Source organism: Mauremys reevesii, linkage group 4, assembly GCF_016161935.1.
Source record: "Mauremys reevesii isolate NIE-2019 linkage group 4, ASM1616193v1, whole genome shotgun sequence".
In the NCBI taxonomy this organism is placed as follows: Eukaryota; Metazoa; Chordata; order Testudines; family Geoemydidae; genus Mauremys; species Mauremys reevesii.
The window spans coordinates 25,816,128-25,960,306 of NC_052626.1; the positions used below are offsets into that span (position 1 = coordinate 25,816,128).

A 144,179-nucleotide genomic window follows, 5' to 3' on the forward strand; every position below is an offset into this window, starting at 1 on the left:
TGTGGCACTATTGGCCTAGCCTGTAAAAACATTTTACTGTTTTTGTACAAATACAAAAATGAAGAGGTAGGTAAAGGCAGCACCTCAGGTTGCTGCCTACACGCTGCCGTTCCTTCTTGTCATTGAAATAGCAGGCTAATTATTTTATAAATAACGTGATAGATTCCCCCATCTGTACAGTGCACGGTGGCACTATTGCTTAATAAAAAAATACATGGGAGAACTGCGTTCTCCAGGAGGTTCTTGGGCTGAAAAGTGTGTCTGTCTCTGATGGTAGATGTAGGAGGATTGGAAAAGGCTAGTTTCTAGGACCTCTGAAAATAAAGTGACTGGGGTGATGCTTCTAAGTTTTTACTATTACTTTACATGAGCTTCACCCCCTCCTCCCCCGATTTGTTACTATTTGCAAAATGTTATGAAGCAGTGAACGTTAACCTAGATGTGGCTAGTTGCTAGAATCCTGCTGTAATTGCTGAGAGGAAGCATTGTCTAGTGTTTAGAGTAGGTGACTGAAAGTCCAGGCTTTTGTGCTAATCACCTAGTTCTACTACTGACATCCTGTGATGGGGCATATTCCCCATACTGGCCCTGAGAGGGCGGAATTAGGCCAGTTGGGCCCAATCAACAATTAAACAGTGAACTGAGGAGAGATTTAGGCTGTTAGGGGCCACTAATTGGAAGCAGGCTCAGCTGGACAGGAACAGGAGGGGCATGTATAAAACACAGGAGCTGGGAGCAGAAAGGGGCTATAGGGAGGTAGACTGCAATCACTTTCTGGATCAAGGGAGGTGTGTTGGGACTATAGAGAGTAATTGATAGTATTCTCTGGGTGTTGGGAGGATGACAACCCAGAAAGGGGAGGAAGCCAGAAAAGTAGGAGCAGGCTTAGGGGAAAAGCAGCAAGGAATAGTAGTGCAGAGCTTAGCTGCTAATTAGAGGGCCCCTGAGCTGGAACCTGGAGTTAGAGGTCTGTTCCCCTACCACTGGAGGAGTAGCAAGGTCAGAGCATTGAAGTGAAGACTGCCATTTTGTATAGCAGGACTGTGATACCACCCTGGAAGGAGGAACCATGTAGTGACCTGGCCGGAGTGCTGAGTCATGAAGAAGAGGCTGCAGTTCCTGGAGTGAGGTGGTCTGTAGGGCAAAAGGATGACAGGAAAGCCACAGCCAGAGGAGGATGCAATGCCTGTCTGTAGCTAATTACCAGAGTGAGGAGGAAGCTCTACTAACAGTGAGTGGACTCTGTGACACTTCCCATGAGACCTTAGGCAAGTCCCTTAATCTCAGTGCCTCAGTTTATTCAGCCTTCTGTGAAATGGTTTTAATAATGTAAGGCTTAATTAATAAGTGATTACAAAGTGCTCTGACACCCTTGAACAAGAGTTACTATAGAAGTGCCCAATACTTTTATTGTCAGAATTTTGTCCTTGAGTTCTAATTCCAATTGTCAATATTTCAGACCCCCAGATTCAAGTTCAAGGCTGACCTATTCTAACTGCCTTATTGAACACTGCTATATAGACATGTTTGTCTAGATTTTCAGGAAGAGGCACATGCAGTTGCATACATGCAAGTGTACAGTCCAATACAGTACAACCAGAAATAGCTGACTGGAGCGTACAAACTGCAGATTTGAACATGAACATGTGCTAATACTATGTGGGTCTTTGCCCCCCTCTTGTGGCTGGACCATAAGAGGTTTACAAGTCTGCTACTAGGCTAATTTAGTCCTCATGCTTTTAGGTCAAAATGTTCCAGGTTCAATATCTATAGGTGAATGTTAGCAATTACTAATACGATAAGGTGACAGTATATGGGGCATGAACAGAAGAGAAGGCACAGTTTGGCTTTTATGCTTGGACCTCTTGTCCTGGTTTGACAATGGTGCAGGGTTTTTTTGTTTGTTTGTTTGTTTTTCTGTTCCTTTAAGCATGATGAGCAAAATGCGTATGGTTACATGTCCAGTAAAGCCAGTGAAGTTATGCCAGGAACCAGGGGGGTATCACCACCCAGTGGGGAGCTCAGAGCTAGAGCTGGTCAGAAAATTTTCATCTAAGCAGTTTTCAGTTGGAAAAAATGCCATTTTAATTTAATCATTTTTTTTCATGGAATCAAAAATTTTGATGAAATTTTCCATGACAGGGAAATCCTCAGTTTCAACCAGCTCTACAAAGGACAGTGTGGACATTAAAAATAAAAATACTGGGCCAGATGTTGAAAAAACAACAAAAAAAACAAGGAAGGGAAAGTGAACAAAGATTGTGTGACATGTTCAGATTGGATTGTTCTGTACTGGGGGCTGATCCAACAGCTGTAGAAGATACTCAAGCTATTTTTACACTAGCAATATCACACACCTGATAAGTATAGCAATGGGGTCCCAAGGCTTCTGCTGCAATCCCTCATTCTTCTTTTAATTCTGAGCAGAGTACTGTGCCTCAGAATGGCACAAACAAGTAACAATCATTTAGCTGTTCGCATTGGAAAGTCATGTCCTAGTTGTGAATTATTCCCTCAAGAAATCGTAGTAATCTTGACTATTTTTGAATTTCTGAACATACTTTGATTTAAAGACCAAATTAGGCTTAAGCCAGTGATCGTATGTCTTGAACCACTTTTGAAAATAAATGAGATGTGCTGATGCCGAAATGTTGGTAAAAGGGGATTAAGAAGACTAGGCTGCTTTCCACCCCACTGGCTTTGTGTTACTATTAAGAGGGATGGATTAATATCAGATTTCTGGTATCTGGTTCCTCACTGATATTGCTTAATTATCCAGATAAGTAATCAGAGTCCAAGCATGAGTGCCAACATAAATACAAAGAACATCTTATTTTTTTCTGGGGAGGGGAAAGTGTTTATTAGTTTAAGCATCATAACGATACAATTTTAGAGTGCTCATTAAAGTTAAAATGTAAAGTAGTTTTTAGCTGCTTGGTTTTGGTTAGTCGCTCTCTGAAAAGAAAAGTAGTGGTTTGTTTATTCATTAACAGGCACTGCCAAGTGTCTTATACTCCATGGCTTCCAATGACACTGGCCTGCATGTTCCAGTTTTAAGTGATTTTCCCATCCAATCCCCCTCTCCAATTATTCCATATTCCTCTTTTTCATTCTCAATACCCCCTGTCTCAGACCTGAGGCCTCAGCATAAGAGGGTGGGCCACTGAGCTTCCCCTGGCTCACATCAGAGGCTGAAAACATCTGGTCTCCCAGCTCAAGCTGTGGAGAGGAGGACCATAAATTCCCAGATGGCATTTGAGCTGAGGTCTTCTGCATAGATGCTTTCTGTGCTTGCTGGTAATTTTATCCAGTGATACATTTTGTGTGTGTGTGTGTGTTTTAATAGCCTCTTGATTCTAAGCCTAGAGAGGTGCTTGGGGCGGATGGGAGCTCTGATTATGAGTCAGCTGGTTCGAGTGGAGTCTTTGGGGTTGCCTCACCATCTTTCCATCCTTGGATGGTTGTATTTATTACCAAATCTTTATCTCAAAGTCCCACTAGTTGCCACCAGAACAAATCTAAAAAGCCCCTAGGTGTTGCTCTTGAAATAGGGCTAGCAAATCCTTCCTGCTGGAAACCCTGACTACTTCATTCTTGATCTTCCTAGCCTGCCATTGGATCAGGGGATTATGCCAGAGGGAGAAAACATCCTGAGTTGTAAGATAGAGTATGGAACTTTTCTGTGTGGGTCAAGATAGAAGAATTTGCTTTTCTCAGTTTCTTAAAAGGGATGAAGGAAGGAAGACTCCCGGAGCTGTCCCTCCACTGTATGAGGAGGGAAGAAGAGAGAACAATCTGCACCCAGCCACCAGGATAAAAAGAAATAGCTGATAGGAGGAAGGAGAGAGAAGGACCAGTGCATTTAATAGGTAGCCAAATCTGAATATAACCTGCAACATATCAAGTCCTAGAACTGCTCTGTTCCCCGGCCTGCTCAAACTATATGTAAACTAAATCTAAATATCAGCGCCCATGCACATTCCTAGCGGGTATATGATTAAAAAGTTGTAGTTATTTGCTTCGCTTAGTTTAATATTCATTGTACCAGAAACCAGCCAGAGTGCAGCAAACATGCATAATGTTGTTCAGCACAATCTGCATTCTTTGTACACAGGGAAAGCACTCATCTTTCACAAGCTGTATATTTCCTTTTCCTATGTTCTGAATTTCAGCTGATATGCCCATCCACTGCCATAGCTTGCTAGCCCTGCCTTACCAAATAGGTCACGCCAGTTCTAAACCAGCAGCCTAACTTTTAATTAGAGTAGTAAGACATAGCTGATCCAGAGGAGGGGCAATGGACATAGTGCAGGAAGAAGTAAGAGCCCCTCCAGAAGAACAATATAGCCGAGGATGACTCCAAACCTGAAAGGAACTGGTGACACTAACAGCCCTCTCTCTCTTCTTTCTCCCCCTCCACTAAGCAAACTGCTGAAAGCCTGAGATCAGTTGTAAAGATAAACGAGAACTGAAAGATGTGCAGCAGGTCTTGTACTTGAAAGCGCCATACATTATGATTCTACACATGCCTCCCTAGCTCTAACCAGAACAGTTTCTCACATATTTCTGTGGGAGGGGAGATTATCTGTCAATGACTCAGAGTTGAGGAGGTGAGAGTCATAATCTTTGTTCAACCACTGAACCTGCCATGGGAGGAAGACTAGCGCCGGAGGTCTCCCACCTCTCTCAGGGCAACAGTGGGTGACTCCAACCCCGTAAACCAGTTATTTTACATGGTGACAACACTAGCAGTCCTCATGCGCAGTGCAATAATTATTGACAGCATACATACAGACTAATGGCTAGGCAACAAGATCATACCACAGTGTTACGTATAAACTTAAGTAGATGTGTTATTGTTGAACTACTGTATCCCTGACTATACTAATTATTTTACTTAGGGTAGGTTAGGCAAGGTGAATCCTTTATGCCCTTCTCTTTATCATATATTCCCTTCCTTCAGTTGTACCATCCGCAGCTGAGTTCTTGCCGGAAAAGCATGACCTATGTATGATCAACTTGATCGGTTTTTGGATAACAAACATCCAAGTGAAACCTTGCAGTTGCAGCTGTTGTTAATCAGTGGCTTTCCATTCACTCAGTTAATATGGTCTTAGCATGGTGTTAGGGACTTTTCTGTGGTGGGAGGTGATGTCTTTTGGAGGAGACATACAGTAAAACTGAGGTCCTGTGCCCACTTGTGGTCATTTAATGATTTTTACATCACATTGTTTTTACAAGAAAAAATGTCAGGTTTCAGTGGTAGCTGTGTTAGTCTGTATCAGCAAAAAAAATCTACTCCTTGTGGCACCTTAGAGACTAACAAATTTATTTGGGCATAAACTTTCATGGGCTAGAGCCCACTTCATCAGCTGTATGAAGTAAAAGATACAGGAGCAGGTATAAATACATGAAAGGATGTGGGGTGCTTTACCAAGTGTTAAGTCAGTCTAACGAGATAAATCAATTAACAGCAGGATACCAAGGGAGGAGAAATAACTTTTGAAGTGCTAAGAGTGGCCCATTACAGACAGTTGACAAGAAGGTGTGGCTAAATTGCAATTTGGATAACTATAGGTTTAGTTTTGCATGGTATTCTTCACTTCCTTCCGATCATGAACTGTTGTGCAGTATCTCAATCTGCTATTGTGGACCTACCGTGTTCCACCCAGGGGAGACTGCATTTCAGTGCTAACACAGTATTTCCTGTAAAAAATCTATGAAGAGTTCAGTCCTACCCTTAACATACTGAGTCATGCAAGGGCAAGAGTGAAACAGTGCTGGCCATGTGGCTGAGCCATCTTGCTGGTGCAGGGGATGGCAGAGCTGTCCCATGCTGCTATGTGCTCTGCAATTCACCCTAATTCTCCAAGAGAGCAGCATGTCTTCCCTTAAGTACCCTACTATCCATGTCTGCATAAACACAAAAAGTAATAATACAATTATGATGAAGACAAAGAAGCATTTCCTCCTGTGGAGATTCTTGTACCGTCCTATGAACTGATTGGTGCTGGCCCCTGTCAGAGATGGGCTAGAAGCCTTGATGAATCACTGGTCTCCTGCGGTATTGCAATTCCTATGACTTTATTTGTAAATAGGGTCACAGGAATTTCCTTGGGAATCAGTCTAGATCACCAGCTCCCCTATTTTGGTGCTTCAGATAGAGGAAGGCTGGAATTCTCCCCTTGTGGTATTGGGGTGTGCTGTGGGCAGGAGAAATATGCTGTTTGCACCAACTTTCTCCTATTGCACTTGGGCTCTTCAGGTCAGCATTTTTCTCATAGTTTATACAATTCTTTAGATTCCTTTGGGATAAAAGGCACCACAGAAACATGAAAGATCATTATAGTTTCTTTCCCTTGTACTGCTAGCTTTTCCTACCTGAATATCTCAGCTGGATTTAATTAAGTGCTCTCAGTGGGCTTTGCAAGGTAAGGAACTTTAACCAAAAATCAGGTAAGATTTGCCAAGTTGTGACAGTCATTGTTCCAAAAAGCAGCTTTTGTCTTCAATGTATCCATGGTCCTAAATTCCTACTGGGGCCTTCATTGCTCTCCAAGAAGAAAGATGGTCCAGGGATTAGGAAATTAGTCTGGGACTGAGACAACACAAGTTTAATTCCTTGTTCAGATACCAGCTTCTCATGTGGTCTTTGACAAGTTACTTAGGCCTGGCTTACACAACACAGTTAGGTTGACTTAAGTAACCTTGCATTAACCTAGTTGTGCATGTTTCTACACTCAAATTTTTCTCCCATCAAAGTAAGCTCCATGTTATTGTTATATAGTTACACCACCTCTCCAAACAGGGTTGAGCCCTTGTAAACACAGTGCAAGTGTATCCAGGTGCTGTCCCACTGTGCCCAAAACTGACTGCTCTCATCACGATTGTGAACTGGAAGCTGCCCCCATTTAAAACTCCCATGTTTAAAATGCCTGTTCTTGATCGTCCAGCTTGTCGAGTACACCTTGCAGCTCTCCCTTGCCATGTGCAACTGCCCAACCAACTGTGCTGGCTACATGGTCTAGATGTGCTCCTGCCTGGAATAGACAGGAGGTATTGGATTCTTCGGGCCTGTGGGGAGAAGAAACTGTGCAGGCACAGCTACAGAGCAGTTGCAGAAACATGGACACTTATGAGCAGGATTGTACAGGAGATGCAGGTGAATTTGTATGACATGGATCAGCATACGTACCGCATGAAAGCGAAGGAACTGTGGCAGGTATACCAGAGGACTGGGGAGGCCAAGAGTCAATCTGGTCCCAAGCCACAGAACTGCCGCTTTTACAACAAGCTGCTTCCCACACTGGGTGAACACTTCATCATCACCCCACAGACCACTGTGGATACTCTGAGGAGCCTGAGACACAAGACACCTGCCGTGAATAGGGAGGAGGATGCGGGAGATGTAACTGGGGGATGAGGCGTGGTCCAGCTGTGCCATGAGCCAGGAGCTGTTTCAGACTCCACTGCAATCTAGTCAGTCCTGGCAGCCTAGTGTGGACAAGGCCAGTGGAGGGGAAGGAACCTCAGATAGGACTGCATTTCCTATTACAATGTTGAAATGTACAGCTGGGACCCAACCCTAGTGGAGCAGGAAATGGGCACTGACTTTTCATTAATGTACTCCTACTAGAAGAGATAGTGGTACAACAAAGAGAGCTGGAGTTAGCTGGAGGGGGAGGGGGATGCGAAGCAGTTTATGTAGAAAGAGATTTCCTTTAATCTTCCTGAGAGATCTCCATGAAGCTTTCATGGAGGTGATCTGCAACCCTCATGAAGATTTCTAAGGAAGACAGCCTTATTTTTGCCTCCAGGGTAGGACACTCTCCCACACCAGTGCACAATGATTTCGGTAGGCATCATTGCAGTAAACAGGCTAGTAGAATATGGGCTCATGCAGCTTTGGAATGCCACCAGCAGCTGTGTTCTCTGTGCCTTTGTTACCCTTCGGAGCGAGATAGCCGCTAAAATCATCACCCCAAAACCATGCCAATGCTGAGTGCCATTGCCCTGCACTCATATCCATGGAAACGGGCTGAAATGTTGTTGTTTCATGCAACTGAACAATTCCCTTCTCGTTTCTTCTCTCTCCCCACCCTTGTTGAGTCATGTTCACCGTGGTTGTGGCTGAAGAGCAGTGCTGTGCACAGACATTTCAAGGCAGCATGGGAAGGGAGTTCTGAAACGTAACTTTTGCTATCCATCGTGATTATAAATACGATACCTCTGTGTGGTGTTTTATCTGCAGCTGTTGCAATTGCAGCCTTGAGGTCCCCTCTCTCCTGCAGAACGCCTGACCATAATAGGGAGGAGATCCTGCAAAGCAGTGCTGCATCAGATCACGAAGAGAATATTGCAGTCAGTGTGGAGAGGGAAAGATCAGAAAGGAAAGAGGCCCAAGACACGGGGGGGGGGGGGTGCACCGGGACATAATGGGGCTTCTCTGACATCGAACACAGATGCTGCAGACTCTTGTTGACCTACTAGTTCCACAATCATGGGCTTGTCTCCTTTTAGAGTCAATGGAGACCTCCTTTTCAGTGTCTCCCCATTCCTTCCCCCTCCTTCTCCCCATTAGTGCACTTGGCATCAGGGGTTGCAACCCTATCCATACCACTCTATACCAGCTACACATACACTGACCTATGAGACCCACGACTGATGTGTGCATAGCCAAAATGAACTCAAATGGACATGAATGTTCTTTCCCCTTGTTAAATTCTGTTCCATTCATTCATCTGAGATGTTTTTATTGTATTTGTTTATAATGGCACATTGGGGTTTTTTTGCACTGGTTTTGGCATGCAGTAAAAACATACGTTTTGGTAAATAATTCATCTTTTTTAATTCACATATGCTGCAGAATGCATAGCACTATTGAAAGTACCCACTACTTGTTATTGTATAGGGCAACAGAACTCACAGGATCAGTGACACTGTGTAATAATTATAAATATACAGCAAGCACTGCAAAATTAATAGGTGCATTAATGGACCGACTTATATTCATAAATGTGCATCAAACATCACACAATTCCTTATAGCCCCCCAAATATGTAATCTGTTTCTTGCGGCAGAATGTTCCTTCTCGTTGTTTTCTGGACAGGCCTGTGCTCTTAAAAATGTGAGCATTGTGCACCTTCCCTGAGCAGCTAATATTAATATAGGTAAAGTGTCCCTAGTAATTCACCAATGCGTGCATAACAATAGCAAAGTAGCCCTTTCTATTGATGTACTCTGCGGAAAGATGTGTTGATGCCAAAATAGGGATATGCCTTCTATAGCCCCCCTGCCATTCAGGAACCCCATTTCTGCAAATTCATCCACTATGTCCTGCACATTGCTGAGAGTCACAGTCCTGTGTGGCTCCACACAGTTGCATGACAATGGCCCCCACTGTGAATTTTCCAACTCCAGAATGGTTTCCACTGACCAGTAGCAATGTGGTGCTGCAGGCTTTCATAGAGGGATTGCCACTGGCTTCTCAGCTGTCAGTAGAGCTTGTATTCTGGTGTCCTTGTGCTGAAGGGCTGGGGAGAGATCGGTACACAGATCCCGGAATGTGGTTGTTCACATCCAAAAGTTCTGCAGCCACTGCTCACTGTTTCAGACATGCATTACAATGCGATCTCACTGGTCAGGGCTCATTTCTCAGGCTCAGAAGGGGCACTCCACTATCTGCAGCTGCTCTGTGAATGCCACCAACAACCTTGAATTGGTTTTCACTATATCCCACAGTAATCTGTCTCCCACTAAATCATCATGTCCCCCGCTGCTGCAGTTCTTCCTGCTGCTCTGCAAATACCAGAGGATGATTCATTCTGTGTTTGCAAGGCTCATGGCAAAAGTGCAGAGCTGTGCAAGCACCATGCTTCTGTCAGATGTCAGCATGAAGTGCAACAGTGGTTTGTGGGATTTTTAAAAAGGCAGAAATTGGGGTCCATGGATGGCATTATGAAATGGAGGATGGGGCATGATGAGAATTTGACGCCTTGCTCCCAGTCACTCCTGCACAACTTGTTTCTGCCCCACCATGCATTGACAAAATTTCCCCAAAAGTGCACTGGACAATGTAACTTGTGTTGGCCAAAGCTTGTAGTGTAGACATGGCCTTAGAGTCAGTTTTGCATCTGCAAAATTGGCTAATAGTACTGCCCTGTGTCGCGGGGTTGAGGACAAACATAAAAATGTGACACACATCATATGATAATGAGGGCCATATAAATATCTAGTATAAATTGAAAGTCAATGGGACTTGACTTAAATCCTACTTTAAACAAGTAAATGTAATAATAGTACGTACAAATATAAACAGTAGCCTTTTTAATTCTTTGGGAAGAGTAGATACATCCTGTGCATCATCTGACACGTTGAGCAGCCTATCTGAAATATAAGTACCAAAAGGCTGCCTGAGGAGCACGTTACATATTTGTGAAAGTTCTGGGCCTGATTTTGTTTTCACTTATATGGTGTAAATCAGAAGTAACTCCACGGAGGTCACTGGACTAAAACCAGTGCAAAACAATACAAGAGACATGCAAATACAACTATATTTGTGGTGTTTCAGAAAGAATCTTGTAATGAAAACTGCAAAAATATATCTGAGTGTTTATCATTGTGGAAGAAAAGATTAAATGCATTAGTTTCCCTTCTGAGCAACCTCAAATTTTAAAAAAAAGAGCACTTTCCCTAGTTTATACAGTAATTCCCTTATTTGTTAATTTTCACTGAGGCCAGAAGTCAGAGTAAAAGTTTACAAGAAATGTCACATAAAGTTGTTTTCAGTTTGTCTTGGGCAATTTTTCAAATAATCAGAATGTCACTTTTGGAAACTTTTGAGGGCCACAAAAGATTCAGAGCTCAGTTTGGAATGCTGGACCAGTAATGTTGATTTTCAATAAGTCATGGAGCACTGGGGAAGTTCCAGAAGACCAGAAGAAAGATAATGTGTGTATAGTTAAAAAGGGTAAATGGCATGACCCAGGCAATTATAGGCCTGTCAGACTGATATTCATCCCAAGCAAAATAATGGAGAAGCGGATACAGGACTCAATTAATAAAGAATAAAAGGAAGGAAATGTAATTAATGCAAATGAAGCCAGGTTTATGGGAAATAGATCCTGTCAAGCTAGCTTGATATTTTTTATGCGATTACAAGTTTGGTTGATAAAGTTTTTAGTGTTGGCATAATATTCCTAGACTTCTGTAAGGTGTTTGATTTGGTACCATACAACGTTTTGATTTAAAAAGTAGAATGATATCAAATTAATATGGCACATATTAAATGGATTAAAAACTGGCTAACTGATAGGTCTCAAAATGTAACTGTACATGGGGAACCATCATCAAGCAGGTGTGTTACCAGTGGGGTCCCACAGGAATCAGTTCTTGTCCCTGTGCTATTTAATATTTGTATAGATGACCTGGAAGGAAGCATAAAATCATCAGTGATCAAGTTTGCAGATGACACAAAAATTGGGAGAGTAGCAAATAATGAAGAGCTCAAGTAAGTGATTTAGAGTGATCTGGATCACTTGGTAAACAGGGTGCATCAAACAATATGCATTTTAATATGGCTAAATGTAAATGTATCCATCTAGGAACAAGGAACATAGGGCATACTTACAGAATGGGGGACTGTATCCTGTGAAGCTGTGACTGAGTACAAAGATTTGGTGGTCATGGAGGGTAATGAACCGAACATGAGCTCCCAATGTGACACTATGGCCAAAAGAGTTAATATGATGCTGGGATGTATACACAGGGGAAGCTCAAGTAGGAGTAGAGAGGTTATTTTATCTCTGTAGTTGGCTCTGGTGTGAACACTGATGGAATACTGTGTCCAGTTCTGGTGCCCACAATTCAAGAAACATGCTGATAAATTGTAGAGAGAGCAGAGAAAAGCCATGAGAATGATTAAAGGATTAGAAAACACATCTTATAGTGATAGACTCTAGGAGCTTGATCTATTGAGCTTAACAATGAGAAGGCTAAGGAGTGACTTGATTACAGTCTGTAAGTTCCTACATGGAGAACAAGTATGTAATAATGGGCTCTTCAGTCTAACAGAGAAAAGTATAACATGATCCAGTGGCTGGAAGTTGAAGCTAGACAAATTCAGACTGGCAAATAAGGCATAATTTTTTAACACTGAGAGTAATTAACCATTGGAACAATTTATCAAAGGTCATGGTGGATTCTCTGTCACTGACCATTTTTAAATCAAGACTGGAAGATTTTTCTAAAAGAGCTGCTCTAGGAATTATTTTGGGGAAATTCTATGTCCTGTGTTATACAGAAGATCAGGATCAATGGTCCCTTCTGGCCTTGGAATCTATGAATACACTCACAAGTCTGAGGCTTTTTTATATTTGATACTGAAGTACCATGGCAGCCATTTTAGGCAATTTTGGTATGTGGAGAGAAGACAGGGTAACATAGAATAACCCCTGGCCAGTCTCACATTCACATTTACATTTATAAAATAGTATATAGAGACATACCAAATCAAGTGATTAAAAGAAATATAGCGCGAGACACTCAGCTGGCAAAATGGAGTTGTGCCAAGTTAAACCAGCTAAAGAGCTGGTTCATCCCCTCTAGTTCCATCACTAGAAGTAGCATAGGGATCTGCACTGGCAGGCGAAAGTGAAACATCAGGCTCTAGACACTCCCACTCCAACAAGCTATAGTCCAGAAAAAGAATGTTTTCCCATCACTTTGCAACTGTAGGCTTTGGGAACAGCCCTGAGGCGACACAAGGAAGCTTGCACAGCTACTGCCCATGTATCTATTTTGTGGATAAACACAAGGCTTTGGTCTCCAGGACTATTAACCTAGCAACTTTCACAAGCATTAAATTAAATTAACTGTAAAAGAAACTAAAAACAATGAGGAGGGGAGAAAAAGCAGAAATGTATTTCTGTCTCTCAGCCAAGTTCAGAAGGAACTCTAAATGTATCAGGAAAATTCCACAGAAAAGCAGTGAGGCTTATGTAAAAGCAACAGCAAGAAATCTGGCAAATCTAATCTCTAAGTGTGTTTCCTCATCTTTTATTTCATTTCCACACATAAGGGCCAGATGCTTCACTGGTGTAAAATCAGTGTAAACATTGGCCTATGATGATTTACTCCATTGGAGGATCTGGCTTTGCGCGTGATTAGCTATGGTGCTGTTTCTTTTTATTAGTATACCCACTGAGGTGGGGCTTTGTGGTGCTACAAGCTTTTTTAATCAATAAGGGTGGGGTTTATATGGAATTACACCCCCTGAATATGCTGAAGCCTATAAAAGGCTCTCTCCAAACCAGCTTTCCATGGAGATGGAGAGAGGTTGTGCGGTATAGAAAGCAGACACATTTTTCATTGAACCTGGTTCTAAATAAATGAATCATCACTTAGTCATCCTCCTTGAAAAACAGGAGAGAGTCGGCAAAATGAGTACATCTTTCACCCCTTCTTAAGGGTTTACTTGGGTGTGGGGAAATGTTAAAGGGAAAAGAATAATGCATCATGCAGACCATATTTTTAAAAAAAATAATCCCACTTTATAAATAAATGCAAAGCAGCAGAAGAAAAGCAGCATATTATGAATAGACACCCTTGAAAATAAATTTCAGACGTCTCTAGAGAGCTTGAGAAAATAACTATCATGCACTGCATTAAGTGGAAGGAGTTTCCCTAAGAGAATCGAGGGATCAGAGTATCAGAGGGGTAGCTGTGTTAGTCTGGAACTGTAAAAGCAGCAAAGAGTCCTGTGGCACCTTATAGACTAACAGACGTTTTGGACCATGAGCTTTCGTGCGTGAATACCCACTTCGTCGGATACCCACTTCATATTCACCCACGAAAGCTCATGCTCCAAGGGATCAGAGATATCCTGTCTTGGTTAGTCTTTGATAAGTTTGCATCTGTGTCTTTTTCACATTACTGGTAATAAGTTGAGAGCTGCACAGTTACACTGGGTGAGGGGGGAGGGATGGCAAAATTGTTTCTCAGACTTTGAATGGCAAAAATGATTGATTGTATTGGGATTACATTAGCACAGTTTCACAGCTCCATTCGAGTTACAATGGGGGAAATGGAACTGGGGGGTTCTCTTTCTCCTCTTCTGTTTGACCTCATCATGTACACCCTAATAGAAACTCTCAGAACTACTTCGTGGATAAAAGGAATCCATGCCGATGAAGCTAAATATAAAACATGCCTCTTTGCAGATGTCCTATTAATGTTTTTGACAGACCAGGAGATATCACCCAGTTTCTCAAATATATTAAAAACATCTGGAGATATGTCAAGTTATGTTCATAAATCAAAACAAATCAGAAGTCTTGGGAGTAGACAGGGGAAAGGCTGGAAATTAAAGAGTTCCTCTTTAAGTGGATTGCAAGTTCTATTAACTGGCTAGTTACAAAGGTACAGCCAAGTCTGCATGTCATTTATAAAAATGTCATAAGGAGCCACTTATTTTTGTATGTATTTATTTATTTATTTATTATGCTATTTTAAACATCTAGAACTATCTGGAAAGGACCAAGTCTCCCTTTTGGAGTTAATTGAAATTATAAAAATGAACATGCTTCCTAAAAACATGTACCAAGTGCAGATATTTCTTCCTTTTATTTTAACTTTAATGAGACTATAGCCACTGGGTTAATTCCCATCTTTCCTCCTTCCTCCCAGAAATTTATTCAGAAAAACCAAAAGTTTCTTCTCTCAAAAATAAAATCTTTGGAAAGCAAACAAACAACCAAGTTGTGACGGGGCTATAGAACCATGTCCAAAATAGAGGGTGTAATGAGGCCTTTAACTGGAGAAACGTGGAAGAACATAATAGCCAAAAAGTAATGCTACCAGTTAACTCTATGCAAATCCAAAATAAGTCTACTGACTTCTATGGATTTACGGTAGTTTAAATTATAGCAGAATCTGAGCCTTCTTTTCTAGACTAACCAATAACATTCTAAAATAAAACAAAATCCTCTGGAGTGATATTGAAAACAGGTAAGGAGACAGAAAAACATGGTAAATTCAACTGGGCCACAATTCTTTCCAGCATTTCCATGTTTTTCCTCAAACCAGTTATTGTAGCTTGAATTTCCCCTCACTTGCACTGAGGTAAAAGGCTCAGTTTGCAGGTTGAAACATTCTGTTTTACCCTTTTTGGAACAGAATATTTCAATTTTTCATTTCAAAGTGACTTATTGCTTCAATTTTCACATTATATAATATGAAATAACAAAAGTCAAAATCAGAATGAAAAATTTCAGTTCTATCAAACAAAAATGTGCACACTGACCACAATTTTTTTGCCCAGATTTTCATTTCACAGGAAATTTCAATTTTTGTTTTGTTTTAGTTTTCATTCCATTTTGGAATGGAAAAAGATTCAAAATTGTGAAAATTTCTGTGTAAACCTAGTATAAATAAGTGAATCAGGATATATATCTCCTCAAATGAAATACTGAGAAAGCAAGGAAGCCATTTAAATCCAACCCTTAGAAGGCCCACTTATTTATATGAATCCAAAACCATACAAATAATTTCAATATGTTATAATTTACTAAGAAGCCTGAAGCTATATAAGTAGCCGAGACATGAAAAATGAAACCTCTACAGAACGCTAAGCAGATTAACAACATACTCATATAATAACTGGAGACAGACACAATATGTCGTTGTGTATGAATTATTTATTTCACCTTATATATAAAATACCACACACAAAAATATTCCCAAGTATTGTATATAGTAAATATGAGAAAGAATATATCACATGTTTCAGCTATGTCTTGCAAACACTTCTTCACATTGAGCATCTTTATTTATATAAGCAATCCTATTGAACTCAATGGAAGTAAACTGGAGAAGGAAAATACTCACTTCCAGAAGGTCCTGTAATTAGCCCTGTATTATACAAACACAGTTGAGGTGTTATCAGGCATACACTGATTCAAAAGCTACATGTGTATCACCTCTTTTCTCAGGGTGAAATTTTAGCACTACTGAAGTCAATAGGAAGTTGCGCCATTGACTTAAGAGGGCAAAGATTTCATCCTGGTGTATCTAAGAGACCCAAAACAAATACTAATTATATGCCAGAATATAATGCTATCATGGTCCATGCCACCATATTTCAAATTTTCTAACATGAACCTTCATACTTTGTCCCATGCCACATCTTGTGGAAGGAAGAAGCTCTTCAAAGCCACTATGTTATCATCTTTTAGGCCTTTCTTAAAATACACCTGTCTCATGATGCCTACAGAACACTTGACAACGGTTAGGCAGCTGGTGTGCTATGACCACTGCTTATTACATGAATCATAACTATCTCACTACTCCCTTGTGCTCTGTTTGTTGTATCCACCTGTTGTTTCTTGTCTTTTACTTAATTTTTAGACTCTTAAGGGCAAGGAACCATCTTTTAATTGCATACACGAGCACAACGTGGCCCTGACCCTGGCCTTGAGACGCTGCTGCAGCAGAACAACCACCATAACAGTAATAATAACAATGACAATAATAATAGCAAATGTCATTGGACCATTATCACAGAATATTGTAGTATTTTTACAAGCTACATAAGGGTGTAAATGGCTTGTAACTAGTGCTGTGTGTATATATTCCTATGTGTAAATGTGAACAATAATAATAAAAAGACAATTATGTGTGAAAGCATCTTAGAAAGTTTTATCTCTTAGGCCATTCTTATCAAATAAAAGGAGCTAAAATAACCTAGTTACAAGTATCTTCTCCTTTCTGCATCATGACAACATTCATTCTGTACCTACAAGCTTTAAATGAACCTGGATCCAATATTTCATTCCCTGGGGGAAAATTATTAACACTAATCCTTGTCTTTGAACAGAGCAACCTTTTGATTCGTGCAACTGAGCTCTGTCACCTCACTACTTCACTTTTCTATGTCTATCACAGCATCCTATGGCAACATAATTCATCTGAATTCATGAGGCTCATATAGCAAGGGTCAGAGTATTAATATGTTAGTAGTGTGCCAATTTGCCAATTATGCTTTTTTATAGAGTCTCAATTAATTATGCTGGAATGTTTTTATGCCAGACTGGATATTATTACTGTCTATCTGCAGTGCCAGATGTTCATAAGTAGACAAAAATGACAGACTTTAATGGCATTTTGGTTAAAATATTTAGGTTTGATTTTCACAAATGGCCTCTGGTTTCATAGACACCAAACTGCAAGTGCCAATACTAGCATTTACCTGATTGCATCTGTAAAATGCTAGGGCCAGATACTGTGCTAAGGGTGAGAACTAGAAGGTCAAGGTGCAAAGAGGAGCTTAAATTAGTCTTTCACTCTCCTGGTCCTAGGCCAGTCTGTGACAAGCCAGTCCACCTGATGCAATTTAGGGCAGCCTGAGGGATGACTATGGGCCATTTCTGAAGCCAGGGATCAATGGGGCGTAGGAACTATAGCCTGGTCTACACTAGGACTTTAATTCAAATTTAGCAGCGTTAATTCGAATTAACCGTGCACCCGTCCACACCACGAAGCTATTTAATTTGACATAGAGGGCTCTTTAGTTAGACTTCTGTACTCCTCCCCGACGAGGGGAGTAGCGCTAAATTCGACATGGCTATGTCGAATTAGGCTAGGTGTGGATGCAAATCAACCTTAGTAGCTCTGGGAGCTATCCCACAGTGCACCACTCTGTTGACGCTCTGGACAGCAGTCCAAGCTTGGATGCTCTGACCAGCCACACAGGAAATGACCCGGGAAAATTTGAATTCCTTTTCCTGTCTGGCCAGTCCATCTCATTTCCTGTGTGGACATCGTGGTGAGCTCAGCAGCACTGGCAACGATGCAGAGCTCTCCAGCAGAGGAGTCCAGGGAATCTCAGAGTAGAAAGAGGGCCCCAGCATGGACTGACCAGGAAGTCTTGGATCTCATTGCTGTGTGGGGCGATGAGTCTGTGCTTTCGGAGCTGCGCTCCAACAAACGTAATGCCAAGACCTACGAGAAGGTCTCCAAAGCCATGGCACTCAGAGGATACAGCCGGGATGCAACGCAGTGCCGCGTGAAAGTCAAGGAGCTGAGACAAGGCTACCAAAAAATCAAAGCGGCAAACGGACGCTCCAGAGCCCAGCCCCAGACATGCCGCTTCTACGAGGCACTGCATGCCATTCTCGGTGGGTCTGCCACCACTGCCCCACCAGTGTCCGTGGACTCTGAGGATGGGATAGTGTCAACGGCCAGTTCCTCGGCGATGTTCGCAGATGGGGAAGATGAGGAAGGAGATGGGGGGGCAGTCGACAGCGCTTACAACGCTGATTTTCCAGACAGCCAGGATCTCTTCATCACCCTCACTGAGATCCCCTACCAACCCTCCCCAGCCGTTACCCCGGACCCTGAATCAGGGGAAGGATCAGTCTGTAAGTGCTTTAAACATGTTAACATTTATTTTTAATGGAGCAGGAATAGTTACTAGTTGAAAAGAAGGTCAATATATATGGGGATAGAACTGAAATCCTCTTGGGAGATCTCCGAGAAGCTCTCCTGGAGGTAATCGAAAACCCTCTGCATGAGGTCCCTGGGGAGAGCTGCCTTATTGGGTGCTCCGAAGTAGCACACTTTTCCGCGCAAGGCTTTCATGAGGTATTCCGGGACCATTGCCTCAATGAGCATGGCAGCATAGGCCCCTGGTTTGTGCTCACTTTCACGCAGCATGCGCTCTCTATCTCTTTCTGTGACCCTCCTCAGGGTGATCTCGCTCGGAGACTCCTGCATTTAATTAGAGTAATTTGTTTACTATTAGTATTGGGAGTGCTTCACTGTTCCTTTGCATAACAAGAAGCGTCACTTTACAGCCACGTGGTGGAGGCTGCAGAGTGGCAGCATACAGGGATCTTTTCCAGGGAACAGATGCGAGGGGGTGCAAGAGGGGCAGAGTTTATGCTTTCAGGATTGCCTGCAGCAAGAGGACAGTGGTATACATTCACTTTTAAGCAGCCAAAAGTCTTTGGCTTACCATGCCTGGCTGCTCCACGGATTCTGCTGTCCTGCCCCACTTGTCTGATCTGCAGTGCAATCCCCCAGGCAATGAAAGCGAATACCGAAAATTCAAACTTTCCCTGAGTGACTGCGCAGGAGATAGGTGCTGTGCATGGTCTTGTTCATGGAGACTGACTAGACTATGTTTCTTCTTTGCAAAAATGTATCTTTGTAAGGAATTCACTCCCTTTTTCCCATCACACAGCTGCAACTGTATCCCGACCTGCTCCAGAATGCCCCTCACAGAGGCTGGCGCAGATTAGGCGGCACAAGAAAAAGACATGGGACGAGATGTTCGCAGAACTTATGGGCTGCTCCCGAGCCGAGGCAGCCCAGCAGAGCCAGTGGAGGGAGAACCTCTCTCAGCAGCAGCGCTCACACAGCGAACGGGAGGACAGATGGCGTCTGGAGGACCAGCAGGCGACTCAAACGCTGCTTGGGCTAATGAGGGAGCAAACGGACACGCTCAGGCGCCTTGTGGATGTTCTGCAGGACCGCAGGCAGGAGCAGAGAGCCCCCCTGCACTGTATCTGCAACCGCCCTCCCCCGCCACAAAGTCCAATACCCCCCTCACCCAAAATAACAAGAAGGAGGTGCGCCAAGGGCCGTGAACACTGTCATTCCACCCCAGCAGAGTGCTCAAGTACCAAAAAGCTCTCATTCGCTAAATTTTGAGAAGTCCTTCCCTTTCTGGGTCACCCAAGGCCAAATCCCAGTTTCATCCACTAACTGTGTAGTTGATTATTAAAAATAGTTTGCTGTTCATTACTGTTTCCGTCATGTTTCTTTACAGAAGACTTTGTGTGAAGGGGGGGAGGGGTTTGGTAATTGCATAGCACAGTCACCATTACCAGGGTACAAACACGGGGGCAGGATCTACAGCAGGTCACTCACACAGTGCAGTCACTAGGCACCCTGGTCAGTCTGGGAGGTGTTTTTCATGTTCTGTGCATAGGCGGCAGGTGCCCTGCTTCAGCTATATTTGGAGCTGGGTCTCTCCCCCGGCCCTGCCTGGATCAGGCCCTGGCCCCCACGGGTCTCCCCCCACCCCGCCATGCTGCGTCCCTGCCTGACAGTAGAGTGGCTCCCCGCAGAAATGCTGTCTGCTACCCCAGGGTCCTAGCGCTTGCCATACACAAATGGCAAGGCAGGCTGCCCTTACCCTGCCCTTCCACCATAGCCCTGAGCCTCTCCAATGCCCCAAACCCTCAGCCCCAGCCAGAGCCCTCATCCCCCTACACCTCCTCCCCCTTCCCACACACCCCTCACCCCTTCCTACGCCCCCACTCCCAGCCCAGAGCCTGCACCTCTCACCCCTTCCTGCACATCCACCTATAATCGTCCTCCCCCCAGTCCTCCCCTGCCACAAGGCCACAGAGCCCCCACACACAGAGTCCCAAAAAGGAGGGATGGCAGGCTCCGTTGAAACAACCAGTCCGGCACTGCAGACCGCTCTAGGAGCAGGAGCCTGTCATTCCTCGAGTGTAGAAGCGGTCTGTACATCACTGCACACCCTACCCACCACAGTCTGCGTCCCTGTTTCAACCCTTTAACGTGAATTCATTAGTAAAGAAAACGTTGTTAATTAACAATATTCCATTAGCTTTATTTTTAAATGTGTGTTGGAAGGGGGGATACGTGGTGAACGGGGTATGTAACCGCAAAAGAAAGTCAACAGTAACTGAAACAGGGGCAGGTTCAGCTTTTCTGTAAAGAAACTGAACAGTCACAGGTTACCCTGCAACCTGAGGAATCTATCTTTCAAAGCCTCTCGGATGCGCAGCGCTTCCCGCTGGGCTCTTCTAATCACACGGGTGTCTGGCTGAGCATAATCAGCAGCCAGGCGATTTGCCTCAACCTCCCATCCCGCCATAAAGGTCTCCCCCTTGCTCTCACAGAGACTGTGGAGCACACAGCAAGCAGCAATAACAATGGGGATATTGGTTTCGCTGAGATCCGAGCGAGTCAGTAAGCTCCTCCATCTCCCCTTGAGACGCCCGAAAGCACACTCCACCACCATTCTGCACTTGCTCAGCCGGTAGTTGAAGAGCTCCTTGTCACTGTCCAAGGCGCCTGTATAGGGCTGCATGAGCCAGGGCATTAGCGGGTAGGCTGGGTCCCCGAGGACACTGTAGGCATCTGCACATCCCTAACACTTATTTTGTGGTCTGGGAAGAAACTACCTTCCTGCAGGCATCTAAACAGACCAGAGTTCCTGAACACACGCGCGTCATGAACCTTGCCCGGCCACCCGACGTTGATGTTGGTAAAGCGTCCCCTATGGTCCATGAGTGCTTGCAGCACCATTGAAAAGTAGCCCTTTCTGTTAATATACTGGCTGGTCTGGTGGGCCGGTCCCAGGATAAGGATGTGAGTCCCATCTATAGCCCCACCGCAGTTTGGGAATCCCATCGCGGTGAAGCCATCTATGACGACCTGGACGTTTCCCAGGGTCACTACCTTTGAGAGCAGGAGCTCAACGATTGCGTGGGCTACTTGCATCACAGCAACCCCCACGGTAGATTTGCCCACGCCAAAGTGGTTTGCTACTGACTGGTAGCTGTCTGGCGTGGCAAGTTTCCAGAGGGCTATGGCCACTCGCTTCTGCACACTCAGGGCTGCTCGCATCCGGGTGTCCTTGTGCTTCAGGGCAGGGGACAGCAAGTCACACAGTTCAAGGAAAGTTCCCTTACGCATCCTAAAGTTTCGCAGCCAATGTGATTCATCCCAGACCTGCAGCACTATGCGGTCCCACCAGTCCGTGCTTGTTTCCCGGGCCCAGAATCGCCGTTCCTTAGCATGAACATGACCCATTGCCACCATGATCTCCACGGCACGGCGTACTGTGCTTTCTGAGAGGTCTGTGCCACTCTGTGACTTCATGTCCTCACCGCGCTGCCGGAGCCTCCTCGACCGATTTCTCAGCATCTGACTGTTGAAGAGGTGTACAATAAGGTGCGAGGAGTTGACAACGGCCATAAGTGCAGCGATGATCACAGCAGGCTCCATGATCGCAGTGGAGTGCTGTGGCGTCCGCGCTGTCACTAACAGGAAAAGTGCACGAACTGATTTCCCGCCGGCGGGAGTGACGGTTCAATGATGACAGTTACCCAAAAGCACCCTCGACACATTTTTTCCCCCAGCAGGCATTGGGGGCTCTACCCAACATTCCAATGGGCAGCGGGGACTGCGGGAACTGTGGGATAGCTGCCCACAGTGCACCGCTTCCAAAGTCGACGCTTGCCCCGTTAGTGTGGACTCACAAAGTCGAATTAGTGTCCTTAGTGTGGACACACAAATTCGACTTTGTAAGGTCGATTCCACAAATTCGACTTAAGTTGAATCAAACTACTCTTGTAGTGTAGACATACCCTATGGGTCTCTTCACTTGGCCATGTCAGCTGCATGGACCAGAGGGATGGAGTGGTGTAAGAGTTGCTACAGTAATTGTACACCAACCTGAGGATCCCCTGAAGGAGGCTGGATCCTCCTGTGGCCAAATAACCATCTTTAGGGCAACTTTATATCAGGAAAGTGGTGTAGGAAGAAGAGTATCAGAGGGGTAGCCGTGTTAGTCTGGTTCTGTAGAAGCAGCAAAGAATCCTGTGGCACCTTATAGACTAACAGATGTTTTTTTTTTGCAGCTGAGCTGGTGAATACCCACTTCTTTCTTCGGCGCAGTGGAAATTTCCAGGGGCAGGTGTGAGACTGGGGGGCAGGGCGTGAAGAAAGCTCTGAATACCTTTATACTGAAGGAAACACAAGTGGGGAGGAGTTTTGAGCTGGAAAGGTGATCTCTCAGGTTGGCAGCTTTGTGAAGGAAATGAGATAGGTGAGAGGAATGGGGCGTGGGTGTGAGTGAATGATAATGGTGTGCAGGGAAGAAAGTACTAGGAGATATGAGGGTAAAAGCTAGGGGTGAAGCTGGGATTAGGAGAAAACTGTGAACGGATAACAGAGAAATAAATGTTATTTTCTTTCACACTGTCCTTTTACTGTAATGGGTCTCCATTTTTTGTTCTGAAACAGAGAGATAGAAAGGAGAGGGAAGAGTCAGTCACCCTTTTCTTCTAGCTCTCCAGCCTCTGTCACTCCCATCACCACCACCAAAGCCATTTAATCACACTCATACACCTCCCTCAAGGTCCCAGTTTTGCACTTAGAGTATATCCACACAGTAGTCAGCGGTGTGATTACAGCATGTGTAGATATACCCAAAATAGCTTTAATCTAGCTAGCATGAGTACCAATAGGAGCAAAGCCATGGAAGAAAAGGTATCTGCCTAAGTCCAAACCCTCGAGGAAGCCTGAGTACATACTCAATGGCTAGTCTATGCTACAGCCTGTGGTTTACTACTATTGGTACCTAACATAATTATATTAAAGCTAGCTCAGCAGTGTGTACATGTGCTGCAATTACAACTCCAATTACACTGTCGGCACAGCCTTATAAAAACAGGGAAGACTTGAAGGCAAGGGGGCATGGGGCCCTGATGCTTGTAGACGTCACCACTAGTTTTAGGTTGCCTGGTAAGGTTAGTGGAGAGTTAAGTGGAAGACTTTGAATGACAGGTTAATTACTCCACCTTCTAGTGTAATTACATTAAAGGAGATTCCCTGAAGAGACAAAGTAGGGGGAAAGCAAGATGGGAATGTTAGTAATTAGTAACATGGCAGAGCAGGGTAGTCAGTAATAGGGGGCCTAAACCAGAGCCCATTGACATCAATGGAAAAACTGCCATTGACTTCAACTGTCTTTGGATCAAGCCTATAATGAGCAGGAACTGGATGAAGCAGAGAACAGGCAGAAACTAGAGCAGGGGAAGGGAGGTCTAAATGAGGACGATTGGCTGTATGAACATGAGCGACACCTAGATACTGGAGCAAAGGGAGAAGGTCTGCAGAACAGAAAATGGAGGAGACTAGAACACTTGGAGGTAGGGTGTGAGAGCCTGGGCTATGGGGTGAAAATTGGTGGGTGAGTGGGGGTTTCCCACTAATCTAATCTGAAAGGACAAACTTAAAAAAAAAAAAAAGAGGAAGCCAAGACTCTGAGTCACACATTTAAGGAAAACGAAACCATCTATACGTAGAATCTATCTCCTCACTCTTTGCAGAAGCAACCGTGGGACAGTCAGAAACTGAACGGGAGTCCAAGGAGCTATTTTTATGCATTGTACGGTGTTTTCCCCCCAACGTTCTATTGTTGTTGCTGTTGTTTCAGTAAGCACCAGGAAAGGGGTAAGCTTGGACAATTTCCAGTCTGTGTCTGCTGTGGTTGGAACAGTGTAGAATCTACACATATATAGAAATGATAAATTAGGGCATGAAATTAATGTCTAAAAACCAAAACATCTGATTGGAGGTTGAGCCCTTCCTTTTAGAGTTACAGTATACATAACATTAATAGTCTGGAAAAACAGGATGGGTGGTCTTCTCATGAAGACCCTGGACTGAGCTTTGCAGAGCTGGATTCAGTCGTCTGGTCTACAACAGACCTTTTGTGTGATCTTAGACATGTCATTTATTCATTCTGGGCCTCCATTTCCCAACTATTAAGGGGGGATAATAACACCTATTTTCTCCCAGGTTTGTTTTTCACCCCGGTCAGATGCAGCTTACCTGTTTAAAGTCATTAGCTGGCTGTGTCTTAGCCTGGGGCAGAAGTCAAATGTGTTAGCTGCCTCTTGATAATGCTTTTAAATCATTAAAAGCTTGATTGAGGTAAAAATATTTGAAAGCATATCTTTTTTTTTCCCATCGAGGCAGGGCCCAAGGACTGTCTCTCAAAATGTTTACATACAACACCTAGCACAAAAGGCACCCAATCTTGGTTGGAGCCTCTAGGTCCTACCATAATAATTAATTATTATTAATGTCATTATTAATATAGGATTACATGATAGGGGATCTGAAATATTAAACAGATCTCACCATGCTGTCTTTAAAGTAATAGAGAAGTCACTGGCATCATTTTAGAAAGCACATATACTTTGGTTCTGATGTGCCTCCATTACAATGGTGCTCTGGAGAGAGAAGAAAAAGTTATTGAGGTGTACTTTTGATATGTAGTATAGGATTGTCCACTGGGATGTGACATGATGGGACCAAACATACAGGTGTACTTAGTAAAGCTAGAGTAAACTGAATCTTGAGAGGTGGCATGGTACAGTAAATAGGCTGCTGCTCTAGGACTGAGAAGATCTGACTTCTAATCGTAGCTCTGTCCATGGCCTAAGTCTTGAACCTCTCTTTGTTTTTATTTCCCCTCCCACTCTTTGTCTGTTCTGTAAGCACTTCAGGGAAGGGATTGTCACTTCCTCGGTGTTTGTACAGTGTCAAGCACAATGGGGGCTCAGCCTCATTTGGAATCTTTGTGAACTACTGTCATAATGAATAATAATTAGGGTTGCTAATTCTGGTTGGATGAATTCCTGGAGGTTTCATCACATGACATAATCTTAAATTAAAGATTAATCTTTAATTCCTGGAGACTCCGGGATAATCCTGGAGGGTTGGTAACCCCAGTAATAATAAATCATTCAATCAATTTAGCAAAGTAACTCCAATTTACACTTTGGTGTAATACCAACACATATCAAACAACATGTTACTGTGCATCTTGTGCATATTAATAAAAGGATTGCAAACAATTAGGGCAGAATTGTTGGGGTATAAAATGCAGTGTTACTAAGCAGTAAACATTAATGACTCATTTACTGTGACAACAAAAGAAGTTCATTTACATGTAATACCCATTATAATAGAGAAAAGCTATGCTATGTTTAGCATTAAAAAATACATCCAGACCAATAGCCAATGACTTTTTATCAGGTCTTGATCTAAGTTGGTGGTTTTAGTGGTCTTAAGAGTTTTGCAGTGTCAGCCAACTGATAAACAGAAGGTATACCTGAGAAGTTTACTTTATATACACCCATATTAAATTGCTGGAGAAGATACTAAATCTTTGTTAAGGTACAATATACTGAGGCATGTTCGGATGCTACATGACTCCAACCTGAGCATACTAGTGAAAGGTTTAGGTCCTAGTAAGACAATGTGTATGTGTGTATGCGCGCACACACAGATGGATGAAATGTGCCCAACCTGCAAAATTCAGATCTGGATCTAGTTCTAAATTTTCTCAACATTTGCAAGGTATTCAGACACGGTACTTTTCATCAGGCCCATCTTTAGTATATAGGCAAATGCTTCTACTGCTATTTTCATGTGGCTTTCTGGCAGAAATGCCTGATGAGGCAAAGAGAAGCAGTCATGAAGCCTCGTGTGTTGCTGCTGTCCAAGGAAATTAACCAGTAGTTTCTGAATTAAGTGTTTAGGCTGAAAACAAATATGGGTCCAGTTCTGCAAATCGTTGTTCAGGTGAGTAGTTCTTCTGTACCTGAGTAGTCACAATGCTTACAGTAGGACTACGTGTGCTACATGAGTAACGTTTACAGAATCCATTTAGTTACCTAGGTGATTTTAATGTTGTCCATCACTGTGGTATCAGTACCTTCAATGTATCATATGCCAGAAGTTCTGATTATTTATGTAAGCACAACATTCCAAACCACATTTGTATTTTACTGTATCATTTTTACGCAGTTATCTACTCTGCTAATTCCACTTTGGATGGTTCTCAGATTGGTACTCTGAGTTATGTTCAACACCTACAATAGCTGTTGGGGAAGGATAGCTCAGTGGTTTGCACATTGGCCTACTAAACCCAGCATTGTGAGCTCAGTCCTTGAGGGACCATTTAGGGATCTGGGGCACAAAGCTGTCTGGGGATTGGCCCTGCTTTGAGCAGGGGGTTGGACTAGATGACCTTCTGAGGTCCCTTCCCACCCTGATATTGTGTGAGTACATGCAGAGCAAAACTATGGGGAATCTAAAATGATGAACTTTGCATAATCCTGTTGCATGCTATACCTAGGTCTCAATCCTGCCTAATGCCAGACTTCCAGTGAACTCAGTGTGAGTTTTTGCTGGATCTAAAAGACTACAGGATCAGTCCCTTAATGAATACTTGAATGTAAGTACAGATTTACTGAAATAGCATGGTACTTAGAGGTTTCCTGCTAGTGCCAATATGACTTATACATAATTCTATGAAAAGCCAGGGCTTTGTTTAGGAACAGAACTTCTTCAAATTTGTAGTCAATGGTGGATTTTCATAGGTTCATAGAAAACAGGGGTGAAATAGTGTCCTGTCCCCTTACAAAAATGCTGATGCTTCTCCCTCTATACTAGCAGGTGTAGACTTATAGGTAGCTAGAGGTCAGTCCTGATTTAAGTTTCCACAGGACTCTGTTATCCTTCTTTCAGAAATTGGCTGTGAAGTGCCACAGAAACACAGGGGTCTTTGTCCTTTCCACTGTTCAACAGGCTCCAAGGAGAGAACACCACATCCTCTTAACTCAAGAACTCAGGGTGGATTTGAACTGCAGTTGCTGAGGTGAAAGGGCTTGATAAAGGGCTCGGCTGCCTTCCCCCAAACAGCTGGAGTAACATGGAAATCGTTTATTCTGTGCAGCTCTGCCACACTTTATTCTGGAGAGAAAAAAATATGTTGTCTGGTGAGCTGCATTTTTTTTTAAGATAATAGCAAACTATCTCTAATTCAAACCAACTGAACTAATTGGACAAAAAAGGATGTTAACAGCCCAGCCTACCAGACTGTATTTAAAACAATTGTTAGCAATCAATAAATGCTGCTGGATTGTTTGATTTCATTAAAGATGTATTTGTAACTAAGCAGCTGGCACCCAAACAGCTGCTTTAAATAGAGAGAGATTTTTCTTACTCTGTTTTATCATGTTCTTGGTTATTTTATTTGCACATTTTCAGCGACAATGATGACTGAATAGCACTGAAATGCAGATAAGCCCATCACGCTTCTCCAGCATGTGAGTTCGAGCCATATGCTGGGTCAGTGAAAGGGATGACAGAGATGACAGCCTGCTTTTCTCCCCCCTCTCCCCCCTCCCCGACCCCACCATCTCCTCTTGGGGTGGCCACATGGGGCCAAATGCATCCCTGATGTCAATCCATTAAAGTCAATGGAGTCAAACCAAGGAGGAGTTTGGTCCATTGATTAAAAATGAAAACAGTCGCTCCCTCACCAGCTCTACATTCTGGAGCTACTGACCATGACTTCAACTTTTCATGTTCATCAAATAGAACGATTGTCTGGACGCTGCACATAAAACAAGGAAATATAGTAAACATCATTGGTATGCAAGAGCAAAATGACAGAGTTACTTAGTTTCATTAAACTGCAGTGTTACAGTGTTCTTAGATTGCACTCCTTGCAGACGATGCCTCTGGTCCAGGAAATGTTAAAAAAAATGAAATAATCCTTTACAAAATATTATAAAATGTATTTTCCATGGTTAGCTTTGGTTTTATTTGGCAATAGGAAGTTCTTGGGAGTGGCTGGGCTTTCACTGAGCAAAGCTACTATGAGCTAGAGTTGTGTGCAGCATTTAGAACAAAATGCAAAACCAGGTGAAAAAAACAGCTGTAAACCTGAAGCTTATCTCAGGTTCACCTAGTTTTGTGAAGCTAGGCCAGGGGCGGGCAAACTTTTTGGCCTGAGGGCCACATCAGCTTTCAGAGATTGTATGGAAGGACAGTTAGGGGAGGCTGTGCCTCCCCAAATAGCCAGGTGTGGCCTGGCCCTGCCCCCCATCCAACCCCCCCCCCGTTTCCTGATGGCGCGCCCCTGGGACCCCTGCCCATCCACCCCTCCCCGATCCCAGTCAGCCCCCGGGACCTCTTCCCCAGGGGCGGCTCTAGACCCCAGCGCGCCAAGCAGGCGCTTGGGGCGGCCGTTTCCCGGGGGGGGCGGCATTTGGCTCCGGTGGAGCTCCCGCCGGCATGCCTGCGGCAGGTCTAACGGAGCCCGGGACGAGCGGACCTGCCGCAGACATGACTGCGGCGGGTCCCGTCTTCCCGCGGCTCCGGTTGAGCTCCCGCAGGCATGACTGCGGCTGGTCCCGGGCTCCGGTGGACCTGCCGCAGGCATGCCGGCGGGAGCTCAACCGGAGCCGCGGGAAGAGGGGACCCGCCGCGGGACCGGGGAAGGGCGGCGCAGCGCTCCGCGCTGCTTGGGGCAGCGTGATTTGTAGAGCCGCCCCTGCCCTTCCCCATCCACCCCACTCTGCTTCCTGTCCCCTGACAGCCCCTGGGACCCCTGCCCCATCCACCTCCCTCTGCTTCCTGTCCCCTGACAGCCCCCAGAACCCCTGACCCTGACTGCCCACCCCAAACAAACCAGGGCTGTGGTGCTGCAGGATATGTGAAGTTAGGTGGAGGTAATAATAATATTATTATTATTATTAGCGGTAATATTAAGTGTGTGCAGCTCTATTCCAGGTCTGAAGATTGATACACACAAGGCTCTTTCCCAGACTCTCATTTCTATCATGTTTACCCCTGCTTTCCCCTTATCCACATGTGGCTGCCACATATGACTGTCATTTTCAAATGAGAGTCTCAGGGCTTAGGTTCCACCTCTTCTGCATCTGGCTAACAATAAGTGTCATTTAGGCTTCTTCCTTTGGAGCCCAAATAGATCTCTTACCTAACATCCCCATACTCCACTAGCCTAATGAACAAGTAGGAGCTTCAAAGTCACACCAAAACCATAAAAATCAGCTTTGAAGTTACAGCACATAAAGTTGTTTGTTTTTTAATAAACTATTTTGTGCACGTTAAGCACTATATGTAATGATAGACAAATTGGCTTGGATAAAAGTAGTAACTGAACTAAACATAGGACAAAATGTCAGAATGTACTCCTGTATTCAAACTTTCCCAGAGTCTGTGTGTTCAGATGGAGGGTTTGCTTCACTCCATGCTACACACACAGTCCAGCTACTAAGTACTGATCTAGATATGTACTTTCCCAAAGTTCTTAGGTACATGGATCCAGTGTTTTGTTTCAGGCTTATTTCTATTACTGGCCAAATCTCAAACGGAACCCAAATTAAGCCTTCCTTGACGTTCAAAACAAAAGTTTGAGTCATATTGTTGTTGATTTAGTTTTGCTTACCTCCGAATTTTATGGGTCAGATCCTTGGATGACTTCAATAGATCTATGCCAAGGTGCACAAGCTAAATCCAAATAAAACTAGAAGCTTAATTATGGAAACATCACACAAAGGGAGGCTATTCTCACAGCATTTCAAACCACTTGGCAAACAGGAAGCATCAGAAATTGTATAACAAAGCCTGTCTGTCAGCCCCATTTTTGCCCTAAGAATTTAGGATAAGCATGCAAACTTGGATACATACTTCAGCTCAACCTCCAAATGTTTTGAAGTTTGCCCATCACTAATTATCTGTACATCTGAACCCAGGGCCATTGCCAGTTCTTTGCAGCTAGCCACAAGAAAAGGGAAAGTGGTAGGTACTTTTTTTCTATCCCTCTGTTGTTAAAAAAAAATCCTATGTTAGGCAGGCAGAATGTTTCAATGGAACTTTAGATTCATCTTAACATCGTAGATCCTGCTGTGTTGACCCCTCCCCTCTCCCAGTGCACTCTTCAGAATTTGTCTGTGATGCCACAAAAAGATTTTGGCACAGACCATCCAGGCTAAATCTTTTGACAAGGAACAGGGACTCCTGAAAATAAAAGGTCTTCTGAAGCTGCTTTTTGCTGAATTCATGTACTTCTGAATGACGTCATTGGCACTTTAGCCTGTGTGGGCTTTTGGTCAGCATAATAAATAAAAGTAGGTGACCCCTCTGTGTTTAAGATGCTTCTAGAAGGCAGTGACTATGTGTGCCAAAAAAGAACCTGGCTGACCTAGGAGGAATGTGCTGAATATGTTCAGAATTAATCAGTTCCCACTTCAGTGGGTGGGTCTGAAGGACACTATATATTAATAGTAATACCTATCCCCTATATAGTGCTTTGTATCCATAGAGCTCCCAGCAGGGAAGTTAAGAGTTTGCCTGAGTGAGGTTTCTGGGAAAATTGAGCAAGGACATCAGGATTTGGACCAATCTCTCTTCTGATGTGTCAGTAGCTTAGCGCACCATACCAAGAAAAAAGATGGGCAACTACAACTGTGAATTTGGAACAATCATGCTACTCTTACAGCCTGATCCTTCAGTCCCCTATGAGTTATTAACAATCCCCCATCTTAAACAATAGGGACTAGGTCCTGGAGGTTGGTAAGGCCAGGATGCACTACATCACTAGCAGATTCTGCCCAGGAAGCCAGGTCAGTAAGCTAATGGAGGTTTCCCCTATATAGCAGGATTCTCTAGTGGCACAGGACAAGAGAACTGACTCCTTTGCCACCTTCCCCTCCTTGCAGCTGGCTTAGCGGGGGTGCAGGAACTTTCCTACCCCCTACCAAATCCCTTGTGCTGTAGTACACCCATGGGACCACTGGTAGTTAGTGTAAGTTAGAGCTACTTTCACACAAATCTAACTTCCACCAATGGACTGACCCTGCACAGAGCAGCCCCAGTGTTATGGAAACACAAAGGTGAGTTTTAAACCACTTTTATGCACACACCTGATACCTAGTTTCACTCCTGGCAGTTTGGCTGGACCCCAGGATCAGTCCCAAACTTTGTAGTATTGTCGGCTAAACTGCCTATTAAAGGTACCAATTATTGTCCCTGAAGTGTTCACTGATTAGCGGTACTCAGTGGCGTGGAAGTAGTTAACTCTTTTGAATAGAAAATTTCTGCCCATCTCAGATGTCACATGAGCCTTGTCTACACAGAAAAGTTTAATTTAATGCATTGGTTTAACTTAAATTGGTTTTTAAACCAAATAAGTTAAATTGGTGCAAAGCCCTGAGTATGGACTCCTATTTCGGGTTAACTTAAACCAGTTCTTAATTGGCTTAAGCTAAATCAGCAGAGGTCAGGTTTATATCAATTTAAGAGTGTCCATGCAACTTTTTGCATCATTTAACTAAATCAGTTTTAAATCAAACAGACATAACTTTGCATGTATATACCAGCCCATAGTAATACTTCTGTGGGCTTCCTTCCTTTGTCACTTTTGCTACAATATTCAAGAGCAGACTTACACAGGTCAGGGATGCAGGTTCCAAGGGCAGAACAGAACCAGGACTAATAAGTGCACTTGCCAACAGGCAACCTCCAAACATCTATTATCTGGCAACGGCTATGTCTCATAGACTCCGGCCTGGTCTACACTACGACGTTAGGTCGAATTTAGCAGTGTTACTTCAATTTAACCCTGAACCCGTCCACACAATGAAGCCCTTTTTTTCAACTTATAGGACTCTTTAAATCGATTTCTTTACTCCATCTCTGACGAGGGGATTAGCGCTGAAATCGGCCTTGCTGGGTCGAATTTGGGATAGTGTGGATGCAATTTGACAGTTTTGGCCTCCGGGAGCTATCCTAGAGTGCTCCATTGTGACCACTCTGGACAGTGCTCTCAACTCAGATGCACTGACCAGGTAGACAGGAAAAGGCCCACAAACTTTTGAATTTCATTTCCTGTTTGGCCAGCGTGTTTGCAGAGCTCATACAGAGCTCATCAGCATGATGTGCATGTTGCTGGGGCACATTGCCTGTCCCATACTTTGTGAGAAGTTTATGACCATGTCCCTCTCGTTACCACGCTGCCGTCACCTCCTCGCCTGGTTTTGCGCGAAACAATTGTCTGCCATTGCTCTGATGGAGGGAGGGGTGACTGACAACATGGCTTACAGGGAATTAAAATCAACAAAAGGGGTGGCTTTACAGGAAGGAGAAACACAAACAACTGTCACACAGAATGGCCCCCTCAAGGATTGAACTCAAAACCCTGGGTTTAGCAGGCCGTTGATTTCACAAAACAAATCGGGTCAATTTCTTGTTTTGATCCATATATCTTTTACATCTTAGGCTGGCAGCAGACAGTGCAGTACGACTGCAAGCCATCTTCATCTCCTGGGTGCTCGGCGGAAGATGCTGCATTAAAATTGCTAGCCATCATCTCCTGGCTGCTCGCCAGAAGATGGTGCAGTAGGACTGCTAGCCATTGTCATCTCCTGGGTGCTCGGCAGAAGATGGGAATGACCTGGCTGAGTCACTCCCATGTCTGCCCAGGCGCCCCTGACCAATCTCACTGAGGTTGGCTAAAAGAGCACCCAGGAATATGACGACGACGGCTACCAATTGTAATGCACTATTTGCTGCCAAAAGGCAATGAGCTGCTGCTGTGTAGCAATGCAGTCCCACATCTGCCAGCACCCAAGAGACGTACGGTGATGGTGAGCTGAGCGGGCTCCATGCTTGCCGTGATATGGCGTCTGCTCAGGTAACCCAGAAAAAAGGCGTGAAATGATTGTCTGCCGTTGCTTTCATGGAGGGAAGGAGGGAGAGGGGGGCCTGACGACATGTACCCAGAACCACCCGCACCACTGTTTTTGCCCCATCAGGCATTGGGATCTCAACCCAGAATCCCAATGGGCAGCGGAGACTGTGGGAACTGTGGGATAGCTACTCACAGCGACCCACAGTGCAACGCTGTGGAAGTTGACACTAGCCTCAGTACTGTGGATGCAGCCCGCCAACTTAATGCACTTGGAGCATTTTGTGTGGGGACACACACAATTGACTGTATAAAAACGATTTCTAAAAAAACGACTTCTATAAATTCCACCTAATTTCGTAGTGTAGACATACCCTCCTAGACTTTAAAGCCAGAAGGGACAATTGTGATCATCTAGTCTGGCCTCCTGCACATTACAGGCCACAGAACCTCACCCATCCTTTCCTGTAATAGACCCAAAACCTCTGGCTGAATTACTGAAGTCCTCAAATCATTATTTAAAGACATCAAGTTACAGAGAATCCACCATTTATTCTGCACGGCCCACTCTATATGGTTCCAAAGGGGAGCCTATTTCTAGTTAGTCACACATGAATGGATTTCAAATTTGCCCCAGAATGCTTTGCATCAATGCTGTGGCCTTTTCTTGTCAACACATCTGAACCTGATGGTTCTGGGATGTGTTTAGGAGCTAACATTGTCCAACACACCCAACTGAGAAGAAAGAGGGGGATACCCTTTTGGTGACAGAAAGGTAAAATACTGCATTGGCTGATAAGAAAGGAACAGTGAACAAAGATGTAGGAATAGGGCACCAAATTGCAACTTTTTCTTGCACCTCAGTCCACTCACAAATATAGTTAATTATTTGTAAAAATGCTATATTGTGAGGCTGAAATAGATCTAAAGTATTGCCCCCACCTTCACACCAGGCACACACCGTTTTAATTAAAACTCCAATTTTTCCTGTGAATGATTCACAAAGGGCTCGCCAATCTCCCAGTCTTTAGCAGCCAAAGAGAGAACAATTAAGACAAATCTTTAAAAGCATCCTTTTAATTATACTTTGGGGAAACTGTATTTTTTTTCTAATTTCCTGGATGATGTGTTGCATTGTGCTGTCACCTTGGGGTTTGTCAGTCATGTCTGCTAATGTAATACAGTATGACTGACACAACATGTGACATGTCACTTTGAGATGCATCACTGAGAAACTTTGGAAAACACGATTAAGATAAGAAACTGCAGGTAAATAGCTGATCATTTATTTGGGAAGGGAAATCTGAGATTTTCTTTCTCTCTTTTTTCCATGTATATCCCAATAAGTGAAAACAAAAACATTTAATTCAAGAGTGAAACATAACACAAAAAAAATAGTGCATAGAATTATCTCAAAGTGCAAATACTTATCACTTATTTATCATCTAGAACAAGCAAATCAATGGCAGAGAGCTAATTGTTCTCATAAAGTGGGGGGTTCCATCAGCAATCTGAACCCAGGAATTTTGTTAGCGCTGATCGCATGCGACGAAGCCCCTGCAAAAAAAAAAAAAAAAAGCTCCAGTCCTAGTGAAGCTAACAGAGAGAATGAGAGTATATTGCAGCAATGCCAACCTGGTGGCCTAGTCAGCACCATGACCAGAAGGGAAATCCAGGTGGGTGAGTAACCTCATCTTCCCTTGTCCTATGGAAATCAGAAGAGTTTCTGTTTGTTTCTTTTTCAGATGTGTTATTTAACTTCTGGAAAGTCCTTGATGAGTGTGATCTTGGTGGTTGCCTGGCAGACGGTTGTGTGTGTCACTCTCTGGAATTAAAGACAGTTTACTGTCCATTAAAGTTCTAGCACTACAGTGTTCATATGATAGGTATTTATAAGTTGTCTTCACTCTAAGATAACAGGCAGGCAGTTTAGATAGAAGTCAATAGGTCTACTCATATGAATGCTTTGCAAGATTGGGCTCATCATACTGGTAGGATAGCAGTGTTTCACAGTTCTACAATATTATATACTATTCCACAAAACTTGTTATTGGCTTGATTTGGGCTTAAGAACTATCAGTAATGCAACACCATTTATTGAATTCCTCATATTTGCCTGTGTATTTTGGAAAGTGTTATGGATTTCTTTAGCAAATACATGTCAACTCTTTGTGCATGGAACGCATTTTAAAGCCTGCTCCATACTTTTTACGTAACTGTCAGGACCATAACAACAGCAGGTTAAGATAAGTGTGGTGCTGTGAACATAAATAATATGTGTACAGAGATGAAGCATTAATATTTTATAAATTGAGCTTTTAAATATCTGATCAGTGAAGGACACAATATAAGAACGTAGGACTGGAAGCGACCTCTTGCTATCGCAGGCAACCCCATCATAGATATTTAGACCTGAAAGTAGCAATAAAAACAACGAGGAGTACTTGTGGCACCTTAGAGACTAACAGATTTATTTGGGCATAAACTTTCATGGGCTAAAACCCACTTAATCAGATCCATGCATCTGATGAAGTGGGTTTTAGCCCACAAAAGCTTATGCCCAAATAAATTTGTTAGTCTCTAAGGTGCCACAAGTACTCCTCGTTGTTTTTGCTGGTACAAACTAACACAGCTACCACTCTGGAACCTATAGTAACAATGACTGTTGGTAGAAGCAGACTAAGGTGATGTCATCTCAAAAATAACTTTCTTATGCGTGTGTGCATCTCTCTCTCTCTTTCTCTCTCTCTGTATATACATAAATATAATGTGTTTTTCTTTTGTTTATATTTTATACAATAAAATATCTCTGTACTAAGGAAAGAAGAATCTGAAAACATAATGGATGCCTTTGGAGAGGCAAAAGGACAAAGGTTCTATAGTAGGTACTATAGTTTCACCTAAAAATATACATAAATGGGCACAAGTAGGTAATAGTGAGTGCAACATATACAGCTGGATACACAAAGTGGGTAATTGTGTATGCAAATGGGTATCTGTTCAATTTTTGTGTGTTAATTTGGGTCCCAAATTTTGCAGTTACCTGCTCACTCACACATGCACATATTTAGCATACACAATTTTGGAGCTTAGTTTTAAAAACATGGCCCTTAATTTTCAAGCGGTACATATGTACCCTGCAGGGACTTGATTTCTGCAAACCTAATTCTCATTATACTCATCTTTTTTTTCTTTCACCAAAGTTCTGAGCTAAAGACTGACATGTCAGTCAAGCACCGGTAAGCTGTTAGATATCTGTCCTAGGAAGAAAAAGGCCTTTGCACGTCCTTTTCTACAGGGAATGTTGCCAGTTCATTTAAAGTGCCACTTCCAGCCTAGAAGCTTTTGTCCCTCATAGCACTGAAGGTAAAAACTTTAAACTGCTTTTTTTCTTCTCTTCTGTCTTTGAATCTGCTATTTTTATCTCGAAGGCACAACTCGAGAAAGTTTGCATCGTAACTAACTGTAAGAGCAGGAGACATACCTCAGGTTTAACTGTCTCCGTTCTTTACCGTGTGAACCACATTGTGCAGGTTTGCATAACAAACTCTTCTCAAGGGGGGGATGGGGGAGGTAAGAGGGGGAGTAGTGCACAGTCTGGTAAAGGAAGGATATTCAGGGCTGCTGCTCTTACCTACTTGTACTCTTATCACTTCCTATCATCTCACTGGTCGTTAACCTCAAAAGTAGGACAAACTGCTAGAAGTCTTATTATGAAGCACTTATAGACTATTACACAATCAGTTAGAACCAGAAACCAGTGCAACAGTTAATAGCTGTATTACCAAGCTCGGTAATTATAAAACCCCGGCAATCCTTACTGCTGAAAGCTCCTATGAGCTAAGGTGCTCTCAGTTGAGAAAATACACAAAGTATAGGGAAGCCTTGCTACAAGTAGAATAAAAAGACTTTTAAAGACTTAGCCTGAGGTTTGCTGAGTGGTTCAGTGTAGCTGCTATAATAGCCCTTCTGTTGTTTGTATGGTCGAGGTTCTGAGCACCTGCTATTCTGATCAATCCAGTGGGAGCAGAGGCTCTGCAAATCAGCCCATTTATTTCAGTGCCTGTGAATGGATTTGAGGCCCTAACTTTAGGCTTTTAAGATTGAAATTTTTTCTGTTAGTGAATTTGAATAAAGAACAGGAGTGTGCGTGGCAGAGAACAACAATAGGGCCTGGCAACTTCCCGCATTCTTCATGAAACACAGATCATGAATAAAGCGTCAGGTTCTAGACACTGCTCCAGCAGCATATGGAGTCAGAAAGGATATGTCTACACTGCAGCGGGAAGTGAGCGTCTCAGCCCGGATAGACAGACTTGAGCCCGTGGGGCTTGAGCCAGTACGCTAAGAATAGAATGTGGACATTGTGCCTCCAGAAGAGACTTGGGCTAAACACCTGAGGCCACACAGAGTGGGTCAGGTAGGATCGAGCTCCCAGGCCACACTTCTATTTTTAGCATGCTAGCTCAAACCCTGCCAGTGTGAGTCTGTCTACCCTCACTGACAGGCTCGTTTGTAGCTGCAGTATAGACATACCCAAAGGGGACACAACAACCCAGGAGAGAATTCCACCTGATCAGGAGCTGCATAGGACCATTAGGGAAGTACATGGGGAGATAGGGAACAGAATCCCACCCACGCGGTCATGGAGTGTTTGCTACTATTCAGCCCAGAGTTTGTGTTAGCCCATAAAGCTCTAAAACAGTGGTTCTCAACCAGGGGTCCATGGCCCCCTAGGTGTCCGTGAGCCCTTTCAGGGGGCCGCAGGGCTGAAACCCGGTGCCCTAAGCCCCGGTGTCCCCACATGGGGCTGAAGCCCTGGACCCTGTGCTCTCTGCTGGCAGAAGCCCTGAGTCCATGGTCAGAATTGGGGCAGGGGGCACAAGGGTGTTGCTCCCCAAACTGCAGTGACTTATTCAGAGTGGGGCAGTCTAGGGGCAGCTCCACCCCCGCCACCGCTTCCTCTCCCCCACACCCTCAGGCCCTGTCCTCTGGCCAGGTTGTAGGTGAGAAGCCAGAGCCAGGCAGTATGGGCAGCTGCTCCTCCGTCTGGTGGCACCATGGAGCAGGCAGCTGTGCCATTCCCACATCTGATGCTGGTTCCCAGGGTTTCAGCTTCTCCTCAGCTCCCAGCACACCTTGACTGCTCACGCAGTCAGTATAAGCGACCCAGGTTGGGGGACCCGGCTCCAGGGCCGACAGAGCCTTTGGGGAGCAGCCACTGCAAGGGGAGCCCTCCTGGCACACAGGCCCTAGCTACCTCCTGCCTGCACCCTGAGCTACTCCCCTGCCTGCACACAGCCCTGACTACCCCCACCTGCACCCTGAGCTACACCCCTCACTTCACACAGCCCCTAGCTACCCCCTGCCTGCACCCTGAGCGGTTTTCAGACTTCTGGAGCAGAGTATCCCCTTCGAGTTATATTTTTTGGTTGCAGCTCCCCACAGCCCAGACAGGCAGGTGGCCTGCTGAGGTGAGTCAGGGGCTGGAGGTAGCGCTCCCTCCCTGGACCCTGCTGTGCAGAGCTGGCCCGAGCCCTGCCAGCCCCCCCACAAAATAGAAGTCAAACTATGCCTATGCCCAAGGGTGTCCCCCCCAGGCCTGATTGCCCCCCACTCCTGGCTGGGACCTGGAGTTTCTATGGTATGTTGAGGGGGGCTTCAGCAAGAAAAAGGTTGCGAACCCCAGCTCTAAAATATGCCTTCTGTGAGGGAGGAGGGAAGATTGACTCCTCATAGAAGCACATCCTTGGTCCGTGTCCCAGAACATGCTCTACACTCTGTGTGCAAAGCTACAGAGCTGAGCTCCATGCCATACAAGGGGTGAACACCTTTTTTTGCAGCTGTCCCACTTGTGTAACCTCCGTGGCTGCATGGGCAAGATTTGCCCCTCTGCCCAGCTATAATGGCAAAAGCTGTCAGAAAACGTAATGCTTTGCTTTTGCCCCTGAAGATCATATGAATTTCCAGATCCTAGGCTTGTAAAAGGGAAGAGGACTGAGGGGTGGGGGAGTGATGCTTCTGTGTTATTTGAGCACTTGCAAATGTGTAAGGTGCATGCGTATGAAAAAAACAAAGTTTAGATGAAAGAATGATGAGTGCATTAACCGAACACAGATAGTAAAAGATGACTCATAAAATATTCCATTGTCATTAATGCACATTGTGGTTAGCTCGAGACATAAAGAATTAAAAGGTTGGACCTCTCATTAATACTAATCTTATTGTCTGTATATTGCTATATTTTACAGCCATCTGAGATACATGCTTACATTGTGCAATGGGGGGAGGGGCTCAACAGTGTCCACGACAGCTAATGTTGCTAAGCAGTTTTCTTTTTTAACGTCCCCTTTTTGACAAGATCCTAACTTCCCAAAACAATCATCTTTTGGGGCTGAAATGCTCTCTTGTTTCACTTCCATCTAAAGTTAATTTATTTTGCAGTGAGATTGAGGCCAGTGCTAGAAGGTGCTCGGTTCTAGTTCAAACAGGAATGAATACAGGGAAATCCTACGGCCAATGTTATGCAGCTGATCATAATGGCCTGTTCTGGCCTTGTAATATATGAATGAAGCTACTAATTTATGATTACTGCAATGTGATGAATGCCCTCAACCCTTGTTGACTTCAGTGGGAGTTTTAGTTGCTCGCCCCTATTAGAAAGGGTAATAGACTCATACATTAGATTCACAGAGCCAGATGCACCAGTGGTGTAGCTTTATTAGGGAGGCAGCATTGTCCAGTGGATAGTGACCTAGATTTCAGGAGATGTGGATTTGTGGGTCCCAAACCTGGTTTGTGACTGTGGGAAAGGCGCTTTGCCTTCTTATGCCTCTGGTTCCTCTTCCACTCTTTGTCTGCCTCATTTATTCTGATTTCAGGCTGCTTGGGGCAGGAATCGTCTCTTATTTACAGTGTTTAACACAACAGAGCTGCAATCTCAGCTGAGTCCTCTAGGCACTCCTGTCATGCAAATAACAATAATAATAACAACAACAACAATTTTCTACTTTCAATGGCGCTATCCCAATGGACAGCAACTGAAGACCTGACCCATAGATGTTTAAACCCCTAAGGAACCACTATAATCATCCATCTTGACCTTGTGCGTAAGACAGGCTATAGAATTTCATTCAGTAACTAAAGCAGTGGAGGGAATTATTGTTCCTCTCAGTTCCTTAAAGGACTAGCCCTTGAAATGAAATCCATTAAATTGTTTTAAGGTGAGCATTTTTTTTTTAAAAAGGGCAATTTTCCCATTTTAGAAAATTCTCACCACTGTGCAGCAGAACAGGGAGCCAGAGAATTTAGCCCATTGTGGTCAAGTTAATATTTGACAAAGGAAAGAGGGAACATCTCATATAGGCAAGTAATTGAGTTAATGTTGCTGGTTATGGATGTGTATATCACACATAAATTGTATACCATCTAAATATTTCATGTAAATGCTGTATTTTAGAAGCTATAGCTCAAATTTCTGAGTACACGTACTACTGAAACTATGTAGCAAAAATTCCCAAGTTGCTTTGCTGTCACTTATATTCCTGACTCGGCTTAAAGTGCTTTCCAAGCAAGATTTAAAATAATGTCCAGAAACTTTTTGATATCACTCTTACCTGCTCTTTCACTAATTTAATTACACTGGCCTCAGATGGCAGAGGCCATGAAAATTTTAAGAGAGAGAGAGAGAGAGAAAGCTGGCCAAAGGTAAAAGGAAAAGGGAGGGGTAAGCAAAGTTAATATTCATCCAAGGAATTAGTCTCAATATTAAAGTAATATTCATGGACCATTTAGAATGTCATTGTGCTTCTTAAAAACTGTGATTGATGGTATCTGTTGGCAGGATAATGTAACATGAAAAAATATCAGAGTGCGTTAGATTATATTTCCCTTTCCTTCCCCCCCCCTTCAAATTTGTGGGTGAATTTTAATGCTTATGAATGTGCGGGGCTAATAGCCCTGCTATGAGCCAAGCATACTTTAGTCTGGAGTTGCATAAGCTTCCCTAGAAAGCTCTACCAGCAGCCCTTATCCCAGACCTGCAAATACTGCTCTTCCCTGCTTCCCCTCCATTCCTGGCACTCTCCTCATGAAGAATGGCCTGTTTTGCTGCAAGATGCCAAGCTATGTGATGGTTTTGTGATGGCAGCCAAGGAGAATGGGGCTGACTTCATTTGAAAAACAACTTAAAAGTGTATTTTAAGCTTTGTGCATAAAAACAAAAGTCCAAGAACTTTGTTCTACAGATGAACAACTGGGTGTCCTTTTATCTTCTGGTGCTGTAATCTGACTGTTATTATTAACAGAGGTTCAATGCAATTTAGAGGCATTTCTCATTTTCTTGCAGCCTTAACAGTGACCTCTCTATCTCAAACACTGGAGACTGGTGGTTAAGAGCAAAGGCCTAACGATATTTAGAAGTGGGAGCCCCAGTATGCAACTCTTCATGCCTTTCCATTTTATGCTACTCTGGCAAAATTTCCCTCCTAGCCTATGAAATCCGCTTCTTTTCCTCCCCCACCCCTGTCACTGTCACTCTCACTCTACACCTCTCCTCATCTTCACCTCTATCTCCATCCCCAAGTAGCTCTCCCCTTGTATCCTGATTTCCTTTCCTTTGTGACAGCAGCAGTGTCTGGTTTCCTGGGCACTCAAGCTCTGCTGGAGCTGCTGGGGCAGAACTTGTGCCCATGCAAAAGAGGACAGCACACTGCCAGAATCAGCCCGGGGTTTGCAGGGCCCTGCATCAAGTGCATTTTACAGGAACCCCAGCTGTAAGCCTTGAATACAGCTTGCAGTTCTGGTTGCCCCAACTCAAAAAAGATGTATTAGAACTGGAAAAAGTGCAGAGCAGGGCAACAGAAATGATTAGGGGTATGGAACAGCTTCCATATGAGAAGAGATTAAAAAGACTGGGACTGTTCAGCTTGGAAAAGAGAAAACTACGAGGGGATATGATAGAAGTCTATAAAATCATGTATGGTGTGGAGAAAGTGATTAAGGAAATGTTAGTTACCCCTTCACTTAACACACGAACCAGGGGTCACCCAATGAAATTAATAGGGAGCAAGTTTAAAACACACATGAGGAAGTACTCCTTCACACAGCACACAGTCAACCTGTGAAGCTCAATACCAGAGCAAGTTGTGTATAGGCCAAAAGTATGACTGTATTTAAAAAAAATTAGGTATGTTAATGGAAGATAGGCCCATCAATGGCTATTAGCCAAGATGGCCAGGGGCACAACACCATGCTGCTCTGTCCCCCCCTAAATGTCTGCCTGAAGCTTGGCTTGGACTGGATGGATGCATCATCATATAATATATCTTGCCCTTTTCATTCATTCCTCTACTCACCCAGCACCGACCACACTCAGAGAAGACAGGATCCTGGTCTAGAAGGACCGTTGGTCTGACATGGTATAGCCATTGTTATGTTCTTATGTGAGCCATATAGTAAGCTGGGGAGGGTGTGTCAGCTAGAGGGACAGGGTACTAATCATTACCCTGGGGATTTTGGGATAACATTGACTTCTGAGGGGATCTCTATTGGCGAAGGGTCATGAAAGACAAATCACTGAGTTAATTTTTTCAAAGTGAAGATGGAAGAGACGTGGTGGCCCACCACATGGGGAAATCATAGGTGAAGGATATACAAGTTTTACAATAAAGTGAAACCTCCCCCAAAACAATGTGTGGCTCCTGTGTAGCTGCACTCTTGACGCTGGCTTAGACATATCCCTACATGGTGCTTTCAGGCAGACACAGAGGGACAGACACAGAATTTCATAGCATGAGCCTTTTCAAGAGGATTAAAGCAGTATTGTTTGTCAGGGCTGGTTTAATGCACAGATGATACAGGCAGCTAACTCCTAGGGTGCTACCTGTGGGATGTTGTGACAGATGCTCTTGTTTTCCATGCTTTGGCAAGGGGATTCGGGACTCTATACCAGTATCTCACAGAGACATTGCAAACTCTCGCAAATCGAAACTGAAACAAAGGTTAGTACAAAACTCTGTGAATTACTTTTAATGCCAGAGATTCAGAGGGCTCTGATTGTGCATATTAGTATATTGGGAACTGTTTTGACTTTTGCAAAACTAATCAGGACAATGATGGGCCCAGGACCTGGAGGATCAAAAATCTTTCATCTTCCCCTGCACCGTTGTTTGACTATGAAAATAGTCAAATCCAATCCTGCAGGGGGTTAGTGATTGAAATTCTGTGTTTGTGTGCCAATTTTCCAGTTGATAACTCTTACAGTTGTCAGGACATAAAGACCTGAAAATGAGCACATTCCTAGATGACCATCAGTGTATAATTAGCCTATTAAAATTGTCAGGATGTTACTTTTGGTTAGTTAAAAGATGTATCAAAATCATTCTATTGTTTAAAAATAGAAGTAGGTTTTTCCCACCGAAAGAGAAGGCTAACCTATTCCTTATTCCTCTGTGATTTATGACAAGGGATATTTTGAGATTATAATATTCTGTCGACATGCTCAAACAGGTTAACTGGCCACTCTGAATGTTTGATATTACAATAACCACGGGCAACAGGAACTGGAGATGAAGTCTTTCCTTCACACTTTCCGTCACACTTTCCTTTGTTCTGACAATATGAGGCTGGGGTAGCCTAGGACCTGATTTTGCAGCCTTTATTTGAGTAGTGAAACTAAACAACGGCAAGACTTGCATGAGTGAGGGCTGAAGACTTAGTCCCTGGCACGAATGGAGAGTTTTTAAATTTATATATACAGTTCCAGCAACTCATTCTAATTGTAGACCCCGAAGTAGGGGTGCATCGCATGGGATCTGTTCCTTTTTTTAAAATCAAAGCTCAAATAGAGGTGAACTTTCTCTTAAAATAGAATTCAGAGATTCAGAGAGATACCATTCTGGTCACAATTTGTCCAAATTTGGTCAAGAACGAGCCTTTGAAAAATCTCAATTCACTCATTCTCAGTGGAGATTTGTTAAAGAATTTGGCAGCTAAATTCTCTGAAGATTCCATTTGTACTGAGCATGCTCCTCACAAGTCCTACATGCTGACTGGACTGCACACATGCCATCCCAAGGAAGTGATTGCTTGATCCCAGGATTGCAGGATCTGAATTGGATTTTCCCTGCAATTGCTCCTGGTGGGGTGCCAAGCACAAGAACAGAGAGCAGGGAGACTGTCTCTCCTGTGCTCTCAGTGCTGTTGCTAATGGTGTACAGGCAGCATGGAGCAGAAAGAGGAAGGCACCTGAATGGAATATAGAAGGGTGAGAGGAAGAGATGCAGTCTGGGAGGACAAAGGCAGGAGTTTGGGCAGAGGGGACAATAGGAGCAGAAGCCAGGAAGTGGGAAACAGAGGCAGGAGCAGAGAGAGACCGAAGACTGGGAGGGAGGGGATAGGAACAAGAATGGGGGAAAGGGGATAGGACAAGAAGAAGGGGGGAGGATGGGCAGAAGCCATGGAAGGGAGGATAGAAGCAGATGGGAGGGAAACTATGTGCAGGGACTGGGGCCGGGGGCTGGAGTTGGGTTGGCTGAGGGAGGGGGGAATAGAAGCAGTGGTATCAGTGGCAGGAATTGGGCTGGATAGGGATGGACAGAAGCCATTGGGGCTAACAGCAGGGGGTTCCAGGGAGAGGTTGGGGGGACACAGGCAGCGGGGTCTAACCATTATGGCACACTTCCCTCCAGAAACTGGAATAGAATCTATTAATCCCGTGAAACCCACCAGCAAAGTATGTGTCTCCATCCCCATCACAGTATTGTTTTGGATACTCAATTTGAGATACTTGGGTTGTGATTTGCAGAAGTCCTGAGCATTCATAACTGCAGCTGAGGCCAACAGGAGATTGCTCAGCATTATGTAGCCATTTATATATTCTAAGTCCTCTGAAAAATCAGGTCATAGGCTTCTCATATTGGACACCCAAAATAGTAGACACTTTTGACAAGTGTGTGGCTATAGTCTTTGTGCCTCAGTTCCCAAAGTGTAAAATGGGGATAAGAATACCACTTCACCTCACAGCAGTGTTCTGAAGATCAGTTCAGTCATGTGTGTAAAACACTTCGCTAGTACAATGAGAGCACCATAAAAAAGCCCACAAGGAAATTAATACTTCTGTATTCTGTGCAGGGTTTGTGTGGTGCGCAGTGAATATTGCATGGGGCCACACATTGAATGATGAGGAACTCCGGGGAACTACAGGCCAGACAGGCCCTGGAAAAATCATGGAGCAGGTCCTCAAGGAATCAATTCTGAAGCAGTTAGAGGAGAGGAAAATGATCAGGAACAGTCAGCACGGATTCACCAAGGGCAAGTCACGCCTGACCAACCTAATTGCCTTCTATGAGGAGATAACTGGGTCTGTGGATGAGGGGAAAGCAGTAGATGTGTTATTCCTTGACTTTAGCAAAGCTTTTGATACGGTCTCCCACAGTATTCTTGCCGGCAAGTTAAAGAAGTATGGGCTGGATGAATGGACTATAAGGTGGATAGAAAGCTGGCTAGATTGTCGGGCTCAACGGGTAGTGATCAACGGCTCCATGTCTAGTTGGCAGCCGGTTTCAAGTGGAGTGCCCCAAGGGTCAGTCCTGGGGCCGGATTTGTTCAATATCTTCATTAATGATCTGGAGGGTGGCATGGACTGCACTCTCAGCAAGTTTTCAGATGACACTAAACTTGGAGGAGTGGTAGATATGCTGGAGGGTAGGGATAGGATACAGAGGGACCTAGATAAATTAGAGGACTGGGCCAAGAGAAACCTGATGAGGTTCAACAAGGACAAGTGCAGAGTCCTGTACTTAGGATGGAAGAATCCCATTCACTGTTACAGACTAGGGACTGAATGGCTAGGAAGCAGTTCTGCAGAAAAGGACCTAGGGGTTACAGTGGATGAGAAGCTGGATATGAGTCAACAGTGTGCCCTTGTTGCCAAGAAGGCTAATGGCATTTTGGGTTGTATAAGTAGGGGCATTTCCAGCAGATCGAGGGATGTGATCATTCCCCTCTACTCAGCACTGGTGAAGCCTCATTTGGAGTACTGTGTCCAGTTTTGGGCCCCACACTACAGGAAGGATGTGGAAAAATTGGAAAGAGTTCAGCGGAGGGCAACAAAAATGATTAGGGGGCTGGAACACATGACTTATGAGGAGAGGCTGAGGGAACTGAGATTGTTTAGTCTGCAGAAGAGAAGAATGAGTGGGGATTTGATAGCTGCTTTCAACTACCTGAAAGGGGGTTCCAAAGAGGATGGATCTAGACTGTTCTCAGTGATACCTGATGACAGAACAAGGAGTAATGATCTCAAGTTGCAGTGGGGGAGGTTTAGGTTGGATATTAGGAATAACTTTTTCACTGGGAGAGTGGTGAAGCACTGGAACGGGTTACCTAGGGACGTGGTGGAATCTCCTTCCTTGGAGGTTTTTAAGGTCAGGCTTGACAAAGCCCTGGCTAGGATGATTTAGTTGGGAATTGGTCCTGCTTTGAGCAGGTCCCTTCCAACCCTGATATTCTATGATTCTATGATGAGGATAAGAAAGAAATACTAAATAGCTACTCACTGAATACTTTAAACTCTGCAAGAGAAGGAGGTCCTGTGGAAAAAATAGGATGTGATCAATGTAATTAAAGACTGTGCCATATGTGTACGCACAAGGGAGGCTCAACTAGGGTTGCACAGTCAGCCTGAATTTTGGCATTTCCTAATGCCTAACTTTGTAATCTTAACATTCTCTTTCCCAGTAGCCCATAGCTGTCTAGGTCAATGGTATGAAAATAAATAGAAAAGAGAAAGCTTATCAAACAGCACCGGTTAAAATAACTAAATAAATAGCAACATTTTAAAATAGAAATAACAATGGCCAAGTAGAGGGAAATCTGATGACGATTTATACGTGTAAAAAAAAAAAAGATTGTAGTTAACAAGACATAGGCCAGTCATCACCCCAATCACGTAGCTGGGAATTAGTAACAGCTCATCCCAGCACCTTGTCTGTTTTTGGTCTTTTTCAGTTGTAAGTACCTTGGGGTAGGGACTGTGTTTTTCCATATGTCTGTACAAGACCTAGCACATTATATAATAAATAAATAATAACAACCATTTAAAACCCTCTACTTCTCTATGCTTTATGCACTGAAGGTGTTAAGTATCATCCCTAGGCATACTATGAACTGTACCTTTAGGGTAAGTTTTTTCTCAAAGATTCATGAAGGGTTCAAGATTGCCGAGCAATGAGTGCGATTTCCTTTGCAAAAGAAAAAGAAGATTAAACCTTTCCTGGTTTAACCAAAACAGAAGAGAAGGCTAGAAGTGGAGGAGTCTTTTGTTTTTTGTAATTCATGTTTGATTTAAATGTCACACTCAAGCAAATTAATACAGCATAACAGTAATCTATAGGATGAGACAGATCTTCTGCTGGTGTACATCAGCATAGTCCCACTGAATTCTATCTATATGTGTTATGGACCTTGTTACCAGAGTATCTGAGCATCTCATCTTCTTAAACATATTTATCCTCAGAGCAGCCTTGTGGTTCCTATTTTACAAATGGGGAACTGAGTCACAGAGTGGCAGAGTAACTTACCCACATGCACACAATGTCTAAGCAAGGACTTAAGCCAGGGCTTGAAGCCAGGTCTCCAAAGTCCTAGCGTAGTGCACTAATCATCCCCTCTATCTATTCAATGAAGCTATACAGATTCACATCAGCTGATGATCTGACATACATGTCAGAAGTTAGCCTCAAGCAGAATGCTCATTCAGAGCAACCAAAAAGGGATCAGTGGGTTTTGAGAAACCTATATTATCTCTTTGGATATTCTAAATAATACCTTTTGGGAGTGTTTATGTACTATTTGTGCTGAACCTGTTCTATATACATGAGAGGAATGGGTATTGCTATAAAAAATCATTCCCAGAACACTTTTTAACTGATGGCTATATAATGGTCAACATAACAAGCTAGTTGCAATATGATGCAATGGACCTTAAGACATGTACATTTTCACCAGTGAAAAACTGACATGTTTCAGTAGGCTTTTACATCAACAACAAAATTTTCCAAAGGAACCTCTAAAATCTAAATTTCTATTTTACAAGCACAATTTTGCACAAGAACTTGTTGGCAGCCAAGTTCTTCTGCACACAAAGTTCGGGATAAGCACACACAAAACTGGTAGCTAGGTGGGAAAACTACCCAATTTGCATGCCTAAGTTCCCTTTTTTTTTTTCATACTTACTACTACAGTGGCACCTAGAAAATATGATCAGGAATCTGGGCCCAATTATACTTGGAATTATCCATATGGATAATCTATGTTGCACATGAAAATATTAGCTTTGCATTAAAAGTCTATATGTGAAAAATTACATACATAACATTTCTGGCTTATTTTCAGAAACTGGATTGAAAGGCACCCTTTGAAAAATTTGCCCCAGAAACCCCAAATCTGCAATGCTTGTCTGAACAAGTTTGTTTTATTTGTCAAACATTTTTTCTACCCAAGTTGTACAAACTCTTTGCATATTTTTAATACACATGAATAAAAGATATTCCTGTGGACTGATGTAGTACACAGGCTTTCCAGATCAAATGGTTTCCTTCTCCAGGTAACATGTGGAAATGAGAGATAGCGTTGTCATTATACTATATTTTTGTTTGTTTGAACAAATATGGCCATGGCAATCATTTTCATCAATTTTTTAAAGAATAACAGCAGGTTTTTTTGTTTGTTTTACAAAAAATAATAAATAAAGACTTTTCCCTAAAGCCTTCGGTGAAAAATATTTCTCCCTCAACCTCATGTATATTAAAGTGCAAAGAATATGCTGACTAGCATAAAGCAATAAAAGTGATTACTGCATGGCAGTGGAGATAATTAAATACCATACAATAGTTGGCGTTACCTAAAGATATTATGCATCCAACACTCCAGAAAGAAAAACATCACAATAGATAAGTCCTTCGGAATTTTGTAGCTCCAAAGCAGCCATCACACTCTATGCACTGTGGCTCAGTGTACCAGGTAGGATTTTTTGAGTGTGTTTCTGACAATGACAGTCATTGTCTTTTACAATGCTAAAAAGTTCATCATTAGAAGGGAAGCAACTGACTGTCTGTTGTACATGTACATATTTTGACAGGGAAGGTGTAAGCTCTCCTGAGAAAATAAAATAGGCAAAGAGATTGCTTGTTTATAGTTGATGTTGTTAAATATTGAGGAGCTCGCTCAACTGGTTGTTGAATGAACTGGAGAATTTACTGTTGGCACTAGGGAGATTAATTCCCCGCTTGATGACTAGCTGACTGAGCCATACTTTTCGAAAGTCCGAAGTACAGTAATGATTTCAAGCAGGGAAAAACCATCAATTAGTAATTTTAAGACTCCCCCAAGGTATTGAAAACATGGAAACTATTATTTGCTGTGGGCAAAACTAACTTAAGTCCTAGTTCAGAATATGTTGATGATGGCATGAAACTTTAACAAGTACAAGAGATTCAGAGGGCTTGTTATTAAATTTATTGTCAAAATGGATGAAGAGAGAATATGAGTAATGAACCACAGATCAGATAAATCCCTATAGATATCCACCTATTCATTAGAACACACATTCACTGTTGAAATTGTGCACCTTCGAGTTGCCTTTTTCCTGAACCTCCTTGTCACATCTTCCCTTTCCCTGTAGCTTCAGCCTGCTGCCTTTTGTCTAAAACCAAGCCCCCTCCTTCAATATAAAATCAGCTTCCCTATCTGTTCAAACCCCCCTTAGTTTACTCCAGATACTTCCAAAAACAGCCATGAAGTAGTAGAAGGATAACAAACGATACCTGGACCCAAGGAGCTGATCCGCAACTCACATTAACTTCAGTGGGAATTGCGAGTTCTTGGCAAATGCTCAACTATCTTAGGGTTTGACCTCTGATTATTCCTTGAATACCGTGTTGACTCCAGACCATTGAACACAGTCTGCTCTATTCCCCTACCAAAAAAGAATAGCAAGATATTCATATTTGACTAGAGCAGCCTGCAGTTCACCTCTTGCTAATCCTTTTGTTTCCCCTGTCCAGTATTCCCATAATTGTTATTATTTTCAAATCAATACTTGATAACATTTCTGCTCCCCAAAATCCTAAACGTGTGATCTGGATTCAAAATTGATCTTGTAACAATCTGGGCCAGAGTCCACATAGGCACTTAAGCACATAGTTAACTGAAGTCAATGCGTCTGTTGTTAAGTGGCCTTGCATTCTACACAGGTTTGCATAAGCAATCACAGTCCCTAGAATAATGGACCAGCAGAAGCTCATAAACAAAAGAATCACATCTATTTATTACTGGAAAAGAAGTGCCCCTCTGGCTTCTGGAGTTACTGTAACAAAGCGGTCTCTCTCTCTTTCTCTGTCTCCCCAAGAGGTAGGAATAAAGTGGCAAGCCAGAACTTCCTCCCAGAATTACTTCTTGAGAAGTACTTTCCATTCAAAAGAGATACACCCCATCTGCTCTAACAAAATCAAAGTAACTAAGGTATCCCTAAAAGGATGTGCCCGAATATCATTGTAAATGAGAGTAGAATGGTCTCTCTGTGCTATGCTGTGTCTGAAAAGTCAAACCAGACAGAAAAGTGAGCATTACATAAAGTGGGCTTTGGGGCTGAGTACCTCTACCTTCTCAAGCAACCTATCCAGAAGCAGGTTGTGAATGATCCAACCATAAACCAAAAGGATAATGTAACAGTGAGGACAGAAATCCTATGAGAGGTGGTAATGTAGGGGTTGATCCAAAGCCCATCCAAGTTAGTGGCGAAATTCCCATTGAGTATAATAGATTGTGGATCATGTACTTACTTCATAGCTGGTGGGGTCATCACTGTGGATGATAAAAAATATCTCATAAGACTAGCCTGTATGTTTAAGCACATATACAAATGAACAGAATAAACAAATAAATATGATTGATACTGAACCATTTTATCAAGTCAAAAGGGTTGCTTTTGATATTATATAGGATTTTGAGAAATGTTTGAACAATATAATTGTATATGTTCAATGGTAGATGAGAACAATGGTCAATGATATCTTACTCAAAACACTATAGGTTTTTGAGGGGAAAAAAAGGATCCTTTTCAGAGAAAAAAATTAATAAGGTAAATTGACAAAATGGCTTTATGGTAATACCATCTAAGGAGTAGCTATCACTGCTGGACCAGCAATGCCCTACTTCCTTTGTACATGCCACTATAATAATACAATAGTTTCTGCAGAAATGCACTTACTAAAGGGATTAGTCATTTACTATAGAATTTTCCCCCCTAGGCTATTACTCAGTCTCAGAACCTTTTAGTGTTACCAGCCAAAAAAAAAAAAAAAAAAGACCAAACCAAAAAACCCCACCACAACAAACTTTTGTTACCTGTGTTTAGAGATTGTAATCATTAAATTAGTGTGTAGACAGAGCTTCACAGAAAGAGATCAGCATAACAGACAGGCAATGTTTACAGGAGAAAGAGCAGATGTTATTTTGTTTGATAGCTGTTGCATGTTTTGCGTGTGTTTTTAGTATAAAAATTCTCTGAAAGCATGCAGACTACACAAAGTTGTACAGTAATTCCATCAAAGGACTCTGGTGCTATGCAGGGGCCTCAAGATCTTTTCTTTCATGGGTCTAGTCATCAGCAGTCTTTCATGCCACCTTCTTATATATGGGCAGGTGTGGTGGGGACTACTTGAGACCTCATATTGTTTAAATGGCAGTGATATCTATTATGCTTTGAAATTGTAGTATCCCACACTGAGTTGCATGTGAGGAAAATTCACGGCTGGTGAAAGCAATGGGAGAAATAAAATCACAGGCCTGAGTCTCTTCTCACTTTCACCTGTTTTACTCCAGTGTGTCTCCATTGGTCTCCAGGGAGTTACCTCTGATTTACACTAGAGTGAATGGAGGAGCCATGGGTGCATGCAAACCTTTACATCTGTCCCTTTCCCAGAGCTCGAAACTTCCATACAAACTTCATACAATCCACAACATACTGAAATTCAAATGAACCCTTGCCATGGTGTGTCTCTAAAGGAATGTCAAAGGTTCAACGCTCCTCACTAGTAGTTATCTAATACAAAAGCTAAAGGACTGCATATATCAAAAGCCTGTTGAGCAGAGTGGTAATAACTAAGGGGGAATTACCTTCATGACTCGCTTGAGGCTCTGCCTCTTATGACTTATAAGCCATTTTATCACTAATGGAAATTATTTGTAGTAATGGTATACAATACATTGGCCTGCTGCCATCACATATTCTTTCTTTTGTTAAAGAATAAAGTGTGTGTGTACACACATGCACACCCACATCTATATTGATAGCTATACATGTATATATATGTATATGCAACATTTAGCCAGCTGCAATATGCACCCACGCCTAATATGTTACACACACACATATTTATAGATAGATATAGATATAAATAAAACAATTAGAGCTGGGTGAACACTGCATATATTTTGGGAAGTTAAAGTTAAGACCAAACTAATGTGGGCAGGAAAAATGATGAGTTCAGGTTACCGTGACATTCTTTAATTCCTTTAACTACTCATTTGGTCTCAGCACTTCAGCACATATGAAGCCAGACCCTGCAGTCCTAATGCAGCTAAGACTCAAGATCATGGGGAGTCTTGGCTGTGTAACTACTGCAGTAAATGGCTAATGGTAAACGAAACCTTACATTCCACTGAGATGCCACAGTGCAGCATACACAAGGCACAAGATGCCAGTGGAGGGTTTCATGACAATTTATATTCAGAGGACTTTTTTTGTTTCTATATTAATTTTCACTAAAAATGCAATCTTGAGTTTACAGATGAGTACAGCCTCCTTGGTCTGGATTTCTGACTTTTTCACTCATGAAAGATGTAGTTCGTTCCTTGTACAAGCACAACAGCTACCTCTTATATAGCGCTTTTCATCTTTTGACTTCAAGCCCTTTACAAAGTAAGATGCTATCCTGGTACCGAAAGGGAAGCAACATATCCAACATCATCCACTGTCAGCGGCTGGGAATAGAACCCAGCTATGTGAGTCCCAGGTCATTGCTTGTTCTACTAGACCACAGTATATCTAGAAATAAGTTAGCAAAAGCTAATTACAGCATGTATTTCTCCCCACCTCTAGGGCTCTGCATGCAAGTGCAGCAAAATTTACACAGCAGACTTATGCAGGGTTCTAACCCTGCTAACAGCATGAGTCAACTGAAAAGCCGAGTTACCTGTTCCCACTGATTTCATTAAATATTGTGTATGGACACCCAAGGGAGGAGTTTATTGTTTTATATTTAACATAAAAAAGGTTTGTGTTTAAATGATACGGATTAAAATACCTGAGCCTAGTCTCTTCCAGTCCCTACTACTGTCAAAAACCAGGTCATTTTTCAGAAAGAGGCTGGCAGGGTAGCCAGAAGCTCAAAAGGGTCCAAAATAATACAAATTATTTCTCGCAAATGCCACCCATTCCTACCTTCTGGTGTGACCCTGGACAAGTCTCACTTAAACTCTTTGGGCCTCCACTTTCTCATCTGTCAAACAGAGAAAATAATAATGCAGTGTCTTTTGTAAAGCATTCTGAGAATATTTTAATTAAAAAAAAAGGTTTATTAGTATATAAAAGTTGTTTTTCTCTGTATATGAGCTTCCAGAATTCAAAGTAATATGTACAACTTTCCTTTAAGCTTTGCCCCAGGATATACCTGTCATTAGCAGGGCAGGTCCCACAATAGCTATGTAAAACTGGTGCAATAGCACTGTCAAGCTCATACCTGTGTGTATAGGAGACAAAGTGTCTTCTTAACCAGCATACAAATCTGGAGCTCATTCCCTGAAGAGATGAGGATGGGCATGAACCTGTAAACCCCTATGGCTTCAACGTAGCCTTCCAACAAAAATACCAATTATGTTTGCTGCTGTTGCTGTGTTAAGCTGCAATGTGAAGCGTAAAGGTGCTCTGAGTAGAAAACATCACACTTCCCAGGATTACCCAGAACAGTTTTAGCTCTGTGAACCTCCAAAACTATTACAAGCAAAAGGGGCATTGAGACAGAAGCATACACTATGTTTGCTGCTCAGAGTGCTTGTGTTGCAGTTTAGAAAAAATGCATGTTTAACACACAGCATGGGATCGTTGGCTGGGCTTTTTCCATGTTGCTGGCTGGCCTGTAGAATCATGGGGTAGTGCATGGAGTCAGCCTGTATGGGGAAAAGTAATAGAGGCATATGCATTTTATCATCACTAAACAAACTGCGGCTGTAAACATTCCATCCCCAGTTAAATTGCAGGCTTCTTTGAAGATCAACGTCTGTTTTTAAAATGTATCTATATTTAAAAAAATAAATTAAAAAAACAATAGACAGACTTTCCAGCTGGCCAGCAAAGGGCTCAGGGTTGGGGGAGAGTCACTGAAGCCTGCAGCATGTGGGGGAAAAAACTGAGTCAGGCAGGAACAAGATGCCGTATGTCATCGATTATCACATTGATTAAAAGCGAGTTTCTTCCCTCACCCCACCCCCAGTCAACAAGCCACTAACCGCAGCTATTTCATAGGGTCTCTCTTTGCCCTACTTATTTCATATACACAAAGTTAACTGTTGTGGTTCAGACAATTTATGTTTGGGGTTGAAGCACAAGAGAGAAAACGTCCCACACTTTCTTACAATAGACTACTGGTGTACAGAAAAGGGCTCCTGAATTTTACTGCATAAATATAAGAGCTCTGTCACCAACAGGGGTGAATACCTACAGTACAGCTTGGCATGAACATGCGGGGAGCTGATTGCTTCCATACTTGCTTAATCATGCATAGGATGATGGGCAAGTACAGAAGAAAGAGCTGTACACGTGAGCTGTACACATGCTACACGTGTACAGTGAGATATAAGCATGTTAACATGCTATAATAGAAATTACAGCTGTAGGGATGTGTTTACAGCCCATCGAGGACTCAATGTGGGATGCAACATGAGGCACAAATAACCTTGAGCTTTGGGGGCCTTCAGCCCTTGGTTGTATTCTGATTTGAATTTTGCAATTCATTCCCATTTCTAGCCTAAAGAAGCTATCGAGGGGCAGCTGAGAAGCATGACCATGTGTCAGTTTTGCTAGAGAAACTTTTAAAAAGTCCATTAACACTGTGTGTTCTGTAAAGTTATAATTAAACGTGGCCTTCCTGGCATCTTTTATAGGAATTAAGTGCCGTTGGGGACAGATTTTCAAGGTTTTTAGACATCATAAAATGTCAATAGATCCCTAATGGGATTTTCAGTTACTTAGATTAGGCACCTAACTGCCTGGGTTGAATCCCACTAGGCACCTACCTACACCTTCAGACGTCTTTAGATCCTTGTAGTCCTTCTATATCTGAAAATTAAATGGAACACATACAGCAACTGGGTTCAATTTTCAGTAAAAGGTCTAATTACAGGATTTAGGCACAGCTTTGAGTTGGGTATGCTGCAGAGTTACACCACCTAGCGAGAGCTCCAGGAGAAACAATCCCTCCCACAGTTCCAGGCAGCTTTAAGAGAAGCGTGCATCCCATTGGTTGGTGCAATGGGCTCCCTCCCCTAGTGTGAAGATGATAATGGGAAAGGGAGGGTGGACAAGGGAGCACTCTGCACCATGCAATGAGATGGTGCAGCAAGTGTCCCCATACAGTGCCATCTGGAGCTTTGGATGGTGAAGTTCCACAATGTACCCTACTCAGGATACAAGCAGGGAGTCCGAGTGCAGGAATGCCAGGACTGCAGAAATGTGCCATAATCCCCGCACATTATGCAAAACTCCTTGTGCCTTCCCCCACTCAACACCCACATAGGACCCAGGCATAATCTAAGTCCTACCTACTATTGAAATGTAGGTGCTTTAATACCAGTAACAATTATTTCCTTCCAAAATATTGGACAACAGGAGGCCCTGATTTGAAGTACTGAGTTTGGTTTGGGATGCTGACAGAAAAAGAGTGCTAAGATTGAAAAGGTCCAAAGAAGGGCACTGAAGATAGAGATATGGTAGGATTTCTGCAGGAGGAGAGACTGCAAGAACTAGGATTACTTAGGCTATGGCTACACTTAAACTTCAAAGCGCTGCCGCGGCAGCGCTGGGAGCCGCGCTCCAGCGCTGGGGCTTTGATTACACTGGCGCTTTAGCGTTGCAGCAGCAGCGCTGCAGAGGGTGTGTTTTCACACCCTGCTGCAGCGCTGCAAATTTGTAAGTGTAGCCAAGCCCTTAGTGTTGTAATGAGAAGCATTGGAGAGGATTTAATTAATGTATTTAAGATTCTGAACGGTATGGTCAAAAACTAGACAGTCTATCTTTTTACGCTGTCTCATAACACCAGAACAACAGGAGGGTCACTTGAAGTTAATGGCAGGTAAATGTAAAACAAAGGAGAGAGAATAATTCGTCACACTGCATGTTATCAGTCTGTGTGATTCATTGCCACAGAAGGTCACAGAGTCAAATACTTCAGCAGAATTTTAAAAAGGGGTAGATAACTTTATGACCAATGTGGTAATTTTATGAATAATTGTATTTATGTTTGCTAACATAGGGATCATTAAAAGTCATATTGCAAGGTCTATGATGATTACCATAGGAGTCAGGGAGGAATTCTTTCTACCTCCCCAAATGGCAATGCCTATTTGTCCAGATGTCATTTTCTAATTTAATCACTATTCTCTGAGGCATTAATTAGAGGGTATTACTGAAAGCAGATACTGGACTTGAAGGACTAGTGATCATCCAGCATGGCATATCCCACTGAACCTCAAAGTCCACTATGGGCCACATCTCAACAAGTGGAATTCTACATAGCTCCAGGGTCATCAAGAGAGAAAAGTTGCCACCCAGGCTCACCTTACTCTGCCTTACTCTTTGAAGTCAATGAGGCTTTTCACAGAGTAAGGTTCCATTCCCAGTCTTTGTAATGGATGTGTGTCTTTCAAATATATATGCTTCAGTTCAGTCACAAGCTATTGGGTTTAATGCTGTTGATGTGCAGAGAAGGAGAGAGTAATTTTCTCCACTTTAAGAATAACAAAGTGAAATTATTTGTCTTGTGTGATGAAAGTGGTCAGATTAAATGACCACACTAGTCCTTTCTGGAATTAAAATCTATTAATCTATTAATATGGACAATAATTTCTGTGTGTGTGTGTGTGTGTCTCGCTCTCTGTCTATTGATCATTTGACACTCTCTCTGCCCAAGTTCCTAAAAATTCCTTTTCATCAGAAATTCTATAGTCTTTGCAGAGGATAATTTTTGGAGAAAGTTTCTGATGGACTGCTTAAATATGTTATTTAGCACAAATTAAAAAATGAAACATTTGTCACTTTTGAAAAATTATTTTAACATTTTTTGGAACATCCTAGGCAAATTATGCTGCTGTAAATTCAGGGTCATTCCACTGGCGTCAATTGTGTTACTCCAGATTCACAGTGTTGTAACGCAGAGCAGAATTTGGCCGTCTTATTTATTAATCTTATATTTGTTTTATGTATCTGTTTTCTAGATGAAGGTCCACATTTGAGTATTTTCGGATAGTTCTTTGAGAATTTTTAAGCCATTCATTATGAACTCTCAAACTTCTCAAAAGTCCATGAACTTGCTCCAAGAAATCCACAGACTACTCCTTAAGGGCGTCTTAAAGACTGGAGATGAACTATCTGGAGTAAAGGACATTGAACAATCTGTAGGTGTAGCTTTGAAGAAACTTTGGTACAATTCTAACAAATAGGAGAAGAGACCCAGATATGTTTATTAACACAGTTATCATCTTGAGTATAGTGTTATTTACATAGTTGGTGGAAAATAATTAGTTCACATAGCAGAAGTGCCAATATTTTTCCTTGGACAACTTTATTATAGAAACTAAAGTAATTATCATAAATAAAACTTCATTAAGCTTGAGTTAAGGTTGCAAATATATAACAATTATGTATAGGAGAAAAATAGCTTATTAAAATATTGTCATGCTTTAGCTTAAGAAAGAAAGAAAGAGCCTGAAAATGCATAGCTTCACAAACAGCACAATTGGATTCTGACCCTGCAAGAACAATAATATTCATGTAATTTTATAAGAATAATAATGAATACCCATTCTATATCTGTCTGCCAACATCTTTTTGTGCAAATAGTCCAGTGAATGCATTTAAGGACAGAATGTTTGAATGAAGTTTGCACGTTTTAAGTGAATATTGAAGAATATTGTTCCAATCCAACTCCAGCCAAAGTGAATGGCTTTTCATTGGCTTCAGTGGGAGTTAACTTGGCTCACACTGTAATTTGCCACAACTGAATTTTAATTCATAATTGTGTGTTCACACTGGAAACCAGATTCTGAGAATTACACATCCAATCAGATAAAAACACACTATGTAAACTGTATTTCCAATAAACACATCTCAAAATCTTGCTACAGACCAAGAATTATTCACAGAACATTGTCAATGAAGCAATAAGAATACATGAATTTGAGAAAATCACAGCCTAATGCCAGACAATTCACAAACAGAAAGGGAGTCAAAATTCAGCAAATGAATGATTTCTTGCAATGTATTCAGCTCTGCATTTACTACCTATGTTAAATCTTTTGTATATATGAGAAACATACCATTTGTACTGCTCCCTGTTTGTACTTTGAGCAAATTAATTTTTTTTTCATTTCCACTTCAACTATTATTGTAGCTTCAGTTGTATTCTGCAATCTACCACAAGACTCAGACTTTGAAAGAAAAATTTGGTTAGGAACTTTTTTTTAAAAAAAGAAGTGACCTTGCAGAGATCTGTGAAGGCTTATACAACAACGTTTTCTTCTCTTAAGGATGTGGTCCTATTAACGTTGATGCACATTGTTCCATTCATATCAAAGGGTTTTAAAGCTATTTATTCTTAAAATATAAAAATGGTTTGCCATGCTTCAGACTAATGAAATATGATAAGTTTCACACAACAGAGAGTAAAAAAATATCTCTTTGGTTATCAGTGAGGTAATACTACTGCTCCTAACATTGCACTTAATCCACTAGACCACAATTCTCCCTCTAATAAAAGTTACATGAGCAAGAGTTTAGATTACATTATTACATTGAGGGGTGGATGGTGATAATATTCTAGCACTTGATCCAAAGCTCATTGAATTCATTAGGAATCAGGCCCATAACACATTAAGCATTTGGCTCTGGAAACTTTTAGGTCTATAATCTTCTCTGGAATATATGTGTGTGTGTGTGTGTGTGTGTGTGCTTTTCAGTTTGAGGGATCTTCATGTGCACATCTTACAGCAGAATTTATAGGTCATTTAAGTACCAAGCCTGGAAATGTACATGCTTAATGTTAAATACATGGATAGTCCCATTCAATGTGATTACATGAGTACTTGATGTTAAGCATACGTGTTTGAAGGATCAGATCCTTAGGTAACAAATGAATTGAGTGCCGTGGCCTCAGCTTCATCCCAAGTAGACTGCTATCTACCTCACCAAACCACTATGCATTCTGCAGCAATTCAGTATCTCTGGCATGGGGCAAGGCATAGGACTGGAACAGTAGGAATGTGTGCTCACAGATGAAGTGGATTGGCAAAGCTGTGTGGTGAAGCTTGCACAGTGCCTATAGAACCATGAGGCAGACGGTCAACTATGGCTGGGCCTCCATGCCTCCCTCCTTTCCTTTTCCATTATCAGTAATCAGGGAAACGGTGGCCAGTACATCCCTCGGCCCGCGCCACTTCCTGCCGCCCCCATTGGCCTGGAGCAGCGAACTGTGGCCAGTGGGAGCCGCAATCGGCCGAACCTGCGGACACGGCAGGTAAACAAGCCAGCCCAGCCCACCAGGATGCTTACCCTGGCGAGCCGCGTGCCAAAGGTTGCCGACCCCTGGTCTAGACCATCACTCTTCCAGTGAAGGATTATTCATCTACTAGTGTTTTGTCCAGTCTACTTTAGATGTGACATGTGATAGGATCTTTCCCATTTCCCTTGGAAGACTATTCCACAGGTGAGAAGAATTCTCTCTCAAATAAGTTTCTCTCCTGATATTCAGCCTAAATTTTCCATTTGTTAATTTTATTCTACATCTCAAAATTATGCCCTCTTTAAAGACGCTAAATAATCCCTCTTCTTCCCTGGCATTTCTTCACTTGAGAAACTCTTTTTTCATGCCCTCCATGCTTAGTCAAGGTGTGCGTATTTAGTTCTGCTAATCTTTCACTGTAAATCAATCTCTTCAGCCTTCTCACCATTGTTGTTGATCTTCTCTGAAGTCCTTCCAATTTGTCAATATCCTCCTGGTAATGAAGTGGCCAGAATGAGCCCAATAGTTTAGGTGTGGTCTGCCAGAATTATGTAGGTAGAACATATTATCTCTTAGTCTTCTGCTTATTATTCTGTAGTCATGATGTCTCCTGGTTTCTCTCCTTCTCTTTGTTATAATTTTCTGTTGTTTAAAACAGAAGAGATGTCTCTGCTTACTTGTTTTGTGTATATGTGTGTGTATATATATATATTTCTTCTAAAATGTGAAATGTTTCCCCATGTCAAATCCAATTGGGCAAAGGCCTAAAGAAAGAATTGCCTATGATACTGATTATGCAGCAGAGCTCTAAAGTAGCAAATCATAGTATCAGGCCACACTGATGCATGGTGTTCACTCACCGAGGTGAATATGATCGCTATATAGTGTAGTATGTTCTGTTGGATCTGCATTCCTGTGGGGATATTAGCATTTGGAATTGCATTGAAAAGTCATTCTTTAGCTCTCAAGGGCATGTGTCTGAACTTGTATGGAAGATCTCATCCTTGCATTTCCCAGTGATAAATGAGTATAGTGTAATGAAAATCACAATATTTTTTTATTGGCAGCCGTTATGCTGGCAAAATTTTATACTGCAAGCTCCCGCCACAAGGTAAAACGCATTCCATGCTCATTTCAGTGTGGTCAGAATGTTATGGAGGTTATAGCTGTCATAATGGAAATGTTTTAATATGTTTACTTTAATTAAGAGCTAGAACTTAGCAGCTCCTTGACAATGCTTGAACTTTCAGTTTTGGGGGCTGGAGATGGATGTTAAAGTTATCTGATCTGTGCTATGGCTGAACAGAGATTTGGAAATGATAATATGCTAAATGCAGGCTTTTTTTTTAACCTTTGTGTGTTAGGAGTCCAGGAGAATGTACAGATGGAGAAGAGAGTTTCAAAGACATATTCAATTTTTACAGGAAAATAAAATAATACTTTGCATCATCATCAATCATCAGATGCACACATTGGTTCTTCACAAAACATATTGCCCTAGTCTGAGGATCCTAAAGGACCTAACAGCCGTTAATTAATTCAATCTCACAACACCCTTTTGAATTAAATAGTAGTATACCCTCAATTTTTAGAGCCATATTCTGCCATCCTTAGTAATGATAAATTCTGGTGAACAGTTCCACTGAAGTCAGTGCACTACTCATAGGTATTACTAATTAGTAATAATGGTGGAATTTGGCCTCTGATGAATAAAACTGAGATACACAAGAGCTACATTCAGAAAATGGAACCATTTTTTCACAAGCGTTTTTGTAAAATATTTATCCCTTTTCTCATCAAAATTCATTTTTTTATGAAAAATGTTGACCCCTTCTGCTAATGGCTTGATTTTCAGAAGCTCACCCACAAGCCCAGCTGAAGTCAATGGCAGCCGTGACTGCTCAGCGCTTTGGAAACTCAGGCTGTTAGTTAGTTGCCTAGGGCCACATAGTGAGACAGTGGCACCGAACAGGAACAGAACTCACTGTTATTACTAATGTAATGCTAAATGCAGTGGGTTTAAGTGTTGTCTGGGATTGCTGAAATACTTTATGAACTATCCATCCCACTGCTTCAGAATGGATCTTTTCAGGCAGATTCTATGTCCATGAGACCAAATTTTTAAAGGATGCTGAATATGCATAAGTGAGACAAAGATTCCTTATCACAGGTTAAAGGAAGGCGATGAGACTAGTTACCACGTTCATCTGGGATTAGACAGATGTAGTTGTAAAAAGTGGTAAGAATTCTTTCTCTCTTGGAGGCCTGGAAGTATAGAAGCAGACAGTAGATTAAATTATTGCTGTCAGTAAGAAATTCTCTTTTTGTCTCATAGGTAGCAGCTTAATATTTCACTATCAACACACACAGGTGCCAACTTCTGCTCGTGCCAGTGGGTGCTCGACCCCCCTCTGCCTCCCTGCCCCAGCCCCATTCCAAATTTTTGCCCAAAGTCCCCGCCCCAACTCTGCCTCCTCCCTGCCCCTATTCCGACTCCTTGCCCAAATCCCCACCCCAGCTCCTCCTCTTCCCCACCTCCTCCCCTGGGTGCGCCATGTTCCCACTCCTCCCCTTTCCCCTCCCAGAGCTTGCTACGCCACCAAACAGTGTGTGCTCAGGGGAGGAGGTGGAGCAGAGGTGAGGTGGGGCAAAGGGGTGGGGAGGGGAGCTTGGCTTCCGGTGGGTGCAGAGCACCCACTAAGTTTTCCCCATGGGTGCTCCATCCCCAGAGCACCCACGGATTCGGATCCTATGCCAACACATCTTTTTAAACAATACTTGCAAAGCCTTTCACCTCTAGTTCATCAGTTTAAACCTGGTACAACTTGGTGGTAAGTGAAAGACATTACTTCTGGGTAGTTCGTGTGAAATGGTGGATTTAGTCTTGTTTCTAATAAACATCCCGAACAACTGGGATTCTTGTTGGTAAATTCAACAGAATCATCAATGAGTGAATGGAGATAGAGTCTGGAATACACTTTCATCCTCAGACTCAAGACATATCCATACAGCAGTGCAGGGAAAGATGGCTTTTGTACTTGTTTTCTGGATAAACAGAGGACACCAGTTTCCAATCAGTAAATCTGGTGCCTTTCACAGGCACTAATCATATTAAAATAATATAAAGCAATGCTTTCTACTGAAGTTGTATTATTCAATATATCTGGGGAATGCATTTTCTTTTCATGATTTTGGTTTATACCCTGGCAGCAGAGAAAATGTGATTTCTTTGACTGATGGCTTGTTGCATTTGTGTGCATATTTAATCAACAATAGACTCAATATTTAAACAGCATATATATCTGTGGAGTCACACACAGCCAAACTTTGCTGTTTGCTACACCAATATAAATCTGGAATAGCTTCACTGAAGTAAGTGGACTTGCTTACTCTGGATTTTCACTGGTGTAACAAGGAGCAGAATCTGTCCTTAGTATATGACATAATTGCTCCCTTATTCAATGTATATACTAAAGAAGGCCCAGGATGAAATATCTGAATCTACTGTAGATCTGGATCTGAATTTTGGGTCTAAGACAATTTAAGGAGAGGAAAGAAGAACTAAATTCCAGCTAAGTTAAAGCAAAGTATCAAAATGATTTTATTAAATTCATTTAATTGATTAGGAGGCAGATTGTACCTGGAGCTTATGTGGGTTTTGAGTGGGATGAAAAGCACAGGGAACCTTGCACAGCCTGTGTGAGTGTCCACCATTGCATTCCTTGTGCTCAGGGGACAATAGAGCCTGCTACCTTCCTACTCCCCATCCCCGAGACAAAAGGGAACAAGGAGAAGGTGATTGAAGGCCCTGCCATCTAACCAGTGGAGCAGGACTGACACAGTGGGGGCAGCAAGCTTCAACCAGTGGGCTTCTTCCCTCTGTATCCACAAGGCAGAATTCTTCCCCGAGGCACCACACTGCTCCTGATGTCCCTAAATTGGACAACTGAGCCCTTCGTTTATTGGTTGATTTTGGAAGGGAACTGAAGCTGCATTGTGTAACATTTTCCCACATCCAAGCGCATCAAGCATTTTATAGTTCTACCACTCTACCATGCTTTCGTAGTTTCAGCTCCGGCTGATTCAATAAGTGAATTTTATTCATTCCCAAGATTCACACTCAGCTATTCAATAACAGTTTTAATGAAATGTTTTCATTGTGACAAATAAAAAAAAATATGGTAATAGGCATTGAGATATAAAACCCAGTTTCTATAATAAGGTCATTGAAACAAATCTAGCATGAAAGAAAGCAAGTACTCTGTGAAGTCTCAGCAGGAACTTAAGTGGAGGGTTTGAATTTTGAGAACGGGTTTGCATTTCTGACTAAAGTGAAACTTCTGCTCTCATCTTACCTAATCAGAGAATGTTTTGTACAATTTCTAGTATCTGTGGATTCATGAGATACTGTTTCTGGGTCCAGATGTAGCAGGAGCTGAGTCTACTGATGTGGCTTCCATACACCAGGATGTTGCATGATTAAGCGTGGACAAAACAGTATTGTAAAAGTCTTAAAGTTAACCCTTTCCAGTAATGTGTGACTGTCCTTGAAACCAGAGCTCAGCTTTGGCACTGTTTCTTATTGGTAACCAAACACACCTACCTCCAAACACACTCCCCTTTGGAACAGAAGCTTTTGGACATATAAATGTATGATAATGTTTTATTCAAGGACAGTGTGTCTGCATGTACACTTAGTAATACAGGTTGTAGTGTGGCATTCACTAGTATATTTCTAAAAGGTCTTCAAGGCAAATCGAGATGAAAAAAATAGCACCACTTCTACCAGAATCTGAAGGGTGAAAACACAAAGAAGAATGAAGCAGTAAGGTGAGTATAATCAGGAATAATGGGTAGAAATTAAGCAAAAGAACATTTGGATGAATACTAGGAAAAATGTCTCTACAGTGAAGTCAGTGAGACTATGGAAAAGCCTTACAAGGGAAGGATTGGAAGTCCCCCCCATTATCTGACTGATTTAAAGCAGGAAACAATCCTGCGTTGACAGGTAGACGAATAAATGACTCCAATAGGTCTTTTCCATTTGTGATTTTTATTATTCTAAGCCTGAAATCCTGCCATTTCCTGTGTTCCTGTGTGCACAAGCAGGGTAACGTTTCAAATGCCAAGTCTGGGTATAATGTGAGAAGAGCTGCTCTGCTCCTCCTATCGATGATCAGGGTTTGTGTAGCAGTTTTTCCTTTGTGTATCTGTGTTCTGTGCATGTCCTTGGTTCAAGGTTCCTTGAACAGGAAATCAGAACAGGAAGCTCGTTATGTCCCCCCTCACCCAGAACAAGATCAATTCAATGAGTTTTCCTAACACTTTCTCCTCTCCCACCCCATTCTTAACCTAGTAGTCCTGAGACATGTTACAATAATTGGGCCTACAAGTTTACCTGAAGTGTAAGCTCCATGGTAAAAAGAAAGTAAAAGTTCATAAATCGTCATCATAACCTGTTATGTAAAATTGTTTTTTATGTTAAAAAACAAAAGACAAAGATAGGAAATGAGTCCAAAGACAAAGGGCTACTAATATAATTCAGAAACTGTTAAAAACATGCCTGGTAAACAAACTATGCAAAACCAAATTTCCATGAACTAAATTGCTGTGCCAAAACAGGGCCCTAAACAGCCCAATGCTGGTACAAGTTTGCTAGTCTTGGAGGTAAAAGTCAATGCCAGAAGCTGTGTTTTCTATCTTTGCTGTTCTTTTCTCTGCTCTATTGTGGGTGGTTCTCTAATTGGTGGTGTTTTTCCCCCAAGAAATAGTACTAAATTTTAACAAAACAGCAATAACAGCAGCTTATCAACTGGCCAACTCAACTAACTTCTTCTCTTTTCCCCCAAAATAATAGTTATTATCGCCTACAAACTGTTAAACAAGTGGTGCGGGGAGGTTCCTTCTAAAAACTCTCTCCAGTTAAAGGGAATGGGGGAAAAGGAATGGCGTTAAACTAAAAGCCTTATATCAGACTTTACCTTTCAAATGCTTTAACTGGTTTTTTTTTTTTGGTATTTTTGATAAAAGGTTAAAAATAACGGGGTGTGTGCCATCGTACTAAGCAGGCTGAAATCTCTGTATACCAAACCTTGCTTAATGTTGGATGGATTCAGGGTCATGTTAACACTTTTTCATTCTTTGGGCCCATATATTCCATTTAAATTAAGACAACAAAGGCTGCTAAAGTGGTACACCAGGAACACTTCAGGGTCTTGTGGACCTCTTGGTTAATGGCTCTGTTCCTTCCTAAACATAGACAGAATTTAACTGATCAACTTCACATTGCTAAATCAGAACTTCTTGTTCATCCTCTGAAATCACCTCTTCTCCTCCCATCACTGTTAACAGTAGCTGTACCATGGGTGTCATCTTCAACCCCTCCCTCCCGCCCTTTTGCCCCATAGCACCCAAATCCTGTCCAAATCCTGCCACTGCTTCCAACAGTATCTTTTTGTTTCAGCACAAGCACTTGTTCAAGTTCTTCATCCTCTCCCATCTTGATAAGTGCCAGTTCCTTCTCTCTGGCCTACATGGAACCCCAACTGCTCCCCTCCACACCCTACAAAATGTTGCCTCGTGTTCTGTGACTCCATGCAGTCACTGAATCACACATCCGGCAGTGTGGACTTGTGTCTCATTAGATGTGCTCGTATTGAATAATGTGCATGAGAGCCATCTTTTCATCTTCAAAACTCCATGCAGATCTTAACTAATTAATTCTAATACCCTTATGAACTTGCCCTATTGAGGTAGAGGGATTAATATAGAGCCACACGCAGGGTCAGTGGTTACAGGGTCAGAATTAGACCTCAGGAGTTCCTGGCCCCATTTCCTGTGCTCAGGTCTATAGACCAGGCCTCTCTTAATGTGCGGTGTGAACCAGGCAGAGTAAACCCATTAATATGTGAACAGTATTGTTACAAGGATGTCTTAGTTGTTATCATGTTGCCCTGATTTATATTGGCTTGTGGTAATTTGGGACAATGGAGGTAGTGATCATTATTACCATCCTGCCATGTACCCTACAGAAGCAGGGCTTTGTATCAAGGTATCAGCTCAGGGCCACCCAGAGGATTCCGGGGTCCTGGCGTCTTCGGCAGCGGGGGGCCCTTCCCTTCCGGGACCCGCCACCGAAGTGCCCCGAAGATCCGCTGCGGGGCCCCCCCCCCGCCGCCGAATTACTGCCAAAGCAGGACCCGCTGCCGAAGTGCAGCCCGGTCTTCGGCAGTAATTCGGCGGCAGGTCCCTGAACGGAAGGGCCCCCTGCTGCCGAATTACCGCCGAAGACCGGGCTAAACTTCGGTGACGGGTCCCACTTCGGCGGTAATTCGCCAGTGGGGGGTCCTTCCGCCCCGGAGCGGACCCCCCGCCGGCGAAGACCGGGAGCAGAAGAAGCTCCTGGGCCCGGCCTCGCAAGAGTTTTCCGGCCCCCCCAGAGCGAGTGAAGGACCCCACTCCAGGGGCCCCGAAAAACTCTCATGGGGGCCCCTGTGGGGCCCAGGGCCTGGGGCAAATTGCCCCTCTTGCCCCTCCCTCTGGGCGGCCCTGTATCAGCTACTAGGATACTGCTGTCAGCTGTGAACTGTGGGGAGTGGGTCAGGGGCACCTTCAGTTGGGTGCTCATCCTGTTGATATCTGAACCACCATCCTGCTGTTAATTGTATTTTGTGAAAAAACAGAAGTGAAAAGCCCACCACCATGTAATTCCAATACACATCTCTCAATTGCCTACAGAGTGTCTGGAATGCATGTGAGAAGGTGTGCATAAGGCAACTGTTGAGCTAAACAGTTGTCTGATGCATGTGTTATTAATGTGTGTCCCATTGTTGCCTGTTTATGATCTAGCCAAAGAATTGTACTGACATAGATGAGTACAGCAACTGTGTAAGGAACTGCAGCAAAAACAATAGTTTATTGTATTTAATTGTATTTATGTAGATAGGCCCAGCTTCTGATATACTTACCTGTGTTGAGTAGCACCTTAATCCATGAGTAGTCCCATTGACTTCAGTGGGACTATCTGTAGAGTAAGGGTAGCAGAATCCGGTCCTGATATATATGTAGATTTTGGTCCTGAGCTGCCAATCTGCTGCACATTCAGTTCTACCTAAACTGCAGGGAGACCCCTTGAAACCAGATGATGCTGGAATGTGGGGAAAAGTTCCCAGGATATATAATAAGATTATATCTGCCTTTGTGATTGAAGGCATATGTCCACCACATGTTACTCATATTCACAACTTGGAAGTCTGTTTAGATTTCCAATTATCACTGCATTGCTAAATATCAGAAAGATAGCAAGAAGTCCAATATGGCTCCATCAGGATCCATTTAATGACCTAAAAGTAAAAAAAAAAAAAAAAAAAAGGAATCCTGCCAAAAGTAGAAACATAGATGAATTGCTAAGGAGGAGTACAAAAGAATAGCAGATGCATATAGGGACAAAATCAGAAAGGCTCAGGCACAAAATGAGTTACACCTAGCAAAACACATAAAAGGCAATAAGAAGAGGTTCTTTAAATACATTAGGAGCAAGAAAAAGGGTCCTCTACTTAGTGAGAAGGAGAGCCAATAACTGATGACATCACAAAGGCTGAGGTGTTTAATGCCTATTTTGCTAAACTAAAAAGTTTAACGGTGACCAGATGCTCCACACAACCAATATTAACAACAAGAGGGGGAAGGACCACAAGCCAAAATAGGGAAAGAACAGGTTAAAGAATATTTAGATAAGTTGGAGGTGTCCATGTCGGCAGGGTCTGATGAAATTCACCCTACGGTACTTAAGGAACTAGTTAGCACAATTTTGGAACCATTAGCAGTTATCTTTGAGAAAACTCAAGGAGCATGAATGAGAAGACTAGGGAAGGGCAAACATAGTACCTGTCTTTTAAAAGGCGAACAAAGAGGACCAGGGGAATTATAGACCAATCAGCCTAATTTTGATACCTGGAAAAAATAGTGGAACAAATTATTATACAATCAGTTTGTAAGTACCAAGAGGATAATAGGGTTATAAGTAATAGTCAACATGGATTTTTCAAGAACAAATCATGCCAAACCAACCCAATTTCCTTCTTTGTCAGCGTTATTGGCCTAATGAATGGGGGGAGGGCAGTAGTGGACGTGATATATCTTGATTTTAGTAGGCTTTTGACGTAGTCCCACATGACATCCTGATAAACAAACTAGGGAAATGTGGTCTAGATTAAATTACTATAAGGTGAGTGCACAACTGGTTGAAAGACTGGACTCAGAGTAGTTATCAGTGGTTTGCTGGGAGGCCGTATCTACCGGAATTCTGCAGGAGTCAGTCCTGTGTCTGGTCCTATTCAATATTTTCATTAATTACTTGAATAATGAAGTGGAGAGTATGCTTATGAAATCTGTTGACGACACCAAGCTGGGAGGGGTTGCAAGCACTTTGGAGGACAGGATTAGAATTCACACCTACTTTGACATATTAGAAAATTGATCTGAAATCAACAAGATGAAATTCAATAAAGACAAGTGCACAGTACGATACATAGGAAAGAAAAAATGAAACGCACAATTACATAATGGGGAATATCTGGCTAGGTGGCAATACTGCTAAAAACGACTTGGGGGTTATAGTGAATCACAAACCGAATATGAATCAACAATGTGATGAGGTTGTGAAAAAGACTAATGTCATCCTGGGGTGTATTAACAGAAATGCTATATGTAAGTGTAGATGAGAGCCTCGTCGCTCGTGGTGCAAATTTGCTGGAGACCACTCTTTCACACACCAGTGCCCTTTTATTTCCCATTATTTTCCCACCACCACGTATATACAGCTATATACAATTCAATACCAATCAGGTAGCCCCTTAGGGAACAGCTAGCTGTTACAGCAGCTGGGAGCAACAGGCCCCCACTCCTCACTTTCCTGTTCCCCCCTTCCTTCCTGCTAGCTTTATAGGCCTTCTTCTCAGCAGGCTCACAGGTAATTACTCTCAGGCTCCTTTAATGAGCCACACCCTGCCAGCTCCAGCTAGTTCCCCTTGATGGGAGCTATGCTAGCAGGTTCTGAGCTAACAGGGGCTGGTTCAGTGCCTCTTAAGCCAGCACCCTGTTACAGTAAGACACAAGAATTAATGTGCTACTCTAATTACAGGCCTCAGACGGAGTACTGTGTCCAATAGTGGGCACCACATTTTAGGAAAGATGTGAATAAATTGGAGAGAAGCCAGAGGACAGCAACAAAAATGATAAAAGGTTTAGAAAACCTGACCTATGAGGAAAGGTTACAAACACTGGATACATTTAGTCTTCAGCAAAGAAAATGGATGATCAATTGTTCTCCATGTCCACTGAAGGCAGGAAAAGAAGCAATCCAATGGGAGCTGCTGGAAGTGGCATGATTTTCATTTACATCTGGTCAGGAGGTTGCAACTTCATCTTCTGGATGCAGACCTCACCATGCCTTTGTCACCTCAAGATGAGATTAATGCAATGTACTCCACTTGAGGCTACAGTTTAGATCTATTTGGATGCTTAAACAGGTGCAGAATGCAGCTCATTTATTATGGGATATGTCTTCCTCCTAGCATATTACTCCCACTGTTGTGTGACCTGCAGTGGATGCTTGTGTTATTGTAGGTTGCAGCAGCTGAGATCAGTGGAGGCACTCAACCTGGAGAGTCCTCGGCATTTTCTACAGAGGTTTGCATGAGGGACAATATTTAGAGAGGGTTGCTCTAAGATAATTTAGTTAGTACTGTATATGATGGAGGCTGCTGCTGTATTTGTCTGCATGTCTGGATTTGTCTATATCCATCATTAATGCAGGCAGATTTGTTCATGGAAATATTGTGCCCCAAAAATGTTGTAGGCCCTTATCTGAAAATGTATTTCATTGCTTATGAAGAAATGCTAGTACTCAGCTCATCTGTCTTATTCAGACAGAGAGCCAGTGATTCAGAAGCATGGAAAACAAGTGTAACTGCTCAGGTGTGTGAAACATCATTTCCTGACTATAAAAGTATTTTGTCCTGATGCCTAATGAATTCTACTAATTACCCCTTTTACTATTGAACCATAATCACCTTTCAGTATTCTAATGGGACGTTCCGTTGACATGTTCTTCTGGGTCGCCAAGTGTTCCTTCATACAGATTTTGCATTTGCAGCAGAAGCAATCCTAACACTGATTACTACACTGCAGTTTTCACTCAGTCTAGCACATTATCAGCTTGGTTGTGTGCTCCAACCACCCTCAACATGTGGCTTATTTGTCTGCTACACTACATATCATATGCTGGGGTGGCCAAACTTACTGACCCTCTCAGCTGCATGCAACAATCTTCCTCACCACTGGGCAGAAGCCACTACCCCACCACCCCACTGCAAGGCAGAGGTCCCAAGCTCACCCCCTAGTCTGGAAGGTGGAGAACCTCCCATATGCTAATGTCTCCTTTAGAAAATACCTCCAAAGCCCCAGTGAGTAGTGTGGTAGTTCAGCACTTACTCAGAATTACTGCAGACTGGGATAGAGCCCTTACTTTACTCTAATAAAAGAATTTGCAGTAGTACTTGTGATTAATCAGTTTATTGCATTGAAACAGCTAAACAAAACCAGGAACAAAATATAAAGTGTGTGCCATCAGAACGCCCTGGATTCCTAACTAACAATATGGTTTGCTGTGACTTATCACCAACAGGCTCCATCCCACTATCACTGCCTTCTGGAGGGAAGGGGAGGTTTGAAGCCAGAAGAAACCATCGTGATCATCTAGTCTGACCTAAAACATCCAATCTTGATTTAAAAATTGTCAGTGATGGATACTCCAATTATTTCCAGTCTGAATTTGTCTAGCTTTAACTTCCAGCCATTGGATTGTGTTATACCTTTCTCTGCTAGATTGAAGAGACCATCTGAAATGTATCAGAATGCTTCTTGAATTGTGAGCATCAGAACTGGACACAGTATTCCATCACCATTCACACCATGTCACACTGGGAGCTTATGTTCAGCTGATTATCCATCATGACTCCCAAATGTTTTTCAGAGCCAGTATTTCCCAGGATAGAGTCACCCATTGTGTACCTATGGCCTACATTCTCTGTTCTGATATGTATACATTTACATTTAGCCATATTAAAACACATATTGCTTGCTTTTTCCCAGCTCACCAACTATTCCAAATCACTCTGTACCAGTGACATGTCCTCTTCATTATTTGCTACTCCTCTATGCTGGGATGGTGTCCCTACCCTCTGTTTGCCAGAAGCTGGGAATGGGTAACAGGGGATGGATCACTTGATGATTACCTGTTCTATTCATTCCCTCTGGGGCACCTGTCATTGGCCACTGACGGAAGACAGGATACTGGGCTACATGGACCTTTGGTCTCACCCAGTATGGCCATTCTTATGTTCTTTTGTATGCTAAATTTCAGCCTGCTGCCCAATGACTGGTAGCTCACTCCCAGGAAGAACCTTGGATTTGCTGACACCCCCTCAGATGCTCTAGGTGGAGCATTAATCAGCCAGTCATACCCAAAGAGCCAGAAGAGAATCAGCCAGCTTCCTCCTGAAAACTTTTGGAAGGAAGAGCAGGGAAAGGAGAGCTTCCTGAGAAGGGTTCGGGTCAGGGGCTTGAGTGTGGGGAATCCCAGGGTCTGTTGCCTGGAGGGATCCAAGAGTGGAAGGGAGCATTTGTGGGGTGGAAAGGAACCCGCAGGCTGCCGAAGAAATGGTTGTGCAATGGAACTCTAAGCCACGTGACCTCTGACCTCTGGTCTATTGCAGGCCGTACAATTTCACCCATTTACTCCTGACATGAAAGCATAGTGCGTGGTCATTAGTTCATCCCATGCACACCAGGGAGTTCTGCATAATTTAATAAATAAGAATAAAGTATATCTCAATGGCACTTCAGTTTAAAGCGAGTCTGAATTCACACTGAAATATCATTGTTCCACTGAGAATTTCAGGCATTTGCTGGAAAGTTTAATGCAAGCTTTGAAATTTGGAGAGTGTGCTTCTTTGAGTTCGAAATCCTCCATTTCTCATCACGAGCTTCTCAGAAACCATTAACATTTTTTATTTAAAGTAATAAGCTCTGAAGAAGGGGATGTAGCCATGAAATAATGGCCTTTGTGAAATCACTAGATGTACTGAGGTGAATCCATGGGTACTCAACATAATGACAGGATCATCAGCTAATGCCTACTTTTATAGCGTTTTAATATTCTAATCACTTTTCCAAGAAAGAATCTTTATATTTAAAGTGTTAGAGCCAAAAATGTTAAAATAATATTATTTTACTCTACAAGTCTTGTCGACAATTAGTTTTAATAGAAATTAATGCTCCAGTCAGATTCACTGAACGACTTTCTACTAAAAGAATTACAAACCCTGGACCTTGCTAGTTATATGTTCAATCAGACATCTCTTTGTCAAAGTCCTCAGGTTCCCCTGCTTCTTCTAATCAGATTGGCAAAGGAGCACTCACCAGCCATCCTCCCTTGCAGATGGGAACTCTTTGGCCAAGAGGACTAGTTCAAAGGAGACCCTGGGAGCGTGTTCTTTTCCCCATGAATATCCTGTGCATGTAGCTCAGCTACTCAGCCTGTGCTCCAGTTGCAGGCTATGTCCCTACAAGGTGCTGTATCTAATATCTGACATATTAGCCATTTTGAAGAGGTAGGTTCCCTGGCACTGTTTCTCCCAGACTTTCTCACAGCCTTCAAGCACACATATAGCATACATGAAGTAATGACCTGCCTCTGGTTAAAAAGAGTTGCTTGAGACTCTCTTTAGAAATGTTTCCAGATTGGCTAGATCAGGGTTTCTCAAACAGGGGTTGCCGCTTGTGTAGGGGAAGCCCCGGTGGGCTGGGCCGGTGTGTTTACCTGCCCCGTCCGCAGGTCCAGCCGATCACGGCTCCCACTGGCTGCAGTTCGCTGCTCCAGGCCAATGGGAGCTACTGGAAGTGGCACGGGCTGAGGGACTTACTGGCCGCTGCTTCCAGCAGCTCCCATTGGCCCAGAGCAGTGATCCGTGGCCAGTGGGAGCCGCGATCGGCCGGACCTGTGGACGGGGCAGGTAAACACACCATCCCAGCCTGCCAGGGGCTTTCCCTATACAAGCAGCGACCCCTGTTTGAGAAACCCTGGGCTAGATGGGTCACTCTGCAAAGAAACATGAGGAGGCATCAAGCTAAACTTATGCAAGTACCAGGTCCTGAATCTGATGCCAATAACTCCTTCCCCCTTTAGGTCAAGTGACGACTGAGTGAATTTATCATGTCACCATTTTGGAGCATATAAGGACATAGAAGATTTATAAAAGAGAAAGTTCATTGCATCCCTGCAGCGCCTTTGTTCCACAGCTCAAAGAAAAGGGCCATATGTGGGTGGATGTATACATGTATACCGTACTAGATACATGGTTATTGTGGCCATATACACTCAAATATAATCATATAGTGGATGTGGGGATCTTTGCTGGTTCTTATTCCGGAGTGGATATAGTATACAGACATGCTTGGTAGGGTAAAAAGGGTTTTACTCCTGTACTTGTAATGCTATCGAGATCTGAGAGTCAGTGTATTAAAGTAAGCAAGAAACATAATGATATTCAAGTTATATTTTCCACTTGAACCAGCAATGAGATTGTGCATTTCTAAGCCACAACATACATAAAATCCTTGGAAAGTAAAAGCAACCAACAGTGCATACCGGGATGTCAGTGATCTTTAAAGCCTAGGTATAGATTTACACAGAAGATAAATACTGTACTATTATTAGACAGCATGTAATAACCCGACACATGGATCCTATGTCAGATTTCTGCAGAGCCTTACCCTCTGAAAGACAGTATGAAAACTTCTTAAGAGAGACAAAGAATCAGAAGGAGACAGTGTTCTGAATGGAAAGGCAGCCAAGCCAACCACATGACTCAATAGTAACCTCACAATTAGAGCTAGACAAATAACTGACTTTTTGGGTCGCTGACAGTTCTGAAAAACTTTAAAAAAAATCAGTTTGGGTTGAACCAAATCTGAAATTTTTTGGAATTTTTGGTGAACTGAAAAAGTCTGGTTTGGGTCAAACCAAAACAAGTTGTTTCTAGGCATTTTTAAAGGGCTGGATTCACAAAACAGTCAGAGGAGGAGTATGACACCTGCCTTTATAACTTACAACTGAATGATTAGCGCACTCACCCAGGATGTGGGACACCTGGATTCAGTCCCCTTTGCGCCTCATTTGGAGCAGAGATTTGAACTTATGTTTTCCTCCTCTCCCCGACCACCAATATTTTTGGGCCAAAACTATTCAGCAAATATGCGTCAAATTTGCAAATAGTTTTGGGCTGACCAAATATGCGTTTTTTGGCATATAAACCATTCATCCAAAAAAAAAAATTCACCCAGCTCTACCCCAATTAGGAACTCTGGAAATATTAGGGACCCAAAGAAATTCACAAGGTCCAGCCTGGCCTTTCCTGGTAGACATAGGAGAGAGAAATACTGTCAGCTTGTGCTGTAGTCTGTCCTGCATTTCAAATTCACCCATTAATACCTATGAAAGCCTATCTCAACTGCTTAAATATTTGTTTTGTCCCTTATTCAGATTCAATCCATTGTGACTTCCTGTTTTTGAATTAGCGATTGTCTTGAACAAGACATCCATTTTCTTTTCCACAATTTGTGACGGGATTTCCCAGCTTTCTTTATGACCAGAACTAGGGAGGTGCAGAGAGCCTCTTGTGAGATGCTAAATGCATTCTGCTCCTTTTCCACCCAGTAGGCATTAAGAAAACTCAGCACCTTGCAGAATGAGTAACTTAATCTCCTCCCTCACTACCATACAGAGCCCAAATCAGACTAATATTTCTTTCAAGTACATAATCCTCCCCTGAATCAATTTATCTAACCATTATCCATGACTCAATCCAATGCCTAATGGCTTCAGTGACTATCGGAGCAGGCCCATATACCGTTTAAATCTCAAGAAAGTTCTTTTTTTATAATAGGATGGCTAAAACTGCACAGTGTATTGCAAATGCTGTTTTACCAAGAAGAATATGGCCGAACACTGTCTTCCTACATATAGCCTATGCATCCCATATATTCAGCTATTATTTAAATTATTTATTGAAAACTACTGTTGAAAAACACTATGTAAGAGGTAGGTATTGTTTTCACTACATATATCATTCATCTAAAGATTTTGTGTGCTTTATACTTTACAGCTGGCCAAACATTGTACAGATAATGTCACTGTAATCTCTGTAGTCATCTATTGATCTATCTATATGGCCTGCTCATAAATAAAAAAAAACAGCTTTGCATTTATTTCCAAAAAAAGAGATTCATTTCATGATCATTACACACTACTTCTGTATTATATATTGTGCTTCATTTTAGTCTATAGTCTCTATCTTCGGCATGTGTCATTGTATTGTTTTTCTGCACTGAGTTCAATAAGTCATTTATCCACCCATAAACTTAATTTGTGTAGTGTGATCCTCTGCATTTTCTGCTTCTTCCCCATTTTGTTAGGGTTAGAGGGTTAGGGATCAATAGGTACTGTTTCTTTAAATCATTTTTCCTAATAATCTATATTCTTCTTATCTCTCCAAATATACTCATGACCTTTTGTTCTCTTTTCATTTGTTTGCTTTTTTTTTAAATCTTACCATGTGGATTCAATTGTGCAAACTTTTTATGTTGGTGAGCACTTGCATGAAGACAAACATTGCTGGGTGTAGTAGTGTGTGAGTATAGTGTTCAGCAAAGTGAGCGCAGGTTCCACAATCTGGCTCTGTGTGCCATGATCTCCCTGTAGTGTTTTGACTACCTTTTCCCAAAACACGGTGGGCCAGATTCTGGTACCCTTATTCATTCTGAGTAGCATCTTACTCAAAGCAAGGTTTCACTGACTCCAGTGAGTGCAATAAGATAGAATTCAGCATGAGGAAGGACATGTGAAACTGGCCCTTAGTAAGAATTTTGAATGTAAAAATTATCAACTCCTACAGATTATTCATAAAGGGCCAGATTGGTGAGAGGCTCATCTGACATGTAGCATGAGTGACTTGATTGTGAACTGTAAAGGGTTTGCAGTCTGGCCCATACAGTTAAATTCACATTTGTGAAGAAAGCCAGTACAAGACCTTTGCCCTATTTAGACACTAGCTGGAGGACTTAAATGGGCCCTATCTGATGCACAGACCTTTTCTCCCACACTGTACCACGTGCAAAAATCAGCCTAGTATGGTAGCTGCAGGACCCTATATATTACCTCTCTCCACTGTGTGTTGCAATCTTATCCCTTATCGATGTTCCCCATAACAGAAGTTAGAATGACATTGTTATTCATTATGTCATTTCTTGGAACCGTTAACGAACCACAAACTTGGACAAAATATATTTCACAGTTAGGTTCTGAGGACTGTGGTGGTCACCAGGCCTCACACATAGTGAGAGCTGCAAATCCCACAATTTGAAAGTGGTTTAAAAGGTGGAGAGAGATAAAGAGAAGGAATACTTTGATGTTTTGTTAGTTGCAGTTTTCAGATGCTTGTTTGCAGGGATCTAATCTGACAAGGTACTGAGCATCTCCTGTGAGGTGCTGAATTCCCCCATCTCACATTCTCTCACAGGTGGTACTCAGCCCATTGAAGGATTGTGCCTACTATTTGGTATATTCACGATTTACAAATTGAATAATGTTATAGAGTAAATACATTTTATATTTGTCTTTGGTTGAAAGTGTCTATTTTGTTGGGCTATGTAAATCTTACTCATGATGAGTAGCAGTTCTTTACTGTGCAAATAATCCCACTGACTAGCATGTGGTGCTATCAGCTTCAGTATACATAGAATCAATAAGACAGTGTTGCAAACAGATTATTACTAGTGCTTCAGTTAGAAATGTTTGGGGGCAAAAAAATCCCCTGTGAAAAACCTCTGGCTTTTCATCAACAAACCAAACATCAAAATTTTTCAATCAACCACTATTTTTGATTCTTAAATGAAAAGTCAACATTGCCTATAGAAAGCAGAGACATGTCATGACAAAATATTCATTTAGTAAAAAAACCACTGAAAAACAATTTAATAAAAACAGGAAGTCTTGATTATGTGAAATAAGAAAAATGGATCCATGAATTAAGTAATATAAACACATTACTTCTCAAATGGAACCTTCATTTCTTGGTGTGAAAACAGATGGACTCTGAGCAGGCCTGGGAAGACTAAAAAGAGTTCATCTCACTCTCTCGCTCTAGCCAAAGTTCAGGCCACCGCTGAGGAATCCAGAGAAAATCCACAAATTGTCCTCTTCAGTCAGTTAGAGGACAAATGGCCCATGAGTAGATGACTATGAGGGTGGGGAAGTCAATGATAGTTGAGAGCTCTCAACGACCTACAGGATCGGGATAAGGCTATGAAATAGGAAATTCTCACAGTACCTGTCCCAGCCTCAACTGATGTCAATCATATCAGGCCAATAGGAATCAGATGAGAGGCAAATTATAGTCAAAGTAAATAAAAACATCTCAGAGCTCTGTGGATGTCACCACATATTCAGTTCTTATTCTCAAGGGTCTAGATGCTATCAGAGCTTCCTGAAATAACAATTTCCTTATTATGATTTCCATTATTACCCTATAAAGATACTGTTCTCCTTATAGGTATTCATAAACTGTAACCAAGTTACCCCTTAACCTTCTCTTTGATAAGCTAAATAGATTGAGCTCCTTGCATTCTCTCACTAAAAGGTATGTTTTGCAAGCTTTTAATCATTCTCGTGTTTCTTCTCTGAACCCTCTCCACTTTTTCAGCATCTTTCTTGAAGTATGGACAGCAGCACTGGACGCAGTATTCTAGCAGCACTTGCACCAGTGTCATATACAAAGGCCATATAACCTCTCTTCTCCTATTCAAGATTCCTCTTTATATGTTCAAGGATCACATTAGCCCTTTTGGATGTTGTGTTGCACTGGGGGCTCATATTCAACTGATTATCCACCATGACCCCCAAGTCTTTTTCAGAGTCACTGCTTTCCAGGATAGTCCCCCTTCCTGTAAGTATGGCCAGCATTCTAGATGACCTTACATTTGGCCATGTTAAAACTCATATTGTTTGCTTGTGTCCAGTTTACTAACCAATCCAAACCAATGACCTGTCCTTTTCATTATTTACCACTTCCCCAGTCTTTTGTCATCTGCAAACTTTATCAGTAATGATTGTGGGGTTTTTTTCCAGGTTATTGATAAAAATGTTAAACAGCATAGCACCAAGAACCAGTTCCTTCAGGACCTCACTAGAAACATGCCCTTCTGATGAATTTCCATTTACAATTAAATTTTGAGACCTATCTGTTAACTAGTTTTTAATCCATTTGTGCCATGTTGATTTTCTTCAATCTGAATAATAAAAGATTAAAAATGGAAAATGAATGATGACCCCATGTTTTTCTGACAAGCATACAAAGGTAAATTTATTACTAATGATGATTATTTTATTATTAAATGCATTTGCATTCAGGTAGTACTCAGAGGTACCAGTCAGGGTTGTGCCACATGCTTTACAAACACAAGCATCTTACAGACTGAAAAAAATATCTGCTGATTAGAGAACCCAGGCCTAAGTATAGCTCCTGTGCTCCACAGGTTCCTCTTTGAATCACCTGACTTGTACATCTCTATATAAATCTGAACAGCGCCCGTGTGTGAAATGATGTACTCTAGAACTGTTTAGCACCACCATGTCTAATTGGAATCTTGAATAAAAGCATTATAAACGTTGCTTTAGTTTCCATTTCATGAGGAGAACGGGGAAGGACAGGAAAGAAAGAAAGAAAACACACACACATACTATCCTCAATTAAAAACTGATATTTGTTTGAAGTATTTCTTTGAGAAATCCCAGTGTGACTGAGGCTATTACAAAAGCTTTTGTTTACATGTGTTAAATTACAAGAGTTTTCCAAGAAATGTGTTTTCATTCAGTTATTTACTCTCAAAAACAGGTTTCTTGAGACCAGGAAAAAAATGCTGCCCACAACCATATGGAATCTTCTGACCACCACAGCTTCCCCTCCGAAGTTTCCTCTATCCATCATTTACAAATGCAAATCACACTGACTGTGTAACACTTTCCAAAGAATAGAATGTATGTGGAGGCCAGTGTACAAGAGAAATGAATACTTTCCCCTCTCCCCCTTGAAAATGAACTATACATGGCACTTGGAGGGCAGTTAGCTGAACTAAAATAGTATCAGTGGTTAGATGAGACTGGAAAAGATTGAGTCCTGGGGATGCAGCTGACTCCAAACATTTAGTGGTCACGACTATTAAACAATGCCAGTAAATTAAAGAGTGTACAGCTCATAATTTTTTTTTTAATTGAAGCCAAATTCAGCTTTCAAATGGCAAAACTCTTGTTCCCTATTGCTGGAAGTCACTCGAAGGACCAGATGTTGGTTACAATAATACAGTAGTTAAAGAGTCTGCAACAGCTACCGCCCTCTCAAGGAGCAAAGAGCAACTAAAATTTAGATTTAACTGGAAACATTTTGCCAGTCGCCATTGTGGGTGCCAACCGATTGCCCGCCTAGGCAAGACCACAGCATAGCAAAAAATTCAGATTAAAACTGGAAATTACTTAATGGTGCATTTAACACAGTCCCCAGAGGCTTAGAAATTTAAATCTGAGTTGAGTTTCTACTCTATGATGTTCTGGGCAGTGTCATGTTAATTCATGTACTTTCTTTTAATGTCCTATTTTGAAAACCTTTTCTATTGTTTAAAAAAATATATTCTGCCAAAGTTGTGTAATGTCTTCATTTGTTTTAATTACATAGAGCACAATCCTGCAAACACTTAAGTAAACCTTACTCCCAAGCTTAAGAAATTTCAGGATCAGGTCCCGCCAGAAAATTTGGTCATTCACTCAAAAGATTCCTACACAATTCCAGTGGAATTAGGAAAGTTAACGAATGCTGAGCAATAAAAGAAGGAGATGAAGAAAAATGTAGTGTGAGGCTCTTAAGTTTTAAAGAGACAGTGTCAGATAAAAAAATAGGCCACAAATTTAGGTTTAGTAAAAATCATTTTACTATCACTAATAAAAATGTGTCAGTGATTTCTTTTTAAATTCCAATGCAAATAAATAAAGATAAACTTTCCTACCGCAGTTGCAACCCAGACATTATAGTGCAAGTGCATGAAAGCTTAAAAGAGAAACTGACTATAAATTATAGTGAAAATGACTAGACTCGTTTCATTATGGTAGATGCTCAAAATAAACAACTGACATAAATAGTAGAAAGTAAAATTTGATTTACTTTTTTTGCAAAGTTAGGAATTTTTTAAATTATGATTATTTTATCTTAAATGTGTCTCTTTAAAATCAAAGCCCTTTTCATGGTGACAGACAAAATAGTCTGATGGACAAGATCTAATGAAAGGCATAAAGTCCTCCACGCCATCCAACTTTTAAGTCATCCATCATGATCCTAATCCAAAATAATAATAGAAAGAGATTTATTCTGGAAGAGTCTAATATTTAAAACAGATTATTTGTATTGAAACTTTCCAAGAGATTCAGACTCTCAACAATCTTTCCCATCTCTTGGAAAAGAAAAGTCATACACTGAGAACATTTGACTCCATGAACAGGCCTTCTTGAGTCCTGTTTTAAGTGATTATACAAATAAGCCTTAAAGGGGCAACCTAGACAACCCAAGAACGCTGCAGTATTCAAGGAATTGTATAATTCAGTGAAGAACAAGAGCTAAAAGGCCACCAAGACATTGTGAAAATTATTTATTCAGGAGACATCAATAGACATGTTGCAGAAAATCAAATGAATACCACATAACAAACAGCAGCCAAAGCCTGCAAACAGTTATGCATATGCTTAACTTTATGCACATGAGCACTGTCATTGACTAGTGGGAGTACTCATAAGCATAAAGTTAAGCATGTGTGTGGTTGCTGGATCGGAGGCCAACACTGAGCCCTTAATCAAGGATAACATGTATGCAGACCATACTTCTCAACTCCCTAATCTAGAAATGGGACAATATGAAGGAAGAATGATGAAAATGTGACAATTTTTTTCAATGCATGTAAAATGACACCTCTTTTCTCAACCTTATATTAAGGAAAATCTTTAATTCATTTATGAAAATAACTTTACAAATTGGAATGTAAAACACACACATTTATATACAGGTATATAATGCATTTACCACTGAAAGCATCTCTCTGACACTGAACATAATAGCTGTTTAAGAGCAAGCAGGTACACATTTTAGCCCAGGAAGTGGTGAAGAATAATCTCCATTTGGAAATACATGGGGAGGCTAGGAGGATGCAGTGTACTTGCCCAATTTGCAATTTGTCCTCTAGAGTTAATGGTACTGCTCTTACTAAAATTAGCATTGTATCTTTAGTGACTATAAGCAATCAATACTGCAGTTTTATGGCTCATCTGGAAATATAACATCATATCACATTGCGTGTTGCACATTGCAGCTGAAATTTTGATTTGTCATCTTTTCGCAGGTTTTTGGAGAGATTTTTTTGTCAACATTCTGCAAACACCAGGCATAAAATGTTTAATGAAAACACAAACGTTGATTTCTCTTAGAGTCCTTCTTGTGGGGTTGTTCAATTGAATAACAAAAGTGACTAGATGCTGAATAGAGATTGGTAAATTAATGCTGAATAGTTGGATGAGTTTATATTTAATTGCCATGTGGTGACGTTGCAATTGATTTAACGGAGATTAACCTGAAAACGTGATACGCGGACTTCAGTCTGAATGCCTGACTGATACTCTTTTCACTTATGGTGGCCATTCTTGTCTTTTACCATTTTGACTGAGAATATACTGTTTACAAAGGATGCTGGATTGACCGGCTTGGATACTTTATTCCATTCCATCACACAACAGGGAGAGCAGGGATAGAGGTCATGCATGCTTCCCCACACCATCCCATCATTTATGTTGTTCAAACCTGACCTGGAGGAACCAACACCAAAGGTGAGAAGGTGGATGAGTGAGCGTGCACATTCAGATCTTGCCCTCTCAGATGACATTGCTAACTATCTGTATTGCTCATGGCTAGCAGCATCATGAGCACTGCAAAATACCATGTTAGGGGCAGCACTGATGGGCTCTGGATGGAGACACCTCTAGACCTCCTTACCTGGAAGAAGGTTTACTATCTGCTGGGTCACTGTGGTTAGAAGAGCAAAGTGAAACAAGGGAGAGGGAAACCACCAGCCTTCTAGCGACCAGTGCCTCGATTCTGGGAATAGTCTATACCACAACCCAACGACTTTCATTGTGAAGGCTGACTACTGGATTTAAGTTTCTTTGGGGTTGTGTTAATAAACTTGTGTGCAGCTCTAAATTAGGCCCCACTGAAAACATGTAAAGAGCTGACCGTCTCTTATATCTCTATGCCCATGCTGGATGCTTTGTAGGCAGTAAATTGAGGGCTACAGTGTGCCATAAGGACATAGCTTTTAGTAAGGGGCAGCATGTTGCCATACAGCCTCAGGAATATGTTAGGGAAGGAGCTGTGGAAAAAGTTCTTTCCTTGTTCTCACTTTAAGAATAATTTCCAGTGGTCAATACCAGCAAGGTAATAAAAAAAAGGTAATAATTGGAAATATACCAATCTCCTAGAACTGGAAGGGACCTTGAAAGTCATTGAGTCCAGCCCCCTGCCTTCACTAGCAGGACCAATTTTTGCCCTAGATCCCTAAGTGGCCTCCTCAAGCATTGAACTCATAACCCTGGGTTTAGCAAGCCAATGCTCAAACCACTGAGCTATCCCTACCCCCCAGCAGCAAAATACTACCTCCTCCACCTGTACCAACTCCACTAGACAACAAAGTAAGGGGGTGGAGCCAAGGCTCCATCTATTCCCCATCTCTCCCTGCCCACTCCATGCCCATGTGCTGTGGTCTGAAGTGCCTGCTTACCTGGGTAGTTAATGCAGAGGTCTTATGGGGTGCAGGGTAGAGTCTTACTTCTCCTGTAAGCCTCAGTGTGAGTGTGTAGGCCTTCCATATAGTCTAGGTAAGCAAATTCCACTCTGGTCTACAAAAAACTTGAGAGCTGGATGGACTCTGTGTCACCTTTCTCTGTAGTGTGCCTTTTTGAAGTCAATTCCCAGGATATTTTATTTGATTTAATGGCAACATAACCTGGTCAATGCATACAGTTTACCACATTTAATTCCAATCTGCTTAGCACTTAATGCAAGGTCCAAGTCACAAACTGTATTAGAAAGTCTCATGGAAATAAAAAATTATTAAAGAAGAGAGAGAGAGACAGACAGAAAAGATGAGTGCTGATCCTTTGTGTATAAAAAGGCAATTTGAATAAAATATTTTATGTCTCTATCCCCAGTGCAGAATTATGGTTCTTTTATCCTGAGGTTACACTTTAATGTAATGTTCTTTGGCCCAACCCTGCAGTCTGTATTGTGTCCATACTCAGGAAAAAACTTTCAATAAAACTTCCAGAGTTCTGCCTTGGGAAAAGATCAAGTAATTTTGGGGCAGGTTTTCAGAGAAATTATGCATACGGAGCCAGATCCTCTGCTGTTGAAAGTCAGCATGGCTCCATTGAAGTAAATGGAGCTATGCCAAAATATACCAGTGGCATAGCTGACCCTCATTTGCCCATAGAAATACCACAGTTGTGCATACACATCAGGCCATTGTATGAAAACAACTGGCTGGGCATTTGCCCAGCCAGTTACCTGATCTGTCTATTCAAATAGAGTAATTTTGCATGTAAAGAAATCATATATTTACACGCTCATTGGGTCCATGCAATGTTGTACTTAAAAATCTGTCCTTATGTCACTGAACTTGAGGTCCTATAGGAAAGCAAAGCAAGTAGTCCCATTAGAAGCACAAGGCAATCCCCTACTCTTGTTCTGTATGTGCAGCTTCTGCTGACATCAGTAGGAGTTGTCTCTGCAGATCAAGGGCATAACCTGGCTCAAAAGTTAATAGATCCTGAGCAAAGTCTGTCTCAGATAGAATCAAAGCCCCCTTTTGAGCAAGAACATTCTTCCCACAGATGCATGCCTGGGGGCCCCATTAACAGCAGTGAGTGCATGTGTACATTGGAGGGCTGAATTTGTCCCGTATGAGACCTATGTTCAAAAGAGCTCAGGACCAAATTTTTAGGTGTTCAACACCCCCTCTTGGGGACAGTTTTCAAAAAAGCTCAGCTCCCATTTAGGCAGCTACATAAGTACCAGATTTTTAAAAGTACTTAGCACCCAACAACTCCTATTGTGGCCCCCACATACGGCCAGATTTTCCAAAGGGCTTTTTGGAAAATCTGATCCCCATTGCCGGGCATGAACACCTCTACAACTCTGACCCCACATTTTGAGAGAGCTCAGGGCTAGTCTACATGAACATTTCCTTTGCACCAAGCTGGGATGGGAATTTACCTCGTACACATGTGCTAGTGTGATTTGATCCACACTGCTCTGAAATGGGAATAGATTAAAGGGGTGTGTTAGTGAAGTCTGCGAGGGTCCATACAGACAGGTAGTACTCAGCAGGCTAGTGTGGGGTAGATTCACACCTCAGCTCACTGCAACCTAAAAATTCATTTAGATAAGCCCGAAGTAACCTTTGGGATCTGTTGGTAAATAATAGTCACATCATAAATCTCAACGGGTCAAGTATTTACTATCATTGCAGAACTTGGGTCATGAAATAGTTAAAAAATATTAAAAGATTGCAGAAAGACCGGAAGAGCATCCGAATTAAAAAAAAAAAGAGAGAGCGAGAGAATGGAAGGAGGGGGTTGGTAAGACACTTTGCAAACTCAGCAGCTCTTAGATGTGGTCTGGCATGTAGTTCATAAAGTCAAGCAAATCTGCTCATTGTAGTCATACATATAGACATATACACATGTATAATAAGCTATATATTTATACATATATTTAAAAAAATCTCAACACAGCAAAAGTAATGCACTATGCACTAAGGTAGATCGGCATAAATATATAAATAAAGGCCAAATTTAATCACTGCTTTGAAGGATTTAAACAACAAATCTCTTTTATTTCAGGGTTTCCAGAGTATGTTGTGAGACAGTATGATGTGAGCACGTTTACAAAGGACACAGCTGGAATGGTGATGGCATATAACCTTAAACTTATCCTAATGTAGGTTTATAATCAGAGGGGTAGCCGTGTTAGTCTGGATCTGTAAAAGCAACAAAGAATCCTGTGGCACCTTATAGACTAACAGACGTTTTGCAGCATGAACTTTCGTGGGTGAATACCCACTTCTTCAGATGCAAGACATAAGAAGAAGTGGGTATTCTTGCATCCGAAGAAGTGGGTATTCACCCACGAAAGCTCATGCTGCAAAACGTCTGTTAGTCTATAAGGTGCCACAGGATTCTTTGTTAGGTTTATAATGATGATCATGATTTTCACTAGCATTGATCATCGAAAGCCAAAGCATTTCATCTACACTTATTGATTTTGACTAAGTATTTGTTTGAAAAGTTTGAGGTATAGGGGTCTCTGGTCATGTCTTCCAAGACAGAAGGAAGGAGGGAGCGAGAACAAGACCAGAATTGAAAAATCCAATCTTTTCCATTCAAAAATGGATGTTTCAACACAACTCCACTTTGCAGAATGAAAACGTTTCAGAACTTCAAAAGTTGCTGTGAAATGAAATTGTCAGACTCAGGCCAGCTCTAATTTTTACTATTAAAATGGTAGTTTTGTTGTTGTTTTTTTTAAATAATGGGAGGGGTTGTCAAAGTGTTGCTTTGCTTACCAGACAAAGTGATATTTGAAGAGCAAGGACAGGGACTGAGGTAAGGGGATATTGTTTTAAAGCAGCATGAGAAAAGGAATGGTTCACCTCAACAATTTGAGATTTAGTAGCACAGCCTTCAAGGCGAATGGGTAAATCCCTGTTCTTTGAGAAGATAGTTTACTCTATCACTGTAAACAGTGGGTCTGGTTCTCTCATTGCTTTCTCAAATAAATAATAGCATTGGCATTTTTTTTAATGCAAAGGGAAACAAGATGTTTGATAGATCCCTCTCCAGACTGGAACACTTCTGAAAGATTTAGACAAAGTGAAAAAGTGTGCTATTTTCTCACTCTGCATGATGTGGCACATGCTTTTTCATACTGTGTTGTATCAGCTAATCATAATCAGAAACTACTGGTTCCATACAAAATAAGTGACAAGAAATAATCTCTCACTATGACTAGGGTGACCAAACAGCAAGTGTGAAAAATTATGACTGGTGTGTGTGTGTGGGGGGGGTGTAAATAGGAGCGTATATAAGAAAAAGACCCCAAAATCATGACTGTCCCTATAAAAATCGGGACATCTGGTCACCCTAACTATGACACACATACATTTTCTGCTGATGTTGCCCATTGCTAAGGTCTAAAGTCATTTACACCACTGAGATGGCAGTATGTCTTAAGGACCAGGCTGTAGAGAGTTTTGCTTAATGGTCAGGGCAGGAGGCTGGCCTAGTGGTTGGAGCAGAGGTGACCAGGCCTAGTGCCAAGAGCCCAACTCAGGAGCTAAGTTACCAAGTCCAGGGAGCGAGCCAGAGCCAGGTATCAGGAGCAACGTCATAGTCATGGTCAGAAGTCAAGTACCAAGTTCAGGAGGTGATTTGGAGCTGAGCCAGGAAAACTTTCAAAAAGTTTTAGATGGTTATCTTGTTAGAGCTGGATAGTCAATGCCTCAGGGAAGGGAATTGTCCTCCTTTGTGACGAAGAAAACTGGAGCCTTGGCTGGGGAATTGGAGGGGTAGATGAACCCCTTGCCCAGGCTCTCTTGTCGGTAGTCTCCAAGGGTGTAGATGTTCAGGCTCAGGCTGGAGCCCGGGCTCTTGCACAGTCGAGGTCCATAAAGCTTCTGAGTCAACGAGGGCTTCTAGGCAGACATCCACCATCACCGGATGTCTTAAGCATAGCAGGAGCCAAAGGTGAGCAGAGTGACGTGCAGGGGTGAAAGTCCAGTGGACCCCCACCACACACACTATCCCTAGGCTCTAGGGGGCTATTTAAAGGGCCCAGGGCTCCCCTGCTTCTACCGCCCCGGCCCTTTAAATAGCCACTGGTGCCCTGGAGTAGTGGCGGTGGGGCTCCGGTGGCTATTTAAAAGGCTGGGGTGGTAGAAGCAGCTGCAACCCTGGACTTTTTAAATAGCCCTCAGAGCCCAGCAGCCCTACCCCAGGGCTCCAGCAGTGGGGCTCTGGTGGCAATTTAAAGGGCCTGGGGCTACAGCTTACTTTCACCTCTGGTGACGTGCCTCCACAGTAAAGTGGTGCCATGGTTACAAGCTAGAATGAGGGAAATTACACTGTCCCCAGCCAGTACCCTCATTCAGGGTTGGGGCCTGGCATTTCCCAGCTGGGACACAGCTGGACCTTTTGCTGGGCAGCCAGAGACATAGTGACCCACGCTGCCACAGCAAAGGCATAGGCCTGCTAGGCAGTGTTGGGTTTGTTCAACATTAGAGAGACAGGGCTGGACCGTGCTGAGTTGCACAGGCTTTGACAGTTGCATGAGATCAGTGGGGTCTAGGCAGGTATGACCGAGACTGGGTAAGATTGGCATTCCCATAGTCAGGAACCCACAACAGGTCCTCTGATCCCCATCAAACCTGTCTGAGAAGGGAATCTTCAGTGCCTGTACTGCCTGAGAGAAGGGTGTTGAAGCTGGAGCGTGAAGAGTGGCACACTGAGCCTGCAGAGGGCCAACCTGCAATGGTCGGCTCTGCATAGTACCCAACAGCTCACCTAGGGCAGGAGCACTCTGGGACAGCCCCATCCCTGTGACTCTCACTCTGATTCTCTAAGTCATCTTCTCCTCAGCTTTGACTGGCAGCTCAAACGATTAAGGGCCAGGTCATGGGCAATCTTGCCTAATGGTCAAGGCAGGAGGCGTCCCTAGTGATTGGAGTGGAAGTGACCAGGCCTAGTGGCCAGAGCCCAGATGAGTTACCAAGTTGAGAGAGTGAGCTAGAGCCAAGAGCCAAGGCTAGCTACTTATTCTCTCTGTATCTCAGTTTCAACAGCAGCAAAATGGGGGTGACAAAGTATCTCAGAGTTATTGTGAGGGTTTAATAGTTCAGATTGGCAAAGAATTAGGAAAAATTCAGTAAATTGGAGAGGTTGCAAATACAAAATAGATGAAAAGAAATACTCTCGCACAAATTGGCCTGTGGAACTCATTGCCACAAGATATTACTGATGCCAAGAGTTTAGCAGGATTGTAAAAAAAAAGTTTTGATATTTATAGCGAGAACAAGTATACCCAGAGTTATAATAGTAAATATAAAGACATAAATGAGGGGTTTGGAGAAAATATAAAAATTCATGTTTCAGGGTTTCAACCAACCTCTAACTAGGGGTTAGGTGGAAACATCCCTGGGGAAAATTATCCCATAACTGCTTGTTTCAGGATCTATTGTGCTTCCTCTGAAGCAGCTGGCACTGGCCATTAAGGGAGACAGGATCACTGCTCTAATCCTAGTATGACAAGTCCTACATTCCTTTAAAGCTCTTTGAAGAGCTTGTACATAGGCAGTGCCCTTTGCATAATAGCCCAGACCCTGGGCTGCATCCAAGCTGTGCTTAGTTCATCTCAGGAGTTGAGGGCAAAGATGGTGCAAAAAAGGAACTGCCTCTGAGCTGCTTTGCTTTTTGTCAGCAGCCAATGGCCATAGAGATACCCGGGTAATGGCCCCTTTTTCCTGCACATGCCTCAGGCTGACAGGGTGTCATAGGAGCATGCACCCTTTATGCTACGCATATGGGCCACATCCTGAAATCCTTATTTACTGTAATCAACTGGAGTCTTGGATTTGACCCACTAACTATTTAGAACCTCATCTCTAGCTTTTCCATTTCACAAATTACTGACTCTGTTCCAGAGCTGAGAAAGTTCATAATTTTGCCACACACTGGCAACATTTACACCTCCTCCCCGGCCCGCAATGAAATTTCCAGTTATTCAGAGATTGTGTTTCCCTGGGACCACAGGAACAGTTCAGTAAATCAATTTAAGCAAGCCATATATTGAGTGCTTTTATATAGCTTCATTTCCAATAAATAGTCTGGTATAGCTAGTCACCTTTAAAGGCAATCTTAATTTGAGTTTCATACGTATAACAGAGGCAAGAAAAATTTGAGAAGGAAGGAAAGATTCTTAGGCTAAAAAACACAGTGGGATGTAAAGTCATTTACAAACTCATATGCATCTGTACGTCCAGTCAAGTAGCACTATGCATTGGGAGGGGATTATTGATTTAAAAAATGACAACTACAGCCATGTAGTAGTAAGAACATCTTACTGCCTTCCTTAGCTTCATGTACCGATTTTACCACATTTTGTGATGTTTCCACAATCACATATGTAAGCCCTGAAAATCAGATGATTAGAAGGGCAAGTGGGAAAAGACTGTGGAAAAGCAGTCACCAGGGTCCCGTGCCACATAGGAGGCAAGATTAAGATGACATTTTCAAAAACAACCAGTGGTTTTTGGATGTCTCTAGTTTTGGATGCCCAGTTTGAGACACCTTCAAGGGACCTGTTTTTCAAAATGTGCTGAGTCCCCACCTTCTGAAAACCAGACCCCTGTAAATGTCCAAAAATGGAGGCAGCCAAAAAATCAATGGTCATTTTGGAAATGTTAAGCCTTTAGTTTTGTTGCTGGGCATTTCAAAGCCAGCACAGGTAAAAGTGGCCTAAAATGGGACTCAGTGCATTTTCCAAGGCGCTGTTACAGGAGTTTCAAAACATGCCTATGTGCAGTCTTCCCACAGTGTTTTGAAACTATACCGTTATTACAAAGAAACAGAGCAATAAATAAGCATCAGCTTCTTTACATATGGATTAAAATTTTTACACTGAATTTAATTAAAATACCATGACAAATTAAGGGCTGATAAAAGGCCACAGTTAGAGATTTATGGTCTTTTTAAGGGCTTTTAAGCTTTACCAAATGTACAGTGTCCCATATACTGTAGCTCTAACATCTGAATCCAGTTAGGAGCAATTTTCAACTAGCAGGGTGTTCCGTTTGCATCAAAATGTGCAGCAAGATCTGTGTTACGCATTTCATCTTATGACAGTCAGTTGGCTCTTTTGCTGAAGTGCATTAGGAAACAGTTTTAAAGCTCTCGCACCTTTTGCCAGAGTGATTTAAAAAAAAGCACATTGTTTAACAGCCATGTACTTCTGACTGTTATACTAGCCACCTTTTGCAAAGGTCAAGGAAGTGTCACTTTGTGAACTTACTCACTGATTCAGTTGCACAGCTGAACTCTTCCTGTGGCTTGCTAAATCTGATGACAACAGCACATCAGTTCTGAGGCCAGGATTCAAAAGTATACCCAATAAATGCTTGGTTACTGGGTTTTAGTCGTGCCTTGGGTAAATCATAAGAATTTTCCAAATAAAAGCCCTATCCAGCCACTACTAATCTAGTTCCTTTTATCAGAAGTGCTGTGACTAAGGTGGTACACCTTATACCATGTGATTCTCTAATGATTAGTGAATTTTTTCATCTAAACTTCTTGCTTCTTAGACTTGAAGTTCACCCAAAAATAGATACATTAAATGTTTTGCCTTTTATTTATGCTTTTCATATTTCTAACAGGAACCAGTTTCAGCTGGGAGATGCACAGTTTACTCCCGGGTGGATTCTGGAGCAGCCAAAGTGAAATCAAACCCCTTCGTTTGCAGAAGGAAATGCTGCTTGTATCTCAACTCTGTACCTGGTATTTCCGGATGAAGAAAAGGCATCATAGTGCCAACTTGTCATCTGAATCTATCCTCACATTCTCTTTGAATAATGTGAATGGGATGTGCGAGTAGTTCAGTGCCTCATGCTCTATTAGTGTTCTGCTCAGGGCAGTATAGACTCAAATCTCATTAAATATGGTTGTTTGAAATGACTTAGACATTGAATGGCATTGGGTCTGTATTATCAGCACTTACAAGTAGGTCCAGAGGCTCATTGTCTGGGTTGTATCAATGCACAGTTACACTACCTTTCTTCACTTATCTAAGAAATACCCATGCTAGTTAAAATTAGAAAAGCTCTGACAGTAGATTATCTGCTGCTCACTTCTACCCATAGGTGATGGGAAAAAGCCCGGCTTTTTAGGAGATAATAATTACCAACCTTTTGGAGGAAGAAAATGGTTTATCTTTACATTTGTGATCTAATGCACCATGGGCCTTCTCATCACATGATTTCGCACTCAGTAACTAGACACCAGGAGACAAGAACAAATCCTGGGCTACATTAGAAATGTAAAGCATATTCTCTCCTTCCCCACACCTCCAATGAAGTTACAGGCTACTGTAGTTTGTGCCAGTGTACACCAGCTGAGGATCTCTAACTCATTTTATCTCTCTCGTTCCATCCACTACTGTCAGCAACAAATTAAAGTCCATCAACATTATATGATGCACGTAAGTAACTCACTCTGACACATTTTTAGACAAAGTCTTCTTTGATTAAAGTATTTTCAAATGGCTACAGTTGAAAAATGGATCCTGAAACAAAAAAGGTGATTAGGTTTTAAGTGATTGGTTTACATACTACCCTCCTTACATGTGGGTAGGAAAAGTTATGTATTGTTTATGGCAGAGAGCCAGTACCTCTTAAACTTGTTTCATAACAAAATTCAGCATGCCAATCAACCACATATCATGATTTGGGTGAATTTAAAAGCTTAGGCTAGCAAACTTTCTTGCCTAGAACTATGCATACATTTCCCACAGAGCAGATACACCTCATTCCCAGATAAGTTATTTTGTTTTGTTTCATTCTGCTTATGCATTTATCATTACCATACCATAAAGATAAGTTGAGTATGAGATTCCCTGAAATCTGCCTGAAAATTGGGTCCAATCGATAAAAGCCAGTAATTAATCTGGCAAGATTTGTATAGCATTAAAAATTATGTACCTGAACATTTTCAGATTTTTTCTCCTGCTACTTGCTGTTTGGTCCCTTCTTTTTTGAATCTCCAACACATTTTATTTAGAGGTATATAACAGGTATTGAGCCAAATTTCATATTGGTAAAATTGCCAGGATCATGCATAGGTGGTACAAGGCACATATGGTTATTTTTTTTTCAAGGCTTAGTGCAAGGTGCATGGAAGAACAACAACTAATTATGGAGATATCCTGTACATGACTCCTGCTTCTTGCATATTCCATACCCCTGATCCTTGCATGTTGGCATCTGCCTAAGTGTGAACCTTGCACTTTTAATAGCATGAGATATGCTCTTGTTTACACCAATGCAACACTGTGACTGTCTCAGTGATGAATCAAAACTCTGAATCCAAACACCAGCAATCTTTGGAAAAATTAAAATTTGGATCCCAACTTCACCACTTAATCCTGTCTCTATAGTGGACCACAATAGAAAATACACACAAGCTAGTGGAAAGTTCAAATCCAGTTTCATACTTTTTTATTTGGACCCCATCTCTGACATAAACTTCTGGTTCAAAGCAAGGAAAACTTAAATGCAGAAAAGCAAACACATTTTCAACAGGGTACAAAAATAAGTATGAGTTATAATTTCATTAAATTCAAAGTGTAGCAGTTGCCACTGAAAAGTCAACATTTGCCAAAAATTACCACACAGTGGTATATGGGATACTTCAGTCCCTCTCTATTTGTAGAACAGGAAACAGTTGTGGTAACTGTGCAGTATCTGCTGGCAAATATTAATTTCAAAGGGCGATCCCTGTGCAGTGAGACTTTATAACTTCAGCACCATAGGTTTTTGCTGGCACATTATCCTTGTTTTATTGGATTTGATGTGAAGCAAGTCTTTTATGCAGCCGAATTATCCACAATTCCTCATATCCTGATGCACCTACAATTCTTTAAATTAGCCACAACTGGCATTACTGGTAGCTAATTGTCAGGAAGTGTCTCACAGAGTCTGTCTGTCTCTCTTTGACTCAGATGGAGTGAAGGAATAGCTATTTCCCCATTAGGTAATATATCCTCTATGTTCAAAAGCTGAAAAACAAAACTAAAAGGGAGAAACTAACTAGACTAGTGTGTTCTCCATTTTGTGAAAGATACTAATCTCTTCCTTTGAGCTGCACCACTCAATCACCTACATAGCCATATAGAGAGATCTTGGTTAAAAAAAAATAGAGAGAAAGAAAACCTGTTGTCTTGTTTATTCCATGGAAGGGTCAGAGAAACAGAATGCTAAAGCAATACTGCTGATGGAAAAGGGGAATAGTTTTACACCTTCAACACATTCTATCACATTCTTACACACAGCAGGAGGATTTCTATACAGAGAAGGAACTAACGTTAAAGGAGAATGTCCTCAGGGTCTTCATGATGGAAAGAAAGGGAGCTCCTACCCTTCCATTTCAAGAACTCTGCTCTAAGGGCAGAAACTCCCACACTCTGCCATGAAATAATCAGTGAGACGTACTTCCCCAAGCCCCAAATTACAGCAAGAAATTAATATAAATAATAAACAATTTATTTTATAGATACACAGTTTCACAAACCCCATCTGGAAGTCAGAGAAGCTGCCTTGAGTATCAACCATATCACATATTTTCTTGACGTCATAGATATATATATATACACAGCAGGGTGGATTTAATGGCATAAACTTGTTATATGGCAGTAAGACTCAGACCTCAGTGGTTCAGGAGCCAAATTAGTGATCAACATTACCTGAAAAAAGCCACAGTAGTGTGAATTCATTGTTTCATTTGCTATAATACTATTCATATTTAAACAGTGTGTCAGAGAAAATATTTCATTTATATAATTCTCACAGCAAATAAGTTTTCAGCTTAGTGCAAATTGATAACTTAATTGGTTAATAATAACATAGTAAAAGGATCCTGATTGGTTAATAACTTAGTTTGATTAATAATTAAATCACACAGTGTTTTAATATTATGTGCTGAAAAGAGCTGCAAGAGACACATTAAAGAGCTGCTAGCAACTCACGAGCTGCAGTCTGAGTATCACTGTTGTACAGTGTATATAAAAGGCTACTGCAATTCAGGTTTATGGACTGGGATCTCTAGACAGGCAGAATCTATTATAATAATGCTTGCAAAGTTCTGCCAAGTCTGAGTGTTCCAGAGTCAGAGTTTAGGGCCCAAAGGGACCAAAAATAATTATCTAGTCTGACCTCCTGTATATCACCAGCCACTAATCCCCATCCAGCTGTATCTGCATTGAGCCCCATAACCTGGATTAAACTAAAGTATTCCAGCCATCAAGAGAGTAAACTGTTGTGTGACACAGGCAGAGAACAGGAGGCAGAGAGGTGCACCAAATACCTGAGGCCCCTGCAATGGGAAGGAATTGATTAAGTGACACACACTCAGATGATTGTAGCAAGTGACCCAGGCCCCGCATTACAGAGGAATGGGAAAACCCCCAAGTCACAGCCAATCTGACCTGGGGAAAATTCCTCTCCAACCCCATGTGGTGACCAGTTAGACCTGAGCATGTGAGCAAGAACCAGCCCATTAAGCTGAGAGAGAGAATACTTGGTGTCACCTCAGAGCATTGGCCCACCCCGTCCAGCTGTGGCCATCTCTGATGCTTCAGGGGAAGGAGACAAAAGATACTGAGCACACTGGAGGAAAAAAATCCCTTTAGGCGGCCAGCTGAAGCCCCAAAACATGAGATTGTAGGAACAAAAGACATCAACCAGAAGAGACCACCTGGACTGCAGAGCCCAGCCCCCAACACTGCAGGAAGCCTTATCATACACTCCCACTCAGAAATTTATCAGACTCTATCTTCAAACCAATTAAATTGTTTGCCCCCACAACTCCTACTGGGAGGCTGCTCCAGAACCTCATTCCCCTGATGGTTAGAAACCTTCTAGCAGTAGGTTTAAGTACTTGTTATTTAACTATTTTATTAGAATCAAGCGGGTCATTGTACATTGAGTGTAGATTTTAAAACACCAAGGCTGCTACTTATGTCTTTTTGCTTTCTTTTAGCTGACACTTATTAGTATTAATTGCAACAATAACAGAACATCAGTAGTGTACTGGGCACTTTGTAGGCAAGTAAAAAGAGAAATGCCCTGCCCACCAAAACCATACAATCTATCAGCTGTTCATAAACAATAAATGGATGTGATTTTTAAAAATGATGAGTGGTTTTGAGTGCCCAATTAGAGACACCTTTGAGGGCCTGATTTTCAGAGGGCAGGTGCTCAGCACTTTCTGAAAAACAGGCCCGTTTAAGGTGTCTCGAGTTGTGCCTCCAAAAACTGAGGCACCCAAAAATCACTGGTCACTTTAAAAAAAATAAATCACTTTCATTCTCATTAAACTCTTCTAGAATGAGTTTGTCCACACAGAACCATCCAGGAAAGTTAATCTAAATTAACTAAAGGTCTAAATTTGAAGTGGATGAGTTAAACCGCACTACATCCCTATATACACACCCTCATTCAGAATCAAAGTGGCCTTAATTCAATTTAATATAAGTCACTTCCAAAGTGAATTACACTAAACTGAATTAAGGACACTTCCATTCTTAGTAACATTGTCCACATAGGGATTCAATGGTTTTAACTAATCTACATCAAATTCACACCTCTAGTTAATTCAGATTAATTTTCCTGGACGGCCCCATGTAGACAAGCCATTAATCTATCCAGTATTCAAAGACTAACAGGGTTACGTGTTTGCCCAGTGATGAGGTCTTGGTCTCCAATCCTGGAAACATTCAGGTGAGTAACTTTACAGCTGTGAGTGGTCCCGCTGTGTTCAGGGTTAAAGATAAAAGCACTGAAATGACTTATGTTTGTAAAGTCACTCATATGCATAACTGGACCTGAGCCTTAGAGAGCTCCATACAACTTAGTTTCCTGGCCAGTGAGAACTGACTCAAAGTGAAAATAAGTAAATACAAATGATGGTAGATATCCTATTGCCTGTGATCACACTCAACATTTTTTCTTCTAACCTAATAATTTCCATAAAGAGCACTGCAATTTTCACTAATTAGTTAAATTGTCTTCCTTCCCCCTACCCTTCTTTGTGTTGAAGTAGTTGCTATATTGTAATGCAATTGGTTCAGGCGTTAATCCTTGGCTTCCTTTCCGTCTCAGAGGCAAGTGTATACAAATATGTCCACTCTTTAGAATGTTATCGCAGTGCCCTCTCTTGTCAAAAGTAAACCAAGAGGGACTAACAACAGATAAAAAGGGTTTTGGTTAGAGGAGTTTTGCACAACAGATTGAAATGTAACTTTGTCTCTGAAGAATCACTAAACAGAAAACACCTTAATGAATTGCTCAAATTTGTTACTAAGCTGCATACCAGGAACAAACATTCAGGAAACAGATACATATGTTTCATAGCATCTTGTTTTATCTTTAACCCCAAAATTCAATTATTTCCCATAAAAGGGAATGGTAATTACATGTTTAATCCATTCCTATGGCACAAAATCACTTAATTTGTCAGCAGTTCCTAATGAAATTATTGCCTTTTAATTGTATAAACATCTGTAAGTATTTGCAATAATTCTAAGACATGAAATGGGAAAGTTCCACCTTGGAAGGTGAGGTCAGTTAGATTTAATAGGAAATTATGATGACTACTAATGTTAATTTTCCTACATCAAATGAAAACTCTGTGGCTTCTCAAGAAAAACAGAGATGTTTAAAAGTGAAATGTACATGTTAAACTTGCTATAGTGATGGTATGTAATTGAAATGCAAAATAAACATACATGGAATGACACACCTGAAGGAAATTATGCAAAAATTAGGATTTAAGGTAGAGTATTTTTCCTGTGTTTCTGTTGGAATACAGAGAGGTGGACATGTTTGAAATTTGCATTTAAATGGAAATGGTTAAAGGTAAAGGACCAATGTTTAGAAAAATGAGAGTATCCATTTTTCTAAGAGGGAGGCATACTGTTATTGTATACCATTAAGGTGTCACAGAGCCTAAAATGTTTAGAAATATTAGACACTGCTACAGAACAAAGAATGCCATTTTAAAATGACTATACACTGTGAACGAATCTGACTGAACGTTGCATCATATACAATTGTCTTTAATGTTTTCTGCTGCCATTACCTAATGTGACTCCTGTTCACTAAACAGGAGAAGATCTATTACACAGCTTTCTGTTACATTCCAACTGAAGAATTCATTCATCATTGTATCTTGGTAATTTTTGCAGATCTTTCTCCATCGGACACCACCAGACCCTAAAATATTTGTCTGGTACAGTCCTTGAAAATGTACTGTGAATTTTAACAGTGTCACACAGAAACCCTGATGTGTTACCATGATACCAATAAGGAAATACACATTCTGCTGAAGATAATGAAATATAGGATGCAACAATTCGTGGAATTGTTCAACTCCCATGTCGATTGGAAAATACTTTGGCAAATATTTGTTTGTGAATCTGTGACAGACTCAAGAAAATATTACTTAAAGAGACAGTTGGAGATACAGAATCCTTCCCCAACTTCATTCCCCAAGCAAATAAGTGATAAAAATATAATCTTCCAGTTACATATATATCTTAATGGAGTTCATAACTAACTAGGCCTCTTTCTATAGTATAAAAACTGTTCAGACCTGTACCTAAACCTCCAACTTAAGAGAATCATTATGAGGCTTGAAAAAAGGATTGGTTAACTTTTTTGACAAGGATTTTTCTTCTTTTTCTCCCCTCCTTTCCCTATCCCCATTTTTCATTGTTGTCTGCATTTCATGCACCTGATTCTGATCTCACATTAATTTTAAACTGGTGTAACTCCACCGATTTCAATTTATACTGGTGCAGCTGAGATCACAATCAGATCCCCTCTGGGCTCCAGATGGGAGATAAAGTAGTAACATAATATGAGCAAGGCTGTTTTCAGAGCATTCCTGGGTTGGCGAGAAGTAAACATTATCAGAAAACTCACAAGAAATCCTGCTTTTGGTGACTTATGAGAAGAGGCTGAGGGAACTGGGGTTATTTAGTCTGCAGGAGAGAAGAGTGAGGGGCGATTTGATAGTAGCCTTCAGCTACCTAAATAGCACAGTGGCTTGAGCATTAGCCTGCTAAACCCAGGGTTGTGAGTTCAATCCTTGAGGGGATCACTTAGGAATGTGGGGTGAAAATCAGTACTTGGTCCTGCTAGTGAAGGCAGAGGGCTGGACTTGATGAACCTTCAGGGTCCTTTCCAGCTCTATGAGATATGTGTGTGTGTGTATATATATATATATATAAAGTGGCTGGAGTTAGGCTGGTCTCAAGTTGCAGTAGGTGAGGTTTAGGTTGGCTATTAAGAAACACTCTGACTAGGCGGGTGGTAAAGCACTAGAATGGGTTACCTAGAGAGGTGGTAGAATCTCCATTCTTAGAGGTTTTTAAAGCCTGGCTTGACAAATCCCTAGCTGGGATGATTTAGTTGGTGTTGGTCCTGCTTTGAGCACGGTGTTGGACAGATGACCTCCTGAGGTCTCTTCCAACCCTAATATTCTATGATTTTATGAATCCAAGCCCACTCTGGTGGACTGTTTGTCTTGAAGCAAACCTCAGAATTAGGCATAGGCCTTAGCCACCACATTTAAATTTGGATCCACGCTTATCCAGTCTTACGGGTTTGTTCAGATCTGGGGTTTTGATTCAAATTCATCTCCACTTAGAACCATGCAAATTAGTTCCCATCTGTCCATGCATCTTTCACAGGCTGTCTGGCCCTTTTGGGGGAGTCATGCCCAGCCTACCCTGTGATAATTAGCTACCCTCCCAGGAAAGGGCCATGGGATGCCTACAAAGGGCTGTGAGAGCTCAGTTGGAGGGGGAAAGCTGTAGAAGGATGGTTGTTCCTCTGACAGGCCCCAGAGAAGCATAACTCCCCGGTAGATGGCCTGCAGAAGGACTGAAGAGGATTGCAGGGGGGATTCCTGTGCCTGGCCCTTGAAGAAGGGAGACAGGCAGGAGGAAAAATCCTGAGTCAGAACTCTGTAGGAGAGTGGTAAAGAATTGAGGCCCAGATCCATAAAGGGCCATTAGGTGACTAAAGCCTAGATTTCAGTGCCTAAGTTCCAGTTTTTTGACATCACTGCCATCCATAAAGCCCCCACTTTGCTGCCGCCTAAACTCATTTGGCACTTAAATTTTTGCTGCGACAGTTCCCAAGTCACCAAATTTCTGCCTCTGAGCATGCAGGCTGCTGCCTGAGCTGAGAAGCAGCCTGGACCCCTGTCTCATGTTCCTTTGGGTTAGCATAAGTTCCTTTTTTGAAGAAGGTCTGAGATTTGAGCTCTTGGAACTATTGTCTAAGTATGTTGCCAGTGTCTCGTGGGGTGATGCTGAGGAGAGTTTCTCGGGAGGAAGAGTAGGGAAATGAGGCAGTATGACTAGAGCCAAGGCTGGCCCCAAGGAGGCACTGGGACTCTGCCATGGCATCTGAATTCCCTCTTCTCTGCAAAGTGTCTAAAGAGGTTAAAGCAGCCCCTGAGTCAGAACTAGTGGGGGAAGGGAGAGGTATGAGTTCCCAAAGTTAAATAAACAAAAACCCAATGACTAGGTGGGCTCCCTGTGGCCTCACATTCCACCACATCCCAATTACCTGTGGGGGATGGGGGTGGTTGGCACTTCCCAACAATAGGTCCTTTCTTTCCTTGGAGGACAGTGCTCTCTTAGGGCTGCACAGCTCATTCAGTCAGGAAGAATCTCCTCTCCTCTCTGCAATATCAGAGATACTGCCTCTCCATTTGCCGTCCACCCACGCCCTGACTATGCCTATGGCAGCTGAGGCCAACAGAGTCGTGGACTCCACCACTATCAAATACTGTAAATCCTCTCATTCTGAACACTGAAAGGCCAGCAGGAACAGTATTCCCAAAGGGCCAGAGGCACAGGCATGCACCAACCTGATAAAGTGGAATCACTGCATCACTGGAGCAGCACAAAGCATCCAGAATATACTGGGGATTCTTGTCAGAAATACTCCACTCAGTTTCCATTTTAAAGGAGATTAAGTCATTTATAGCCCTGCTTTAGTTGGGGATTGGTCCTGCTTTGAGCAGGGGGTTGGACTAGATGACTTCCTGAGGTCCCTTCCAACCTTGATATTCTATGATTCTATGAGCTATTCACAGAACCAGTGCTGCACAAGGAGTGGTGTTGTCAGCTTCCCTCTGGTCTTATTAATATGTCTGGAAGGATCATTGTTAGGTGAGAGGGTAAGTCCCCAACTCCAGTCTTTGTGTCTCTGATGAGATTACAACCGTGTGTCTCAGTAGTACCAACTGGGAGAGGGTTTTAATGTAATGGAGACATCTGTCCACTAGTGCCTAGACTGAGCCCATCAAGTCGTTTCACAAAGCTCACCCAATGGCTAGGAGATGGTAATGATTTTCGGCCACAAATGACCTGGGCTTGTGACCTAGACCTGCAAGGCTATCCTGACACTCTGTCATCCAGTTCCCAAGCAAGCAAGAACATTGCAAACCAATATGCATCAATGACTTCAATGGAAGCTGGATCAGGCCCTTTCTAATTAACTACTGTACTGTATTTTACACAGCTGATTTCCTTTGGCACTGACCCATAGAATGAGCCAGGCAGGCTTGCAGAGTTCTAAATGAGGTCATTGCATACGGGGAAAAAAATCAAGCAAGTGAACTCACACTGACAGACCCCCCATAAGATTCCATATTTTTATTTAAATGTCATGTATACCCCACATGAAAAGCAGCATAGATCAAATGTATACATCTCCTCCATTAAAGATTCCTTTTTCATACACCTATGAGTGTTTCCACTTCCCAAGACTTCAACTGTCTGCACTGCCAGGGACCAAAATAAAATTTTAATTGAAATACAGATAAGATAGAAACCTTTAATTTACCTTCTCCCTGAGCAACAGGACTTTTCCAGCTGCATCTGATATACTTTTTCCCTTCATGCCTGGGCTGGTGCAAAATTATCTTATCTTTAGATAAAATATTTTAGGGATTTGGGGATTTTGTGTGCCTCAGGACAAAGGACAGTGTTTGTGAAAAGATCACTGTCCTCCTTTTGAGGCAAAATTCCATCCTTATTGAAATGCCGATGTAACAGAAGAATATGCCATTTCATTACCATACTAGCTTGTCAGACATTCTAGTCACTTTTACTACAGGAGCACTTGAAAATCAGCAGCTTTGTGTTAAGAAAAACTGGCAGTAGGAAATAGCACAGGTATTTCCCAAATAAATACATTGGACAGAATTATTTTTCCATTGTTGTTATTTTTTTAATGTTAATATAAAAAGTGATCTTTATTTATTTTTAACATATTGTTGATTCTATGCAAAATTCTTTCAGGGGAATGTGGTTGCTCTATAACTTGCAGACCAGATAACAGGGTTGTTGTTTTTTTTTTTAAATGTACGTCAGTGAAGCAGTAAAGGATAAAGACATCAGGTGTTTGAGAGAGGACAATAGCATGACCCCAACTCAGGACTGGAAGTTCAAAACCTTTTCTATTGCATCAGTGAACAGGTTGGAAACTTAAATAAAATGCTGGGAGCAAGTTCTCAGTGAAAATACATTTCTGTAAATGCTTTAAGCGAAGAGGGATACAGACAACAGCATCAATATCGGACCACATAAACAAACTCGCGCTTACTTCAGTAGAGCTATGCCAATTATACCAACTGTAGATTGGGCACTAATCATTTTGTTGTACTTAGTCCTAATATCTTTGGGTGGGTAAGGTTTTATGAAATGATTAATATAGAATATGTACTACTCTCTCTCTCTCTCTCCTTCTGTGTGTAGCTGTAGATACATGTACTATGGGTATGTTACCAGGGGCGGCTCCAGACACCAGCGCACCAAGCGCGTGCCTGGGGCGGCAAGCCGTGGGGGGCAGCCTGCCGGTCGCCATGAGGGCGGCAGTCAGGCTGCCTTCGGCGGCTTGGCTGCGGGAGGTCCGCCGACCGCCGGTCCCACGGTTTCGGCAGCAATTTGGTGACGGGTACGCCGAAGGCGCGGTACCGGAGGACCTCCCACAGGCACACCGCCGAATCCGCGTTACCAGTGGACCTCCCGCAGGCACTCCACCGAAAGCCGCCGGCCTGCCGTGCTTGGGGCGGCACAATACATAGAGCCGCCCCTGTATGTTACATCAGTTTATATGCTGCCATGTACAGTATTATGTAGGACCATGTGACGCAAGTAGCCAACACCTCAGGCGTCATGGAGTATAACTTGCAGGCATAAGAAGATCATTCAGTTTAGATCTTAGTCTAATTTAGTTTCATCCTTAGCTTGTCTGTGAAGCCATCAACAAAGGTGCCAATAATGCCAGGTCTTATGCTGGTATGGAGCAGGACTGAGGATAGGAATGGGACATCACCAAAAATTTTCACATAGGACACAAGCTAACATTTTGAAAGGAGATGCAGCCCAGCTCTGCAAGTTTTGGGATCTAAGTTTTGCAAGTACATTGACTCAGGTATTTTATGTTTATGTAACCCTTCTGCCAGTTGGAGTCAGCAGCAACAAAGGCCAAGTTCAATATCTAGGAGTTCCTTTTCAACAATACAACACAGAACCGGTTCAAGCCCCCACCCAGTAACCTGGAACAATTACACACCACCCCTTGGGCACCTCTAAGAGGCAGTACTTCCCCTCTCACAAGCACAGTCTCTGAAAAGAAACTTCTAATAAAAAAGGGGAAGTAAGCTAGTATTAACGTGGTGAAATGCCGAAAGCAGGATTTATAAGCATAAAACCATGAGCAAAATAGCCCAACATATTCTGGGATGGGTATGTCCTTTTGCCTCAAGTTGTTAAGTCCAACAAGCAGAAGTTCCTTTAACATGACCCTCCCATCTCCCTCCATTGCACCCACTCATAATTGCCATCCTTGGTCAGTGAAGACCCAGAATTCAGAGGTGCATCTGTGTGAGTTCACCTCCCACCCAGGTAGGGTGACCAGACAGCAAATGTGAAAAATCAGGACGGGGAGGTGGGGGGGGGTAATAGGAGTCTATATAATAAAAAGACCCCAAAATCAGGACTGTCTCTGTAAAATTGGGACATGTGATCACCCTACACCCAGCAGGGGGGGCGGGGGAGGAATGAGAGGAGGGAAAGCATCTTGCTTACTTCACTCTCTGGGCACTTGTTCTGGTACCAGGCACTTGCCACTCTGCTAGCTACTCATTGCTTTGCTCCATTATTACACAATACAGAGAAGACAGGTCAAATAGCATCTGGGACCCATAGGCAGCACCCACACTACCATGTACAAATACCTGTCCCCATCTCTCAATTCCACTGGGCTTTGGCATCCCTGTCCCCTCCCTAGTGAGTGAAGTTTAGTTGACAGAGTCCTATTAGAGGGCTTTCCCTTCACCCTCTCCCCTGATTCTTGTCATGTAGACAGAAAGCAGAAGACCGGAAGTCCAATGCAATGTTTGTTGGGGTTAGTTTCCAAGCAAGCATATTCTGAAGCCCTTCACACCAGTCGGGCTTATCTCTATACGCTGATAGAGTCTGTTCCCCAGTGTTCCCTTCCCAGCTCTGATGCCGCAGAGCATTTACCCCGTGTTCCCCTTCCCAGGTCTCATGCCGCAAAGCCTTTCTTGTGTCCTTGTTCCCTATTCCCTGTCCCTGTTCCCCCCTTTAGTAAGCATGATTCCAATTTCCCTTCCCCCACTTCCTGTTTGACCCTAGTTTATATAGTAATATTCTCAGCTATACCTTAACCAATCATTTTACTGAAATTTAACAAACCAATCTTACCATATTGTAACATAATTCTCTAACCAATTATATCCCACTACCCTAATTAACTTACACCTGGCAAAGTTAATTATACAGCAGACTGAAACAATCAAAGAACCAGACAGATTAACAGTAGAAAAGTGGGGGGCCATAAAGATAAAACAATACAGAAATGAGGGTTCCCAACCACAACCATGGATAAGTGATTTCTTGCCAGACAGGATTGTGTCAAACAAAGTTTTCTTTAACCATTTTAGGATCTGTTTCTTTATCTGGTGGTTATGGGCACTATCAGGACAGGATCGTCTTCCTAACAGCCCAATACCCCCTTATTTCAATGTGACTGGTTTGGAATGTGAGGATGTGACCATACACTTCCCAGCTTATGGCTGCCCCACTGCTTAGCTAAAGGCCTTAGCCTAAGAACAAGTCCTCAGACTATCCTAGTGAGAGAAGGCCCATACATAGGCGGACTGTGATTTTGATTCTTTTTTTTATATTCCTGTAATTAGCTAAGTGATAAAAATACACCTAAGTTCTTAAAATTATAGGTCTTTACAGGCAGGCCTGAATATCTACATTCTAACAAGTCTCTCAATCAGGGTATGACAACTACAGTTCTGCTACCCTTGATTCACACAAGTATAACAACCCTTTATTACCCCTGCCCCCAATAACAAAGTGTCTTGTGATCCACCAGCAGCCAAAACTGATCATTTGGGCAAAGCATTCCCATCATGCTGTGCGCCTACTCAGAGTGGGCGTGTCTATACAAACCAGGTCAGTTCATGAAGTCTTATTCCCTAGCTCATCACTAAGTGTCAGGCTAGAGCTCTTGCGGCCCTGCTTACATTTAATTAAATTTTAAAGTGAAAATGTTTAAAATCACAAATATACATCAAAGATGTGTTTATCTGTAACTGAAGGGAAGAATGCAACACTGTTTTTGTGACCAAAGATAATTCAGTAGAGTGCATATCTTACGGTACATGTTCTGCCTTCAAAAGTACTGTGCATTCTGTTCCCAAGCAGTAAGAGCAAAAGCATCTTACAAGTGATATTAAATATGCACATACTAACTCATGTATGTCTTTCCATACTGAAAAATTAGCAGTAACACACAATGGACAATACACTACTTAGAATGACAGCAATAGATAAGATATAAAATTAGGGAAAGAAAGTGTTAAAGAAAACTACAAGGAGGATAATGACATCAGTTTAATGTGCATGAAGCTTCATAGGCAGATATACTGCAAGAGTGCCTGATTCACTAATCCAATGTCCTCTGAGGCTCTACATCATCTGGGATGAAAAAAAAGAAACCAAAGGCCCTAGCAGCCAATCAAAAATATGAGGAAATATACACGTTCTTTGTGGGTGAAATTCACATCACCCACAGAGAGCCAGGGTACTTGGACTCTGTGCAGATGAAGTGCAAGTGAGGTGTGGAGATGAAATTCAGCCTCCAATCTTAGGCCAGGGCACTGGTTTCCAACTGAAACTGTTTTGTTCCCTGACGTCTCTACTTCTTCCTATAGGCAATATAAGAGATGATGATGTAACATACCTATGCTACATATATCTACACACTCAGTGCTTTTCCTGTTGGACAGGTAATCATTACAACTTCGCCATGAGACTTGTAGGCTAGATCAATATATGCAGTCCCTGGCTAATGTGCAGCCTATGTGGTATGCAGGGCTTGCTATGCACAGGCCCGCTACATCTGGATGAATTTCATCCACTGTACATATTGTTCACCAACGGGTCGACAAATTGTTCCCTCATCACACAGGGCTGGATTGTGTTGAACTGTGGATCGTGCACCTGTAAGAAGGGAGTAAAAGGAAGGAGCCCCTTTGTATGCCCCTAGGAAAGCTACCTTGGCCTGGGTTCAGGCACATAGGAGTAAGCAGGGCTAATTGGCCACTTGGAAAAAGTGGGTGGGCAATGGGTAAGAAATGGATGGAGACTAGGCTCCCCTACTCACTCCCCACCCCACCCTCAATTCTTTAACCAGAGTATCTGAACCAATGCAGGGAATGGAGGAAGTAATTTTTTTTTAAAAGTGACCTTTTATATATAGTCCCCAGCTCTAAAGCTTTGTCATACTGTATCTCCAGAAATCCTTCACTAGTTTCACAAATGCACCAGCGTGTTTCCTAATATTTGAAAAATGCTAAGTACCTTGTCTGATAATTTACAAATGAATACAAATAATCTGGTCAATAGAGTCCAAAAAAGAATAAACAAGATAATAGAAAAATAAAATTGGCCATGTAGTCTTAGAAAAAGTTTATATGTAGATAAGGAAGAAAAAAGAAACAAAACAAAAAACAATGACAGACTATTCTTCCTCCTGCTGTTTCAGTGATAGCTATAACTGTGTTTTAAAGTCTTCCAGATTGGTTTTAAGAAATCAGTTATCCTAGTTCTTGTTTCAGCAGAAAGACCCATGGGAGCTATTAGCAGTAATCTAAGTTAATAAACTGTAAACTAACTTTTTTTAAAGGAGTTTAAAAAAAAAACCCGTACAACCTTTGGCAAAATAATTGCACCAGTTATAAAACAGCCAAATGCTGGTTAACAGTCACATCAAGCCATTGTTGTGGAAAGAAGATATCCATAGCTAGGCCCTTCCAACGTAACTGTTTGTTTTCCCTTATTTAAAATGTTCTTTAAAAAAAAATAAAAGTATATTTCCTCTGCAAGCCATAAAACGTTTGAACAATGTCTGATGATGCTTAACCACAAGCAAAAGTCTCCAGTTAAAATAAAGGGAGGATTTGGGGTTTGATTCACACAGAACACTTATTTGCAACTCACACAGCCCTCTGTGTTAGAGAAACAGGGCATTTGCATGCAGAAAGTAACTAGCACTCTGAATCCCAATATTTCCTATTCACAAAATAAAACCTATCATGTGCAACTTCACTGATATCAGCTATGCTCCCCTGCCTATGCATGTGAGGGAAAGGACAGAATAGATACCCAAATGAAGTTGTTTATGGCTTTCGAGAGCAACAAAATGACTGTGTTCCCCAATCACAAAAGATAAAATTCACCCCCTCACACCCCTCCCCCATGCAGCAGCAAAACTGATAAGAAACTGAGGCAAGTCCATAGCAATAATCTGGGGTTAGACTGTGATTGGCCCTTGTGTGGGGCCCAAAAGGAGAGGAGCAGGGACGGAACAAAGGATTTCTCCCCACCATACACGCTTTCACTATTTGCACAATCCCTGCTAGAACTGGCCAGGAAATGAGCTAGTTGACAAAAAATGATATTTATGTGTTGTTTTCATCACATTTTTTTCAGTTTTTTATCAAAAATATTGTTGACCAAAATGAACATTTTGGTGTGTGGGTGTATGTATATTATCTATGTGACCTCTGGGCATTAGCCAAGGGGTAGGGAAATGTAAGGACTTCATTCCGGCCCCTCCTGGCCAAGTGCAGAGAGAGGTCGGTGTTCCCTCCCCGTGTGCTAGGAAACACCGGAATGGATCGTTTCTCTATGAAGCACAGTGCCGGCTGGTGACCCATTCGGGTGCTGCGGCTTGAAACTGACCCTTGCTCAAGTCTGTGCCTTAATTAAACAATTGGGCTCTTTATGAGTTGTATGCACAAATCCTCAGCCCTTCCTTTAGTGCTACACTAGCAGTGCACAGAAGATGCAAATCTCTGATAATAGGTTACCTGGGGATTCCCCTGATCTATGAGAATACCCTAGTAATGTAAAGTCAGTATATAACTGGCATTATAGTACCCACTGCTCAGTATAGGAAGCGTTCTGGGAGCAGGAAGTGCGTTTAAGGAGAGAGGGTGGGAGCACATTGCTATAGCTGTAAATAGTGCCCTTTGCTCCAAGCACTACTTCCATCCATTGTAAGGATGTAGGGCATGGTCTGGCCGTAAGCAGAAGTGTGAACTGAATGATATTGAGCCTGATGTCCAGCCAGAACAAGTCTCTCACACGTAGCATTTCAGGTGAACAAAACCCAAAGAATGGGACCATACCAGTTGTTTATAGTCTCTCAAGATCTGGATTTGGGAAATAATATTGATGAGCTATTTTTAGGTCCTATACCGATTTTTCTAAAAGTGGGACTACATCTACAGTTTATGCCATGAAAGCAGGCAGCTAGGATGCAGATACACAATAACCGATATCCTTGCTGCCCTCAGCCCTAGTCAAAGCAGATTATTCCTGAGAAGGCGATGTGGCAACCAGGCCAGTGAGCACACAAGCTAAACTGCACTACCTGAGCCCCATCACATCATTCACATCCTAGCCCCATTCAGATCAATGGCAAAACTCCCACTGTTGTCACTGCTCCCATTGCTGTCCTTGCCAAAAGTTCACACCGGGTGCTTCAGTTGTGCAGGACCAGCTGAGTGTGAACTCTAGAGTTTTGGGGGAAGCTGGACGCAGGCTGCTAAAACTTGTCCTTCTAGTTCCTCACAGCTATCTTTTATCCTGTCCACACATATAAGGCTTGATCCAAACTCGACTGAAATCAACGAGAGGCTTTAGATCAGGCTCCCACAGAGAAGGCAGCTGGACTTCCCCTGTCCCCCATTAACTTTTTTAAAAATTGTTCCTTTAATAAATACTAATTACACTGAATACTGACAAAATGCTACTTCTATATACACCCACATTGGGGCTGGCTCATTTCAAACAATCCATCTTGCTGATCCACGGTGATAACTTGTACAGTCTTCCACAGTGCCGAATGTTTGCCCTTCTCATTGACTCAGGCCATGGCAGATGATTTATCATTAATGGCCTGTTTACTTTTAAACCGCCCCAGTTTGCAACTGAATATGCAGATTCTAAACTCCGACTCCAGAATTCCAAACTTTTCTATTGGGATTGTTACATTTATATGTTGCAAACATCCTGAGGGATTCCAAGGCCTTCAAAGAAATGATGGCGTACGTTTGGCAATCAGTGGAATCTACAGAATTATCAGCACCAGCAAAAATGTTTCAAACACACAACAAGGATATCAGGTGATCACAGACAAATTCATCGATAGGGATGCATACAAAGGGATTTCAAAATTGCTAATAAAACATATTTCAGTGAGAAAATGTGCAGTGCTATGATGTAATCTGCAATATAATAAATAATCCTCCTAAAATTCACTTAACTTTCAGTGTGTCTAACGAGAGGCTCCACAGATTGCACAGAATATGCTTAGTGTGACAAAACATACAGAAAACAGCACGTGAGGGGGAAAAGGGTTTTTTTTTTTTCAGGTCAGTAGAAAATGTTCCCAGAATCCTGGCAAAATCTGCAGCAGGATTTGTATTTTATTTATTTGCCTCATGTCTACAAAATTTTAGCAAACATTAATTTCAGACATTTTCTGCTCTCTCAAGGGTTATTTGGAACACAAAGTGTGGGCTCTCTCTTTAGCTGCGACCTTGGCTTCATAAAACAATACCAGAGGACAGTAAACTACCAGCACTATTTATTCACTTATTATCATATGATCTGGTCCAACCCACAAGGAGAAACACTTCAGTAATAGATTTAAAACAGTGAGATGTAAATTGAAATTGTAATGGATAAACAATAAATAATAATGAATAATATTTTTCATTTCAATATCATCTTACATCCAAAGCTGTAGCATTAGAGGAACAGATAATGAACCCTGAACCACATTGATGCTTCCAGGCTGAATTGGTCTCTTTGGGTACATCTACACTGCAGTGGGGAGCACACTTCCCAGTACAGGTAGATATACACTAGCTTTGCTTGAGCCAGTGTGCTAAAAATAGCAGCTTAGCTGGGGGTAGTATGGGCCACCAGAGTACAAACCTTCCCAGACCACCAGACCACCTTAGTCCTCATACACACTTCTCACATTTTCACATACTTCACACACACACACACACACACACACACACACACACACACACACACACACACACACACAGTAAATTCCTGAGCTGATTCACTTATCCCTCTTTTTTTTGTCAGCTCAACAGTGCTGAGGGGTCTGAATGAAGTCTTTTCTGTTCCCCACTCAGTTGCTATGTCTAATATTTGCCAAGTGTTTGACCATGACTCCTTGGCATGCACTTGGAGGGCCAGAAGTGCCTTTCAGTAGTAGTTGCCGCTACTAGCTACCTTCACAAGATTTAGCATGTCAGCGGAGACAAGGACCTTGGTTGTGCTGATGCAGTACACATGCAGCTACTGGGAGAGTTGAGTGAATCACTAGAACCAGCTGCAAGCAAATAACCCATTACAGGTGCTAGGGTGACCAGACAGCAAATGTGAAAAATCTGGACAGGGGGTGGGGAGTAATAGGAGCCTATATAAGAAAAGGACCCAAAAATCAGGATTGTCCCTATAAAATCGGGACATCTGGTCACCCTAACAGGTGCAGAGGTACTACCTGTTGAACTCACCCCAACCAGCCCTGTCTCTCAAACGTATCTTAAATGAAGGACAATAGTTAAACCTCTATTATATGTTTACCTAGTGTTGTTGCATTCAGTTAGGATAAAATAAGCACTGATCTGAACCATCATCCCCCAAAGCAAACTAAACTTAAGCAAAAGGGTATTCATTCTTTCTTGCTGCTATATAGTCTTCCACAGCCCCAATTCTGCAAAACATTTAAGCACATGCTTAAGTCCCATTGAAATCAAAGTTATTCACATGCTTAAGAGCTTAGCTGAATGTTAAGCACATATTGAAATTTAAGCACACACGTAAATGCTTTGTTAAATCAAGGACCCAAAGTAGAAGTGCTTGTTGTGTACCAGGAGAAAACCTATTCTCTAGTGTTCATGATCTTTCCAGAAGCTCAGTGTACCAGAAATGCCACAACAATATCTGTTGCCCCCAAGATTTTCAGCCCAAACTGTTTGGGATAGTCAGAATAATTAACCGGACATTTGTGTGCTTATCCAAACTGAACCACCAATCCTTTTAACATCATCCCCTGCAGATTTCAACAGTCTGTTCTTCCTCATTACCTGTTGGCCCCTTCCTCTTAAGCCTAAACGTAAATTTCATTGTCAGGGTGGAACTTTTATTGTTTCTAACTGCTGTTTGTGGACCCATTACAAATGAGCCCTGAGAATGGGAACCTGTATGTTGGATGAAAGATGTTAATACAGAAGCAGCACAGCTTATCCTGGTTAGTCATTCTTGTATTTTATAAATAAGAAATCATTTGGGTTTGCATTCAGCAATAACATTCCTTTTTCAGACCTTTTGACAATGTCAATGGGGCAAGGCAGATAAATAATTCTAGAACTTACTTGACAACAAAGGGCTAGTTTTTTGGCCGCACTTAAGCAAACAAATACTCAGGTATGAAGAGACTTGTTTCCTTGAACTCTCTACCTTGTTCAGTTCTCAATGGCCTTGGCATACAGGTCCTGGAATTAAAGGTTTCCTGATTACTAAGTTGGCAGATACAAAAGAGATTTGAAATCTTCCATTGCTTTATGCAGCAGGGAAGCCTGGAATTCCTGTGCTTTTCAGAGGAATAAAGGCCTATGGGCTTGGGCGGGGGGCCGAGGAGGAAGGGGTTTTTTGGGGGTTTTTTGGTACAAGTTTGTTCATCTTGTACTTCCCATCAGTCTTTAGTGGCTGTTTGACACACTTCCTACAGATCATCCTCCATATGTTTGATGGTGCACCAGCCTCTGCAGGAGCTTTGGCTGACATTGCATTTTAGTGAAAATGTCTAGTATGAATTATCTTTAAAACACGGCTGAGTTTTGTGCACAAGAAAGGGAAAGAGCTTGTGATAGTGGGGAGACCCAGCAAAGCACAGGTAGACACTGAGCAAGATTTTACGTACAGCTTTTTCCATGCACCAGCATGTCAAATCCAACCTACTCCATGCTAGCTATCCTAGCTGCGGATTTCTTCTGAACAGGGAATGCCTGTTGATGCAGCTATTTTTTACATTAATAAATGTTCCCTCTTCTCAAGGATGAGATTGCTTCACGTCCTGAATCACTTTTGGACCTTTGTAGGGTGACCGGGGTTGGGGGGAAATAGGGTCCTATACAAGACAAAGCCCTTAATATCAGGATAGTCTCGATAGTATCGGAATATCTGGTCACCCTAAACCCTTGCCTTCTGACGTGAAAGGCTAGTGCGTTTATGCGTGCTCTCATTGAAATGTTGCCATTGGATTCAGTGAGAGAAGGTTGAGGCTATTTGTAGACTGGTGGATCTGATCACTGGCCTGGGAAAAAACAATTGGCTACACCCAGCTCAGTTTGTAACCCTTACCTCAAGACCCTGGTTATTCTCCAACACAAAAATGGAAATATGGAACAACAGCATAAACAGTCCGGTTCCTGACCTAGATTACAGGACTCTCTGGCCTCCGGCAATTTACTGGTGAGACTCTTCGCCGATCTAGGGGAGTCCACAAAACTGGCTTGCTCTCTTACAGACTTCTGCTGCAGCTACAGAAGAGCATACTTACAGCCCTTTCTGGGTACCAGGTTTTCTCATTGAGCTGAGGCCTTCATTTATATTCCCTAGCTGGGAGTAATCCAAGGCAATCATTTGATGCTGTCCAGCTGAGTCAGATGATTCCCAGCATCTGTCTCCCAGGCTTGGCTCCAGAACAGGGCTGGCTTCTCCTGGTCCCCACTAGCCCTTAAAGGGGCACACTGCTGTTGCATTTCCACAGAGTGTCACCTTCCATGAGTGTTGTTCAGTGCACGGGAGCCACTTGTATGGCTTCATAAGGAACAAGTGAAAGTCTTGTTCCACTTCACCATAACAGTGCTCCTAAACTTGCTGCTTCTCCCTCCCCAAAAGGTGCTTCCTCCATTTCTTCTAATGCAGATGCAAAAGTCCCCTTTTGGGATACAGAGCAAGAATTTGGGGATCTTTCTGCCATAAGATGACAATAATTGATCACAGTACTTCAACCCAGAAAGGAAAAAGCCCACAGAACAACAAAAAGGAGTAATATTAGAGAAGAAACTGAAACACTTCAACTTGACCTTTCCCACCGGAGTCATGAAGGATGATGATTCATCATAAAAAAAAAGAATGCACAAGAGTCTGTACTCTACACTACACAGAGATTATAAAAGAGGTTCAGAGGGGAACTCAGACAAACCAGACATTCAACGAGAGTGGAAGTTTCCTTGCAGTGACCCCAATGAACATGTTTGCTGAGCCAGAGGCAGAGAGCAAAGACCTGCCTTCCTGATGCCAAAGAAAAACCTGTTTGTGACTAATACTTTGGAAGAATTAAGAACAGTTCAGTTACCTAAAAATATGACCTTTGTAATGTTGCCAGTGCTGGTTTTGGAGTGAACATTTAAATCTTATTTACAGAAACATTTAAGTGTTAGAAATGCTAGAGATTTTATACCTTTCTTTTTATACTTACCCCATACCATCCGAGGAACAATGTTTAAAAGGTAGACTGCCCCCACACACATGTAGTTGTAATTGCAATTACTTTTAGTATTTATCCTTTGTATTACCCTAGAGACCTTTTCTAGGAACTGCTGCTTGACATGGTGGGTAGGCTTATGTTTTCTAGTGATGCCGAGTGCTATGCCAGCAGGAGCTTTAACTCTTGGTAGCACTACTCAAGCTGCACAGGTTAAAGGGCAGGGATCAGTCAAGAAATAGTCCATTGATCCTCCACACTGGGGGTTGAGCAATAGGCCAACAACCTATCCTCATAAAAAAGTTAAAGTATAGAAACCCAAGGTAGCTATTCTGGAAAACAGCATGATAGACAGGAATGGCAGAGCCTTATTCATGCCCTAAATAATGTCTAATGAGACAGAAAGGATTCAGATTATCCCTAGAGTGCAGTGGCACCGGAAGAGATAGGGGCCTCCTTGTTTTAGGGGCTGGACAGACACAGAATAAAGGACATTCCATACCCTGAGGACCTTGCATGTTCAAATCAGGTCCTGGTGTGCATGTGCAATTGTTAAATTTGTGCATACAACTCTGAAAACTGTGCATGCAAATGTGTGCGCACATATTTTGCACTTGCACCTGGGCCCTTCACCCACTTATTTAAAACTGGCCTCTATTTTCATATAATCTTAAAAGGCATAGATCCATTGTAGGTAATTGGAGCCAGAGTCTTATACCCTTACTCATGTTGAATAGTACTTTGCTCCACTAGTGGTCTCATTATTGTAAATTTCAATGGGAGTTAGGCACCTAAGTAATTCTGTAAATCCCACCATAGGATCCTATGTCTCATTGACTTTCAGTTAGTGCCCAAGTCATTTTTGAAAAAGGGATTTAGGCTCCTAAGTCACGTAAGCACTTTTCAAAATCTAGTAAAGGACTCCAAATATTAGGCCTGATCCACAGCTGAGAATTGTGTTCACTTGATAAGCTGCTGCATACTCTGAAGATGGTTCTCTTGTAGGCAGCAATATCTATCAATTCCATGAGCCATTCATTTAACAGTGGGCCTTCCTATAATGCTTTCCTTTGTTTCTTTTGTATTTCTATACCATGGAAATGCCATATCAGTTCTATGTTGCCTAGAGACTCCTCTCCAGGACCTCACAAGCAGCTGGTCTGACAGATTTATGGCTGCATAGCTGGAGTGCAGGCTAGACATCTTATCCATTAGATTTCAAAAAATCTGCTTTAGTCTTATTAATCACTATAATCACTACATCCTGAAAGAGTTAAACAAAATCTCATTAATTTCCATTATTTATGTTAAATTGTTTACTTGTTGCACTTCACTTATCTTGGTTGGTTTCATTTTCTGTTTATAATCAGTTTTATTTTCTGCTTCTCTTGCAATACCATAATTTTGCTGTCTCTTTGAATCCAGCCTGCTGAGAAATGTTCAATAAGCACCTGAATTCTTTTCAGGTGACAAATCTGAGGAACTGTCCCAGAACAAGGTGTCAGAAGAGGAGGGTTTGGAACAAACTGATAAAAGAAACAGTAATAGGTCACCAGGACTATATGGTATTCACCCAAGAGTTCTGAAGGAACTCAAATATGAAATTTCAGAACTAGTACCTGTGGTAGTATCACTTAAATCAGCCTCTGTACCAGATGACTGAAAGATAGGGGTGGCATGGGCCGGGCAGTGCGGAAAGGCTGGCTGGGGGAAGCTGGCCCCAGCCCCACCCCTTCCACTCAAGGCCCCGCCCCTTGTGCCCAAGGCCTCACCCCTTCTGAGGGTCCGGTCTGGCCCCGACACCGGTAAGCCTTTTATGTTACTTTCACCCCAAGTAAAGAGCAGAATTATTGCACACATAAACAGGATACACTGGAGAAGAGTCAACATTGCTTTTGTAAAGGTAAATCATGTCTCACCAATCTGCTAGAATTCTTTAAGGGGGTCAAAAAACATATGGATAAGGGTGATCCAGTGGATATAGTGTACTTGGACTTTAAGAAAGCCTTTGACAAGACCCCACATCAAAGGCTTTTAAGCAAAGTAAGCAGTCCTGGGATAAGGGGGTCCTCACATCACTCAGTAATTGTTTAAAAGACAGGAAACAAAGGATAGCAATAAATGGTCTATTTTCATAGTGGAGAGTAAATAGCAGGGTTCCCCTAATGATCTGTACTGGCTCCAGTGATGTTCAACATATTCATATATGATCTGGAAAAGGGGATAAACAGCGAGGTGGCAGAGCTTACAGATGATCCATAATTACTCCAGATAGTAAAGTCCAAAGTGAACTGCAAAAGAGTAACCCAGAATCTCACAAAACTGGGTGACTGGGCAACAAAATGGCAGATGAAATTTAATGTCAATAAGTGCAAAGTAATGTATATTGGAAAAAATAATTCCAACTATACGGACAAAATGATGGGGTCTAAATTAGGTGTTACCTCTCAAGAAAGCTCTTGGAGCTATTCTGTATAGTTGGCAGTCAAAAAAGTGAACAGAATGTTAGGAACCTTTGGAAAAGGGATAGATAATAAGACAGAAAATATCAAAATGCCACTATATAAATCCATGATATGCCACAGTTTAGAATGCGGCATGTAGTTCTGGTCTCCCCATCTCACAAAGATATACTAGAATTGGAAAAGTTACAGAGAAGTGCAACAAAAATGATTAGAGGTATGGAACAACTTATATGTGTGGAGAGATTAAAGAGACTGGGGCTGTTCAGCTGAGAAAAGAGATGACTAAGGAGGGATATGATAGAGGTCTATAAAATCGTGACTGGTGTGGAGAAAGTAAATAAGGAAGTGTTATTTATCCCTTCACGTAACACAAGAATCAAGGGTCACCTGATGAAATTAATAGGCAGCAGGTTTAAAACAAACATGAAGTACTTCTTCACACAACACAGAGTCAGCCTGTGGAACTTGAAGGCCAAAAGCATAACTGGTTCAAAAATAGAATTAATTTGTTTGTGGAGGATAAGTCTATCAATGGCTGTTTAAAAAGGTGGTCAGGGAAACAACCCTATTCTCTGGGTGTCCCTAAACCTCCAACTGCTGGGACTGGATGACAATGGATGAATTGCTTGATAATTGCCTTGTTCTGAATCGTCTGGCACCAACCACTGTCAGAAGACAGGATACTGGGCTAGATGGATCATTGGTCTGACCCACTATAGCCGTTCTTATGTTCTTATTATTTCAGTGAAGATTCTTTTAAATGTGTATAAATATATTTTGGTGTACAGATCTAAACTAACTAACTAAATCTTTTATTTTTGAAACGATATTTGAGGCTCACACTATTTGATGTTTTCCCTTTAAAGCTTAGTCCAGCTGCCTCCAAGATCTATCTTTTTCTTTACTTTTGCTCACTTCCTCTGCATTGCAATACAAAACAATGGTTGTTTACAGAGCTGCAGCACTGAATTCACTTTCATTTGGGCCTGACCCTGCAGTGTGCTGAGCACCCTACCGTCTCACTTACACCAGTGGGAGTGGAAGGTGCTCAAAGAAGCTCAGAGGATCAGATGTTCCATTAATGGATGCTGTGCCAGTTCTGCTTTGTGAATCTGATGCTTTTCAAAGGCTAACATACTTTCTTCTCTGATTTTATGGGATTAAGCTTGCTGTCCTAATACAGAATCCATCAAGTTGGTGGAGTTACTATGAATTAACACAGGCATAACCGATAGAAAATTGGGCCTTCTGCCCTTGGTCCCGTTTAAGGACTGAAGGGTTTGATCCTCTGCATTTCAGAATCTGGTAAGTAAAATGGACAATGAGGAAAATCTATTGTAGAGTGTTAGGCACTTAATGAGTGTAACTTTCAAACTATATATGTTTTCCTCTGTAAAATTGAGCTTATATCAGTCCAGCTACAGACATAATATTGAAACCCCAATGCTGCAAATACATATGCCCATGCTTAGCTTTCAACGCATGAGTTGACTTCAGCGGGGTTTTTCACATGCTAAATGTTATGCATGTGCATATGAATTTGCAGGATTGGGGCCTAAGTCCCTTTTTAATCATCATTTCATGAGTTCGACAGGTAGGCTTTTTTTAAACATGAAGCTTATATTTACAAATTTCAGGATTGCGTGAAGAGATAAAGGCAAAAAAAACACCCCTATGTACTGCTTTCCTGATCAAGGTTTAACTAACAACGCCCTGGTACAAAACAGCAAAACCACACAAAGTCACCTTTATCTGCTTAGATAACTTAACGCAGGTCTGTGGTCAAAGCCCACAGGGGCCTTACTGTAAAGATCAGTAAGAAAACACATTTGTCCTTTTGATGTCTAACATTTTTACTACATAACATTTGCCAGCATTCTTTTTTCCTCTCTCAATAATGTTCACAAATCTTCACTAATATTTCAACTCAACAAATGCGGAAAGGGGAAAAAATGAAATAAAATAAAACAGCATTGAAAGAAACCTAAATGGAATGGGACATAAAAATTCAGGACATCTATGTTTAATGCCATCATTAAAAAAAGGGAAAAAAAAAGAAGGGATGACAAAGTGAAAATCAAAAATGCAGCATCTCTTTTATGTGAAGATTACATTTAAAAATAACCAACCAACGGTCTACACTTTTCAGGGGGCTGACGTCTTGAAACGCAGTTAGATTGATGCAGCTTGAGCCTGGAGTTCTCTTGCTGAGTAAACAGTCAAGTGTTCTTAATAGGAATTGCAGTTTCTCGACATCTGTTGGGGAAAAGGGAATGGTGAAACAACAATTTAGATTGAGATTGGTTTTGTTAAATGCATTTAAATTCCAAGATTAGTGGTGTTCTTTCTTTTTCAATTAGCATTTACTTGCAGAAAGGTTACAGATGAAGGGGCTGAGAAAGAGCTCTTTTTTGGGGGGGTTAGCTCCCAGGGCAGTACAGAATGCACTAAAATCGTGCTAGGCAGAGTGGCACAGGACTTTGAAAAACTTACAATTGGTGCCAAAGTGGTTCCATTGAAATTCTCTACAAAGAAAAAAGAAACATTGATTTCACTTTTTCATTCTCTCAAAAACAGGCTGTAACTGGTATACGACAATAATTATTGTTTCTTTTTCAAAGGGCGGTCGCAAAGCACATTCGTTCAGTAATCTAAACCTCCACTCTGTTTTAGTCTGTTGAAAGACTGCAACTTGTTAGATTTGGTGGAAACATGAAAAAGAGAGGAAGGAAGGGTATAGGAAATGTTTTACCTACCTTGCTGCTATTAAATAAACCACTCCTGTTACCAAGCTGTTTTGGTGAGTTTTGTTAAATGGAGAAAGCACAATGAAACAATGTTGACATATGGTGAAATAATCGGTGAAACCAAGTGTATTCTGAACGACCTAGCCCAGGTTTCTCTAGGAAGTATGTAGCTAGATATAGCTATGGAAGATATTGAGAAAGGGCCTGATTCACCACTTCAGGTTGGTGCTGGTATAATTGCACTGATTTCAATGTAAAGCTGGAGTAAGGCAAGATTGGATCAGGCCTGTATATTTATATTTTTCTTTGTTTCAGTATCACTCAGGTTGTTTGTAGTGTATTGATTTCAGCCATTTGTACTTTTTTTGTGTGTGAGCTGAAAATTGTATTGTTTCAGCTTTCAGATGTGGTAGTATTTTTTTCTCTTCTTTTAAAAATCTAAAATCTAGAGGGTTTGTTCTTTTTTTTCATTACAGGACTTGGAAACATACATTATTTCTATCTGTTATTTACTGACGATGTGATCAGAGCTGCACAAGCCACAAGACGATACAGTCCTGGCTCTGAATACCTTAGAAAATTAAAGGAGAGGCAGAGAAGACAGGGTGCACTTGGAACCCCAGAAGAAAGGGATCATTTGAGTTGTATATTTTTGTTTCTCTATTTCTTAACATTAAAAAAAATTCAACAGTGTTTAAGAATCTGATCCAAAGCACATTGAAATCAGGGAAAAGACTCCCATTGGTTTCAATGAGCTTTGGATCGGGTCCTAAGTACACGGATCTTCATACTTAGTGTCAGTAGACTATGTTTGGTGTTCTTTTTGCTGTGCATGGTTGGGTAAAAGAATGTCAGTCTAGAAGAGTTGTCAACTATCTCTCTGGACACTTAAAACAAACTGAGACTGATTACGCTATTTATTGATCTCATTTATATTGTCTTGGAGATTTCACGCTAATGTTAATCTGATGAAGTGTAGATGAAGTAGTCTGGAGAGTTTAGAATTGTGTATTTCCTGCACGGAGCTGTTAACAGACTAATTTTCATGGAAAGGATACCTGAATGAACCAGTGTACAGCCAGCATCTCTGAATGTATGATTATCTAACTACAAGTAGATTACATAACAAGGAGGCGTATGAGAAACCGGACTTTGGACAGATACTCTTTCAAAGGAACAATCCCCCACTCTGGAGGTTTCTCTCCTTTCTCAGAAACCTTCCTATTTCTGTTCATTCTGTCCCTTTTAAAAAATGCAAACAGCAATATGCATACCCTCACTTTTGTGCTAACCACCTGGTTTCCTGTAAGTAGCCAGACTATGAGTAAATTACATTCAATATATTGTCTCTTCTTTTTATTGTTATTATTTCAGTGGACTGAATATTTCTGAACATGGTTTGGTCAATACCAAGAAAGCCAGGGGCAGATCCTCACTAGTGTAAACTGCCATAACTTCCTTGAAGCCAGTGGAGCTATGACAAGTGAAGTGAATTGTGCTATGACAATTTCCACCAGCTGAGGATCTTGCCCCTGGAGTGGAAAGATGCAATATTTTGTTTCTGAAGAAATAAGTTGCTTTAAAAAACTACTGCTTTGCTTTCTGCTGTAATCTTGATGCATACTCAGGTGTGCTCTATTTGCTTATTTGTCTTCTATTACCCACTGTACAAAATAAGAGCTTAATCAAGCAAATCTTACTCAGATGTGTAGTTCTGCTGAACACCATGGGACTAATTGTGAGAGTAAGAACTACTCACATGAGTAATGGTTGCAGGCTCCTGCCTTCATGTACTAATATAGGAAATAAAAATGGTCAGGTGTTTTGCTAAAAACTCAGTAACATCTCAAGAAAAATAAAATTTGTCTAGTCTTTTTTTTTTTTTAAACAGTTCTTCTGGATAAGATAAGGCGCTATATGATACAGTGTTTTGTGAGGGCTAAATTGTGCCATTAGTCACAGCCCTCAGCAAAAGGTACGGAATGAATTATACCATCTCAGCAATAGCTTCAGGAGGCATTGTCCTCTGAGGCACAATTTCCTCAGGTCTCCTCTCTTGCACCAGCCAGGGGTATTTATTGCTCGCCTATGTCAACAGTAAATTATAACACACCATCTGCTTTACCCCATTCCTGCCCATTCTCCAGCTCAGGGCAGGCACGGTGCACAGTAAAATAGAACCCATTTATCCCTGCAGGCCCAGACCCAAGGTGTGGTTAACTAATGCATGAAACAGAGGTTCTTATTCCTCTCTATGGCTCGGCATGGGTGTGCTGTACAACCCCGTATCTAGAAAGAACTAAATATTATATCATGCCAAAACATATTGTGCATGAGCTGAAGAAATTACTATTCACTGACAGATAAATATCACTGCACCACTAGATAATACTGCCGAGCCAGCCCAGGGGTTGGATAGCAGCACTACATGTTTTGCTGTGCGGAACTGAAATTGGGAGTAACCTTGGATTTCTTACTACTCCAGGATCAGATGAGCACAAGCATTTCCAAGGGTGATACACTTGCATCCAGGGGAGAGCATGCTGGCGAATGCACATGTGACTCCTATCAGGACCTGCTCCTGCAGCCTGTATTCAATTTAACCTTTATATAGCCTGTTCACAGGAGTAAAGGTTTGCAGGTTCATGTGCCAAGATACTTAACCTCTTTTCAAGCCACTGGCAGATTAGAAAGAGCAAGCCTCAAAGAGAGGCAGGAGGAAAAATTAGTTTCCAGAGAAAGAATAGTTGGGGATCAACACGTTGTTGTTTTCACATAGATTCCACTCAGGGTTAGTTTCAGTAAGAGAAAACCCAGACTAGGGTGCCTGGAGATGAGCAGGGATGGACTCAGAAAACTAAATATGAATGAAACTGTTCCCTGAAATGCACCAACATCCTTCACTGGATTGCTTGGGGGAAATAAAGGGCTGAATTTGGCCCTTGCATTTTGCTGTAAATTAAAGGCCTTAATAAATGCTCTAGGTTATATGAATGTATTTTTAATGCTTTCATGGTGTGGAGTGTTCTAAGCAAAAAGTGTCAACCCACAGATTTCACATTTGTCTAAATTTGCATTCTCCCAGATGGTCACATTTATTGAGTTTGTGAAGTTAACTGTCTCTTTCAGGGCCAGCCAGTCAGGGTTTGCTGTAGGTTAAAACATAAAATGAATCTTTCGTTTATTGACCTAGTACTAAAGTCAAGCCCAAACCAAAACCTCTGACTCAAATGCCTCCACGTTTTGGGGAAGATGGGACCCAGATTTGCATCCAAGCTTCAAGGGCCAAATTCTGCTCTCCTTTTTACCAATGAAACCCCATTGAATTCAATGTTGTTTTACCAGTATAAAGGAGAGCAGAATTTAACCAGTTGACTTAGTAATATGTTCAGCTCACTCGTCACACAACCTCCAGTATGAATCAGATCAAAGAGGAAATAAAGCAGATGACATTAACGTGTTTCATGCCTAGTGAATAAACCTTAGCTTTTCAGCTATTGCATCAAATGCACACAGACATATATATAAAACCCAGAATCCAAGAAAAATACTAAATTCACTGCATATCTAGGGATCGAGTTTCATTTTATTTATATGACAAGACAATTTTTGATCTTCTAAGACTAGTCTCTGTAGCTATCAATCTTTGCTTAATTAAAAGTTCACAAAATTAAAGCAAATGCTTTTCCTGTAAATTACACTAAACCAAAATGAACTAAAGGTCCATGGTCCAGGTAACTGTCAATTCTTCCTCTAGTAAATCTGTGTAATCACTATTTTTTCAAAGAAAATCCAAGTTTAATAGTTTGGGAATTTAATTATCATTTCTATTAGTGAAACTGCTTGAGAGGGTCTTGAAGACATTTCCTTTCACTTTAGTTTGCCCTATGTATAAATAGAGCACTTTGGTCCTTTATTGATTTGTCCTTTACTGCAGTGATCACCTTTCATTCTCTGGCATTCACCTTCCACCATTTATGAGCATTAAATCCCTATTTAAAAGAAATAATAGAACTGGAATGATGGTTCAATAGTGCAATGATCAGTCGAAGAACCCAGAGGACCCTAACTGAGTCAGAACTTTATTTCTTTAAGCTCAATAGTGATCTCGATATCTCTCGCAGGCTTCCTCTCCCTGGTGATGTGGATGGCAGCTGCTTTGGGACAGGGAACAGGAGGGGAAAGAAAATGCCTTCATAAAGGACATTGGTCTACATGTGCAATACTCAGCAATTAGAATCCCCATGTGTGTGAATATGGGCTAACACATCAGCACATTTCTAATTTGAAATGAAGAGCAGCAGGTACATTTTGACACAAATTCAAATCAAACGTGTGCCTTTGATATCATATTGGCAAAACTCTATCATATGCTTTGCTAATCTAGTGTGCCGAGTCTCCTATGCTTATGTTTTTTGGAATTAAATTGCATGACTGTGCTTTGCTCTGTAAAATGTGTAAATGTGTAAATTATGTCAGGACAGATTGCAAATGCAAGTTGAAGAAATAAAAAATATGCTGCATTCATTGTAAAGAGTGCAGGGGTGTGGCCTATTAAATGACAAGAGGGGGTTAATAACACTTAGTAAAAGATTTCAGGAAGGGATAGATGTATTTATTCAATATTTTTATTACTATTATGATGATGATTGTTCTGCTGTAGCACCAAAAAATCCCCAGTCAGGACTGGGGACCCACTGCAATAGGCTAGCCAGGGTCTCCACCCTGAAGAATTTACAATCTCGTTAATGACAAGGTGGAACAAGTGAGTGTAATAAATAGCAGGAGAGAAGTGGGGAGGACAAGAGTAACAGTAGCTATATTACACAGGTACATAGTCTGACAATGGCCCTGATTCAAGAAAGCACTTAAGTATGTGTTTAAATGTAGCCATGAATAGGTATACGTTACTGAACAGGGGCCGTCATGTGCAGCGTGATTGTTTTGAATGAATCAACCAGCTTTTAATCTATTTTAATTATATATATTTTAAAATATCTTCTCAAACTATAGGTCCCTTGTGCCCCCTTAATGTTGGATTTCTTTCTTCCTCTCCCCGCAGAATTTTTTTTCCTAGGATCTCTCTCTACATGCTACTCTCTTCCATTCTATTATAGCTACCGACTTGATTTACATGGGATTACTAAACCCTAAACCAGAAGTGTATTTAAAATCAAGGGACATGGGGGCCATATCCTCAGCTGATGAAAATATGCTTAGCTCTTTGGAAGCCAATGGAGCTATGTTGATTTACACCGGCCAAGGATCTGGCCTATAGTATGAATCATGAAGAACTTATGAAAATATACACTAACTGTAAGGAAGATCTGGACTTTTACAACACTTGTGGGTTTCAATAGGAGCAGGATTAGTTAAAGGGAGTCTTTCATTAAGCACATATCCACTCAGGGGCGGCTCCAGGCCCCAGCACGCCAAGCGCATGCTTGGGGCGGCATGCCATGGGGGGCGCTCTGCCGGTCGCCGGGAGGGCGGCAGGCAGCTCCGGTGGACCTCTCGCAGGCGTGCCTGCGGCGGGTCCGCTGGTCCGGTGCCTGCGGGAGGTCCACCAAAGCCACAGGACCAGCGGACCGCGGGACCAGCAGACCCTCCACAGGCACGCCTGTGGGCGGTCCACCGGAGCCACCTGCCTCCCTCTCGGCGACTGGCAGAGCGCCCCCCGCGGCATGCCGCCCCGCTTGGGGTGGCGAAATGTCTAGAGCCGCCCCTGTGTCCACTCGTGTGTGATGCATTGCTTGTTAAAATAAATTTCATATGGCCAGAATAGTGATCACATTAACTTCCTAACAGGTTTCTTCATTTGAGAAGACTCAGCATTCTTATTTTGGCTACTGGGCTAATACCAGATCCCACTGAAATCAGCAAGAATATTTCCACTAAATTCAGTGCAATTTATGTCCCATTGTACACTGAGTTGTTATTTATGAATGGCATTGTTCTTTTCAGGGGCGGCTCTAGCCATTTCGCCGCCCCAAGCACGGCGGCACGCTGCAGGAGGCGCTCTGCCGGTCGCCGGGCCCGCGGCTCCGTGGACCTCCCGCAGACGTGCCTGCGGATGCTCCATCGAAGCCGCGGGACCAGCGGACCTTCCACAGGCACGTCTGCGGAAGGTCCACCGGAGCCGCCTGCCGCCCTCCCAGCGACCGGCAGAGCGCCCCCCGCAGCATGCCACCCCAAGCACACGCCTGGCGGGCTGGGGCCTGGAGCCGCCCCTGGTTCCTTTATCACAGATTGATTAAAATTGTTGTTAGATGGCTGTGTAAACTCATATTGTTTGATTGTGTGATTGATTTAAACATACGTCATTCAAAATTGGGGCTAAATGCACTGATTGTACAGGTTTTGGGTGGAGAAGGAATTTAACTGCCGGTATTTGTTTAAGTGGGTCATGTCTAAGCTAAAGAGTTATGTAATCTGTACTTTTATTATGTTTTGAAATTCAAAACGCTATCTTACAGGGGAAAAAAAACTTTAAAAGCAGGGTGAAAAAATATATATCCCAAGGAAAGTGTATCTGCAGTAGCACATTGTCTCTCATCAAATTAGGGTAGGCTTGTATTGCTTCGGGTCACATTTTCAAGAAATCATGGAAGAGAAAAGAATTCAGGGCCTGGTTTTCAAACATGGCTAAACAATTCCTGTCTTTGAGCATTTATAAGCCAAATCTGTAAAGTGCCAAGAACATTTCACTCCCATTGACTTAAATGGGAGCAAAGGAAACCCAGCACAACAATGAACCTTCATATCAGAAAGGGAGGGCTTAAAATGAGAACGTACATGGCCAAGTGCACATTTGAGTGCAAAATAGTGCGATATGAGCATCTTCACCATAGTTGTAGATCATTTGCTCTACCTGCCACTCCCACAACTACCTGGAATATTGAGGCAATTTAAACTAGTGCCGATTACACAAGCAGCATTGTTTTATAGTATGGATAAAATTCTCCTCTCCTTATTGATTGATAGGGTTGCCAACTTTGTAATATTTAAAAAATGGATACTCCAGCAGGAGTGCTAGAACCTCTCCTTCCCCACCTCTTCCCCCTGAGATCATGCCCCTGCCCCTCCCCTTCCTCCCAGGCCTCACCCCTGCCCCGCCTCTTCCCCTGAGGCCCCCCTGCCCCGCCTCTTCCCCTGAGGCTCCACCCCCATTCACTTTTCTTTTCCCCTCCCCACATCGCTCTCTGCTCTTCCTCTCTCACACTTCTGCCCAGGTCGGGCGGGACTTGCCTGCGGAGCCAGGGCTGGGAGCTGCAGCTGCCGGATACAGGTAGGAGGCGGCCCCAGCTAAGTAGGGGCTGGTGTGGGTGATGACTTGGCACCTCACCACCTTCCCCACCCACAGCAACTGGACTTTGGGTGTCCAATCAGCAGATCTGACCAGACAATGTCAGGTCTCTCCAGTCGAAAACCGGGCAGCTGGCCATCCTACTGATTGACAAAATACCTTATGGGAATCTGCAGTGTTATTTTTTGTATTACAGTCACATCTAGAAACTCCAATCAGGATTGGAGGCCATTGTGCTAGGTGCTGTATGTACCCACAGAAAAAGACAGTCCCTGCCCCTTCAAGTTTAAAGAGATAAAGAAATCATTAGTATCTCCATATCACAGATGGGGACCAGAGGCACAGAGAGATTGCATAACTCACCAAAGCTCACATAGGAAGCCTATGACAGAACCAAGAACTGAACACAAAACTCCTGAGTCCTCACCCAGTGCTTTAATAACAAGACCATCATTCCTCTACTGTGCCACATGGGTGAAGCAAAGAATTTTGTTCAGTGTGTGGATTTTAGGAGACTTGATAGTTGGTTATTGTGCAGTCTGAGAGATGCACCATACCCCATCCAGATAGGGGCAGAGAAAATAGGAAGAGACAGGAATAGGCTTATATAAGCAAGTTATATGCATTTTTTTCTCCAAATACTTCATTAAAGCAGACTTTCTATTACATTTACTCTTGATTATTGACATTATTTGATTTGTAATCAGGGTAAATTCTGCTCCCACCTGGACTGTCATGGGAGCCCTCTTTGGGGCATTGAAACCAGTGTGGTGCCCACTGAAAGGGAAAAGGAGTTTTATTGGGGGTGGCCATTCAGAGGCTACACAAACCTTGTGTGCCCGCTCAGTAGAGTGCTTTGCATTATCATGCAGGGGCTGGCTGATGTCAGGGCTAGGGTGGTTGTGCCTAGTGGCAGAGCTAGAGAATTTGTTCTGGTCCTCGAAACCCCAGCAGAGAGCGAGAGAGAGAGAGAGAGAGAGAGAGTGTGTGTGTAGGGGGGGTGTTGAGACCATGGATGTCTGCTTTAGCTATGGGGCTGAAGTAGCCTCTGCAGAGCACAGCCGATCTGACCTAGGGAGGAGAAGGATTCTTTCCCCTGCAGCCCCACGTAGAGTATTACATATTCAAGGCTCCGACTGATCAAAGACCAGATTCTGATACCCTTATTTCATGAAACTTTACTCCAAATCTTCAATGAGAGGAGTGAAGTAAGGTGCTACTTACATGAGCAAGGGTAATTTGTCCCTAAAGCAGTTTATAAAAAAAATGCTAAATACATTGTTTTGTATTGTATTACAACACTTCGCAAGGTTGACCAGCTTTCTAAAACAGCTTGCCATGAGAAAAGGCCTCATGGTACATTTGACACTAGAATGGGGTGTTTCCTTTCCATGATTTGATTCATACTGTGGTTTTGGAGATCACAGTCTGCCTATCCAAAAGCCCTCGTCAATTTGACTTGCCTTCCTAAAGCTGCTGTGTGTTCTTATGCAGGTGTGTCAGTGCGCTGCAGAGGTGGATGCATTGCTATGAGAATAAAAGCATAGTGTTTGTAAAGAGCTTTTGAATGAAAGTTGCTAGACAAATGTTGGGTAGTATTACTCACAGATAAAACTCTCCATATTAAAAAAAAATCAATCAAATCTGAAGTGGTATATGAGATGTTTGATATATCAATTCTCCACAAAGGAAAATTCTGAAAAGAAATAATTCGGGGTGAACCAAAACACTTAGTTTTTATTTCAACTTTTTAAATTTTGTATTCTATTATATAATGTCTGATAATGAAGCACAATATTTTAAAATGAAAAGCTGTTTCAAAACAAACAAACAATATTTGACATTGTTGGAATTTTCCACCCACAGTTTTTCTATACAATTAAATTCCAGTGAAATCAATCGGACTGTGCAAAGCATTTTGATTTGAACAGGACTCTAAACTGTACCCAGAAGCTCTCATTGTGACATCTATGGCCCGATTTTCAAATGAGTTTAGCACCAAGTCTTTTGAAAATGTGCACAGGTATTTTGATGCTTAAATGGAAGCTGGACTCTAAATCTTGCCCTTCATGCCAAGCTGCCAGTAAACTGCTCTTAAATTGATGGGATATTAATATTTGTTATTATTACTTGTTTGGAATATCTACTGTATAGTTTCCACTAAACAACTCCTTAATTTCTTTCTACAGCCTTGAGTTGGCACTGAAGATGAAAAGAGAATGAAGCCTTATTCTGAACGATGATCTTGCAATTGTGCTTCTGAAAGAGAAAGTGTTTCTGTTTGCATGATGTTTAGTGAAAGGGACTTTATGGAGTTTTGTGGCTTCATGCAGGCATCCCATAACCCCCACCCCCCCCCAAAGATGAAACATGACACGTTCTTTGTAAGGGATCCAAGAATCCTACTTCTAACTCAGAGATTTCATATGTATGTAATCAACTTTTATTGGTTCAATGAGGATGAAGCTTCCCCTTCCAATCTGAGCACAATACAAAGTTTGACAGTGTCATTAATAAAGGACTGTATGGCTCAGGCAAATGGGGAAGTTTGTGTAAGCCCTTTTCTTGGTGCTTTCACTGATGCTTGCATAGTATATTCTAAAACGATACTTGCTGTCATCTATATACGGGATGTGTTAGATTCAAAATGCAAACTGCCTGGCAAAAAGGAAGTAGCTGTTGCTGTGGAAAATCACAGTTTGGGAATTTTTCTAATACTTTTCTACTGTAGAGACCTATCCATTCTCAATCGCACCCAGGGAAGGCAATGGCAAAGCTCCAACTGACTTCAATGCTGCAAGTCTTTGATGGGCACCTTCTGAGGCAGCTATTTTTATTTTTTCAGAAGCTGGTGTCATTTTCCAAAGGAAGAATTACAAAAGCTTTTCGGAATGAAAACTCCGGGCTTTAGGAGTCATCATTGCATTTTTGGCTTGCTCGCTCCACTACGCGTGCAATCTGTCCTTCAACATGGAGAGTGGTAAGAGCTAGAAATACTGGAAAAGATGCTCTTGGAAGCAAGGCCCCAAGTGTTACTGGATGGGGCACACTTTAGATGGATATTTATTTCTCCTGACCTCCAACTAAAGAGAATAAGATACCGTTCTTGGTAGGCAGCCTGTTGGGATAGAGACCAACAAACCTTTGAGCTGGGAAAAGCTTATTATTCACCACACTGTGCAGTCTCATGCACTCACTGCTTCTGGATATGGTTAGCACGCTAATGACCTCTCCCACCCCTGACCCCCAACAACAGCAGGTATTAAGTATCAGGAGGTATTGAAGCCATTAGTTACAAATTACAACCACTAGGGGTCAGGCTTTTACATCTGGCCTTAATAGTTAACAATACAATTCTGCTGGAAGGTTTCACTCTTAAAATACTTTAGGCTCCACTTAAGAAACATCAAGAAAAAACAAAGAACATGGTCATAAGACAGTGCACTAATAGATTAGAAATATTTCTGAACAGATGCCTGTGGGTTACACCTCCTTTGTCCATTCCCAGTGAGAAAATTAAAAACAAAGGAGGGGAAAAGATGAAAAAAGGGAGGGGGAGGACACAACATCCCCCCCCCCCAAAAAAACCAACAAAGCAGTGTTGGGGGGGGGGGGTTTGCACACCAAAATGTTTAGCTTTGACTTTTCAATAAACTTTTAAAAAATAATTGTAGAGTGTTTCAATCAAAAATTTCAATAAAAATGAACATTTTCCTGTGAAAATTTCCATTTAGTTGAAAAGCTATTTTTTTGTAGAAAAAAGTGTTTGAATGAAATATTGTAGACCAGCTCTCTGGCAACTGCAGCCTGCTCCAGCTTCCAGCTCCCTAATGGTGACTGCATGCACGAGGACCCGCCACGTGCCACAACGACACGGCACGCAGCAAGCACCCTGTGCACTTGGGAGCTCTGGGCGGGATTGTGCCTCAGAACAAAGAGTATGATAAGGCTCAGTAGTTCCTTCTTTGGCAGTGTGCCTCTGCATCAGCTCTATCATGGCCTAGTGGCTAAACATCATCATCTGACCCAGATTAATAGTCTATTATAAAAGGGAAAATGAATGGTCCTAATTATAGGGAAATATTTGTCCCCATAAACAGAAGCAGGTTTTTGAATCTTTTTTTTTATTTCCCTTACTTCATAGCCTGGTTGGGGGAAGCCTTGGTATGGAACAATTTTCTGAGATCTGCTGGTCCTTTTAAAACCACATTTCATACTCATCTAAAGGGGAAGGACACAAGGAGTGCTATACTAAAACATGTGCCTTCTAGCTTGAAGATTTAATATCAATCTTCTTTCTGAGCCTGTATCTTAACTGAATATACAAGTGCAGTCACCACTATAGCTATCATACATCTTGAACTGTCTTCTCCATAATGATTAATACACCCGGGCTGCATTAGATGTAGTTTTATGATTTTTTTTATTGTTGCATCAAGCCCTGATTTTGATGCTTCAGAATTATTTTTTTCTCCCTCTGTAAATACTCCATCAAAAATGTTCTTATTTCTCAACATTTTCACAGTCCTCATTATTCAACTGTTACTCCAGATATTACTCAAAACAATCTCATCTTCGGCAGCTTCTAAATTTTTGTCATCTAATCAGAAAGCATAACAGAATGCTGGAGAGTGCTTACACCACCTGACTGGAGGACAGTAGGTTGTGGGGGGGGGGAGGGGGGGAAATAAGGTTCACATTTTCAAACAGGACTACTTATTCTGAGTGCCTCCATTTCCGATTTTCAGAGGGCAGGTGCCCAGCACTTCTGAAAAATCAGAAACCTTTAAGGTATCTCAAGTTGAGTGCATAAAATGAGAAGTACCTCACATTTACTAGTCACTGGTGAAAATGTAGGCAGATGCTTTTATGATGAGGTGGCTCAAATCAGACTGCCAAGGCCTAGGATTTCATGACCCTATCCTGGTTCCCCACCCCGAAAGGGTCCCAGGCTGGGTGGGTGATAGAAACAGACTGAGGTTACATGAGTTTGAGAGATGATCTTATTAAATGGAGGAGTGGCCAAAATAAGAGGGAATCATAAAAAGGCTCTTGATTAGATACACACAGGGCTAGTGTTTGTTATAAGATCATTCCCTCAGTTGCCTTTTTGTTGGGAAAACCAGCAAATGGGAACAGTTTCTACTTTGTGATGGCTTTAAAAAGCACCTGCTAGTTTAAAAAAGAGATTTACTGTGCTCCGATATTAGAAAGGTCCCTACCTACGATACTAAAAGCAGCTCACATCATTAAAATGAAACACATTTTTTAAATTTAATTTGCCCATTTATTTTTGTCTGTTTACTTTTTACAGTTCACTCGGCTTAGGTACTGAAACCAGGCTGGCCTGCACACTTCCAAGATCCTATGCACAAGCAGAATGCCGATATGTTTCAATGGAAACACTGAAGTGGAGCATTAGTTTGTAGTGAAATTTTTACAAAAGGAATAAGTACTTTGGTCTTAATATGCATCCAAGTCCTGTTGTTCTTCACATTGTAGAGACTTGTGTTTCTGCCCTAAGAGAGATATACACACCTGAGACATGTAAAAGAGGTGTCCATGTGGCTCTCTGTTCTGCAAGTGCTGAGGGAGACTATAGACATTGTATGGAGGGGAAATCCCCAGTGACTTGAAAAATAGTATAGAGTCACTTTACTAAAACCTCATTAATGGCCAAGCACAGTGGGACATGTGCATACTGTTACACATATCAGGATGTAGGATAAATGGCCTGGCTGAACAGCTACCCTAGGTCATTTGTGCTGAGGATTCTATCCTTGAGCCCTGTAATATATTCATAACGGGCAAAATCCCTTCTATATGGACTTAGCTCCATGGTTCATAATTTGTCTGTAGGTTTTATTAAACTGTTGTTTTCCCCCTTATCAAAACTAAACTGCAGGCGTCACATATCTGACAGGATCCATGATTCACTTTTATTAATTGTGCATTTTTAACATTAGTGAAAATATAGACACACCTTGAAACAATAATTTTCATTACTATCAGATACCAAAAGGCTTTACAGCTGCCGAGTCGATCAGCACAGATTATTAATTATGATACAGCTGGCACAGTTCAGTTTAATCAGAAAAGAACATCATGGAGTCCAAGAAGTAGGGTATATAATACAATTTATCTTCGTCTTGTAGCGATAGGGATAACAATGATTTGCAAATTGCTTCAGCTACAAATACACAATTAAAAGGAGATAAATATCAAAAGATATGCCACATTTTCAACTCACAGCCAAAAGTGCAAGTCTTAATCTCAGTAGTTAGTTTTAAACTCATGAGTTAATTCTCTCCTTGATGTGCATGTTTAAATCCCATTAAAATTAAAAGGGGGTTACACATGCTCATCAAGGAAGGAATAGACCCCCCTCATAGGGTGTATCTTCTTCACATAATAATGAACACATAATATAGCAATTACCAAATCCTTAATTTTCAGTTTATCTTGTAAATATGCCCCCTTTGTGATTGTAGGTCCAACTATATAGAATAATTTGTGGCACAGGGTCCAGAGAGCGTTATTTTATGATGCAGATTGACAGTGCCCTAATTCATAAATTCTATAACAAGAGCACATCAAAACAAGTGGATCTTATGGTTTGCAGATCTTTGGCCCAATCCTGCTCTCACTGGGAGTGACCCAAGGCCCTCTGAAACCATCCACTGGCCTCAGCAGCCAGCTTTGGCCAGGCCCTTTATTGTCATGAACTGGGATTGATTTTCAGATGTGAGCAGAGATTTTCAATGTCTCCGTTTTCTGGTTCTGTACTCGAGACATCGTAGAGGAGCTTGCTTTCCAGAGGGCAAGCGCTCCACAGTTTGTGGAAGCCAGACCCCTCTAGTTAGACACCCAAAATCGAGGCACTTAAAATTGCTAGTTGCCTTTGAAAATGTAGGCCACAGACTGTGATGACAGTGTTTTCAGGAGTAAGGTGAGCAGAATCTGGCCCCTTTTAAAACAATTGTCATCCCAAACCACAAAGAGCAACCTTCATTGAACCTATTACAACATAATGAGCATTGTCTTTCTAGGGTGATATCTATCTTAGATACTTATATGGCCTCTGTCACCATAGTATCTTTAATTGTGAGCACCTCACAATCTTTAATGTATCCATCCTCATAACACCCCTGGGAGGTAGGAAAACATTAATCCCAATTAACAGATGGAGAAATGAGGCACAGAAAAGCTAAGTGTCTTGCCCAAGGTCACACAGGAAGTGTCATGCAGGAGCAGGCAACTGAATTGGGGTCTCCCAAGTCCCATGCTAATGCCCTAACCACTGGACCATCCATCCTCTCTGTACATATTATTTTGATACCCAAATAGGTACAGCTGTGCTTCACACCAGCTCTTATAAGTTTTCACATTATTAATAATACTAATCATTAATAATAAGCTCTTCTTATATGCTTATTTATTCATTCATTGTTTGTATTATAATTACCTCAACTTGTCACAAAACACTCTTTGAAAGGTCCAGATTCTGTCCCCCTTACTGACAATGAGTAGTACTTTACTACGTAAGTAAACCCATTGATCTCAATCACACAGTAATGGACTACTCAGAATGATTAAAGGACTAAGAATCAGTCTGAGGAACATAAGACCGGCCATACTGGGTCAGACCAAAGGTCCATCTAGCCCAGTATCTTGTCTTCCGACAGTGGCCAATGCCATGTGCCCCAGAGGGAATGAACAGAACAGGTTATCATCAAGTGATCCATGCCCTGTCATCCATTCTCAGCTTCTGGCAAACAGAGGCTAGGGACACCATCTCTGCCCATCCTGGCTAATAGCCATTGATGGACCAATCCTCCGTGAATTTATCTAGTTCTTTTTTTGATCCCTGCTATAGTCGTGGCCTTCACAACAGCCTCTGTCAAGAAGTTCCACGGGTTGACTCTGCGTTGTGTGGAAAAATACTTCCTTTTATTTGTTTGCTGCCTATTAATTTCATTTGGTGACCCCTAGTTCTTGTGTTATGAGAAGGAGTAAATAACACTTCTTTATTTACTTTCTCCACACCAGTCATGATTTTACAGACCTCTATCATATCCCCCCTTAATCGTCTTTTTTGCAAGCTGAAAAGTCCCAGTCCTCATCTCTCCTCATACCGCAGATGCTCGATACCCCTAATCATTTTTGTTTCTCTTTTCTGAACCTTTTCCAATTCCGATATATCTTTTTTGAGATGGGGTGACCACATTTGCATACAGTATTCAAGATGTGGGCATACCATGGATTTATATAGAGGCAATATGATATTTTCTGTCTTATCTATCCTTTTCTTCATGATTCCCAACATTCTGTTCGCTTTTTTGACTGCCGCTGCACATTGAGAGGATGATTTCAGAGAACAATCCACAATGACTCCAAGATCTCTCTCTTGAGTGGTAACAGCTAATTTAGCCCCCATCATTTTATATGTATAGTTGGGATTATGTTTTCCAATGTGCATTACTGTGCATTTATCAACATTGAATTTCATCTGCCATTTTGTTGCCCAGTCCTCCAGTTTTGGGAGATCCTTTTGTAGTTCTTTGCAGTCTGCCTGGGACTTAACTAGTTTGAGTAGTTTTGTATCATCTGCAAATTTTGCCACATCACTGTTTACTTCTTTTTCCAGATCATTTATGAATATGTTGAATAGGACTGGGCCCAATACAGACCCCTGGGGGACACCACTATTTACCTCTCACCATTCTGAAAACTGACCATTTATTCCTACTCTTTGTTTCCTATCTTTTAACCAGTTATCAATCCATGAGAGGACCTTCCCTCTTATCCCATGACAGCTTACTTTGCTTAAGAGCCTTTGGTGATGGACCTTGTCAAAGGCTTTCTGAAAATCTAAATACACTATATCCACTGGATGCCCTTGTCTACATGTTTGTTAACCCCCTCAAAGAATTCTAGTAGACTGGTGAGGCATGATTTCCCTTTACAAAAAACATGTTGACTATTCCCCAACAAATTATGTTCATTTATGTGTCTGACAATTTTGTTCTTTACTATCATTTCAACCAGTTTGCCTGGTACTGAAGTCAGGCTTACTGGCCTGTAATTGCTGGGGTCATCTCTGGAGCCCTTTTTAAAAATTAATGTCACATTAGCTATCCTCCAGTCATTTGGTAGAGAAGCTGATTTAAATGATGGGTTACAGACTACAGTTAGTAGTCCTGCAATTTCACATTTGGGTTCCCTCAGAACTCTTAGGTGAATACCATTTGGTCCTAGTGACTTATTAATATTTAGTTTATCAATTTGTTCCAAAACCTCCTCTAATGACACCTCAGTCTGGGACAGTTCCTCACATTTGTCACCTAAAAAGAATGGCTCAGGTTTGGGAATCTCCCTCACATCCTCAACCGTGAAGACTGATGCAAAGAATTCATTTAGTTTCTCCGCAATGGCCTTATCATACTTGAGGTCTCCTTTAGCACCTCGATAGTCCAGTGGACCCACTGGTCCTAGAGAATCAATCCCTATAATTAAAATAAGAGAGTAACATTTATTGGCAAAATTATGTTGTGTGCCTTGGAATTCAGAAGGGAGGGAATCTCCACAATGAATCCTTCAAGGAGATATCCCCTCATTGTCCTGTTTGGAGAAGGGGTTTGCCTCCCTAGAAAAAAGGCAGCCATTGAATCAAGCTCCATGGAATGGTCAGTGGCTCACCTACCCCCTCATCCAACATGGACCCTGGACCTGTAGTGTGCCCTTCTCTGGGTCTGGTGGTTGGGGAACAGTGCTATGAAGATGTCTAAGCTCCCATTCTACATGAGAAGGTGAAGATCCATATGCAGAGGGACCCCTACATGTGCAGATCTCAAGGGGACCTAAGTTAGATAATGCTAAACATTAACTAAATGACTGTATGGACCGTCCATAAAATTGCATTACAAAGCAACTGCTCCTTATTAGCCAGAGTACCCAAACAGATCCCCATGCAACATAATGAGTGCAATAGCTGATTGTTCCTATAGCTCTATCTGACTTCACGAAGAAACTGCTGGTTCAGTTCAGGAGCAGTGGGTTCATGAGAAGTATATTTGCCTTATGATGAGCCATAGTCCTGGTCAAAGAAATTCAAGACTCTTTGAGCAGCCCTTGTCAGGGTCAGGGAGTAGGAATTGTATCACTTGGTGTAGAAAGAGACAATTACCATTTTATTTAATGTCTTTTGTGCACTGTATCATAAAAAAAATCCTATTAATTGCAAAACAAAACAAAACAACAACAACAAGAAGCAAGGATTATGCTTCCAGGGAAGGATCAAAGGTTAATGACATATTTTATAGATTTGCTTACAAAAGGATTCACTTTCGCTGTTACAGAATTTGTTCTTCAACTTCAAGATTTTCAGATCTGTCAGATTTTGCATTCAAGGAGCTTAATGGTTCAGTGATTGATAGTGGGAACTGGTAAGAAGTTTCATTTGTTACCCAAAATATTTGTTTTTTGAGAATTTTCAGAAGAATTTTTTGGAGGAAGTGGAGGATTGTTTTCAGTTTTTGATTTTTGGGGTTCTTGTCCTTTTGTTCCTTTTTCCATTTTGGCAGTAAAAAGGAGAGAGCGGTAAATGGGAAATAAAACTGAAAATTAAAAAACAAAACCAAAAAAAATCATTTTGTGGAAAAAACAAAAATTTGAAAAGCTAAAAATATTTTGTGTAGATTTCCATTTAAAAACAAAAGCCATTTTCATTGAAAAAAGTGTTTTAAACAAGAAAAAATTAATCAGCTTCCAAAACAAGAGCCTTTCACATAGGGGTCACTGGTTTGAACAAGGTATCTGACTACTGTATCCACAGTCCACTGCTATCTTATGGCAGTTGGTTGGCCTGTGTGAAATGAGTTGATGGTCTCAATCTAATTCAGACTAGGCCAAAGTGCACACGATGAAACTGGTGCTAATTAACACCTTCATTCCCCGTCCTCAGGAAAGGACTGGATGAGTGCAGTAATTGTTCTATAGGAGACCTATAGGTGCTCCATTCAGAAGAGGATTGAGATACGTAGTAAAGGAAGTGTTAGGAAGCTTAAACTGCTGTTATGGGTGCTGTATTTATACAGACTAACACAGCTACCATTCTGAAACCTGTATTTATTCTGTTACTCTTAAGTGATGCATTGACCAGCTCATCTGCTATGGGGTGAATTTCACTCTGGGTAAACAGAGAGCTTCAGTTACCAGTCCTATCAATCTGAGATATTTAATCACTAAGTACACCATAATTTTAAAAAAGAAGTCACAATTTTGTAATTCCAATATGGGGAGCAGTTTGCAGGCTGATTATCTAGTTGCAGAGTCAGCATAAACACATCGCAATAAAATATGTTTTCAGCCCCCAAAAGGGACAGTTAGACAATTCTGACACCAACATAGTCCCTTTATCTGAATCGACAATATCTCTCAGCAGAAAAGTTCTGCAGGTACATTATATGCTGGTGAAACTGAATGTAGGTCAATGATATGCATACTGCCTTTTTAAACAAAAAATCTTTCTGCAGAAATTGCATGATTTCCTGTTATGACTGTGGACTTCACACACAGTAGCATACTGTCATTCTTTTTTTTTTAAATGCTCTTTTCGGTGTGTAAAAATCTCCCATTATACTCAAAATGCACAAACACACACAAAATTCAAATATGAATAATATATATGAATAATATTTACTTTTAATGTACTTTTACTGTTTCTAGTGGCTAACATCATGCACCACAGACTTGTCAAGACACCTGCTCTTCAGCAGAAAGAGATGTTAGCAGAAGAGCTTAGACTAAATCTTATTCCTTGCTCCTCCCACCTCACTTGCCCCTTACTCATTTTCTGTTTGTTGGTGGAATGTATTTTCTTTTGCATTTTCAGAGAATGGTGGCATAAATTTTGATGAACTTGAAGAGCCCTCAGATTTGTTTTCCTGATACATGACATCTGTCATGATATCTTCCTGGTAACTCATATGTGCTTTTATTTCAACTAGACTGCCTAGCATACTCTATTTGAGGTAGGGAGTGTGCTTTAATGTGTGTTTGCACAGACGCCATTCTCATTGGGACCCCAGGACACTACTGCAATGCAATAATAATAATAATTTTATTTATATTTGCTTTGAGTCAATCGTCCTAGATTCTGATTTGATTGCTCTTCCTGTAGTAAAGACCTGTTGTTGGTAACTATAGAACTGCAAACAACAGGTCAAATGATACCTAAAAGTGATTAATAAAGGCTGGGGAATTTTTCAATCAAAGCTTCCTTTTTTTTTTTTTGGAAAAGAAATGTAGATTAGGTGGCCTGAAAACATTTAGCAAATTTGCGCTGATTTCACCAATTTGTTTTTGCCAACAACAGAGGGAAAAAATCTGAGAAAATCAAAACATTTTGGTTTGACATTTTCAAAATGAAATGTTTCAATTCCAAATGACTTTTCCTTTTGGAATTTCTTTTAACTTTATTTTTAAAAAATTTGAAACCCCAAAAATGCTCAAAACTGAAATGAATGTTTTGTTTATCCTGAGACAACATTTTTCTAATTTACCAACACGTCTAAATATTTAATTTTTAGTTCAATCTGAAACAATTTTTTTTCTGATTTTTTGGAATTGTCACCGAACCCCAAAAATCCTGTATTTATCCAGCTCTAGTGGTGACTTAAATTTGTGTGTCATCAACAAAAGATGTGAAATGTGACTTCTTTTGAGGATCTAACCTATCTCTGACGTGCTTCAACATAATCTGTTGAACTGAGACCAGTGATATTACTCAAGCTGAACTCCCTTGATACAAATGACAGGGGGCTACCATTACAGTGTTTTCCATGGGGGGCCTTCAGACCCCTGATTTATTAACCTTCCAGTACAAATGTGGAATTATGGCCCCAATTCAAAAGAAAAATCCCTATTCAGATCAACACTTAAGCACATGCATAAGCACAAAGTCAAGTCTATGTGTTAAGCTCATGCTTAAATGTAAACATCTGTTTAGTACTTTCTTATGCACATGCTTAACTGCTTTTCTGAAATGGGGAAGTAAAGAGGTTAGACGCTTATACGAGAGGGTTGCATATTAAAGATGCTTTGTCTTAGATTTTATGTTATATGATATCACGTGATTAAACAAAGTGTTTTGGTTTTCGTGCAAGAGTATTTCCAATGGACAGTAACAATAGAAAATTGGATGTTGTGAAATATTGTATTGCTAGTGGCTTGTTATTAAAATGTGGGTGATGCCCAGGGTTCTGGATACATGCATTAGAAATAAAAAAATAAAATAAAATATATTTGGGACATCTGTTGCCTGATCTATTGCTTGTATATTGATTATATTATTAATTTAGTTTCCCCAGTTAGTGCTCTGAAATTTGGTAAGTTCTTGTCCCAAGATCAGGCCCAGTATTATCAGATTTATTGATAATAAAATAATTATAACAATGAATTTACTGTTCAGCTGGGAGCCCCCATGTGCACAGTGGCAACACTCATGCTATATTTAGAATAGTTTGATCAACACAATTAACAAAATCATAAACACTCCAAGCCAGAAAGGTAGAGATAATATAAAATGAGCAGAGCATCCATATACTTACACCATCCCTTGCAAAACAACTTGAAGTGTTAGTTATCATCTTCTTCAGCTTCCACCTCACCATCGTCACTATCACCAGTGGTCATCATACTGGCCTCTCCTAAGCGCTACATCTCTCCCTCTCAAAGCTGAGATACAACTTTTATAATATGCCACGCTGATGCCACTATGCCTAATGCAGATTCAGTGGGAGTTTCAGCCCTTTTTCCTTATTTGTAGATCCTCATCCTACTAATGTTGTAGTACCTTTCTCCCAGAGGCTATTAAACTTTTACCTCAAGCTTATTATCATATATGTTAATTAGTTACCATGGCATTCTGGTGGTCGAACATCAGCTGATGTCGCTAACTAAAAATATTTCAAGCTGGTATAAATTAGCATCTTGTAATTACCTACCTGCAGTTTAGTCATTACAGACTTCTGTCTTATGATAGCTTATGATCTAGGGTTACTCTTGGTTAGCCCTACTTATGCGAAGGGTTCGGGGCCTTATGCCTTAATTAGTTTGGCTAAGCTCTCGTCTTACAGGCCTTGAGGCTTTGTAAACTCATTTCATTACTACTTTAACTTATACCTACATAAGTACATAAGAATGGCCATACCAGGGCAGGCCCATGGTCCATCTAGCTCAGCATCCTGTCTTCTGACAGTGGCCAGTGACAGGTGCTTCAGAAGGAATGACCAGAACAAGGACTCATCAAGTGATCAATCCCTGTCATCCACGCCTAGCCTCTGGCAATCAGAGGCTAGGGACACTCAGAGCATGGGGTTGCATCCAGGACCATCTTGGCTAATAGCTATTGATGGACCTATCCCCCATAGCAAATGCCTATACCTATAGGCTACATTCCTTGGTGATATTTACAGAAAAGAAAAGAAAAGAAAAGAAAAGAAAAGAAAAGAAAAGCATATCATCAGCACACTGATACACTATTGTATATTTCTGTAATGCAAGACAGGTTGAGCAGCCTTGCCAACTGGATTTGTCAGAGATGTTTCAGCCTCACCCTGGTGAAAATAGAAGACGTGTTGCTGGGTTTGGACCACCAATAGGAGAAGGTCTCTAATTTCCCCTGGGTGTTGAGAAGTTGTGAGTCCAGTGAACTTTTGGCATCATTTTTGACAAAAGCTTTGGCACAGAAAACCATGTGTCAAGCATGGGATGAAATCCTGGCCCCATTGAAGTCTATGAGCGTTTTGCCTTGAATTGGGCCAGGATTTTACTCCGGGTGTCAAAGTGGCCCCTTTTTGCTCCAGTTAGGGTGCTGGAACCATTTTTATAGTGGGGATGCTGAGAGTCATTGAGCCAAACTGTAAGCCCTGTATATAATAGAAACCACTTCAAGCCTGGGGGTGCTGCAGCACCTATGCAGTTAGGCCCTCCGCATAGGCTGCTTCTTTATTGTATCCTATGTCTGTCACAAAACAGTAACACATACACTTGTTACCAGGAAGGTCAATTATTGTAATACCCTCTTAACAGGGCTTACAACAAGGCTGCTTCATTGCTTGCATCTTGTTCCAAATGCAGCGGCACGTGTGCTCACTGGTGGGAGCCAGCATGATCATATGATGCTGTGCTGCATTCTGTACGTTGTCTGCCTCTAAAGTGGCAGGCTGATTTTAAGTTGGCCCTTCAGATTTGAAAGCCCTAAATAATACAGACTCTGGCTATAACTGAGCCCCTGAACCTTGGTCTGATGGAGATCAGTATTCCCACATCACCTACTTTTTCTGCGAGCCCTGCCGCTGTGTTTCAGATCTGCATGGCATCACGACTAACTCCACTCCCACTTTACCTTAACATCCATTCCTATCCCCTCACCCCTTTCTTATACGCTGCCTTCATCATCATGGTACCTGGGCACCCAACAAATTACCATCACCCCATTATAAATACACATTAACTGGGTTTGTAACTTCACTACTGGGTGATTTGGGGCAAGTCACTTCAATTTTCTGTGTCTCGTTTTCCCCCTTCCATCAAATGGGTATAATGATAGTTATTTCTTTTGTAATGCACTTTGAGATCTCTAGATTAAAAAGTGCAGTTTAAGAACTGTTATTTTTATTTGATTGGCCTGTATATGGCCTAACTGCCCCTCCCTATCTTTCCCCTATATATACACATTAAAAATATGTTTTTTGTTATAAATGCATTTTTTCTCTTATTATTAAGATAATCATTGGCCCTGTTTTAATTACCTTCCCCCATCTCATGCTCTCTCTTTTAATAATCTTGTTTGCTTGCTTTGAATTCTAGTATGGCATTTGTTTGTTTATTTAAATTGTGTTCTTAGTATATTTAAGTTGCTTTAGTTATGTTGTACATTTGCAGGAATCTCAATTAATATAATTTTTATATTAATAAATGGATTTCTTCTTACCATTAAAATATTATGGCTAACAATTACAAACATGATGCCTGAAGTAGGGCATCCAATTAATCCAAGCCTGAATTTCAGAGAGGGGAAGACTGGGGGAGCTGACCACTTAATTAGCTGCCTATCCAGAGACAGAATGCCTAACTTTTGGCACCTATGTTATAAATTTTTAGCCTGCATGTCTTATTTCATGTCTTTTATAGTTTGTGGGCCAGACCTCTAGATGTGTCAGAGCAGCAGGAGGGGAGGATAGTTGGCTTCACGCCATCTTTCCTTCGTTCTTGATCCTGCGGGCTGATGGGGGCTGAATACATGTTGGAGCAGCCTCAGGGCAGCGCTCAAGCAGCCACTGTGCCAGCCAGAGATCGACGGAACTCCTCATGCTTCAGCCCTGCCACTGACACATTCTGAATCAGCCCCTATGGGGTACAGGGGAAAGTAGAATGGGAGGAGGTGCTCTTATTGCATCCGGTGTTTTCTCAGTTTCTAATGTGAGCTCTTCATTCCTTGAAAGAAGTGACAGACATTTACACAAAGGGAAAAAACAGTAGTGTCATAAGTGGTTAATCTTTGCTCTCTTTATCTAGATACCTGCGTATTTGAAATACTTAGGGGTGTTGTCTTGCCTTGATGTGTGGGGATTTACAGACACAGCTCCATAAACGTTAGTGGGAATTGGGTGCATAGATCGTACTGCATCAAGATGAGAATATCTGGTAATAAATCTTTTAATATGCATGTAACATTGACTGGATAACTTGAAACATTTTTAAATCCAAATAAAAATTGAGTTTGATACTAGAAAAGAAGTTACCCCCAGAGATGGATAAGTGGAATCTGTCTCCATGTCGTGAGACCCTGTTTGATTTCATATTGTACGTAGAATGATCTTTCTTTATCTTTATTGATTACTAGGAGAGAAATAAAATTAAAGGGAGCTGAATGCTTTAAGGTTTTTGTTTTCTGACAATGTGTCAAAGGAAGACTTCAAAACAGGTGTCATTGTTATAGGACACCTCAAGAAACAAGCTTTTCCAGAAAAACCTCTCTCTGTTGGCAATTGTGGGTATGCAAGACAGAAAGGGAGCATGTGTGTGTTTGTGTGTGTTAGTGTTAATTAGTGATGTGCAAATACAGGAATATATCCCGTCCTCTTTTCTTGCACTCACACATATAAAAGAAATGTCCATCATTCATTAGTTAATGATCTGCTCTATCCCTCCCCCACTACACACACACTCCTTCTCAGACACAAGCCTTCTAAT

At 41.8% G+C, this 144,179-nt stretch overlaps 3 long non-coding RNA genes across 8 annotated transcripts; 2 read left to right on the forward strand and 1 right to left on the reverse strand.

The window, feature by feature from the left end:
- The first annotated feature begins 751 nt into the window (after positions 1–751).
- On the forward strand, positions 752–16,643 carry LOC120405191. Of its 2 annotated transcripts, none has more exons than XR_005598421.1 (3): positions 752–788; positions 1,040–1,231; positions 16,405–16,643. It is a non-coding gene; the product is annotated as an uncharacterized LOC120405191 (long non-coding RNA). The 2 variants fall into 2 exon arrangements; XR_005598420.1 differs by having other exon boundaries at positions 756–788; positions 1,037–1,231.
- An 18,426-nt stretch (positions 16,644–35,069) lies between these two features.
- LOC120405124 lies at positions 35,070–47,562 on the reverse strand. Its single transcript, XR_005598391.1, has 3 exons — positions 47,513–47,562; positions 46,897–46,929; positions 35,070–35,162 (listed from the first exon to the last, which is right to left on the reverse strand). It is a non-coding gene; the product is annotated as an uncharacterized LOC120405124 (long non-coding RNA).
- Positions 47,563–49,305: 1,743 nt separating this feature from the next.
- Positions 49,306–92,158, forward strand: LOC120405123. Of its 5 annotated transcripts, none has more exons than XR_005598386.1 (4): positions 49,320–49,360; positions 50,748–50,860; positions 53,184–53,404; positions 53,502–53,637. It is a non-coding gene; the product is annotated as an uncharacterized LOC120405123 (long non-coding RNA). The 5 variants fall into 5 exon arrangements; XR_005598387.1 differs by having other exon boundaries at positions 53,191–53,404; XR_005598388.1 differs by lacking the exon at positions 50,748–50,860 and having other exon boundaries at positions 49,306–49,360.
- The last annotated feature ends 52,021 nt before the right edge of the window (positions 92,159–144,179 follow it).